The sequence below is a fragment of the Spermophilus citellus genome, assembly GCF_964194105.1.
Source record: "Spermophilus citellus genome assembly, chromosome: 3".
Classification (NCBI taxonomy): Eukaryota; Metazoa; Chordata; class Mammalia; order Rodentia; family Sciuridae; genus Spermophilus; species Spermophilus citellus.
In genome coordinates this window covers 181668381-181812559 of record NC_138184.1, presented here as the reverse complement: position 1 = coordinate 181812559, position 144179 = coordinate 181668381, and the positions used below count along the sequence as shown (strand labels likewise).

The following is a 144179-nucleotide window of genomic DNA, read 5'->3' as shown; positions in this document are numbered from 1 at the left end:
TTATAAGCACTCTAGGAACAGCAGAAAAGATCTGGATTACCTCCACTCTATAAAAGGAGATAAATCTTGCAGCAATTAAGATAGTAAATGCCAGAACTAGGATTCAACTTGGGATTCCTGATTCCAAAGCCAAAGCTCTTTTCATCTCACCAGATTTAGTTCATTGGGAATTAGGAGGGCATCGTCCATTATACCCAAAAAATGAAAATAACTTCAATGCCCATTAGCAACATAAAACTCAATGTCGCATATTCCTACAATGGAGTGTGATTAGTCAACATGCTACAACATGCATGAACTTCAGAAACATTAGGCTAAGTGAAAAGAAGCCAGGCACAAAAGACCACAAGCTGCAGAATTCCAGTTATTTAAACTATTCAAACAAGGAACAGAAAACAGATTAGTAGTTTCCTGGGGGTGGGGGTAGGGAAAAAAGGTTGATGGCAAATGGACACAAAGCATCTTTTGGGAGCAATAGAAATGTTCTAAAATTGGTTTTTGGTGAGGGTGGCACAACTTGGTAAGTTTACTTTTTAAAAAATCATTAAACTTCTACACCAAGGTGAATATTTTTTATAGCGTATAAATCACATCTTAAAAATTACCTTTTTCTTCCTTGTGTAGGTGTGCAGGTGTGTGTTCTGGGGAATGAAATCAGGCCTTGCACATGCTAGGCATGTACTCTATCACTGAACTATGTCCCCAGTCCTTTTTATTTTCACTCTGAAACACGACCTTACTAAATTGTTCAGACTGTCCTCAAACTGGAAATCCTCCTGCCTCAGCCTCCTGAGTAGCTGGGATTTTAGATGCACATCACCACACCTGGTTAAGAGAGAGAGCGGGTGGGATGAAGAAATGGAAAGCAAAGAAAAGGAAAGAAGAGGAAAGAAAATCACTTCCAAATAAAATAAGAGGCACATGTCTCTGACAGGTGAATGCTGGATGCTCTGTTTACAGCCTTGATGAGGTGGTCCAGCTAAACAATGGAGTCTTCCAGCTCAGAGGAAAGCATTCGGCTCTTATCAATCAGGGCATGATTTATAAGGTTTGCTATGCTGATGGGACCATTAGAAGCCAAAGATGAAGCCTTCAAGGGCTGCGCCATGCTTGCTGCCTTCACTGATCCTACTGGCCCTCACCCCAGCTGAGCTCTGCCAGTCTCCCACATTTGCATGCTGGTTGTAATATGAGTTTTTTTCCTTTTTTTAAATTTAAAAATCAAATGTATAAAAGCATATAGATTGAAGAGCTAAAAGTGAAGGTTTCTTGTCCCATAAAGGACACAAGTCTGTTTAGGATCTTATTACCAGTAGGATGGGTCTTTTATTATAACACCATTGAAAACCAGCTCCAGAAAGAAAATCTAGGAGAAACGAGTGCCTGGAGAAAATCAGAGGCAAACATTCAAAAGGCTGTGGTTCTCCAGAACACAGGGAAGGGGAGGCATAGAAGTAAAGGTCAGTTAGGAGCCGTGAGTCTGTAGGAAAAGGCAGTGCCTTTGATCTGCAGGATAAAACTGCAAATGAAAAAGCTCAGGAACCTCAGTCCAGCTTTCCAGCTCTAACTGGCACACTGAGTCCTCCGATTCCTGTACTTTGACACTGACTTTACCTTTCTACCCCCTCTTCACAGCAGGATGTCCCCTTTTCTGTCCTTTAAGTTACCCTTTGCCTGCAGCACTTGATGTTTTTCTCCCTCTGTCTCTCTCCCCCACAACCCCTCAGGGTGCTGGGGATCAAACCAGGGCCTCCCACAGTCTAGGCCAGCACTCTACCACTGAGTTGCATCCCCAGCCTGGACTTGGAGATTTCTAAGGTAGCACTTGTCATGACCACAAGCAGGGAGCTCCACCAAGGCAAAGATCCATGTTTTGAGTGCCTGCTCTCCGCAAGTTTCTCCCTGACACCCCAGTGAGCAAACCTGTCCAAAACAGTGATATCATCATGCAGGGTTGTGACTAAGGTAGTTCCTGAAAGGAATAAAAATCTTGTCCGTGCCAGGTAAAATTTCCTTTATCAGACCTTCGAGTGGTATACATCAAATCTGTTTCCTGTTTTGGAAGTCGAATCCCATGTTCATAGTCTGTTATATGAGATTTAATAAACATTGATAAAATTCAGATATTTCTCACTTTGGGATTTTTTTTCTTCTGGAGATAATCATATTTCACTTTGACATGTTTGAGTCAGATCAACAAATAAATCATCATCGGCCTTGCTATACATATGACCAAGTACAGATACAGTATACCGGTATACAAACCCACACTTTTCAACCTATGCATCTTTCACTTTGACACATTTTGAAATGACAAACTAGTAAACTTCAGTGTGAGAAGCTTCTTGGACTTATGGAACATAAGTATATCCATCACTTATTAGATGGGTATATGTGAAGAGACTGTGAACCTCTCAAAAACTATTCACATCTTTTGCAATATGGAGTTAATAGCATTTACTTTTTCCTCAGAGTAAGTGGCAGGGAACAAGATGATTAAATGGAGATCACATTTTATTATACTGCCTGCTACACTGTGCAAAAATGTATTTTGTAAACTACAAATGTTATACAATTGTGAAACCTTATTATAAATAGCTCTAACAATTTTAAATTTGACTCATGTTCTCTACCACAACTTGGCAGAGCTGGATTTTCTTGACTTGCCAAGCCTGAGAGTGAGACTTGATAAGGGAATTGCCAGTTCTCATCTAATCCCTGTGGCCTGTTCAGTTGTTGTCTATCTAGAGCCTGACCTTTGCCTGACATTCTCCCCTGGGAGCCTCTCTCCAGCTATCTGAGCTGCTCCCGGCAAAACAGACTGAACAAAGTCGGATGCTTAACTTCCTTCACAACCATTACATTTGCTCAGCAGCCTTGTTACAGACCATCTGTAAGAAATGTTGAGAACCCAGACCATTCTGTGTAACTGAGAACCTTGTTGCATTTATTTCAGGCAGTGACATTGCACCCGGACAATGACAGAGATCGGATAAGACTTAAAAAAAAAAAAAAAAAAAAAAAAAAAAAACGAAAAAAGCAAGTCAGGAATAGCTTGTTAATAGCAGATGCTCTTTGACATTTGTTAGAATTAAATAATTCTAGTTTCCCAAATTTGCAAATGACAATATAGCATGATTTCAATGTTTCCTCTATCTGCTAGATGAGGACGATTTAAATAAGAAAGGTGTCTATGAAGTGAACAAAGATCAACTGTGAGATAGTAGCACTTAGTGGCCAACTGGACTGGTTTGTCAGTTTAGAGGCCCCACTCAGGTGCAGAATGACCATAAAGCATAAATTTCAGGGCCTTGCCTGTGGTACTCAGGAATTGTAGAGAGTTTGCGGGAGGGGCAGGGAAAGCCAAGTTAGAATTAGGTAGCCTTTCTCTGAAAGTATTTCTTTAAAATACTTAGGATCTCAGTGTTAGGGTGTGGCTTAGTGGTAGAGTGCTTGCTTCCCTTCCATTAGGCTTTCGGTTCAATCCCCAACACCAGGAAAATGAAATTATTATTTCAGAAGAAATAATCCTGAATCACCTAAGACCCAGTAATTTGTCATGATTTCTGTTATTGTTTCAAACACATTTTCACTTTCATAACTAAGTTTGTATTTATAAATTTATATTATTCTTCAAGAGGTCCCCACCCCATATACTCTTTGGGCTCCATTAGACCTGGATCTACTCTTGCCTATACTTCAATTCCTGTTTCATTTTTTTGTATATGTGTGTTGTTTTTCAACCACTTCCTGAACACCTAATAATTATGTAGAACTTACAACAGCAAATGGGGCAGACACGCTCCTTCTACTGGGGAAAACACTCTTCCCACAAAGACCTGTTTGAAACTGGTAATCCCAGGTGGGATGCTGCCATGGAATTGAATTTTGAGGAAAGACCTCACAAAGTGTCGGTCTCAGCAAAATAGAAGAGGCAAAGGCTTTTCAGGGAGAGGGAGGAGCAAGTATCCTGGCTAAGAGGTAGAGCAAGTGAGGAAAGTTCAGCCCAGAATGGCTCAAGTTCAGCCCAGAGTGGTTTAAGAGTTAGAGGCTAGGGGAGGGGACCCAAGTTGAAGCTGGACAGGACACTGGAGATGTCAAAACCTAGATGAAAGTTTTGTCTGAAGTACAATGGAAGTTGTGTTTTTAGAAGATTTCCCTGGCTGTACTGTGGAAGAGGGGAAGAATCAAGCAGCAGGTACTGGGGGAACTATTGGTCCATTGTTGCCATCAGCTGAAAAAAATGAGGAGAGCAACTTAAACTCAAGTTGAGGTGGGGAAATGGCCAGAAATAAAGAAGGTGTTCAAGAGATGTTAACACATAGGAGCCCAGACCTTATGACTAAATAGGCCCATGCTGAGACAGAGGGAGCCAAAGGAAACAGCTTCCAACAACTGGTGCATATGGGTACCATTTTTTTTTTTTTGACACATGGAAGCCTGAGGATGGGAGTGGGGAAGCTAAAAAGAGGGCAGGTTGAGTCAAGGTATTCTTGAGACACTCAGACACAGATTTTCTAGGTAGTTTCATGAAGCATTTTTAATCTTGAGAATACAAAGTTTAGCTTGTGCAATTACAGCATTATAAGTCCTGGGCTTTTGTGGGCCTAAAAATCACAGAAATTAAATTGGGTATATTAAATCTGTGAATGATACGGGCCAATTCTAGCATAAAGCAATGAGTCTCTAGAAATAAGATTTTAAATTAAATATATATTACATGTCCCATGATATATGAATATTGAATATAATTTAAAATGAAGATAAACTCATATAATTCATTCATTTAATTGGCTTTTGTTATTATAAGTAAGAATGCCCAGACAGACATTTTGAAATATAAACATTTCTCAAAGCAACCAAATTCTTCCTGAAATTTGGGGATTACTAAAGGGGGAATTAAAAAAACAAAGAAATAATCAGTAGCAGCTCTGAACACTCCTAAATATTAATTGCCAAAAGTATATAAGCCACAAGCAAAGTAATTCATTTTAGGAAGTGGGAGGCCCAATATGCATGGGTTATCAGGAGGTCTCTAACTTCTGCTTTTTAAGAGTACTAACCGAAGTACTGCCTGCTGACAGGGCTGGTACTCTTGATTTTTGGAGGCAATAATGAGTTTTGCTCACTCTCTGGAGTCTCCTTAGCATCGTGATAGGGGGGAGAACAGCTGCCCGTTAGGCAACCTTGGCAAATTATGGCTCTGGACGGCAGCTCTAAGGCAGTGAAGGCAATGGAAGAAGTAACCACATAATGCCAGCTGAGAATAAAGTCCAAGTCCTCTTGACACCGCCTAGAGAGCCCTTCACATCAAATATTCAACACCTGTAAACACTTACCCAGTGCGGGGACATTAAATAGCAGATGAGAGTGAGACACTCAAGCATTAATAAATCACACCAGTTTCTGCCTCATCTCTGACTCCACTCACATCTTCATCAATGCTCACTGGTCCCCTCCCCTCTCCGCCTGGCTGGAGGTGCCATGCACTGCATGGTCGCCAGCTGTCTGCTCTCTGCCAGGCGTCTGAACTCGTTGAGGGCAGAGCCTGGATCGGTTTCTGTTTTTCTGTTTGTAATCCTAGCTTCCAACACAGACATTCCAGGACAAGTAGCTGGTAAATGTGTGTTAAACAAACAAACATTTCAAGAAGAAACTAAAAGGGAAAATCAAGTTGAAAGATAAAGATCAATGATTCCTAAAAAGGTAATTGCCAGATAATAATAATTGAGGATCAAAAACTGCAAAATTCCTCCCAAGATAGAATTTTTCTAAAAAAATAAAAGATGCTGATCTTTTTAAAGGCTTATGGTATTGTTGATTCTAAAACACAATTCTACATAAAAAAACAATATGACCAAGTAAACATGCCAAAGAATAAAATGCTAAATTATTCATCATAGTTATTTCTAGTCAGGGTAAGGTGATAGAGTTTGGTCAGCTAATGGATTTTATCCAATATATTTAAGGTTTCTGGAGAAGATCTGGTGAACTAGCATGGTGCATGAGTTGTGATTATTATCATGATCAGAGTGATTTGTAATAACAAATATTCACAGTCTCTAAATGATTGTTCTGAAGGTAGTGTCCTTGGGAAGCAATTTTTTTTTCAGAGATGTTGCCAATTAGCAGGACACTTTAATGTTCCTTCTTCTGGAATCACCTTCAGAATCATCCAGGGGACACCTGATATTTGGCAGAAGAAACTCACATGTCACTATATTTATCTTGTATTGTTCCAATGAGAGAACTAAAATTATATGGCCTGATTTTCCAATCAGTTTCAACACAATAGAAAGAATAGTCTGCATATTTGAAAATATCTGCCTAAGAATGCAATGAACTTTTGGCAAGTACCATTTTCACCAACAATGTTCAAAACCATCCCTTATAGAAGTTATAAAAAGAGGATTATTTCAAGGTCCTTTGAATCTGAGATTTGTGATTCTAAGAATATCTGAACAATATTTTATAGTCACACAAAGTTTTTATTACAATCTGTGTGCATCGAGCTCTTACTTCTCCAAGTCTGGGTTTGAATGCCACCTCATTATGGAAATCTTCCTGTATGAACTATTGCCCACACCACCTTCTTGTTTCCCTGTTACCCGGTTCTGCTTTTCTCATAGAACTTCTATCTGATATATTCCATATTTACATGCTTATTTATATTTTATCTGTCTCTCAGAACAAGAACATAAGCTCCAACAGAGAAGAGACTAGCTTAGTAATGTTCATTGTTCTAACCCCAGCAATTAAATTAGAATCTGTCATGCAGTATGTGCTTAGTAAATTATAAAATAAAAATTAGCTATATGTATTTATATATACATACTATATATACATATATATTTAATTACAAATATGAGAGTCAAATACAATTCCACTATTTTTATACATAATTATATATTCAAAACTTGCACAATGGTCAACATATCGTATATCTATTAATTAATGAAAGAATGGATTTTGTGCTATCATTTGTATATATTTTCTCTTTTTTTTAAAAAAAAGTTTTTACATAACTCAGAATTTTTATCTAAAGTACAATTACAAAGCTGAATAACTCATTTCATTCACAAAATTTAGCTATCAGCCCTTGATGCCATTGCCAAAAATCTAACTCATTTTCAAATAGTAAAGATGCATTTCCATTGAGGCAACACAAGAATACATGCCACAGGCTATAAAAAAACGAACAAACAAATGATGCAAATCAGCCTGATTTGATCATAACTCAATGCATAAATGAAAGAAAGTATCACATAGTACCTCATAAATATGAACACATATCATTATTTAAAAAAAAATAAAATTAACCTAAAAAAGTGAAGTTATTATGTCCTATTTCATCCTTACCTCTCTAATCAGCATCACTGAAAAGTATCATAGTTATTTTTGGAGGCAGAATGCCATAAGGAATTAAAATCAAGATATTCAGCCAAACCATCCCTGCAAAAAACCAAAGTTAGATGACTTGCTTTTTCTAATTTCAAGATATACTAAAAATCTATAATGATTAGGACCATGTGGTATTGGCAGAGGTCTAGACACATAGATTAATCAAACAGAAATGACTGTCCAGAAATACACACTAATTTATGGTCAATTACTTTTCCACACATGGCCAAGACAATTCCATAGGGGAAAAGATAAGCTTTTTAATAAGCAATGCTAAGATAACTGAATATCTGCATGCAAAAAAATGACTTTGTATCCTCACCCTACACTTATCCAAAAATTAAGTCAAAATGATAATAAGCCTAAATATAAAAACCTAAAATTACAAAAACCCTTAGAAGACAACATAGAGTAAATCTCTGTGGGCTTGGATTAGGAAATTATTTCTTTATGCAGTATGAAGGATTGAATCCAGGAACATTCTAGCTCAGAGCTAGGGCTACTTCAACTTTCAATCTTCCTCAATCTCTCAGCCTCTTGAATAACTGATTATAGGTGTGTACCACAACACCTGGCTAGGAAATAATTATTTAACTATAATGCCAAAACATAAGTAATAGAAGAAAAAATGATAAATTGGGCAATTAAAATTAAAAATATAAACTACCCCATTTACAGTAGCCTTAGAAAAAATTGGAAACTTGGAAATCTATTAACAAAAGAGGTGAAAGACCTCTTACAATGAAAATTACAGAACACTAAAGAAAAAAATTGAGAAGACCTTAGAAGATGGAAAGATCTCCCATGCTCTTGGATAGAAAGAATTAATACTGTCAAACTATCTATACTACCCAAAGTATTATACAAATTTAGTGCAGTTCCTGTAAAAATCCCAATGATATTCTTCATAGAAATAGAAAAAGCCACCATGGAATTCGTTTGGAAAAATAAAATACCCAGAATAGCCAAACCAATACTTATAAAGCAAAGTAAAGCAAGAGGCATCACAATATCAGAACTTAAATTATACTACAGAGCCATAGTAACAAAAATGGCATATTATTGGCACCAAAACAGATATGTAGACCAATGGTACAGAATAGAGGACACAGAGACAAACCCACATAAATACATTTATCTCATACTAGACAAAGGCACCAAAAACATACATTGGAGAAAAGAGAGCCTCTTCAACAAATAGTGCTGGGAAAACTGGAAATCCATATGTAGCAAAATGAAATTAAACCCCTGTCTTTCACTCTGCACAAAAATCAATTGACATGTATAACTAATTAGAACAATTTTTTTAATTTTTAAAAAAATTAAAAACATGGTCTTCAAAAGACACTAAAAGATAAGCCACAGAATGGGAGAAAATATATGTAAATCACATATCTGATACAGTACTGTGATCAATTTATAACTCAGCAAGATATCTCGATTTAAGCATAAAATGTGAGTATTTTACCAAAGAAAAGATGGCCAATAAACACATGAAATAGTGCCCAATATCATTAGTAGAGAAATTAAAATTCAGACTACCATTCACACTCACTAAAATGACTGTAATCAGAAAGACCAACAATAACAGATGAGGATGTAGAGAAACAGAAACTTTCATTTACTGACATGAAATGTTGATGGGGGCAGCCATTTTGGAAAACACTTTTGCAGTTTCTTAAAAAGTGAATTTACCATATAGTCCAATCACTCTACTTATACGTATCTACCCAAGAAACATGAAAATATATAACCACTCTAAGATTTATCTGCTACATATTTATAGAAGTATCACTCATAATCCAAACCTAGAAAAGCCCAAATATTCACCACCTATTGAATGTATAAATGAAATACTTACATTATACAAGTATTAAAATGTACCATGCATACACATCTTAATAGTTTTATATAACTATGCTAAAGTATTATTCTTTTAAAGTCCTGTAAACAATTATATATATTTTAACACATTCACAAGAATATGTGCATATGTGTAATTACAAATTAGCATTCCTTCAATTTTCAGCTCAGATACAAATCTAGGTTGAAATTCTATCTTTACTCCTTTTTAACTCTGTGCTCGCAGGTTAATTATTTAACTTCTCTGGGTCTTTAGTAGTAAAGTATGAGCAATGGTATACACTTTAAAGGACTGTGTTGAGGGAGATGATAAAATATTTAAAATGCTTAGCACTGGGCTAGCATCATGTGAGTCCTTAATAAATTATACCCAGGATTATTACTTATCATTTTGTGTTTTATCTGAAGACCTAATTTTTTACTAGTGCTCATGAGGTGGGGAAGGAAGCCATTTGGTGCAGTGGACAAATTTATTTCTGCCTTCCCAGCTGTCTGGTTCAAATTTTTCACTTAATCTCTCAGAGTCTCAATTGCCAAAATCTGTAAATGAGGATCATGTTATTTATCTCACAGGACTTATGATTAGGAAAATTATATAAATGTGCTTTGTAAATTGTGAAGTACAATAAAATTATAAAGCACTGTATTATTATGATCTCTGTCCCCATTCCCACCACCTATGTTATATTTATACAAGACCAGAAAATCTGCCCCTAGGGTACTGCGGAGTCATGGCTCAACCTCTAAATTGATAATGAAAGAATCTCTTCATGGCTGTGGTGGTAGTGGCAGGTCGTTTTTGAAACATATTTTATTCCCTTGCTTTTGAACACAAAGTGAGAGGAGCCATGTCACTCCCTATCTGAAACACTCTCTGCCTGTCCTCATTAGCTATCAGGCTCAGCTAAATATGGCCCTGGCCACTATGCTAATAATCCCCACTGGTTCTGAGACCTCCATCCACCACCGATGTGACATTCTTTGTGTTCAAATGTCTAGCTGACGTGTGATGCTTAAAACAGCCCATGCCTTCACCCCCTCTGCATTGTCACAGCCCTGGATCACCACTCTTAAAAGGCTACTGCAGCCACTCCTAGCACCAGTTGCTGACCAGCCTGCCCGCCTGCCTCCCTGCCTGCCTCTGGCTACCTTGAATGCTTAGTTCTTCCAGCTCCTTGGGGGTCTGACGAAGCAGGGACCATGTCTACCTTTGGCTACAGAAGAGGACTTAGTAAATATGAATCCATCGATGAGGACGAACTCCTGGCCTCCCTGTCAGCTGAGGAGCTGAAGGAGCTAGAGAGGGAACTGGAAGATATTGAACCTGACCGCAACCTTCCGGTGGGGCTAAGGCAAAAGAGTCTAACTGAGAAAACGCCCACAGGGACTTTCAGCAGAGAGGCACTGATGGCCTATTGGGAAAAGGAGTCCCAAAAACTCCTGGAGAAGGAGAGGCTGGGGGAGTGTGGAAAGGTAGGCTCCTTGGGACTTTTCCTTAGCTGCTCCCACTGCCCTTCCCCAACCCCAAGCCCAGACACTCTGTTTCCTCTAACTTTTCAGTCCTCATGACTTTAACCTTCTTACAACTCATCTGTACTTGTTACTGAGACATTTCTCAGGCTGAAATAGTCTTGTAACTTTTGTAGCCACCCATGGATCATACTAGTTAAAAAACTCTTAGCTGGGCCTTTTTTTTTAACTAAATGTGGGAACTTCAAGAGGGGAATTATTCACAATCAAGGTATGAGTTTAAATATTTTGCCAAACCTAAGTCTTATTTTAGTTGCAAGTTGGTGACAAGACATAGTATCTGTTTCTGTGTACTTTCTATTCAGTTCCATTTGTTCTGTGTTGCTTTGACTGCAGTAATGGCTACAGTAAAAAATAGTTCCATGTTTCCAACACCAAGAAGTGTAGGCTGGTGGGAAGCCCATGGAGCTGAGCCCAGGGGCTACTAGTCCTGCTCTGTCCCCAAACAGCTAAACTTTGACTAGATGGTCACTTCTGTAGGATTTTTTCTATGTGTACATTGAGGGAGCTCAGTGCATGTATCTTTTGTGAATCAAGAAGCCCTTTGAGATTTTGATAAGTTCTAGACTTCTTCAAAAAAAATGCACATGTGTGTGTGCAAACACACACACACACACACACACACACACACACACACTTTTGCATACAATTTCAAAATGATGAAAGCCCTCTAAGGACCCAGCTTAAGTACGCTTGTGGAATCATCCCTGAATCCTTTCTATTTTATGATGGTGATTCTTGAGGCTAGGAAATGTGGTCTTATCAGAGAACTCAGGTTTATTAAGCTCTTGTGTACTGCCCAGTAAACAGTGACTTTCAATCTGCCAAAAAAATCATGACTGGAGGGAGGTTCAAAAAACTATGCTCTGGGAAAGTCATTAGACCAAGAAGGATGTTATAATGTAAGAAATGTTAACATGACAAATAAAATTCTGAATTTGTGGAACAATACAAATCAGGAGAATAGTTTAAAACTCTTGCACTCCATAGAAATCACCTACAATCAAAATGGCTTCATGCCATCCACAAGCTGCCACAGTACTAATCTAGGTACTGTTGGGTGATCTTGATGATAGGTGTGTAAGACACATTTGCAGCAAGATAGATATGTGTGAGTTCTGTCCATGTCAGTCATTGCAGGAAGGGCCACTGGGATCAGGACAGGGTCTGCCAAGGCCACAGTCACCGCCTGTATTAAGACACTAGAAGGGGAAATGAGAAGGCACACACATGACCAGTCAGGATTTGGGCCAGTCAATTCCTCCACAACCATAATGTTAAGAAGTTTTATTTTTAATTTTTTTTTTAAATCTGATGTGGGAATGATTGTTAAAAGTTTGGTGAAATAAAGTGGCATGTTTATTACAGTTATTAAAGAATTTCCTTCATAAAAAGAATAAAATTGTCTTTGAATACCCAGGACATATAGACAACTACAGCAATAACCCGACAAAGGCATTTTAATGTCATAATGTCATGACAATGGTGGGAACCAAAGGACAAGCTGTTGTCAGCTGTTGGTGAAACCCACCTGATCCTGCCAAAGGTTTTGCTGATCTCTGCCAGTGGCTTATCAGCCCAATTAGAGAGGCTGTCTTGTTTATGAACTTTGATTCCTTTCTCAGCTAGTTAGCTTTCCTCCCACCACACTTTCCCGTGGCTGGCCAGCTGTCCCTCTAGTCACAAGGAGTTCAGGGCAGAAGCTTGCGGATGGAGGGTGTAAATCCATTCCCAGCACAGGAAAAGACTCAGAGCAGCTGAGGAGGGCAGAGGAGCAGGGCAGCTGTGTAAGTGACAAGCTGTGCATCAGGGACCATGAGAAGGAGCTGGGGGTTTGGGGAGGTCAGGCTCCTGGCTCTGTAAAGGCTTATGAAAATCCTGTGCAACACGTAGCTTCTGCCCACCCTGGTTCACACAAATGTGTGCTGTGTGAAAGCTCCAGGGGCCCAGATGGACACACAATGGTCCAGCCATCCAGCTCCCCTCATTTGAGTAGCTGTGGGATCTCTGCAGGTGCCAGTGAGTTTCTTCACATTATCTCATTTCATTCTTACCCTTCTGTGCAGGAGAAGTGAGACTAGGAGAGCTTAAGAAACTTATTTGAGGTTAACAACTTGTAAGAAGAACTGAAATTCAAACTAGATTCTGTTGGCACAAAGACTATGGTTCTTAAAATTGCGGGTGCCCAACCGGTAGCATCAGCATCACCCAGGAACTTCATAAAGCTGCATGTTTCAGGGCTACCCAATGTCTTCTGGATGAGAAACTCTGGGAAGGGAACCCATCAGCCTCTAGGTGATTATGACTTGAAAAATCACTTAACTCTACTGTAGTTTCTTTGAGACAGAGAAGTTTAGTGAGTCACCTAAAGTCAACCAGATTTGGTTTTGTTTTGCTTTATGGGCAGAAACAGAACCAGAACTAAAAACCAAGCCTCTCGCCTCTTTGTTCATGTAGTGATGCCAGAGAGGCGATCAGGAGAAATGGCTGGCCACCTCCCTCTTGTCGCCCTACTCATTCTCTAAAAGTACGTGCTTCTCCCTATTATCTCCCTGATCACCTCCCCGTTCCCACCTCACCACCCAACTTCCCACCTCCATTCTCCAAAGTGATGGCAAACAGGACATGTATATCCCCTAGTGCAGGAATAATTTATAAAGTTTAGAGGCAAAGTTTCTGAACCTCCATGTCTACTTCTCCTCTCTAGGTCCCTTTCTGTTGTTCTTCTTCTAGACATTCCCCCGTGTGAGGTAACTGACCATCTCAGATGGCTCAGGACTATCTAGATTTTACAACTAACAATCCTGCATCTTAGGAGGCTCTCCAGACTAAGGCACACAAAGCAGAACAGTTGACTGACTGCCTTACCTCCACCCGACCTGATCATGCTTTCTCCAAGGTCTGATCCCAACAGTGAGCAGCTGTTAATCCATGTCAGTTTAGATTCCTTCAGTAAATAAAACAATTGCAGAGTCCCTGCTACATGCTAAACACTGTGCTAGGTAAGCAAACCTGACACGGTCCCTGCTGTCACCCGGATAAGAGTCTATAGGAAAAAAATAATACGTATTTATAATAAAATGTGATAGGTAGTTTGTTGGGGGAGATAAAATATTATGGGGAACACATTGTAGGGATAATTTGAAGGAGCATCAAAGAAAGTTTTCTATGAGGCATCATTTAGGTGTTACCTGACAACTCACATTGCTAGATAAAGGATCAGATATTATCTTTCCAGGTATATTTCGAGGGGGAAACATCTCTTGCAAATAGAGCCTAAAGGACTTCTGAGCATGAAAACCAAAGAGCATGAAATGTAACAGTGGCAGAAAAGTCATCATGCCTTGGATTTTGAGAGAGATTCCTTTTCTCCAAAGGCTAAAAAAACTAAAACACTTTCAGACATGTGTGCACACACACATAATTGACAGGGGCTAGGATTATAAGAACATGTATAAAGGGATTTGGGGTGGTAGTGAGAACTGTCTGTCTGCAATTCTTCCTTCCTCCAGGTAATCCATTTATTCCATTGCTGGCCCTCTCTTACTCCTCATCTATGCCAATGGGCTTGACCAGAGCCAAACTCTTTCTTTGTGTGTGTGTGTGTGTGTGTGTGTGTGTGTGTGTTATTGAGATGTGACTGGTAGAGAGCCACTACCAGTCCCCCTTCCCCGACACACACACACACACACACACACACACACACACACACACACCATCCCTCTCCTTTCTGCTCCCAAAGAAGTAAGCAAATTAAAACTGGATAAGTCATCCTAGGAGGGGCTGACCCCTTCCCAGGCCATCACTTGGTGCCTGCCACTCCACACAAGTAGATTTCTGGAGACTATTTTGTGATAGCAACTGGGCAAACAAACTTGGAGACAGCTGCAGTGTTTTCCAAAGCTTGATCCACATGCCTTAGGCGGCAGCAGCCCTTAGAGTCGAAAACAACCTTCCAATGAAGAGGGAAGCTTCAGAGCTTTGGAGACAGGGGAGAACCCAAGGGCTTCAGAGAGGATAAAGGACTCAAAAGAGAGCATGAGGGAAAATCAGGCTCTGTCAGCACTTTCCAGACATTTTTTTAATCATTAAAGATAACAAGAAAAAGAAAGAAGGGGTCATGTGGGCATCTTTGTACAATGAATCCTGTAAACAGGAAAGACAAAGATAGTATGAAATTGTGTTTACCTGAAAGTCCTTTGTAAATGATATGTGTAAAATAACTTAAAAACACCAGACTGGGCAAAAACTTGCTTCACAATTTTCTACTATTTTCTGCTGATCTATGTTACTGGTTATAATATAGTGGGTGCCAGAGTGATCTTCTTTCCCTCCTGGTTGTCTGCAGTCCATCTCACTGAACTCTGAGCTCACTAGAGGTTTCCAGGTGATTGCTGGAAAAGGTAATCTGAATGTTTCTCTGCATAGAGCCTGGTTTTGACTTCCCTGCTGTCAGGAGCAACAGTTCACAGGTGATATGGAGCCTCTGGGTCCCTGGGCCTGGCTCTATCACAGAAGTAGATAATCGTGGAGAAGTAAATGACACCTCAGCTTCTGTCTACACTGAGACAAGAGAAGTAGAAAGCAATTGGCCCAGGTTACATCTGCTATTGCCAGAAAATTTGGGGGAGAATTTTTTAACACTAGATAAAGCAAACACATTACCACTGTGTGTGTGTGTGTGTGTGTGTGTGTGTGTGTGTGTGTGTTTATTTATTTATTTATTTTTTGCTCAGGATGGAGAAATAAGAAGGGACCAAGCGCTGATGCCAGATGGAAGCCTGAATTTGCTAAACTCTAAGTAGACAAGGAATCAAGTAGTGCAGAGCCCATAGTGGGAAGACAGAGTAAATTATCAGTAGTTTTCCAAAACTGAGGTTCTGACCATTTGCTCACATGGCAAAATGATAATATACTGGTACTTAACAAGTCGAATGCTTGATATTCTGTGCAAAACAAATGCGCATAGAAAAAGTTGTTTGATGGTTATATAACAAAATATGGACCTTGGCTACCTCAAGGAGAGAGCTCAGAAGCAGGGGATTATTAATATCTTTCATTATAGACTTGTTACTTGTCATATGCTACTGTTATCAATTAATAAAATATTCATTAAAACTCTCCAGGTTGCAGAAGAAGACAAAGAAGAGAGTGAGGAAGAGCTAATCTTCACAGAGAGTAACAGTGAGGTTTCTGAGGAGGTGTATACAGAAGAGGAGGAGGAACAAGAGGAGTCCCAGGAGGAAGAGGAGGAAGACGAGAGCGAAGAGGAAGAGGAAAGAACCATTGAAACCCCCAAAGGGATCAACGGAACTGTGAACTACGATGGTGTCAATTCTGACCACTCTAAGCCAAAGACATTTAAAAGTCAGATAGAAAATATCAATTTGACCAACGGCAACAGCGGGAGGAACACAGAGTCACCAGCAGCCATTCACCCTTGCGGAAATCCGACGGTTATTGAGGATGCTTTGGAAAAGATTAGAAACAATGACCCCGACACCACAGAAGTCAACCTGAACAACATAGAGAACATCACGTCGCAGACCCTCACCCGCTTTGCCGAGGCCCTTAAGGACAACACGGTGGTGAAGACGTTCAGCCTGGCCAACACGCACGCTGAGGACAGCGCGGCCGTGGCCATTGCGGACATGCTCAAGGTCAACGAGCACATCACCAACGTCAACGTGGATTCCAACTTCATCACGGGAAAGGGGATCCTGGCCATCATGAGGGCTCTGCAGCACAACACGGTGCTCACCGAGCTGCGCTTCCACAACCAGAGGCATATCATGGGCAGCCAGGTGGAGATGGAGATCGTCAAGCTGCTGAAGGAGAACACGACGCTGCTGAGGCTGGGATACCACTTCGAGCTCCCAGGACCAAGAATGAGCATGACGAGCATTTTAACGAGAAATATGGATAAGCAAAGGCAAAAGCGGATGCAGGAGCAAAAACAGCAAGAGGGATATGATGGAGGATCCAACCTTAGGACCAAAGTCTGGCAAAGAGGAACGCCTGGCTCTTCACCTTATGCATCTCCCAGGCAATCTCCCTGGTCATCCCCCAAACTCCCCAAGAAAGTGCAGACTGTGCGGAGCCGACCTCCATCTCCTGTGGCCACCCCCCCTCCTCCTCCACCTCTGCCTCCCCAGAAGCTGCTTCCTCCTCCCCCTCCACCCCCTCCTCCTCCACCCCCTCCTCCAGCTCCCCCTCTCCCAGAGAAAAAGATCATCACCAGAAACATCGCAGAAGTCATCAAACAACAGGAGAGTGCCCAGCGGGCACTGCAAAATGGACAGAAAAAGAAAAAAGGAAAAAGGGTTAAGAAACAGCCAAACAATATCCTAAAGGAAATAAAAAATTCTCTGAGGTCCGTGCAAGAAAAGAAAATGGAAGACAGTTCCCGACCTTCTACCCCACAGAGATCAGCTCATGAGAACCTCATGGAAGCAATTCGGGGAAGCAGCATAAGACAGCTTAGGAGGGTAAGTCACCCCAGAACAGAACTTCAGACACAGAGTTAATAAGTGAGTTGTACCCCGTTGCCTGGTGGTACCAAAGTCACCTCTCCAAATACTTATTAGTATTCTAAATATTTTAGTATGTGAGAGCAAGTATACCAAATAAGGTGTCAGGCACAGGTACATGAATAAGCACATTTCCATTTGAGGGCCGTGCTTGAGCCACCTGCTTAGCAACTCAGTTTTTTGAGGGCCAAGACCCCTTTAAAACATTCCAACATATAAAAAATCCAGTTTCCTTAATACGAAAGTCAGGGAGTACAGTCTACATTCCAAGAGGATTCATCATTTGTCAAAAATATTAAACAAAGTTGCAAGCAGGACAGCTTGATCTATAATATAAAATGTGGATATATATGCAGCAATAATCGACCCTATATTTGGGTTTTTCTCACAATATACTGGTAGAGACAGACCCTATGGATATCTATCTATGTGTGTGTGTGTGTGTATGTGTTTTGTGTGTATGTGTTTTGTGTTGCTTCATTGAAAGAAATTCCCTGTATTTGTAGGTGGAAGTTCCAGAAGCTCTGCGATAAAAACAGTCTCTAGAAGAGTATGCAGAACTGTTCAATGGTGTTAAGTAAAAATACATCATGGGATGTTTTCAGTTGCCGCCTTTAATTTGAAATGTTCTCTGACTTTAAAAATAGCTTCACCCAGAAATTCCAAAGAGAATTTAAAGGAACAATCAGCATGTTTCTTCTGTAAATATGAAAATAAAGTTTTGGGTTTTTTTTTTTTAATTTTCGTGGGATTTGTGTGGACAAGAAGTGGTTAAAAATGCTCTTCATATCTCTGGATGTGTTGGTGACTTGGAGCTGTCAGGAGTTTAAGAAATGTGCTATTATTTTTGTAATCCAAATAAATTTGGATCCAAGGGTTATTTTTTCTTTTTTTAAAAAAGTCAGACTAATATTTTTCTGTGAGTTGGTACATTTGTCAGATATGTATGTAACATTGCTGAATATTAAAAATATTACATTCTCACTCAAAAGGTTTGAGTCCTTAGCATTTGCCTTTTGTTATTTCATTATGTCTAAGAAAATTTGACCATATCTCTTTCTAAAGGACTGGGATCAAGAACTTTCTTTAATGGGCTCTTGTGCCAGGCACTGTGGCAAATGCCTATAATGACAGGTACTTAGGAGGCTGAGGCAAGAGGATTGCAAGTTTAAGGCCAGCCTTGTCCTCTTAGCGAGACTCTGTCTCAACATTAAACATTTTTTTTTAAAGGCTGGGGGTGTGGCTCAGTGGTCAAGCAGCCCTGGGTTCAATCTCCAGTACACCCCTGCCAAATAGGTTCTTGTAACAATAAAACAAAAGGATAAAAGGGTCACCTTTATCATTCTGGATTCATTGATATTAGAGCCAGGAAGAAAGTGGATGGACCTGTGTTTCCATTAGGTATGATGGAAGCCGGTGGTTAATTCAGTCATTTATTATGAAAACCAACTATTTCTGAGGGGAATAAGTGGAAAGTTAGGAAGTTTCTTGATAGGGAGCAAATAAGTGCCAAAGGAACGCCTGAGAGGCAAACCCCCAAATTCCCAGCCATCTTTGGACTAATGCTAAAGACACACCATTCAGGTCTCTCTGGGAACCCTCCCTGGACAGTGGGTCTCAGTGGTGTTTTGCTTCTTTTTTCCCCTTATACAACTGTGGTGATGCCGACATCCATGAAACATACCTCATGACATGGCTGACGTATTTCCAATTCCCGGCTATCATTCCCCTCCATCCTGTGTTGATGGAAAGGCATCCAAATTCCCATCAAAGAAAGATGTATCAGAGATTACCTTGGCTCCACTCTAGTTCTCCCTCATCATGTATGAAAGCTATAAATCCTTTCTAAAGTCCTCTGTATTAACTATGATGAGCCATGTATCTTTTGTTTCCTACAGATTAGAACAGTGGTCTCCACAAGCTCTCAGGGCTATCCATTCAGTAATGATTTGCTTCATGGACAGAGCTTTGGCTATCTCCAATCAAGAAGACTGTGTTTCTCTAGAAATCTTCTTTGACACTTCCTTGGTTTGTTTCTATAAGTTTATTCCCATTGTTTATCCATTCTCTTCCTGAATAAGAATAGCCATTGTAATCACTTCAAGAGGATTCCAGAGGTCCAGTCAGCTAAGAGGGTGTTAGGTGAGTGATGTCTCCAGTATATTTCACAGCCTTGAAATGCGGTGTCCCCATTGTATTTACAAAGAAACTAAGGCACAGAAAAGTTAGGAAAACATGACTACATAACGCAGGTTCCTTCCATGTCATTGCCCCTCAATGCTTCCATCCTGACTGGAATCCTCCAAAGGCTCCTCATTTTTAAACCCCCACGGAGGTGGTTATTTCCCTTGGAAGTCATTTCTCTGTTTCACTTCCTTTTATTAGCATTCATAATCATCATGTTTACTCTTGCTTAAAGAAATAAAAGTTAAGTTTAGGTTTTCAAAAGTGTATGTGTGTGTATGTATATATGTATGTATGCACTCATGCGTAAATTTAGACTATAAAGTCAAGTCAGACCTTTCTTTCCCCTAGTACCGTGTGCACAATGTCAGGGTTCTCCTACATAGAGGGGCGGGAGTGACAGGTGAACAGCTTCCAATTCCATCCTGTTGAGGCAGAGGAGCAAGTGTCTGCTGACAATCTGGTCATTGATAAGAGCATACAGGAGTCCCAGAAAAGGTATGTGGCAGCCCTCGGGAATGAGGAGGGAAGAGCTAGTGTTGTGTTGACAGGAGCTGGTTGGACTGGAGAGACTGGCCAGGCCTTCTCCTCAGAAAGGAGTGACTAGAAGACATATTTTCTCTTTTGCATCATAAAAAGCTACCTTGCTGGAGCTTTTCTCCTACTTCAGAGACTGCAGAATGCACTTTTACTAGGCATTCTGCAAAATACAAATAAATATATGGACCTTCACATTCAATCCACAAAAGAGAACACTATAAAGTCCATACATAATAAGACATAGTGATGTTTATCATTAAGGAAAAAAACATTTCTAGAATGTGCTATTGCAGAATCTAGTACTATAAACATGTAAGATTTTATGTTAGTCATTATTCAACACAGGATGAGGACCCTAGTTCATACTCTCTGCAAACTCACAAAGCTGGTATGAAACTAATTAGTTCATCTTCTATAAAGAGCTTTCAGCTCACTGGGAGAAAGGCTGTCCAAGACCCGATGAGACGTTTAGGCTATGATTTATACATACGCGTGGACCTCCGAAAATACGCCTCATTCTGATTTGAAATCAGGCCAGAATGCTGAGTCTCATGCTGCTTCACAGGCCCTGCTGCCACAGGTATTTAATAACTCTGTGTCAGCAGGATCTTGATTTAACACTTGCCCTGAGATGGTTGCTATGAGGGTGAAAGGAAGAGGTAGTGACAGGCTGCAATGTCTATATGGAGATACTCTAAAGAGAAGGTGATCAATATACTCTTGAAAAGAGCTCGTAACTTATTCCTTTTGTGACATAGTTAAAACTATTTCTTCTTTGTTTCTCTGAGGATGCTAAGGTGGACTTTTAGGTCCATTAATCACCACATACATTATATAAAAGGCTAAGGATTGACCTAAGACTTAGAAGGATCCGAAATATGTACCACAATTGGTGCACTTAAAATCTGCAAACATTTCCTGAGTGTATACCATGTTCCAGAAACTCCTCCAGATGCTGGAGAGGCTTGGTGAGCAAAAGAGTTCAAGCCCCATCCTCATGTGACTATATTCCCATGTAAGGAGGGACCTCACACTATTCTTCCCGGCACCTGTGCATGTCCTTATCCAGTGAATCCTATGGAGGAGGAACTGTGCCCAATGCTGGGAAGACCAGCTTGAATTAGAAAATGTCTTCTACCTCAAAGTAGTGGAAATCCTAAGAAATCAACCTTTCCAGATGAATAAGAAGAACTCTTCTTCATCTATGAGCTGTACAAAAATAGGTGTTGGATAGATTTTACCTGTAAGACACATTTTACCATTGATCCTTGATCTAAAGTAGAGATGAAATGGAGAAAAGCTTATCAGAGAAGGTATTACCTTTATTTGTATATTTTAAAGGATAGAGAAATCACCAGGGTTTTTTAAAAAAGTCTAATTATGAGGAAAGATATTTCAGTTTGAGGAATCAGGGTAGTATAGAAAATGTTCAGAAATCATATAATTTTATGTAATTCTGTAAAAACATCAATTTGGTAAAAAGTTAACATTTCCCTGGTTTTTTTTCCTTAAGTATTATAACCTTGGTGGATTAAGAAGAGGAGTTTTATGATTTCTGTATGGTCTTTTCTTTTTATAAAAATAGCATGTGATCAGAAGAACTACTGATAACTTTGAAGTATGTATCTTTTAAAATCCTTCTTGCATATTTGAACACACATGAAACCATTTTTTTCTATGAAAAGGGAAAGATAGCTTATATACCATTATACCACCCACATTTTATTTAATCAATTTCACCAGCTGTCAAATATCTAGATTATTTTGATTAGTCTTCCGGTGTTAGGCATTTTGTCTGTGCCAACTCATCTCTTAGCATTTGATTCTTCTAATCTTTCAATTTCCCAAAACCCTTAGAAGAAACGATTGGTTGAAAAAATCACAGCTGAAACGTTGTTTTCCAGATAGAACAGAGTCCGGGGGCATCCCTGTGGTACACCAACACTGGAAATTAGATTTCAACCTAACTGTCGTGTTTACCAAGTTGTTCTCAGCCAAATTACATGCCTATCTGACCCATGGACATGTGGTAAGCACATTTCAAAAAGCCAGTAAACTTTTCTATGTCTAAACAAAAGGCCTGAACAAGTTAGTGAAAGCTAAAGAATATGCACCCAACTATGAAAGCCATGAGAAGCATTAAAGGACCTTTAAAGGGGGAGCAGTATGATGTTTTAAAAACATCATGTTTACGATTTAAAAACATGACTTGTACAACTCAGGGAAGGATAGATTTAGTGAGGCCCAGGCTGGTGGCAGGAAGTAAAGGATGAAGGCTTGAACTGTGAATGCTGCATAGGTGTGCTCAGGTCAGAACAGATGGGACAGACATTAAGGAAGAGTAAACTAATCTGAATTTAGTTACTAGTGAGATGGAGATGGCAGGGGACAAAGCAAAAAAAAAAAGGACCTATGTGGGTATCTGCATTCCTGGCTATGCGATTTGAATGGCCCCAAATGCCACAAAATGGAATAAGAATATAGCAGGAACAGGTGTTAGGGGAGGGAAATGGGTTCAATTAAAAATACCTTTCTGAGGTGCCTGTCCACCTGATTGTGAGGGTCTAGAATCCTGATGGTGGCATTTGTGCTGAAAGTAGAATTTGGAGGCTTGTATGGTCTCAGTGGCATTTAAAGATAAGGATTTGACAAGGTCACCCCAGGGGGAAAGTGTGGAGAACACAGATACTGTATGAGCATAGAGAGTGGAAGAAATCAGACAGAAGAAATATTCCAAAGCAGAGAGCTGAACTAGGGAAGGAGTAGTCAATGGCATGAAATGATTCAGTGAGTCCTACAGCCCAGAGGTGTTGAACTGTTGACATTGGAGAGAGCCGGTTCATGGGCAGGTGCTTAAAATAATGACTGTGCTGCTGGAGAGTCAGAGGTCACCCAGGTTCAGGATTGAAAAAGGCCCATCTTCCAGGTATGTTACTTTTACTTGACAAGAGAAAAAATGTTCATACACACACAGTGTGATGACCCATATGATGAGATGTTGGTTAACCGTGGGCCACATATACAACAGTGATCCCATGTAGATTATATATCCTAGTGAGGTCATAGCAGTCTTAGTTTATGTAAGTACACTCTATGAGATTCACAAAAGAACAAAATCACCTAACAGCAGATTTCTCAGAACATATTCCTGCCCTTCAGTGATGCATGATTGTATATTAGTCCACCTGTCTATCCCTATATCAAAGATCCAGATAAAGTCTAGAAAGCTCATGTAATTCGTGGCAGCCCAAAATCTTCTGCAAGGTTACTGAAAATTCTGAGTGGATTTGGGGGCTTATCTCCTTATGGCTGGCTTTGGCTCCATCCAAGAGTGCATCTTGCAAACCTATGATTAATGTCCCTGTTTCAAGCCACATTGAACCCATCATCACCCTTTTGTGATTCCTACCAATTCAATATTACATGAAAATGTGGGAAAAGAAAGTGGGATTCACATTAGAGCAACACAAAGAGCTACAAATTGAGCATGAGATACCTGTTAGTTATTAAAAATCCCCTGGCTAACTCACCACCAGAGAGATGTTTTCCAAGTTTTATCCCACATAATAGTCTGTGTTTCCTGGCCAGCTTATCACTTTCTTCCTCTTCCTCTTCTCTTCTCATGGTTGGGCCTCAGCACCACCCTTCTAGATTACCCTTGGGAGTTCCAGTTCTTTTCCCTCTGTCATGCCCAGCAAACTCTTGCCACCCTTTCCCTAAGGGCAGGTCTACCTCTACCTTTGCAAACTCAAACAGGTCAACGTAGTCAGCAGATTGAAAGGGCTTTTTATTTAACAAGAGCCACCCTACAGTTATAATTGTGAATAGAATTTTCTTCTCTCTGAAAAATGGTACACACTATCCTTAACTACCGTGAAACCCCTTGTTAAACAACTCACTATCTGTTACCTGGACTGTTGTATGGCTGTTGCTTCCTAACTGGTTTCTCTAACTTCATTCTGTTGATTCCTAATTTACCTTCAACATGTCAGAGTGATGTTTTTCCAAAGAGCAATTCTGATCTTGTCAGTCACCTGCTTGGAATTCATCAGCAGTAATCTGCACCTACTGAATAAAGTCCTAATCCCTTGGTTTGGAAAACATGATCCTCATTCTTTTTCTCATTTTCCATGACTCCTACTCATGAGGCCTGTGCCCAAGGCATACCAAACAACTTGTGGTTCATGGATCTTGCCCTCATCCTACCTCATCCTATCATCCTACCTGTCTGGAATTCTCTTCCTACTCTTTGTATCTGGGTAGCATCTACTCATATTTCAAAGGAGACCTGATAGATGAGTAACTTATTGCTCGAAGGCATTCTTCAAAAGAACCCATGTTCTCTCTACACTCTCCCTGAGTGATCTCATCCAAACCCCACATAATCCCCAAATCCTAACCTTAGCACAAATCCCACCCCCATGGGACCCACACCTTCAAATAGGCAAGCACTTGAGACGCATGAGTTTAACACTGAACTCCTCTTCCTGTTCCTGTCCCTGTGTATTCCACAGTCTTGCATTTAACTCATTGTATATTCTTCCCTATCCCCATCCTTTCTTTTTTTCCTGCTGGGCAAATTTCCTCTCCCCACCCCCACAAATTCAACATTGATAACCAGCTCTTACATAGCACTTGCCACATGAGCTTTTAAGGACATTACCCACATTTGATCTTGTTTGTGACCCAGGGTCAAATATGTTTGATAAGTGTTTGTTGAATTGAAGGATCCCTATAAAAGACAGATTGCTCACAATGTGTGATCTCTATGATAATAGCATTTTTGTATTTCTGGGATATTGTACAGAGTATGCTTTTCCAGATAGAAAATGCCTCTGGTTCATTCAACACCTTCAAGCCAGCATAAGTTTCAGGTCTTGCTCCTCAAACACAGTTCTGGCCCTACCACTTCCATGTATTTGGTTATATATAGTCTCTTTTCAGTTCAGAATGACTCTTTTTTCCCTGCTTCATCTCCTTGGGTCAATAAGCTACTCATTTTTCAGGGTTTATTTCTATGGAATTTATCTGTTCCATTCTTCTCTGAGTCTTCCTTATCCCATACTCAATCTTCTCATTTGGTGCATACTACATTTAGATTTGCATTATACTACTTCTCCATATATCCTAATCTCCTCACTCTCGCCCTGGACTGGTATCCAAGAGATCAGCTGCTATATCTTATTTTTGTACATCACTCCATTCACAGAAAGGACTCAGTACATATATTTGAATAGATAATTAACTGCTCAATTAACTGCTCAACAACAATGAAGAGACATCATGATAGTATCATCTTACTCTTCTACCCAGGGTGGCCAACAGTGGTAGCCCTTTCCTTCATGCTCTGACTAGATGTTACATGAATTGCAATGCTCAGCTTTGAAGAATGCCTTAACCACTAACCATTATGGAACTTGGTGAGAGAGGAGATACTATCTTTGAAAATCATATAATAGAAGACATGTTGACATATTAAAGTATTTCCAAGCCAAAGAGGGGAGAATAGGTGACAAGTATTTTACCCTCACATAATTTTAGTGCATAATATTATTGAACTCTGTGGTAACATAGTAAGCTCTCCAACAAAGTGTGGTACATAGAATTCCTGTATTCAGTGACTTCTGACTTCTGAAGGATCCTGAGATCTGTAGATCCGTCCATGGATTAATGTAAGCTAGACCAGAAACACCCAGGAATCAGAACAAACAGTCCATCTGGAGGGCCACTTGTGGGGAGATGTTCAGTCAGCCAAGAAAAATTCTTGTTTGTGTAGGACAGTAGATATAATCTGACGGTGGTCAGAGTGGTGCTGCTGGAGATGGGTGGGTATGTCACCACAAGGTCTGATCAGAGCAAGAAGTGACCCAGAATTTAGCTATAAGGCTTCAGGGATTTAACTTAAGGAACTTGAAAGGGCAGGAGAAGAGCAAGGCAAGCTATACTACACATCTGAACTGGAGGACAGGCAAGAAGTTAAGAAACTAGTTTAGATGGGATGGGTGCAGCCTAAGAACAAAATAAGAGGAGTCACTGGTCTTGTTTGGGTATGAATTTCCTGATCCCTCCCCCCACCCCCACAGTGGAAGTTGGCATTAGAGAAAGGTGTTATAGGGAGGGGGATATGGCACATTGTATATAAGCTGAAAATCGTGTTCAATTTTACTTTTACTTACTGATATTTATTTTGAATTTTAAAAAATGTTTTTTATGGGGCTGAGGTTGTGGCTCAGCGGTAGAGCTCTTGCCTAGCACGTGTGAGACACTGGGCTCAATCATCAGCACCACATAAAAATAAAAACAAATAAAAATAAAGAAATTGTGTTCAACTATAACTAAAAAAAAAAAAAATATTTAAAAAAATATGATTGAGAAAGGAGGTTTTAGAGGAAGGATTGGCCATAGAATCCAGGACAGGGCAGGACCCACACAGGGCAACCAAGGGGTCTCAGGGAATGGAATACTAAGGAGCAGCCTGTGGTGGGAGCCTGACCGCACTTCCGTGCCAGAGTTCTTAGAGCATGCACTCCCTCTTTGAGACTCAAAGACCCCACTCAAAGACTCCCTCAAAGACTCCCTCAGAGACTCCACTACCCTTTTCCACACATGGTCTGGGGGCAATGGCTTCTCAGGTTTCAGTGAGGAGAGTTTGGCAAGCCAGAGATTGACAACTACAAAACAAAAGTCGTGATCTCAAAACAAAACATCCCAGGGTAAAATGATGATGATGTTTTAAAACCCTAACTCTTGAGTTTATTAAACAAATTTACATTCCGCAACTGAGGGTTTTACTTTGGTGTGTTTTGTTTATACACTAACTATTTGACACAGATTTTCAGACGATTGATCATTAAACATTGTGTACTTAGCTGCACCGTCTCTACAACAAGTTAAACTATGGGTTAGCAATGTAACTTTTTTTTGAGTCATGTCTTTAAGTGTTTTAAAAATTAGTAATTAAATGTAATTAAAGAGTGTACCCATCGTCTTTCATCAAAACACTGTGGTCACTGGCACAAACTGCTAATTTTTTCTCTTTCTGAAATGAAATCTCAGATGATCCATTAATTGTGCGTTGCATAAACACAACCAATGAGTGAAGTCACTCTAAATTACAATTTGCACGTTGTCTTTTATGAAGTTATCAGGAAATAATTCTCCTTCAAGCTGAGGGTGGGCCAGGCTCCCCCACCCCATTAAGAAATAATATTCATGTGAACAAGTCAGCCAATGAACAGCATCTCAAAGGGATGCTTTATGTTGAAGCAAACCTGGAAAAATGAACTTTTACCTTTTTTAAAAGTTTACATTAAAAAAGAGTTTGAGGGAAAATACCTATTTACAAGTGTCTTTCTAGGCAGAAATTACTTTAAATTCACAAAGAAGACTCTGAAGTAATTCCAGATAAATTTCTGTGTAAATATTTATAAAGTGCTTGGGATTACTCAAACGTACCGATTACCTAATCCCATAGTTCAAATGGAAAAAAAAATTAATGGTGATAAGAAGGGACTGGGGAACAAAGATAAGCAAACCACGACACATTATTTAAAAAAAAAAAAATTCTATTCACATACTCCAAAAATCTGGGTTTGTCCCAATATCACAGCTTGCCCTAGTGGCCATTGGTTTAATTGCATGATTATGATTATAATGCATTTTCCTTTCTGTTGCATGTTTTTGCTTTGAAAACAAAGCATGACTTTGCATGTGCATAAGCAGAAAAAGTAAAGATATTGGAGTAAGATTTTTACTTTTCAACCCAGACCATTGCTGGTGTTTTATGTCACCACATAGGTAGGGTACCACAGTGGTTAAGGGTCTTTAGAACTTGAGACTCAGCTCTGCCACTTACTAGCTATTTAACTTTGTCCAAATTATTAGGCTTTTCCAAGTTACATTTACCTTGTTGTTCATATAAAACATTTCATGCTAAATTTCAGCAAAACTGATTAGTGTTATGATGGATGCTTTTTCTTGAAGGAAAACCATGTTAGAGATGAAAGGACTGGGAAAAGGATGAACACAGCCATGGGAGTTTTGGAAGCTCCTTGAATGGATTTCTGTCATCCAAAAGTAGTCCAACCTGAGTCCACAAGACAGCATCTCTGCAGAAAGGAGACGGGGTCAGGATATGCCCCTTTGAAGAAGTCAAAGAGCAGTTTATATACTGGGAATTGCCAACCAAGTGGGCCCTCTGGGGAGTGTGTATTAGAAAAACACTTTCTTGGAATGGTAAGTGTATTGCCACCATCAAACAGGACCAATATTTTGAAGGTGTTCTTGTTATTATTTACAAGAAGTCCATGGGACTTCCACTGTGCTTCCCATCCCCAAATATCCATATGCTTACAAGTTATAAAACCCATACAAGGCAAAGCAAAATCCTCCTTTATGTGTTTTATACACCCCATCCCTTTTAGACACCTGACAATTACTATCGGTTTCTGTGATAGGATGGCGATTGGGGGAAATGAAAACACAACATTGTACTGGATAATTTCCATAAGTAGTAAGCAGAATGTAGGTCATTACCACTGTTTTCAGAGAAAGAGAAAAGCTGCTAAGTGATTTAAGAGGCAATAATTTCAAGAGATGTTGTAACCAAAGACTGGGAAGAAAACTTCACTAATTCTCCAAAATCTGTTGTTTTCTTTCAGTTTCCTGTTCAGTTTTATGCAGTAGTTTCTATCTTTTGAGATGATGTGAAAAAAATGTCACTGGGAATTTAAGTCTCAAAACCAAACACTTGGGCAAAAAAGTTATCTACGTTTGGACATTTACGTAGCATTATGCTTGTTTCTCCAAGGACTTGGCCACAGAAGCTCTGGTAAATTGGTTAATATTGTCAGGCGAGGTGCCCCATTTATTCAGGCCAGTTGCTCCACAGGAAATGGGTAACAATATAAAATGTCACATGTACCTACATTTCTCTGAATAGCATGTTAAACATTGAGATTTGAGCATGTCCAAAATTCTATGCCTAATGATCCTTTTTCTCAATTTTAAGACAATGACCATCTAGAGACCCTGATTTAGCTTTGATGAAACAATTAAAGGAATAAATACATATCTGTCCTTCTCATCTACAAGTTTTGTACCTGCAGATTCAACCATATATTAAAAATATTTGGCAAAAAATTGCTTCTGTACAGATTATGTACAGATTTACTTTTTTCATTCTTCTGATCCTTTAGTACCTTTTCAGGTATCATGCATAATGTGGAGATGATTTGAAGTACAGGAAGGATTGTGAAGTTATATGTAAATACTATACCATTTTACATAAGGGATTTGAGCATTAGTGGATCTTGGTACCCATAAGGGTTCCTAGAATCCTCTGTGGATATGGAGGGGTGGTGGCTCAATTTCCTATATTACAGCAGGATTTAAACTCTTGCTGTATTTAGAGGTACATTTTATAGCAATTTGATATTAACAACTCTGCAGTAAAACAGCCAGTAGTCACCAAATCTTCTAACTAGACTGTTTCACCACTGAACTTATTGCCAGTCTTTAGGGTACTGATTATAAATATATTTCCCTTATCCTGTTTTAATAAAAAAATTTCTTTAGATCAAATGCCAAGTGTAGGCATGTAAATAACCTAAGAATCATGACTAGCTGGAAAGGCTATTTCTCAAACTAAACAGAGTCAGCTACAGGCCTTGTGTACTAGTTCCTCATATCTGGCAAGTTGTTTTTTTAAAATTTCCACAGGTTAGGGGGTTCTAAAGTACATCGTGTGTGTGTGTGTGTGTGTGTGTGTGTGTGTGTGTGTGTGTATATATATATATATATATATATATATATATATATATATATATATATACAAAAATGCTTTTGCCCATGCATACTAACACAGTTATCATTTTCTAAATAACACTAAGTCCTAATAACACTCCAGTGACCTGTTAGAGCAGACCTTGTAATTTTACATAGGCTTCAAATGTTGACTTAGCTATTGGTTCACACACTGGTTGTACAGTTTTGATGTTGAACATTCCCTCTGAGGGTCCATGTGTTAAAGGCTTGTTCCCTAGTGGGGTGCTATTGGGAATGTGCTTCTGATGGGGACTGTAGAACTCCAGACTCTTCCTCATTCTCTTTGCTTTCTGGCCTTGAGGGGTGCATCTGCTTTGCCACACACTCCCCATCATTGCTATCTGTACCCTCACCAGAGGTCATAAGCAATAGTCTGTCCAATCAAGAACTAGAAGCTCCCAAACTAAGACAAAATAAGTCTTCTCTCCTTACAGGTTAATTGGCTTAGGCATTTTGTTATAGTAATGTGAAGCTGAGTAATATACCAGTGTATCTCCAACATTTGGTGCCCTTCTTTACTTTGTCCTCAGTGCATGTCTTTGCTAATCAAAAATGGTTGTGAGCACACCTTCTATTCAAAATTGACTGTGTCAAGGTAATTTAATAAACTATAAAAACTTGCTGAGGAGCTGGCTGGAAAAAAAATAAAGCCTGGTTACTTAGCATTATGTGCTCACCTGAATTGGCCCTATTACCCTGATCCTAGAGAAATATTAGTACACGGAATGAGATTTTATTCTGGTGTCTACTTGCAACTTATAGTAACAATAATCACTGTAAATAGCGTGCTTTTGTGTAAGAAATTAGAAAAATATCACTTGCATTCAAGTGCATTTATCTACTGGTTTGGAAAACTTGACATTTGAGAATTTTGAAGACTTGGGATAACATTTCCTTTGTTCCCATTTCTCCTTTATTTGCCCGATCCTATTAATATTTAAGAAATGTGTATTTGAAAGCATTTTAGAAAACTTCCTTTTTTTTAGTTTTTAAAAATGTCCATCCCTATCTTCAATTCTGTTGAAGATCTTATCAACTTGAAGATAAATAGGCAACTTGAAAGACATCCCAAAGTTTATTATGTTAAGAAGTTCATATGTGGGGTCATTACTCTAATCCAAACTCATCATATATTATAAATGGAGACCAAAATATGAAGATACTGCTAAATCTAAGTGTGAACCAGCCATGTGGTAGAAAGAGCAAACACATTTCTTTCTTTCTGTACAAGTTATCTTACCTTTCCCAACAACCCACCAAACCTCATTTAACAGTACATAATGGTTAGTCAAGTAGGCTTTGCAAAGGATTTGCAGAATCAAAACAACTGAAGTGCACAATGTATATTACTCCTAAGCCAGCAGAATGATGTTTCTTTAAAAATGATTTAGGGAGTTGGGGGAAAAAAGAAACAAGAAAAAGACAGTGATTCTCATAAAAACCATTTTCCCCCCTGCTGTTTTGGACTCTGGGAAAACAAAGTGATAAAAGTGCTTATTTTTCATCCTTCAAAATAAAGATTCAAATACATTTAATTTTACTGAGCATTCTCTTGATCACCTATTTTGAAAAAAATACATGCTTATAAAGAAAAAGTGTCCTCCCTATTCTCTGCCTCTTTAGACTTTGACCCCAAAAGAAAAGGGTTCTTTTTTAGGTCAAAAGCTGGTTTAGGGGCAACAGAATTAGGACTTGGTCAGCTTTGTTCCCCTATATTCAATGGGAAATAATGCCTTTCTTACACCTAATTTGTTCTTTCCATACCACAAACATTTTATTTTCCTGCCTCTTTTTCAACAAGGTTGAAGTACTTGCAACCAAAATTAGAACCTCCCCTTTCTTACAAATAGTAAAACTAGGAAATTGGATTTAAAGTGTTGTTTGTCCTTGTGCTCTTGGAAGAACTCCCGGTCTTTAAATTGACAGTGCAGCTGTTGATTGAAAACTATTCAGAAAGATGTAATCTGAAACTTGTCAGACAAATCGATTGTAAAGTTCTTAAAATATTTACATCTAAGAAAAGACAATGCTTTTTTATATCCATAAGAAACCAATAAAAGTAATTTGGATGTATAATCAAAAGCTCAACCTCATTTCAAGCCAGTACTAAATGGCAGAAGTACCCTATGATGACCAAATGCTTGGGCAATGTAGGGTGACCGCCATCAATGAGCCAAGACACCATCACATGCTTGGTCGGAGGCTGACTTCTCAGAGCAAGCCAGCTTTTCTGGGCAGAGATGGGCACAGGATGCTAGTGACTTCTATCAACACCCAGATGATATGTGAGAAAGGGTGTAGTCTGCGGTCATATCTTTCAGAAATAAACTAAATCTGTGGCTTATTCTTAAGAAAAATATAAAACAAGGATGCAACAACATTATGGTGCAGGGAAAGGAGTAAACTAGTAGTCAAATGTGGCTTCTGAGAGTCCTTGAACTGATAAGCCTTGTCACAACCACTCTGAATATGGTACACTTTTCTGTGAAATTGGGAGTGTGGTCTTGATAATGCCTACATGCCTATTTCTTCCAAAATAGCTTGACGGTCTCCAAATGTCTTTCAATTGTGAAATAAATGTTTTAAAGGATGTCAGAGTGGATGGGACCTTCTTACTCCCATGTTGTACCTTAATGTCTATTTAGTTCTTTATGGCAGTTATTTAAATATGTTGATATTGATGCTTTTAAAAATCTTTAGAAGTAGGCCTTGATGAAAATAGCAATAACTAAACTAAATTCTAGGTCATGATATGCCAACCAATTCAAGGCCTAAAACAGTGTTTTGGTCATGTTTCATAATGCAATTAGATAATGCTGAAAATAAATTCTCTCCTAAATAGAAAATTAAGAAAAAAACAAATCTTACTGAAGAGTATAAGGAATTCAGGAGCCACTTCAAATATACTAGAAATTTCCTAAAAGACAAATAGCTGACTAAATTGAAAATTGCATATAGATTATTATTTTACTCAAATTGTGTAGCATTCATAACTTCATTTGTCTTGATGATGGTGCAGAGGACCAGTTTGGATTTACACTGAACTTGTGTAAAATTAAATACAGCATCAACAGTACAATCATCAATGTGCATTTCTTTTTAATACTATGACAGAAGCATCTGGAAAGACAAATATTTGCATAGGTTCCTCAAGGTAATGGAGGATAGTATATATTACATACAGAAGAGGGTCTTAATCATTAGCTGCAAAGCCTGTTCCCCATCATACTCATAACAAACAGTTTACCACATCTTCTTCTTTTCCTAATAATTTCCATAAAAACAAGAGTTAAAATAAAATCCACATATAAATGACCGAAAGATTATGAGAGAATGCTGTATTTAAAAGGCAAGGTGGGAGAGTGTCAATTAAAAAAAAAGTGCAAGGTAAAATTCATCAACTTTTCCACAAAGGATTTTCTGTTGCACTATAAATAGGCCTTATCAAAGTACTTGTCCTTGAGGAGCTCCATTCCTAAAGCAGTTATTTCAGAATCTGTTCATTAGATAAATATGATGTGACAGGACAGTTCTGAGGCACTTTTCTCTTTAAAAATTCTTTTAAGTTTGTTTAATACATTCTTAAGGGCTCACATTCGTACATCAGAAACAACTTTATTTTTTAATTATTATTATTTTTTTAGTTATACATGGACACAATATCTTTGTTTTAATGTGGTGCTGAGGATCGAACCCAGTGCCTCACATGTGCGAGGCAAGGGTTCTGCCATTGAGCCACAACCCCAACCCCAGAAAACTTTTTAATAGAAATACTATTCTTGAAATATTTGTTAACTTTGGCTGAAGCTCTTGAAAGGCATTCTGTAGCAACCTACACTCTGGATTCCATAACTCAGTTTAATCTTCAGACACCCACTTATGCCAGAGTCAGTGGAACAGAAAAATTCTATTTATCAAAAACTGAATTTCCTGTTTAAAAAGAACACCATCTTTGATACTGTTTACTGAAAACTATTTATGGCTCACTTGAACTGCTGTATTTGGCGTTTACTGAAACTACCAGTAAACTTCAATATCATTCTAATTTAGAAAACTTTTAACATTTTTGGTATGCGGAAGAGTTCCAAACAGTGTGACCTTGTGATGCGAATGCCCTGTGTTCCACAGCACTCACTGGCTTCCAGGGGAACTGCTGAGCAGCTGTCATGTTTCCCAACAGAACAGGGTGTAACAGTTTCTTGCTCACCATGCTTATTTAATAGCACACTCCAACTCTCAGGCATGAAGTCTGCTAAAAACTTCAACCACCATCATTTGTTGCTGAATATGCTTTGGTTTTCTCCACAGTTTAAGGATTTTGTTACCTATTTTAGTCTTTTAATCAACAAATAAAAACACACCATTTTATGCTATTTGGGCCAAATTAATTTTATTATGCTCCATGATGAATTGCCACCAGTGCAACATCCTATTCACTATACAATTCAAAAAAAAAAATCACATACTAAACAAAATTTCAGTTGATAAATGGAAATGAATGATTGAAAATTTTTATGAATCTCATACATACAATATGTGGCTAGCTGAAATTGTCTATCACATAGCATTTAGATATAAAAAGCCTCATGCTAGTTTGTTAAATGCGAAGGCTACCAGACAACCATTTCGCTGGAGTATATATGGGAGGCTTTCAGACAATGCACAGGTATAGTGCTGCCCACAGTGCAGAACGGTGGAGGACTGAAACATGCAAACTTTATCTTACTCAGTAAAGAAGATGTAGTTTTCATAACTGGAATGAACTCCACAGCTGTTGTGTTTCAACCAATAGAAACTTAGACTTTGTGCAATCACAACAAAAAGGTCTTTTTCTCCTTAAGAAAAAAGAACAAACTCAATTGCCTTTTATGTGTGTTTCCAACTCTGAGAATTGATATCCTCTGCTCAGAGAAGCTCCTGATAAATACTTATCATACCAAAGTTAGATAGAAAATCCTGAATTCCTTGGCCAAAAGTTAAGAAACACCTTAAATTGGCATTACCTTACATTTCTAGGCCACTTAAAACATTTTTTTATAATGTCATAAAAAAGACATGTTTAATGAAATTTATTTTTCCAGAACTGGAGGATTGAACTCAGCAGTGCTTTAACACTGAGCTACATCCCAGACCTTTCTATTTTGAGACAGGGTCTTGCTAAGTTGCTGGTCTCAAACTTGTAATCCTCCTGCCTCAACTTTCCAAGTCATTGGGATTATAGGTATGAACCACTGCACCAGACTTAATGTTATTTATTTAAAATAATTATAATGTCCTAGTTAATATTTGCACAAAATTTTGATTTTATTGGTTAGTAGCTGTCCAACCTTATCCACACCAGATTCACTGAGCTAAAGCCACAATAAAAATAATAGTAAGCAGAAAAGGTTTCTAGCAGCAAAGGGCGCTGTTTTTACAAGAAACAAAAATCTAGAATCTTTCCCATGTGCTTAAATTACTCTTGCAAGGAAGGTAACATTCTTTGAATAACTTAACTATTTTACTGCACCACTTACTGCTTTCATCAACTAAACCTCTTAAATTATTTTTATGATAACTAGATGCATGATCACTAGAGATTATGTGATAAACTGGTTAAAATTCAAGCCACATCTTGCAGGTCCAGCCTGTCAAGATCATGCCAATACTAGATTTTGGTCGAAACAATTCTAGATAGAATAATTTTTAGTTGGGTATCGTGACTATAGTAATGAAATACATTTGGAACTACATTCTGCATATGACTCAATGTGAGAAAAATATGTCTGTATTTAAATCAGATAATTTTCTACCTAAAATTCAAAGTAGGTAGATATGATAATTAGCACTATAAATATGAATGACCATCTTTAGGTGAATTAGTGTATTGTAAAGAGGGAAGGACACCCTAATTTTAACACACCATTTAGTATGCATAAACAAATGTGCAGGTTGTAAGGTTTTATTTTTTTAAAAAAACTATTAAATCAAAATCAGTTATGTGTTTCAAGAAAATTGACATTTGGACCATCAATCTTTTAAGAAAAATGTAACCCTTCACTTGACATTTGACAAAAACCTTGGGAAATTATCAAAAGAAAAATATACAGTATGTTAGGTTCAACATTACAGTACATACCTTTGCTAATTAATTTGATATTTATGGTTGGTATTTTTGAAGACCTCAATCTATACAAACTGAAAAACAGAATGACCATTATGGTTCATGAAGAATAAAACTACCCCAAAGCCTCTAAACTCCAACTTAAATAATTTTTCAGAATAATACCAAAAATATTTTTTTAAGAGTTTTGCCAAAAAGCCTGTCACATTTGTTACAGCATAAACATAACCGCAATCAAGTACAGGTATGGAAGGAAGGGTTCCCTGTGGTTCCAGCCTGCAAACACCACTACTGTGTCAGTAATAGCAATGCTGCTGTAAGAGGCATAACTGATTTCCCCTACTGGGATCTTTGTAGAGATGTCATACAGAGCATATTGCTAAAATTTGAAAAATGGCATCAGTGTAGTGATGTCTAGAGAACTGTGCAAGGTATCAACGTCAACATTCATATGTAGCATTGTATTCAAAATGAAGGGGCTAAAGAAACTAAGGTTTACATCACTTAAAAAAGAATGTAGTGCTATAATAGATTTTAATAAGAAAATTTAGGTACAGAAAAAGTAGGGTATGAAAATAGTGTTTTCCTTCTGGCATTATAACTAAATTACATTAAGGTTTTTGTCAGTCTCACATATAGTATTTAAACTCCCTTGTTGATGGAATGAAATATATTCACAAATCAAGTGAGCATCCTGGTGTAAACTTGTACACAGTAACAGGGAGTAGCTTTGTAGAGGATTATGACAAACCTTTACAGATTAAATGAGGTATTGCACAGATTAATTAAAAAAAAAAGCAAAAAAGGCAACAAAAATATACAGCAAATTGGTAGAACATTTACATGATAATTTTACAGAATCCATAGACAGAAAGTAGTGTTTAGTATTTCACCTTAAAAATATATATATATATATATATATATATAATATATAGATCAGTCTTCCCATTCATCATCATCCTCAAAATCTTCTTCATCATCTTCATCTTCATCTTCATCTAGAAGAAAATCATCAAGACAATGAAAATATAAATGTTACATAATTCTTGGGTGAGTTCTCCAAATACTTAACCCCTGAAAACATAATCCATTTAATTCTTGGAGAAATCTAGTTAATAAGATAGTTTAAAATTTAATGAAATACATCCAAAGAGTGTGATAGTTAAACCAAAGATTAGAACAGAAGTTCCAAGATTTGGGTTCTACCTTGGTATCTATGAAACAAATTTCAACCTGTGATTTTTCCCTCTCTCCCTGTAGTAGGGATAGAACTGAGGACCTCACTCATGTGAAGCAAGAGAGCCTCACCACTCAGTACTCCCCATCCCAGCCAATCCAGTGTGCTTAATATTAATGTGTTATATTACACTTGGTTTGGTTTTTCTGAATTTCAGACTTATAAATCAAGAATCCAATTGCCTTCTTGTACTCTTCATGTGGATTCTCAAATTTAAAACTTGTGAAGTTTTTTCCTCTCCCCAGCCTGCTTCTCCATCTCTGCTCTAGTTTCATCTCAATTAATGCCATCAATTCTCTCAGGTAATTAGGTCAAGAACCCAGAAATTATTAATGATTCCTCTTTTTTTTTTCACCATCCAATCCAGTTTACTCCTTCCCACCACATCCAGAGTTACTCCCATACCATCACTATATCTTGCTTAGATTGTTTAGTCCATTTGCATCAGAGCAAAGGGAGTGACACTATTTACATTCTGAATTTAAAAAAATCTCATGTTGCTACCCCCTAGAGGCCTCCTGTGGCCAAGCACTGCTCTGAATAAAATCTGATGTGACCTCAATTCTAAAAATCCCTACATGATTTCCCAGTCATCATTTCTCAGTGTTCTCCAAGCCTTTCTCATAATGCCACCTCCTTTGATTCACTATTTCTAGTAAGATGCCTTCTTTCTGTGACTCAAACATGCCAACTTTATCCTTGCTCTCTGTCTGCCTGAGTCTTCTCATCTTTGAGGACTCACTAAAACCCCACCTTCTTGGAGGGGTTTTCTGACTATCCTCTGTAAAGTATAACCCTCCTCCACAATCAGTAAGTGTCTTTCCTGTTTCACTTTCCTACAAGATTCCTGTCTGACATTCTTACATGTCTTTAGGTTCATGGCCTTCACACTAGAATACAAGCTCTATGAAATCAGGGACTTTGCCTGTCTTTTCATTATTGTATCCTTAATACCAGAAAACAGTGCTTCACAGGAGCTGCTCAACTAGACTTCTTGAATGAACAAATATGTAGATGTTGTCAATTTCTGAGAGTACACTTCTATATTTTTATCAGCTTGTCATAATTACTAACCTTTGAAGTACATATCCCATACAACCCATGCAAGCCAAGTTGGCAATGTAAGACAGGACCCAAACACTTTCACTTGGTAATAATAGAAAATAAGAAAAAGAAGTATGTGACATATATGTGTGCTAGATGTACAGATCTGTCTTTTAATTTTATTTCCCCCACTATAAAACAGATATTTTAAAAGGTCCTATAAAGAAATACTTCAGCTCTAGTATTCGAACTTGGAAATTAACAAAAGCCAGAGAGGGGCAAAGATATCTTTTCTTGGCTCCAAACTAAGTTATTTCTTTTATTATAATAATACTATGAGTTATTATTATTCTTAACAATAATAGCTATTAGTTATTTAAGTCTGAAAGTCAGCTCTAAATTGTTACAGAATACACTTGCAAAACAGTTCAACTGACTACATATTACAACTTCTGTTTACCTTTCTAGCAATAGAAATAATGTGCTATCCAAAGTTTTTGCTAGTTATGCTTCAAAACTATACTTGGATAAGCTGGGTGCAGTGGCACGTGCCTGTAATCCCAGTGGCTTGGGAGGCTGAGGCAGGAGGATCACAAGTTAAAGCCAGCCTCAGCAAAAGTGAGGCACTAAGCAACTCAGTGATACTCTGTCCCTAAATAAAATAGAAAAAAGGCCTGGTGATGTGTTTCAGTGGTTAAGTGTTCCTGGGTTTAATCCCTGGAATCAAAAAAAAAAAAAAAAAAAAAAAAAAGAACTTCCCCTGGATAAAAGCATCAAGTACACCTAACTATGCTAGCATTGAGAGTGACCAAAGGTAAAATTATCACCAATTGCTCCTCCTTGGTGAAAAGGAGGAAACAGCTAGTAATTCTATCTTCTAGTACTAGCATAGAAATAATAGTAAAATGAAAAGGGTTCAAATACACAAAGTATGTTATATATTCATTATATGAACCACGTTATAAGTTCATTACAACTTGTATGACTATTAAAAATTGTCTTTTTTACCAAAACCCAGAGATATCAAAAGAAAAAAAAATGCGTTCTCATCATCATCTATTTTATAGCAACCTACCATTTGCCCCATCTGATCAAATGTGAACCTTTAATTTATCTCTTTGACACTGGCAGCTATCAAAATTTTTCTTGAGCATCTTCCACACATGAAGTTATCTTTTATATTTTCTTTACTAATTTGGCCAGAATACCATTTTACCCAGATGACTATCCTGTCCTCCTTCAAACATTTGTTTCACCTGGCTTCTAAATGCTACATTCTGTAGTCCTCAGACCTTATTATTATTAGACTTTTTCTTTTTTCTATTTGTTAATTAATTAATTAAATCCTGGGTAACTGAACTCAGGGACACTTTACCACTGAGCCACATCCTAAGCCCTTTTGAGCCTAGTTTCAAACTTGCGATCTCCCTGCCTCAGCCTTCTGTGTCACTGGGATTATAAGCGTGTGCCACAGTGCCCAGCTAGACCTTTTCTTTTCCACATCCACTTTGCTAATCTCAACCAGTTCCATAACCTTCAATAATATGTATCTATGTACAGCTTACTGACATGCAAATTTATATTAATAAGACCTCGTCCATGAATCCTAGATGTATAACCAAATCAACACTTAAATTTGAATTTTGAATAGGTATCTCAAATACAGTATGTACCAAAGCCAAATTCCTAATCTTTCCCCTTAAACTTGCTCTTCTGTTAAAGAAATTCCACTTTTTAAGCTGCTCACTTCTGACCTATCAGTAACTCCAGTGATCTATGCATTCAAAATAAAACCAACCATTTCTGATTAGTACAAGAAATCTAGTTCAACCTCTATCATCTCTTACATGGATCACTGTCATTCCTATGATGGCTTCCCATCGAGTTCAGAATAAAAATCAATGGTCTTCAAAGCATTACTAATGGTCCCTGGTTTCATTCCTTACTATTCTCTCTCTCTTGCTCCCAACATATGGACCTTATTGTTCTGCAGCCTCAGGTACTCTGCACCTGCTGTTCTTTCCATCTGATGCTTTTCCCAGATATTGCTTTTTTTTTTTTTTTAACATGTTTTACTCCTTTCCATAAATGTCACCTAAGTTGGGACTATCGTTCTATTCCAAAATGAACCTCCCTCCTACAGCCTTTAACTCCCTTGCCCTTTTCTGCTTTATATTTTCTAATTTGTTTTGTATATTTTTTGGTCTCTCTCACAAGAAAGCTTATTTCATGAAGGCAGGGATTTTTACTGTTTTGTTATAATTTTAATATTACTCCTTCACAAATATTTATGGAATAATTAGTCTTTTTTGTCTTTGTAATTTGTATAATGTTGCTCAAGGATCTTAAGATATCTATCTCCTTATAGAGAAACAAAGAAAAGGAAAGTAAGATTTACTGAGCACCTATTATGTGCTAGGTAATCTGTTGGTTACATATTATTTAATTCTCACCATCAATCATTTGATATGTGAATTCTCTCCATGTAACAAATAAGAAAATTAAAATGATAAAAATATGCTTGTTTGGGGGGAATACTTATTGGGGATTGAATCTGGGGGTGCTCTATCACTTAGCTATATCCCCAGCTCTCGGTTCTCCCTAACCTGCCCAGTCTGGCCTCATAAACTTTTAGTTCCCCTGCCTCATTCTCTCAAGTAACTGAGATTACAAACCCCACAATCTATAGAATATTCCTAATTTTCTAATCCTCTAAAACCAGAGAAACCTTCTGAATTTCTTCTGTCATTAGAACATAACAGGAATGAGATCTAAAAATCACAAGCTTTGTCTAGAGGTTGCTTGGCAATCAGATTCTATTACTATTTCTCAGTATAGGAAATACAATTACCACTTTTCCAAAGTTCTTCCACTTTACAGCTATGGTTGTGGTGTGCTAGCATCTGTAAATTTTAAGATAGACTAATTACAGGGGCAATAAATCAGTTAATTACTCATTAGCAAAGAAAAAGCTAACAAAGACAGTTATAAAAATAAAAAGCAGAATTTTAAGCAATAAAATTCTCTCTCACACACATACACACAAACATATGCAAGCTACCTGAAGAATGAATGGCTTTGCTCCTTTTCTGCATTACTTCCATCAATGCACCCACAATTCCTGAAGTGGGTGCAGGTGTTGGTGGTGCAGACTCTTGGCCATCAGACACCTTGGAATACAAAATTAGAAAGATTCAACTGTAAATCCTTAGCAAAGAATCTGTCTTCAGAATGTCTTACTTTCTTAGTATCACCACTTTATCTTGAAAAATTAAAAAGCAAGCAATCAAAATTTCAAGCCCAGTCAGGATTAGCTAAATTAAGAAGAAAAAACTGAATATTTCCACCAAAAGTGAATAATAATTTCTGCACATTCCAGCACACAAGAATCTTATATGATAAAACTTCAAAACTATTATTAAAGGACATTATTTTATAAACCTGGGCAGTATTTAGAAGTTCTGAAACTGTACCTGTCTCACATGGCAAATAACTAACTATCCCTGGTAGAAATTACTTCCATTTCCCCCAAACTATCTTCAGGAAATAAAATGATACAAAAGAAAAAACTAAAGATTTTGATTAAAAATTCATTTATTCAGAAACCAGTCCCTGCAAAATTATCCCTATTTCCACATTCATATTAAAAAAAGAGGAAAAAAATGTAATGGAAAAAATTTACAATTTAGAAAGTACTTCTCTAAGTACTAAAATGAGACAAATATACTTTTGCATATTAATTTTTTTAATTCTGTCTCCGAACTTCCATTACCCATTGTTATAATATTGGTAAAAAGATTAAATAGGGCTAGGGATATAGCTCAGTTGATAGAGTGCTTACTCACATGCACAAGGCCTTGGGTTCAATCCCCAGTACCACAAAACAACAACAACAAAAAAGATGAAATAGCATAGCTATACTAAATAATCACACAAGTTTTTAAACATTTTTATTTATTTGAAATTTTAAATCCTTTTCCAAGGAATAAAATTTTCCAAAGAAAAATATTTTCCATAGAAAATTGTTTTAATAACTTTATTAAGACAAATTTTTCATTTGGTTTTTTGGTAACTCTTCTACTAACTACTTTTCTTTCTGGGCTAAATATCGCTGTGTTCTCTAAAAAAAAATTCCATGTAGCTCTCCATAAGATACAGATTCATTCATAAGTACTTAAGTTTAGCTGTTGTATGTAATCTTAGAACTATCACTAGTATAGCAGTCCACAAACAGAAAATCTCAGGTTTTAGAGTTTGGTATTTCTGCATGAGGCTCTTAACAGCAGCCAGGACCACTCTTTACTGATCAGGTAATATAAAGCAGAGAACACTAAATAGGAGTGCAACACTGCCATTAGAGTCTAAAAATAAAGCTTTATTCCACACCAAGTCCATTCTTTTATTTATGTACCATATATAGCAGCTTTTATGGTACAGCAGCAGACTTGGGTGCTTATAACAAAAGACAGGGGCTGGGGATGTGGCTCAAGCGCTAGCACACCCGCCTGGCATGCATGCGGCCCGGGTTCGATCCTCAGCACCACATACAAGCAAAGATGTTGTGTCCGCCGAAGACTAAAAAATAAATATTAAAATTCTCTCTCTCTCTCTCTCAAAAAAAAAAAAATAACAAAAGACCATATGGCCTATAAGTCTAAATACTTATAATCTGGTCTGTTATCAAAAAAGTTTGTCAATCTCTAAAAGATTAAATGATCTAAAGGATTAAATGATGATCATCTTGTCCAAAAGTTATCAGCCTTCAGTGTCAGAAATTCTATTAGAACTCTTTCAATTTTTTTTTTTTTTTTTGGTGGCACCTGATTCTTTACTAGTCTAAAACATGGAATCATTTGAATATGATTTAGTTTTCATAAAGTTACTAGTTTGGATTTACCAAGGTGATTGCAATTGGTAATTGCAATTGGTATTTTAAATTCCCCTTACTTTAATAATGATTCTTTTAAAATATCTTTTATTTAAAAATAAAATATAGAACAATGAACTGTAAACATACTATAAGATTCCATTTATATTAAATTTTAGAACAGGCAATAAGCAGGGTGTGGTGGCACACTCCTGAGGCAGGAGGATCCCGAGTTCAAAGCCAGCCTCAGCAAAAGCGAGACTCTGTTTCTAAATAAAATACAAAATAGAGCTGGGGATGTGGCTCAGTGATCAAGTGCCCCTGAGTTCAATCCCCAGTACCAAAAAAAAAAAATAAAAAAGAATAGGCAATCACATCAGAGAATGTTTTGGGAGCAACTAACTGGTAAGAGGCATAAGGTAACTTTCTGGGATACAGAATGTTCTACATTTTATGTAGAAGTATGGGTTATAGAGCTATAGGAACTTATTATCTAAACTAAAAATTTGTGCATTTCATTGTATCTAAAAATATTTAAAAATCTAAAGGGTTAAAAATTATATTCTACAATATGTATACTCAGAAAAATGAGAAATTATATACCATCTATGTATGATATATCAAAGTATATAAGTGCATTCTACTGTCATGTATAACTAATTAAAATAAATAAAAAATTAAAAAATTATAAATTATAGCAAGAGAAAAAAGATTAACAAACTTTTCAAAGATATCTTATAGATTACTTTAAAATTCCATTGTGATCAATGATCTAAAATGAAAGAGCATATTACTTACAGATTTCAGTTGAATACCCTGTCGTATCTGGTCTAAAAGTGCATCCCTTCCAGAGCAGGACACTGGTCGACTATTCTGTTCCACTTTTTTTAGCTGAGCACCCTCTCTGATTTGATCTAAAAGGGCTGCTTTGTTTCCTGCAGGAGTTGGAACTTGATGGTCCCCATCAGAAGGGAGGCCAGGGGGAGGCGGTGGCCCTGGTGGAGGCGGAGGTGGAGGTGGTGGGGGTGCTGTCACTGATCCTACCACTGATAGAGGTGGAGGTGGTGGTGGAGGCCCAGAAGGCGCTGAAGAGGGAAGGGCTGGAGGTGGAGGAGGATACACCCTATTTGGTGGTGGTGGAGGGACGATCACACCTGGCCTGGAAGGAGGTGGTGGTGGAGGTGCAGCTGTGGGAGCTCTTGAAGGTGGTAGGGGAGGAGCACCTCTTCCCCTGGCAGGAGGAGGAGGAGGGCCTGAGCTATGTGGAGGGGGAGGAGGTGGTGGTGGTCCTCCCCGTGATGGTGGTGGAGGTGGTGGTGCTGAAATAAAAAAACAAAAAAAATCAAGATCATTTTCCTGTTGTTTCTTGAAAAGTATCAGCGAAAACACCAGAATTTAGTTTTTAGAAATCAGTACCAGTTTCGAAGGTTAAGAATAAACATTTTTCTACTTTATAATAACAGAAATAACAATGAAATCAAAGTTTGCTTAATAAGCACTTTTATATTTTAATTAAAATTAACAAATAACTGTTCCCTTTTTAAAGAATCAATTACATTTATGTTTTTAAAAAATTAGTTCAGATTCAAATTTTATAGTTTATCATAGTCAATTAGAATTTATTAATATTAATTTGAGCTAAGATACAAATACAATGCTTTTCCTTTAAAATGTAATCCTTTGTTGTCTAATTTATATGGATTTATATTTTATGGTATAATGTCTTATTATTTCCAAAAGAAATTCTAGCAATTCTAGCAATGGAAAGAAGGGAGACTGGTTGCTCAGTCAAAATATTCGATTACATACTTAGGAAACAAAAAGTGATAAACAAATTAAATGAGAAATCCTATAAATTGTAAAAGTAAAGTCATTAATAAAAAGTTATCACTATTTTAATAGTAATGATATTTACACTCTTCTACTTAAGTGACAATGTTAAGATATTAAGAAAACAAATTTGAAAGTACAGTGATATCAGACTATACTGGAGAATATGAATAAAACCTAAGTGTTAGATTTTATTTTACTACATTTCTGGAGACATGATGTTGCCATCAACATACACCAATAAATATAATAATGTACTTCATCATTTTCCCATTAATTTAAAGACTGGTTTGAAAAATTATTTTTAGGAGTATAGAAATGTTAGAATTCATAATAGTCATTTGTATTTACTAATACAAAGTATAATGTGTTATTAAGGAAACTTCCTATCCAACCAAATTCAGTTATAAATACCTATCTTAATTATAAGCTTAGATGCTCAGTAATACAATGATTACAGAAAGGGAAAAAACCCTCACTTTACAGAGAATAGACAGTATCTTCTGATTTCATTTGGGACAATCATGGGGAGATGCTTTAGAAATCTGAAATCAAATATAATCATAAACATTGAATGACATGTATGGAAAGGACCAAACTCACATGGGTATTGTCTCTTGGCATAAAAACCTTCAAATATACATAACGGGGAACAGGAGAGTTAACCTAAATTCAGACCATCACAGTGGGACACCCCTACGATTTACACTTAAGGTGTACTAGAGGTCTAGAAGATACAGCTAAGATTCACTCAACATTCCATCTAACTGGACCAAAAGCAAAGAGACTTAAATGCTTGCTAGAAGCAGAGTAGTTTTCTAACATTTTCAATCAAATGGCAAAAAGGGGAGGAAATGCTCTCTCGCGCTCTCTCTCTCTCTCTCTCTCTCTCTCTCTCTCTCTCTCTCTCTCTATATATATATATATATATATATATATATATATATATATGAATGAAATGGCTATTCCCTGAATAAGAGTGTATCATATCCCTTCAAGAAGATACAAAATTTCATTTAATCAGGTTTACATTTCAAATAGCAACAATATTTAGAACTAGTATAATTTACTCCTCCCTTACTTAAGAGGAAAAGGACTGGACTATTTTATTATGAAAGGCATTAAATAATTATTTTTCATGATTTTACCAAGAACCATGAATTAAATTTCTTTTGAACCTGTCTGTATGGGGTACATTTATTGGGATAATTTGGGATTTGGCTAATACAAACTCAGACAGACACTAATTCAACACTCAGAAAGGAGAGTCTTGATTTATGAGTCAATCATCAGCTGTATCCCATCTGCATGTAGAAAAAGTTCAGCATTTCTATTACCTTGCAAACTAAAAGCAAACTTTTAATCTGCCTTATGTCTACACAAAATGGAAACTGCAAAAAATGCCATGTCCGAAGGTAAAAACTATGAAAGAAATAAAATAGGAGAAGAAAAGAACTTATGATATGTAGTTAGCCAGATCTGCACGTGCACGCACACACACATGCCTCTATACATCACTATGAGAAACACACCACTATGAAAAAACTCTGGTCAAGATTTTCAACTCCAAGTCACCACAAATACCAGAATTAAAATAACAATGGTATTTTTGAATTTTTTAAAAAGAAATAAGTGCAAAGAATCAAACAAAAGTAATAAAAAATGAAAATGGTTCCATTCAAAGCTAAAAGAAGACAAGATTGAGCTTACCAACAGAACAGAACAAAACAAAACAAAACAAAACAACTTTGTCTTGGTGGGAACCTAATAGTAAAAAAATAAGCAAACATTATTTCACGTCAACATTAAAGTACTGGTAGATAATGCTCTAGCCAATACTTGAGACACACCAGTCTGGCTGGTGACAACTACAGCTGCTGCAGGAAGGTGGAGTGCAGGTAGAGACAAAGGACAGCACAGCAGAGCAAAACAAAATTAAAAAATACCTGGCTTTCGGGGAGTGTGGGTGGGGGACCTGTGGGAAAGAGGGAGGCTGATCTCAATGGACCCAGTCTTTGGGGGAAGTTGTTGAGTAAAAAGTAACCAAAATCTCTTGGCCCACAGGTGGATAATTTGGGGGAAACCCGGGTCACCTGCATGGGAACCAGTGCTGCTGCGCATGCAGAGGCATGAAATTGCAAACTCATAAAGGAAGGTTCCAACTGCCTGTTAGAACTGAGCCCCAGTGAGCCTGGACCAGTGTAACTGAAATAGGGACAAAGAAAATTGTGCCTAGGGCATACAGGCTCTGGATACCAAGGACAGAGAGTTCCCTTTGTTGCTGGCGCCCCAGATGTCCACCAGAGATCGGCATCTCCCCATCAACAGGGGTGTGGATCTAATCTCAGACAAAAGTTCCAAAGGTCAGTGGATACCAAATCCCAGTTACTCAAACTTCCAATTTAGAATCCTGCACCGCCCCCATGACAAGAATATACAATTTGTCAGCATTCCACAGTCTATCCCACCCTATACTGGGAGATGGGCAAGCTGAGAGCTACTAGGACCAGCTTCTGCTTCTAGCCACAAAGGCTGGCAGTTAGGTGAAGAACACAAAATTGCTGAACCTAACAATCCCTAGCCCTTTGACCCAAAGATTACAGAGCCCAAAAATAAATACAAAAAATCAATTCCTGCTAATAAAAATTTGACCACTTTGGTGGAAATAAGTCCTTTATTTCTCATTAAGAGTATTTAACCTTTTTCTCTCATTTATTCCAGTATTCCACTTTTGGTTTTGTCCTCTTGTTGCCTCTTCTTCATTCTTTTCTCCCACTAATAGTCAAAATTCCCATTCCTCTTTCCTCTTTTTCATTTTTTAATTACTTTCAGTTTTTTTTTAACTCCTTATTCTTTATAGCCATCATCTGCTACCTATCCCCTGCCTCTCCTCGGTTCATTTCAAACTTTTTCCGTCATCCTACTTTATATTCCCTTAAGAAACCGTAATCCTTGGGCTGGGGATGTGGCTCAAGCGGTAGCGCGCTCGCCTGGCATGCATGCGGCCCGGGTTCGATCCTCAGCACCACATACCAACAAAGATGTTGTGTCCGCCGAGAACTAGAAATAAATATTGAAAATTCTCTCTCTCTCTCTCCTCTTAAAAAAAAAAAAAAAAAAGAAACCGTAATCCCATTAAGAGAATTTTAAAAAATTAAATAATTTATGTAATTCTTACCCCATTATTATTGCTATGGTTATTAATACAGTGGATGATATAGTAAATCTGTTGTTCAATACTTGATCAAGTAAATGTTGTTTTTTTTTTTGTTGGTAGTGATGTTAAATGCTGACCTCATAATTCCTATATAGGTGGCAGTGTTATAGATGCCAAAATAGACATTGGACATTTTTCTTAAGGCTGTACATCTGTTGCTAACATTTATTGCTATTCCTGGCTCCCTGCTTTCCCTAAAAGAGCCTGGAAAGTGAGTGGGACATTAAGGTTATAGAGTAGAGATCCTGCTGCTCAGCAATACTCACAACTTGGCCAAGTAACAGCAAATCTTACCCCACACACGATCTAGCCCTACTTGAGCCTCAACAATACTTCAACACATAGAACATGGGAAACAAAACCCCCAAACCAACAAGCAGGCCCCAACAAACAGAGAGGGACCCTAGATCCTACTCCTGAATATTTACTTATACATCAAAATAAGAGAGAAGTCCCATAACAAAACAATTAACTATACACAAAAGGACATGTGTATAAAAGAGGAATGGGGAATACATCTTAATTGATGCACAAGTCCCAGACTTCTGAAAACATGAGGAAACAGGCAAACAAATCGCTCCCCAAAATTTACCATCCCCCAACAAACAATCCTACAGATATGAAGTAGATGATATTCCTGTGAAAGAGTATAAAAAACTTATTATTAAATGTTCAAAAATCAAAGATCTAAGTAATAAATTAAGAAAGCAAACATGAGATATAAGACCATTTCAATAGATAATGAAAAGAAATCAATCAGAACTCCTGAGATAAAAGACACAATGAATCAAATAAGCAATTCACTTGAAGGCATCACAAACAGATTGCACAGAAAACAGAACTTCAGGCCTTGAGACAGGGTATATGAACTTGAACATTCAGTGTGCAATAAAGGAAAAAGAATAAAAGATCATGATCATAATATACAAGAACTCTGGAACTGCATCAAGAGAACAAATCTGAGAGTCACTGAAATAGAAGAGAACATGAAAATACAGGATAATGGCATTAAGAACATTTTCAATCAGACAGTAATAGAAAAATTTCCCCATATTAGAAATGAGACATCCAACTACAACAGGCATATAGGACCCATCATAACCAAATTATCTAAGAAAGAAAATAAGGAAAGACTATTAAAAGCTGCAAGAGAAAATTGTAAGGTCACATTTACAGGCAAACCAATAAGGCTTGCCTCTGTCTCTTCAGCTCAGATCCTAATGTCAAGAAGGTCTGGAATGAGATATTCCAAGCTCTAAAAGAAAACAATGCTACTCAAGATTGCTATATTCGGCAAAGCTATCTTTCAAAATCAATGAAAGAATGAAAACTTTCCATGAGGAAGAGAAACTAAAAGAATTTATGACTATTGGGCAATCATTACAAAGAATATGCAAAGATAAACTGAGCACAGCAGAACCCCCAAACCAACCCCAAAGCTCCCAAATGGATGAAGATCACTAGAGCAACCACCAACTAAATGAAAATAAACACAGAATAAAATATAGCAAATAAGCCAAAATGTTAGAAAAGTACAAACATATAAATAATAACATGGAATGTAGATAGTTTCAACTCCCCAATTAGCAGAGTGGATCAAAAACCAAGGTCCAACTTATGCTGTTTGCAAGATTCACTGGAAAAAACATTCACAGGCCAAAAGTAAAAGGATGGAAAAAATATTCCATGCAAATGGAGCCTGAAAACAAGAAGGAAATAGCTGTTCTCATATCTGATGAAACAGAAGAGAACAAGAAAGCCACTACATAACTGATAAGGGAACGATCCAACAAGATATAACAATAGTAAATCTATATGTCCCAAGGTTCCAGACAGACCCAAAACAATAATACGGGGTGATTTCAATACACCTTTATCACCAATATACAGGAGATCCAAGCACAAGATCAATAAAGATATCTTCAACCTAAATAACACTATAAATCAACTAGACCTAGTAAGACATCTATAGAATATTTCATCCCAATATTTCATGCGAAAACCACTGAATTTACTTTCTTCTTAGCAACTCATGGAACCCTTTTCAAAACAGACCACATTCTAGGGTCACAATGTAAGTTAGGGTAAATACGAAAACATTGATATAATCTCATGCATCCTATCAAATCATAATGGAATGAAACTAGAAATCAATAGCAAGAAAATAATAAAAAAATGTAAACATATGGAGATTGAACAATACTCTTTTAAATGAAGAATGGATCACAGAAAAATAAGAGAAACAATCAAGAAATTCTTATAGATACAACATATCAAAATCTGAGACAATATGAAAGGGGTTTTAAGAGTAAAATTTATAGCACTGAGTACCTATGTCAAAAACAAAAAACAAAAAAACAAAAAAAACAAAAAAACTAGGTCTTAAATACATACTTAAGACTATGTTCCACTTCAGGTCATTGAGAAAGTAAGAATAAATTAATTACAAAATCAGTAGAAGACAGGAAATAATTAATGAAATTGAAAATTAAAAAAATATAAAGGATCAATGCAATAAAGATTTAGTTCTTTGAAAAGATAAATAAGAGGGGCTGGAGATGTGGCTCAAGCAGTAGCGTGCTCGCCTGGCATGCATGTGGCCTGGGTTCGATCCTCAGCACCACATACAAAGATGTTGTGTTCGCAGAAAATTAAAAAAAAAAAAAAAAAAACAAATATTAAAATTCTCTCTCTCTCAAAAAAAAATTAAAATATAAGATAAATAAGATTGATAACCCTTAGCCAAACTAGCCAAAATATATAGAAAAGACTCAATAAACAAAATAAGACATGAAAAGGAGATATCATAAGACACTTTTGAAGACAATGACAAATTTCTAGACACACGCCACCTGTCCAAATTGAACCAGTAGGATACAGAAAACCTAAACAGACTAATATCCAGTAATTAAATTGAAACTGCAATTACAAGCCTTCTAACAAAGACTAGGCTGGGACCTGATGAATTCTCAACTGAGTTCCTACCATACCTTTAAGGAACTAGTCTTTCTCAAATTATTCCACAAAATTTAAAGGGAGGGAACATTTCCAAGTACATTCTATGGAGTCAGAATAACAGGCCAGGACCAGATAAATTCTCAACTGAGTTCTACCGTACCTTTAAGGAAGAACACACACCAGTCTTTCTGAAATTATTGCATGAAATTGAAAGGGAGGGAACACTTCCAAATACATTCTATAGAGTTAGTATAACCCTCATACCAAAACCAGACAAAGACACACCAAGAAAACAAAACTACAGACCAGCATCCCTAATAAACACAGACACAAAAATCCTTAATAATATATTGGCAAGGACTGGGGTTGTAGCTCAATGGTAGAGCTCTTGCCTCGCATATGTCAGGTCCTGGGTTTGATCCTCAGCACCACATAAAAATAAATAAATAAAAATAAAGATACTGTGTCCATCTACAACTAAAAAAAAATATTAAAAAAATATATTGGCAAACTGCATCCAAAAACACATCAAGAAGATAATACACCATGATCAAGTGGTTCTCCTCCTAAGTATGCAAAGGTTGGTTTAATTTAGGCAAATCAATAAATGTAAAATCACCACATAAACAGAATTAAGGACAAAAATCATGATCATCTCAGTAGATGCAGAAAAGACCTTTGATAAAATATAGCAACCATTTGTGTTAAAAATGCTGGAGAAACTATGGGTAAAAAGAACTTGTCTCAACATTATAAAAGCTTTATATAACAAGCCAAAGCCATCATCATTCAGAATGCAGAAAAACTGAAATCATTTCCTTCAAAATCAGGAACAAGATAAGAATGTCTCTCTCACCACTTTTATTCAATATAATTTTTTGAAACTCTAGCCAGAGCAATCATACAAAAGGAGGAAATTAAAGAAATACAAATAGAAAAAGAAGTCAAACTATCACTATTTACTGATAATGATTTTATATTTAGAAAATCCAAAAATGAATAAAAAAAAACCACCAGAAAATTTCTAGAGCTGAAATGAATTCAGCAAAGTAGAAGGATACAGTATCAATCAACATTCATAAATGAACATCTTTCATATACTCCAACAGTGATTCTGCTGAGAAAAAAATGAAAACTATCCCTCAAAATAAACTACATGATAATTAATATAACCAAGGAAGCCAAATATCACTACAATGAAAATTATAGAACAACAAAGAAAGAAATTAAAGATGACCTTAGAAAATGGAAAGACCTCTCATGTTCCTGGATAGACAGAATTAATATTGTCAAAAAGGCCATACTACTAAAAGTAATAAACAGTTTCAATGCAATTCTCATCAAAATACCCATGACATTCTTCACAAAAACTAAAAGGCCTAAAATTCATTTGGAAGAATAAAGAGACCCAGAATAACCAAAGCAATCCTGAGCAAGGTCAGTTATATAGAGGCATCACAACACCTGATCAATTATACTACAGAGTTATAGTTAAAAAACAAAACAAAACAAACACAGTATTGGCAACAAAACAGAAAGTCCAACGGAATAGTACAGAAGACACAGAAACAAACACACATACTTACAGACATCTGATACTTGACAAATGTGCCAAAAATACATGTTGGAGAAAAGATAGCCTTTTTAACAAATGGGCTATGAAAACTGAATATACATATGTACATAAATGAAACTAGATCCCTACCTCTCACCTTAAACAAAATCAAATCAAAGTGGATCAAAAACTTATGAATTAGACCAGAAACTTTGCAACAGCTTAAAGAAAACACAGGGTCAATAGTCCATCCTATCAGTGCAAACTCCAACTTCCTTAATAATATCCCTAAAATTCCTGAACAGAAAGGAAAGAATTAAGAATGTGAAGAGAGAGCCTACAGAATGAGAGAAAATCTTTGCCACCTACTCCTTTGACAGGGGATTAATATCTATAATATATAAAGAACTCAAAAAAGTGACATACATAAAAAGATATTTCTCAAAAGAAGAAATACAAATGGTCAACAAATATATGAAAAAATGCTCAACATCTCTAGCAATCAGGTAAATATAATCAAAACTACCCAAAGATTTCATCTCACTCCAGTTATAATGGCAATTATCAAGAATATATAATAATAATAAATGTTGGCGAGGGTGTGGAGAAAAAGATATACTCATATATTGTTGGTGGGATTGCTAATTAGTATAACTATTCTGGAAAGCAGTATGGAGATGCTACAAAAAAACAGGAATGAAACCACAACATGACCAGGCTATTCCACTCCTTAATATTTATTAAAAAGAACTAAAATCAGTTTATATGGTGAGACAGCCACCTCAAATGTTTATAGCGCATAATTCACAAAGCCAAATTATGGAACCAGCCTAGATGCTCATCAAAAGATAAATGGATTAAGAAACAGTGGTGTATATATATTTACAATGAAGTTTTACTCAGTCATAAAGAAGAATGAAATTATGGCATTTGCTAACAAATGGATGGAAATTGAAAACATCATGCTAAGTGAAACATTCAAGCCAGAGTCAGAAAGAAGAGTTGAATGTTTTCTTTCAGAACAAAATAAGGGAAAAAAAGGTAGAGATCGGATATCATAAAGATATATGGAAAATCAGGAGTAGAAGAAAGGGATTGAGAGGGAGGAAGGAACAATGGGAAAGGGGAGAAAATGTGAAATAAATTTAACAAAATCATGCTATATGCATATATAAGCATACCAGAGGGAATTCCACCTTTATGTGTATTTACACAGCACCAATCAAAAATGAATAACAAGTGAAAGGAAGACCAGTGGAGAAGGATGACCAGTAGAGAAGAATGACCAGTAGAGTAGGATGTGGAGAGTGGTGATGATTTGAATCATGATCTGACTCCCTCATGGCTGCAATGCACTAGGAACTTTTTGTGTGAAGGTGCAGGTCAAGATGGCCCAGTTGCAATGGTAACACCAGGAGAGGAGGTTACATGCAAAGGCATGTAGCTCTTACCAGTGGAGGCCTTGAGCTCAGTCACCAAATCCCAGAGATAGAATTCTGAGCATAATAAGATGACCCTAATGTCTTACCAGTACTGTGACCTTCAGATTGCCTGCTTTGCTGAAACTTTCCCACAAATAACCTTCTGATGAAACATTAAATAATAAATGTGCTGAGCTTGCTCTAGATCACTATTTCTTCATCAGAGAGCAGTGTTCCACTTGGCCCCACCTTTTGCTCTCTTTGTGTGTCTATTTGTCTTTTCTCCAATCCATCACACCTGGTCCAGCTTCTGAATTAATGGCCCAGATGTGAGAGGCCCAGGGAGTTGGTGCCCAAATAGGGACCGGACACAGAAGAACTTCAATGGTCAGATGAGGGGACACTCCTGAGGCCACGGTACCCCAACAAAGGTGAGGAACACAAGTTTATAGATGGGTGTAAAACATGGGACAACTAGAGATCCCTTTCTTTGGATCCTATGTTGCAATGCTTAAGACTATGTTTTCTTAGCTTCTGCTAGATGTTTATCTCTCTTAGGCTTGCATCTAAACTGCAGAAACTGGTTTAAAACCAAAGAAAAAAAGCATCATTTTAAATCTCAAGCCACTAAGGCTGGTTATCTTATCTCATTTTCACACACTACTATCTTGCTTTCTTAACAAATTCCTCCCTAACACTACAGCACAGGGAGAAAAAATGGAATGATCTCATACATATAATTTTTCTTTTCCTTAAAAATCTTTGAGGATTTCAGCACTGTAATCTGACCAAAGAGTAAACTCTGTTAACTACATTTGTATGATATCCACCAGAGTTTGGCTGCCCACCTGGCCCTAACTTTTTCTATGTGTCTGTCTGTCTGTCTTTTCTTCATCCCCCACCACCCCTCATCTGGTTTTTGAACTAATGGCCCCACTGAAAGCAGAAATGAGAGGACTGCAGCAGGCAGTAGGGGGAGGGAGCAGTGGAGGAAAAGGTATGGGAACCAGAACTGGTTATGGAGTAAATCAAATCAAAGTCATACACATGTATGACCTTCTCAAAATGAACCCAATTGCTATGTATAAGTAATTCTTTAATAAAAGAACAAAATAGAGCTATAATTTTAAAATTATGTAACTTCTATACAGTAACAGAGTTCGGAAAATATTAAAGATCTGATTTCATGCACTCAGACCAAGAAAATACAAACTGAAAAATTTTAGTTAATGCAAATTAAAATTTATGGAAATGCTGACAAGTCCCTTAGAGGGGATTTGTAAAACTGTTTATTTATGTTTAGTTCTCCCTCACTGACCCAAGTTAATATAAAATGTAATTTATTTTATACAGGATATTGAAAAAATGTTATGTGTGAAAAACAGTCACAAAATAATCAGTATAATTATTAGTAACAAAAACAACAGAGGTACTTGGGTAAAAGTTTTTTTTTCATATAAAACTTCAATAAAATTAAATTATACACAAAGCATAAGCTCCAACTCATATAGAAATAAAATTTTATTTTAGCATCTACACGTTAGTTTGAGTATAGGGCAGAAAATCTCACTGGAAGTTATATTTGGAGACAGGATATATAAACTCAAGCTCCAATAAAAATCAACACAGCATAGCATGCATAATTTAGAATGCTAGGTCAAATAATATTCCACATACATACCACTCCATTGTGGTGGACCTACAGAACAGATTATTATGAGTTAATGGACTTCAAATGATTATACATACTCAAAGAGATACACTGGAAGTCACATGTCTATTTATTTTTATAAATCTGATTATATAATTTTACAAATAAAGTGTCAAGGAGACTTAGGTAAACAGGTTTTACAAAGCATATTTTCAAGACTTTTTTTCATACCTTTGAATATTAACTTACAATTATATACTCTACTTAGAAAAGATGGTAACAAATTGTAAATTTGCCTTTTTACTCTTCCTTTAAAAAGTAAAAAACCTGTCTTACATAAAATCAATCTTTGGTTTCTATAAGTTTCCAGATTGAAAGTCAGGTTCTTGCATATAATAATAAAAAAATTGTATTTCATTTTATTCCCAAAGCATTTTTCTTAATAATTCCAATGACATTTTGTAAATTAAATTAAATTTGTAAATTAAATCAAGAAAATGCCTTGCCTAATTCAGTGTTTCTGAAGCGGATTAAAAAAAAAAAGAAAAGCAGTAACACGCACACACACACAAAAACCCAACAAAAACAAAACAAAACAAAACAAAACAACAAAAAAAACAAACAAAAAACTCAAACCCAATCTAGTTCATATGATCCACTTTTAGTTACAGGTATTCAGGTGAAAGAGAAGCCATGGGTATGGTCAAGTAATGTCAACAGTTACTTTATAAACTTAAAAATCCAAAAGGCTGAGAGATTCTGAGCATTATCAGAATGTATGGCAAGGTGGGTAGTAATAGTGAAAAAAGAATGCTGAGGAACACATGAGGGTTGTCAAGACCTTCCATCATTTGTACACTAGCAGTAACCATGACTGACCAAGAGCATTTTAAAAGAACAGGTGTTATGTTAGGTTTAAAAGAACTGGTGTTATGCCCAGGATTTATTTTTAAAAACTGACAATTCAGAATTTGGAAATGTAATTAACCTGCAAATAAAATAAATAAACATCATGCTCATTTCAGTCAAATTAGCATCACTTATGAGTATTTACATGGATGTTTCCATGATAGACTATAAGATGACTGTCATACTGAGAAATTATTTTATTTGCATTTTGCTGAAATAATTGCTAAGACACAACTAAACTATAAGGTGCTTTAAACATCAGATTTTGTAAACTGCTCTCAGGAACCAAAAGACAATTTTGTACTTTATTCAAGAAAGAGTTTGCATTTTAAAATTAATAGTGTTTACATTATTTGTATTACGGAAATGCTTACATTATTGGTTAGACAGTGATTATATTTTAAAAAGTACTACTTTTGAATTATAAGAAATACAACTTAAAGGAAGGATTCTCATGTATGTATATAGCTACCTACGATAAAACTGACCAATCTCAGAACATTCACAAGAAAAAAACAAATCCAAGTGCTTATATAGAAATAAAAGTTACCTTGCCTTCGTAGTTCATTTTTAACTGCTTCAACACCTCCTGTTTTTTCAATAAAGTCATATATAACTTTTGATGTTTCTCGGTCTTTAAGTTGTGCCTCTGAGATTCCACACAAATCAAAAAGATTCTTCAATTCTGGATCCAAATTATTCAGCTACAACAGATAACATAACTGCTAACTATGAAAATTAATTCAATTTTTTAAAAATAGCCATGATAAAATGGAATACTCATCTGTATTATAATACTTTTACCCTAAAGACTCTGTATAGTACCCAACACAAATAAGTGTTCAATAAATGTTTGTAGAGTACAATGAAGCTACATAACCAAAGATTATTGACCCCAATCACAAATATTTTTCTTCAAAATAATTTTTCCAAATACTAACTTTTGTTTCTTGGCAGTACTGGGAATTTAATCCCAGAGTGCTAAACTACCAGAGCTTTTCAATTTTTATTTTGAGATAGAGTTTTGCTAAATGCCAAGGGTGGCCTTGAACTTGAAATCCTCTTGCCTTAGCCTACTGAGTCACTGTGATTACTAGAGCATGACACTGTGTCTGACTCAACACCACAGCTTCATTTTCTTTATCCTCAAAGTACTATAAAATAAGGGATAATAAAAAGTGCCACATCTACACTGGATTCGTTTCTCAGCACCTCATACAAATAAATAAAATAAAGGTCCATTGACAACTAAAAAATATTTTAAAAAAAAGTGCCACATCTAGATAATTCCACAATTGAATATTCAGAATTCAATTATGCTAATTTCTAGTAATTTAGTATGTATTCCCCTGAATTATCCCTTGGCAAAAATAACTTTCTTCCCTTGGCTTTCAAAGCATAAGTCTTCGCTTATTCAGTAAATAAAGTCCCAGAAGCATAAAGTTTTATCTTCCAAGACTTGGTCATGAATTAGATAAAACAATATTATAGTTTCAAGGCTCAGTGGTTCAAATACATAAACACAACCACACTCAGAGATAGTAAAATATTAATTAAAAAAATCTAAAAAGGCTGTAACAGTCCTATTTTGAGTAATAATGAATATGGCTTAAAAAGACACTTACATCAAAGCCTGTATTTGGATCCCAGCCAACATGTCCAATATGCCTAAAGTAGAGAATTAAAAATGAAGCATAGGAAAAAAAAATGCATAAAGGAATTGAAAACATAACAAGAATGAAATCAAATGCATCCTTTGAATTTTTGGCCTGCACTGATAGTTCTCATACACTCAATAGTATTTTGGGAAGACCTATATACCAGGAGTTATGAAAGCAGGATTCTAGCCATGGCAGTGTAACAACTGAATCTTAATATTCTCAAACAATCTCTTTGAGCATCTATTTCTTCAACTGTCATATAAGAATATAAGAATCAAGCATATGAGAAGATAGGAGTTTTGTAATGAGATAATAAAGTAATGCAGGGGCTGGGGATGTGGCTCAAGCGGTAGCGCGCTCGCCTGGCATGCATGCGGCCCGGGTTCGATCCTCAGCACCACATACCAACAAAGATGTTGTGTCCACCGAGAACTAAAAAATAAATATTAAAAAAAAAAAAACTCTCTCTCTCTCTCTCTCTCTCTCTCTCTCTCCTCTCTCACAAAAAAAAAAAAATAAAGTAATGCATATGAAAATGCTTAAAATATGATATATAAATATCAAAGGCTTCTTTTCCCCTCTAGACAATGCCTGCAAGCAATTTCCAAATAATATTTGTAGATCAGAGTGGGAAATCATCTTCATGTTCAACAATTAGTTGAAATAACAAGTTTATCTAATTTTTCTTTTCTGATGGGTGAGAAACTAAATTAGTTATAAGATTCACAGAACATATACTGAGGAAGTGTCTTCAAAATCTCCAACAAAATCTACAGCTTTTAAAATACAATGAATGCAAACATCCTGCCCTCCCCCAACCCAGCAAAAGAAAAAAATCAGGAGCATCAATGATGAGTAAATCAAAAGTGAAAATAACAACAAAAAAACTCTTACTGGAAGTTGCTTGGTGTTCCAATATCTGCCTTGGTTAATCTCTTCTTTTTAGCTTTTCCTTTCTTCTTTTCTTTGGTATGGGAGATGTTGTTGACTTGGGTACTATAAAATCTATTTGTTGTGATTTCTGGATTTTTTATATCAACTGTAGCCATAGGTAGATTGGGACCTACAAATAAAGTCAAAATAACATTAAAGAAATATAATTTAACAAAATAATTCTATATAGTCATAATTTATAAATTTAAATCTTTTTCTAAAGTAGAATCACTTCATTACTATAAATTAAATTTTAAGCCTGCATATATTGATGTTTTACAAATAAAAAGGTACTGCCTAAATTTCTAATGCCTATAATTAATTCATAAACACTGTGGCATAGATGCATTATTTCACATCAAACTTCTATTTGTATAACATTAATTCTCAGGAAGAATATAAACTTCTATGGAAATTAAATTTAATTGTTCTAATCACTTATATTTTGCCTATAATAGTCTCATAGTGAACACACTGCTCACTGGTAAGATGGTATACACAAAATAAACAACAGGGATAAAGAAAGTAAAAGAGGTATCTGCTTTGTTTTAAATTTAACAAAGAAGTCTAGTCTTACCACTTTGTTTCAACTTTATTAATCCTTGAGGAGAAAAGTACTTATAAAATCATTACTACCAATTTTTCCAAAACTGCCATATTTAAGTCCATTAATATTTTCCCTACCAGTACACATAGAGAGCATAAGTATCAAAAGCATATAGCTCAAAAACCTAAAATGGAAAAATTCTTAAAAACACATACTTTTTGCAAGGATTAACAGTTAAAATACCCTGGGCACTCCTGGATATTATCTGTAGCATTTTTAGGGGTGACACTAAGTGAGGTAGCACAAAGCTTGCCTTATAATTAAAAAACTATATTAATGGAATAATAGTCTAAATGTAATATATTCAATTAAAAACATGAATTTAAGTAAAGGTCAATAAATGTTCCTTAAACATCCCATTTCAATATACAATTCTCTAACAAAATCTCTAAGATCATTACATTAGTGACAACTTTCAAAATGTATAAACTACTATCACCATTTGTAGAAAAGGAGTTAACATAACACAACAAGGATGGCCTTTCACTGGCATCTGGGAAGTTGCATTTTGAAAACATTACCCCCATTCCCCAAAAGGGTGGGCTCATCATGTCTAAACTTTATGCTAACAAAGTGATCTAGGTTGAATATCTGCTTTCCCCTTTGGAGTCTAGAATCATGGTATGGCAGATGCCTATAGGACCAAACCCCAGTAAAAGCCCTGGGCACTGAGTCTCTATCTAAATGAGCATTTTCTTAGGTAACATTTCACATATCCCAATTCATTGCTAACAGAATGAAGCACATCTCTTGAGACTTCACTGGGAGAACTCTTGGATACTTGTATGAGTTTCCTGTGTACTTCATCCCATGTGTTGTCACCTTTGCTAATTTTTATATCTTTTCAGTGTAATGAATATCTGCAATAAGTATGACATATGTGGGTTCTTCTGGAGAATTACCAACCATGGGGATAATCTTGGGGATCTCCAAAACAATCATATAATGGCAAGTCGAAATTTCAAGAAATTATAGGGTAATGCATATCAAGTGATCACTCAATGGCAATATGACTATAATTTATTAATTATGTTGAAAACCTTGAATGACCTGAATGCAAAGTTGTCTGTAAGAAAAATGTTTACCTACTTGGGTAAATTACATATAACCTATTTTCTCTTTCTCTCAACTTTACTATTTTTTAAAAATGAAATAGAACTTAAAAAAATTATAAATGCCATGTGTCCTTATCAGAGAAGCAAACAATATGAAAAAATGTATATTTTTAATATCACCAAAACTCAGTTATTTTCCATCAATAGTCAAAATGTATTTATATATAAATAAATAATCTAAAAGTTTTATTTATAATTTTATTTTAAAAAATCCCATGGAATTTGCTGATATTGGCAAAAGTAAAGCAACTAATACCCAAAAAAGTGGAAGCCACTGAATAAAATAGATAAAAATCATTAAAAGTTTCCTTGGTGTCAAGGAATAATCTGAAAATAATGGCAACCAGAAGCAAAGGATAGGTGAACGATATGGAATGATCTGAAAGGCTGATTAAGTAGTAGACAAGGATTTTCTAAATTGTTCACATATTTTAGCATTTGCTAAAGTTTCACAATACAGGACTCATTAAGAATACCCCAAATTTGAAGGTTAAAGGGTTGAAATGGTGACACAGAGACTTATCTAGTGATCTTTTCTCATTTTTCCCTCTCTGCCTGCTTTTTTGATAACTTATCTATACCAACCAGTATCAGCAATACCACAGTAAGAGGCTACAAATTGTTTATTCTCTTATCTTTATATTCAATAGAATCTTTAAGAGTTCACTTAAGACAGACCTGCAAGTATCAGGTATCATCTTTATTCCTACCACTTTTTCTGAAATAGAAATTCAAATAACAACTACAAGGGAAAAACCACTCACCACTAAAAGATTAAAGCAAAAGCTAATCATAATCATTTTTAAGGGAAAAAGATATTTTTGTTTCTTTGTTTATATAAAAGTGTTCTGTAATATTATGGATGACCTAAATGGTAATAGAGTAGGATAAAGTTAAATTTGATGGTTTAAATTACTCAAGCTAGTATTTTCTTTACTATGAAAATAAGTTAATATTCTTGTGAGCCTGATTTATAGCTTAGTAGCAAAAAGTAACTCAGTGGTCCCAGAAGAACAACCAAGAATGAAGAGGACAGAACCAATAAAAGTGATGCGTAGAATGAATAACAACGTTTAACTCACACTACAGACAGACTGTGTTTCCCCTCCTCCTGTACCTCAAAAATGAATATATTGTTAAGCATTTGCCAAGCAGTTATAAAGCTGGCATAATCTCTTTTAATTTCACTAGTACTGGTTAAAATATTATTTAAGTAAGTCTACTGAGAAAATTCCAGACTATAGAGATATATAAAAGTTAGTATAAATGTGAAATACAGAAAATTAGTTTTTCTGTCTTTCATTTTATTTATGAAAACAAAAGACAGAAGACCAAGTAAGCTGTATGAAGTCACATAATTGGTGACAAAGCAAAGTAGGTAAACGTTATTTCCATTACTTTTTAACTATTTCCCTTCTGTGCAAAAGTCACACTACAAGGAAACTGATCATGTTAACTTTACAAATGTTGCCATACATTATCAATTTATCAAATCTCAACTTGCAATCCAAAAATTCAACATTCATTAAATCTTTACATTTTGGAATTTAGGAAAATACTTTGATACATTTAAGAGCTTAGGTACTTCATTATTTCTGCTGATAATAGCTATTTAGAGTGTGATGATATTAGGAAATAAGTTTAAATTGATTCTAAAGCCTAATTATGTTTCAAAAATGATATAAAAAAGAGATAATTTGTATAAGGCACAATCATATTAAAATATAGAGAAGATCTGGTATTAGATATTCAAGCCATTCTAGTAAAATTTAATTATTTCATTTTTGAAGTTAGACTCATCCTGAGATCACCTACCAAGTAGTACATAATGGAACAGCTGGGTTTTTTCCTCTCAAAAAGAACAATCAAATAATAAATCACCTCCTTCTGATTTAGGACAACTGTCACAGGAAAAGGTTTTTAAATATTCTTGAGAACAGAAGACATTTCTACTTAATTTTAAATCTAAAGAAATAAACAAGTATCCTTTAATTATATAAAAAGCAGAGACTTGTCACCAATGTGAGAGAGTTGAAAAACAGGTGGCCCAGAGGCCTCTGATGTCAAGCAGTCATGATGCTGAGAACAAATCACTGTAAAGTGCATAAGCTAAAATGTCAGATTGGCTAATGAAGTTAGGCATCAGTGAGGAAGACATGAAATTTCATTTTAGGAATATATGTAACTTCTACTCAAGTGTCTTTTAAATAATTACTCAAAATGATGTGGTAAACAGATCCTCTTAAATGACATTCTGTAACCAAGTTCCCCATGGACACTGCAAGACATGTTTAAGGTGCCCAGCGCCATCTAGTGGAAGGCACCAAATGCAGTACAGTAGAAGCACTGCTGTAAAACAGCAAGACAATCTACTTGCTGAGCTGCAAGAATAAGAAAAAAGTATTGAAATATATTACCAATTATTTAGATCATCCTTTATTATACATGTGATAAATTAATACCATATTTTAATATTTTTAAATAAAAAGGTAACAATATTAGCAACACCTGCTGTGTAATGTGACCTCCTACAACATTTTTAAAAAATTAAAAAACCCCTTCATTTATTTAAGAAAAAAGTTGGGTCAGCTCATAGTGGAATAGGGAGGGGGAACATGGGAGGAATGGATGAATTCTAGATAGGAAAGAGGGGAGGGAGGGAAAAGGAGGAGGCAGGGGATTAGCAAGAATGGTGAAATGTGATGGACATCATTATCCAAAGTACATGTATGAAGACATGAATTGCGCGTCAACCTACTTTATATATAACCAGAGATATGAAAAACTGTGGTATATATGTGTAATAAGAATTGTAATGCAAAAAAAGTACATGTATAAAGACATGAATTGGTGTGAACATACTTTATATACAAAGATATGAAAAACTGTGCTCTATATGAGTAGTAAGGATTGTAATGCATTCTGCTGTCATGCATTAAAAAAAAATCAATTAAAAAAAGAAAAGAAAGAAGTTGGAGACCACTACACCAAAGGGTAAAAGCTATGTATCTAAATATTTAAAACCATGAGCAATTTGAGCAAAATACACTACTAATGAGTGACTCTCTTAGTTGGGATAACAAAATTGTGAGACACCATCAGCACATGAAGAACTTTTAAAGTTTATCCATGGAAATTAGATGTCTCTTCACAAATACATTTTGTATATAATGAAAATACTTACATTCTTTAATTATATGACTTGTACAATGTCTACACTTTAAAATCTCAAGTTGCTTTCTCCAAAGTTTTTAGATACCACAACTAAGAAGTCTTCCCCACTATTAATGTATGTTCACCAAATGCAAAATAATTAATAAAACCACAGAGGTTAAAATACTGGGCACACATCAAGAAAAAATTCTAATGCTGCATTAGAAGTTCACAAATGACTCAGCTGTTCTGCTTCCTTTGCTTTTGCCATATACCAACTGTATATCTTCAGACATTTCCCCCCTTCTCTAGGTCTCCAATCACTTGAGGCAGAATCTTGCTCCAAAATTTTACTAGTTTTGTTACTTTGAGCAAGTTACTTATCTGTGCCTGTTTTTTCATCTATAGGAGTTATCTCAGAAGATGCCTGGTGTAAATGTTCATTAAACAGAAGCTGCTATTATTATTGTTGCCATTATCTTCATCATGACAACAAGTATTTATTAAGCACTATGTTAAATACTGTGATTATCTCATTTAAGTCCCAGAGCAGCCCTGTAAGTATTAATATTTCTATGAAACCCCTGGTAAACACTATTGAAGGTTGTTAGCCAATAGAAAAATTAATAAAGTAAATTAAAAAATTTAATAATGCAATTTTTAGTTTGTTTTTATATCAGGAAAAGAAATTTAAGAACAAAATCAGAAAGCAATTTATTTGCTTAAAAGAGAAACCTCAGGCTGGGGATGTATTTCAGTGATAGAGTATTTATCTAGCATGCGTGCGGCCCTGGTTCTAATTCCCAGCACCACAAAAAATAAAATTAACAAATAAAACCTCAATAATTATCCAACAGTCAGTATATATTAAAAACTTTGTGTTATCTAAGTTTTTTCTTGAATAACCATTCTAGGTTCTAATGGGAAGTTGTGAGATGCTTTTTAAAAAGCAGCAGCTACATTCTCCACTATAATAAAGGTTCCTTGGAGCAATGGTTCTTCAACTTCACAGGGGTCAGGGATTCCACTTAAATGTGGTAAAAGACATGGTTCCTCTCTCTTCAGAGAAAAGAACATAGACAAATTAATAAAACCACAGAGGTTAAAATTTAGTACATAATTTTAGGGAGGGTTTAAAATCCAGGATGAGAATCTACCCTAAAGGTCTGGGACCTTATCTTTTACATCTCTGATATTCAATATTCAAAGAAGCAAACAAATGAATTCATCATATTTCAAGTGTTCATTATCAAAGAGGGCTACAATTGTGTATGCAGGTACAATTATTTATAAACACTTCTTCACAGTAAGTATTCATTTTAAAAGGGGCTTCATATACCATATAACAAATGTGAGATCTTTTTAAATAGGGAAAAAAATGATAAATCTTAAAGTAGGATATAAACAAATATAGTAAATTAAATGCAATGCCTTTACGGTAAGTATGGACAATAGTTACAATTTCTAAACTTGGCCAATTTGTGTGTATAGAATTAAGTATGAACCACTTTCATCCTATGGTTTCTTCCTTCATGTTAGGAACAAAAACAACAACAAAAAACAAATAATAATACGTTTTCTCTCACCCGCCATTCATTAATTTCCAATAAGAACATAATTAATAGCATTTGATCACAGATACTAACTATCAGAAATTAAATGTATGGTACCATACAAGAATTAAACTATAATTTAAAATCTTTTTAGTTAATAATTATGAAAGAGCTTACCATTTGGGGGGTCTCGTCTTTTCTCTGTTAGAAAATAAATTACAATATTATTAGACTTGTGTAACACAATATCAATATGAAAAATTAATCCATTTGAACTCTATTCCTAAATAGATGTGCAGATGGCTAAGGAATATTTTTCTGAAGAATATTTAAGCAAACATCTAAATAAAGTAAGAAAAGGAATAAGAGAGCCAAAATCGTGAGGTGGGAACAGCATGAGGGAACACCATGAAGACTGGAGAAAGCAAAGAGAATAGTGCAATGAGAAAAGTCAGGAGAGCCAGGGTCTGGATGGTGCAGGATCCCATGGTCCATGATTGAGGACTACAAAATTTAATTCTGTACATGACAGGAAGTTTTGCCCAAGAGTAGGGTAAGTGACATCATCAATCTATGTCTAAAAATTTACTCTGGCTACACTATGGAAGAAACAGCAGAGGGATGGATGAAATAGCAGCAGGGGGACTAGCCAGGGACCTAGGTAGTCCATATGACAAGATGACGGACTGAATTAAGATGGTAATAGAAGTTGCAAGAAATGGTGAGATCCAGGACATATTTTAAGGTAGAGCCCATGGGACTCACTGTTAGAATTATGAGGGATCATGGAAAGCCTGAGTGATAAAAGGGAGCATTTTATAGTGACAGGAAGAGAATCAAGTAGAAGAAACATTTCTGAGTGGGAGTGTGGCTAGGACAGGGATATGGATATCAAGCACTTTGCTCAGGTAAAAGTGTGGCTATTCTGACACTTAACTTGAGTATAAATAGTCTGAGGTCCAGTGAGAGGTAAGAACCAAAAATAAAACTTTGGGAGCCCAAATATAGTTATTTTTCAAAACCATTGTACTACATGAAAGAACAAAGGGGAAAAGAATAGCCAGAGAACTTGGAGCACTGAGAAAGACCAGAAAAAACACTGAAAACCTACTTCTTTGCATTCATACACCTATATACCAGGTTGGTTCAAACACTACTTAGGCTTTAAGAAAACTGAAAAGTGGCTGAAGCATCTTAAATAAATGCAATTTCCACAGATTTACGACGACTAAATTTTCTGTAATTTTAAGAAAAATGCCCATAAATATTGATGCAATAAAATAATCAGTTTAAAAGTAACCACAAACCAAAATCAATAAGAATTAATTGGTTGACAAGTTAAAAATTTTAGCAATGGGAATAGAAATGTATGATCTATATGGTAATCTGATAAAGTTACTTTCTAAAACATTTAAAGTAATTAAAACCTTCTAAGTCAATGAACATCAATCCCCAGTTTCCAAGAATGATGTTATCTCTGCATACAAAGAAGAAATACTACTTAAATTTGTGAATGACACAAATATGGAAATAAAGAGAGAATCATAGAAGTTCAGAATGTTAAATTCTAAGAAGCAATTACTTAAATATACAACACCATCCTGGCTTGAGAAGTATTAATATGAAAAAAGAGGGAAGTTTGGTTGAACAAAACAGAATAGGAGCTAATGTGAGAAATTTGCTAGAAATATCAGAACAGTGTTCAATCAAACTGAGGGATATTTTAGTATCAGAGTATTAGTGAGACTGCACTGGAGTATTGTGTTCAAGTATGCACCATATTGAGCAAACAACATCAAATCTATCGTGGAATCAAAGCACAGTACTTAGGATGGTAAGTCTATAATGATCATAGGACTATTTGAAGAATCTGGAATTGATTAAACTAAAGAAGAAAAGGTCTGAAGAGAACATGATAGCTTCCAAGATTAAGTAGCTATTGTGAAGAAAAGAAAATAGACTAATAGATTGCTCAACAAGTTGGACCCCACATGCCTAAGTTCAAGAGAGGTAAAGATGGAGTTAAAACAGCATGCAGGACCATCCAAAGATGACTCAGCTGCTTCCCTAATGTTATACTCTTCCTACGATGGAAATACTTTGCCTAAAAGTTGGGGACTATCTACAAGAAAATTCCTGTGTGAAATGAAAGACACCTTTAACTAATCTTACCAATTTCAAAATCAATTATTTTTAACACTTTTTTCCCCTCCTTTGTTTATATCAAAAATGTCATGTTTTGAGTGTAAGTAGCCCTACAGAGACCCTGGCCTAATATCAGAGCATGCCCCTGAAGTAGGCACCGAACCATAACCATTTCCAAAATTGAGGTTACAGTATTATAGCATTAAATCTTTCTTAGTGTAGCAAAAAAAAAAACAGTAAATGCTCTTGCCCCCAAAAGCCACAAAAAGCAGCAGGCCCCTAATAATTCTTCCACTGACTCAATGTAAAAAGAATAAGCAGGGCATGGTGGCACACACCTGTAATCTCAACAGCTCCAGAGGCTGAGGCAAGAGGATTGGGAGTTCAAAGCCAGCCTCAGCAAAAGCAAGGTGCTAAGCAACTCAGTGAGACCCTGTCTCTAAATAAAATTAAAAACAGGGCTGGGGATGAGGCTCAGTAGTAGAGGGCCCCTGAGTTCACCCACCCCAACCCCTGCAAAAGCAAATGGCAACAGTGAAGCAACAACTTGGTTCATTTTAACCTCACATTTGTCTTGGAACTAAAACTAAAAAACAATGAAGATATATAAAATGAAATACATGCTTTTACACTAATGTTTTCCAGATCCAATATGTTCCTTTCTCTTTGTATATTCCTTCTTACTGGTAAAAGATGAATATGATCATCTTCCAAATGATGTTAACATGTACCTCAGGAAGTATGGACTTTTCAATACAATACAATAAGGGTGTAGCTAGTTTTGAGCAAATTTGTTTGTCAGTCTCAACTCCCAAGTTATCCTTCTTAAAACTGATCTACTTAATAGGAAGATGTTGGAGAGGATCATTTTTCCTAACCATCCTTTTCCACTTTACCAGAGCAAGGTCTGGTGCATTTGTCAAAACAACAGTATTACAACCATTAATTTAAAGCTCTATACTGTCCTACATAGTTCTCTAATTCTTTTCTGTGTGTTAAAGGTGTTTCATGTACTAAATTAAATTCCTTACCATTTTATAACATACAACTCTAGGAACAAAAGACAGACAAGGCAATGCTTATAGATCTTGTTTGAATTCTGCTTATTTGATTCTAAGCTTATCTAAAATACCTATGGACAAAGTATAAAATACTTTAAGAATGTAAGTTACAATGCCATTAATAATTCAAATTTAGATTCAGTGTATGTGGAACTTTTCAACAACAAAAAAACAACACTATTTCTTCTGAGGCAGAGATCACCAAACCTTTTTTTCTTCTTTGAAAGGGCTACACAATAAATACTGTAGGCTTTGACAGCCATATATTCTCTGTCCTAACTATTAAACTGTGTTGTAGCAAAAGAGCAGCCACAGACAATATATACATCAATGAACATAGCTGGGTTTTAATAAAGTTATATACACATAAGCCATTAATTTGCTGGCTCATTTTATGTAAGTGCAAAAAATAAAAGAAAAAAAGGAGGGCATTACCAGATTTTCTTTGTCGTCGGCCCAACAAGTCTGTAACTGCTTTTCGGAATTTTTTTGCTTCTTCTTCATTGGCAAAATTAAGAGCAACTTGACAAGTCTAAAGTATATTAGCAAAAAGAGTAAACAACAAAATGTAGAAATTTAGCTTTATATAACAAAAAATGATGACTAACATAAATATATTTCTAAAGGAGAAAAAGTTGACTACACTGGTAGACAAGAAAGTTTTTTATGGTTTAAGTAAATAAATGAGGCAAAAAGCATGAAAAAGCCAGGTATAGAGGTGCATGTCTGCAATCCCAGTGACTTGGGAAACTGAGGTAGCAGGATCACAAGTTCGAGGTTGGAGGCCAGCCTGGGCAATATAGAGAGGTCCTAAGCAACTAAGATCCTATCTCAAAGTTAAACAAAAAAAAAAAAAGAGAGAGAGAGAGAGAGAGAAGGTAAATTAAAAGACTATTATGAGAAGTTACCAAACAGACATTCAAATAATAAACTGAATAGTTCATCTTCAGCAAAAAATAAAAAAACTGAATTTGATTTTCAATAGGGCTCTATAAATATTTTGGATTAAAAAAGGCAAGTAATGGAAAAATTAAACATGACAATAAAGGAAAATATGACTTACATCTCCAGCAAAGGTATGAAAATATCCTCTAGGACTATTATATACAAAGTTATTGTATAGTTCTTGTTCCCACAATAATTTCCCATCCTAGAAAAAAGTAAAAATTCAAATAAGAGCTATCAAAAAAAAAAATCTCTAGGAATGAAACAAAGCAGATGATTCATGACAAGGGAATTGTTTATAACAACTTTTAGACACACATTACATATAATTGTAATATATTACTAATATACTATTTTATAATTTTTTGTTCTTTCATAATTTCTTAATAACAAAATAGTAAACATTGGATAACATTTCTTTCATGAAACCTACATGTAAAAAAAGTTTAGTTCAATATGCTAATATATAATTTCACTGATCAGGCACTTCCTAATACAGTTACTTGGACAAAAAGATAAACAGAATAATTCTCAGATCAATGTTAGAAGAAATAGGATATGCAAGGCACAGTTCCATTAACAATATTCAGGCTGTGTGCTATCAAATATTACAGAAATGTTCATATTCTTTTCTTCAGTTTTACAGATGTGGGAGGGTCAAATATACCTTCTCTGTACTGTTTATTAACAATATTTGAATTCTTAACTTTTGCAGAGTGACCTATTGATGAAGTACCAAAATCAGTAGTATCAATCATACTGCAGAAAGAGACTGGTGACTAAATCACATTAAGGTTAACCTATAGATAAAAAAAATGTCTAACCTTCTTAACAAGGTGGCTAATTGTGTGTTCAGCCATAGTTATCTCCAATAGTAAATATGTGGTTGGAAAAACAATAATCATTGCCCCATACTAAAATGTAAGGTTCCACCTATACCATAAATTTAAAATATTTAAAATACACTGTACACACATGAACACTATCATGGAATTCCTTTCTTCTTCATATTACTCCATTTCTAAATAGTGTTTCACATTGATGATGAAAAATTATCAAAGTACCGAGGTTTTTTTTTTTTTTTCAAACTATGGATACATTCCCATCTTTCAGAATCACTGCAGAGATGTTAAAAGGTTTGCTTGTCATCTATCTGATATCAGTGTCCAGTTTAGTGAAAGTTTCAGATTTTTGTAAGTAAAATCCCATTAAATCTATTGTCACATATAACTGTTAACCATGGAAATTTACCTACAGAAAGATGTTAAAAGATGTAATGTAGACTTCACTTTAGCAAAATGATAATTACTTTTCTGGCAACCATAAGAGATGAATACCTGACAAATCTATGGTGTCAAATCTATGACAATACAGACTTGTAAACTGAGAGTGAAAAACATAAAACCATAAAAATATGAATATAGAAACATAAGGAAAAATGGGTAGAAAATATTTTTTAGATTGTATAAATAATGCTTAAAGCAGTGCAGAAATAGCAGTACATACAAAACTGAAATAATAATCAATTGTTCCCTGAAAGGACTATGTATACTAATCTGTGATGCACAAGGTAGAATGAAAGAGTACCACTAGAAAGAGAGACTGCACCAAGATCAAAAGGCATAATTAGAAAAAAACAGTATCATTAATGTATGGTGACAATGAAGAGGTAAAATAGGAAACTACAATATTTTCCCCTTAACCAGAGGGATACATAAGAAGATATTCCATGGATGCCTGAAACCCTGTATAGTACTAAACCTTATGTTTGTTCTTATATATACATACTTATGATAATTTTTTTAAGTTTTTATTTGTTCTATTTAGTTATACATTACAGTAGAATGTACTTTGACATATTATATATATGTGGAGTATAACTTCCATGGCTGTACATGATGTGGAGTTACACTGGTTGTGTATTCATATATGAACACAGGAAAGTTATGTCTGATTCATTCTACTGTCTTTCATATTCCCGACCCCACCTCCTTCCCTTCATTCCCCTTTGTTTCATCCAAAGTACTTATAATGATAAAATTTAACTTATAAATTAGGAACGTAAAAGATAAACAATATAACTAATAATAAAATTGAATAAATATAAAATACTATGATAAAGATTACCTAAAACTTATAAATCATTTATTTCAGTAATTTCCCAGTTAATATTTTGGAAACATAGTTGATTGCAGGTATGTGTAACCATGGAAACAAAAAACTTGGATAAGAGGGAACTACAGTATTCATTTTTGCCTTAGGATCTGTTCCCATTTGATCCCAATGTCCATACTTCATATCTAAAACAAAACTCCACTCTTTGAATATTATTTGAAGTGCAATTTAATATTACACCAAGATAAAAAATAAATCTTCTATATTAAATCATAATTAGGCAGAAACCTAATCACATACAGTTTAAAGTGAAAGCAAAATAAAACTAACCTTAATGTCAAATATTCTTAAAAAATAAGATCTTAGTGGATTGTCCTTAACAAGACAAGCAACACCACTGCACTTCTTTGACCACATACAGTTCCGATCTGCTGCATATAATTGTACCACTGCTGAAGACATAGTCTGCAAAACATAAATTTTAAAGCCATTAGTTTCAAATAACAATCAGATGACCAGATAGATCCTGTTAATAATGTATCTTATATACAACCTCATGAAAGACACCAAACGGGAGGGGGAAAAAAAAAAAACCACCAAACCAGGACCACCTAGCTAAGATGCTCCTGAATTGCTGGCTCCCCCCAAAAGGAGATAAGATACACTTATTGTTATTTGAAGCCACTATTTTTCAAAGTAACAAATACCTAATATAAAACCATATAATAATAATTATGAAAACCTCAACATTTATTATACTTAAAATACATCAGGAAATCTGCAAAGCACTTCTAAATGTAACTTTATTGAATTGTTAGTGCTATTTTAACCTCATTTTATATTTGAGAAACCCAACACTAAAGTGGGTTAAGTAATTTACCCAATATCACACAACTACATAGTACAGCTGAAATTCCAATTCAGACAATGTGTGACTTCAGATCCTGTATTAAACTATATCCCAATAAATTAAACATCTAAGCAATGAAGTACTAGTATTAGTAAAGGTTGACTTCTAATAAGATAGTTAAGCACTTATGATACAGGAGCTAAGTCAAGTAAGATTAGGGGTTACTAATTATTGATGCTAGATACCTAATCATATTATCACTGTAGTAGATGTATCTCCTTTATAAAAGATGTTAAAACTGAAGGAAAAATATTTTAAGCAACTTGCACAACTGGGCACATATTAAAGGAATGACATTTAGTCCAAAAAAACCCCATGATTCCTGAGAATAAGAAAAACTATTTGAATGACTATTATCTTGATTCCTCAAACAGTACCTAATTAGAATCTTTTGGAGGCATAGGAGAGAAGACAATTCATTACGTGCAACAGACATTTGGACAAAATTACTTTCCAGAACACCTGCTGCAACTATCCTTCTGGATATCATGAAACAATGGAAATTCCCATTTTATTCTAATTTTTTTATATTATAATCTAGAATGTAAATATTCAGTCTTTCTCTGAAAGTTATACACATACATACTGATAAAGCTCTTTTTAAGTCCAATGAAAACAATAATCATGTTTTTTTGAGTAGTAATGTCACTCCTAAACTAAAAATTAAAGAAATAATTTAGAATATAAAATATAAATTTTTAGTGTAAACAAAAAATTTCATGAATATATAGTAACCATGTTTTGTTTAAAAAATAATTTAAATAAAAAGAGTCTCTTATTCAGTAATTATGATACTTCAGTTCAATAAAATTTGGGCACTGATCAAGAAGAGACTACATTAAGATTTGGAGATTATTTTGAGTTTACTTTGCCTGGGCACTGCTTTCCTTTGGAAAGGATTCTCTTAAACTATAATACACACAAATTTTTTAAAATGCCCAAAATCAGAAATGTAAGATTAGAATAGTGTTAGGGATCAAAAGTTCCTACAGACTTTTCCAGGTAACAGTGCTTAATGTTGTATTTTTACCAAATTCATCTTTGAACTTCAAATGAGCAGAACATAAAGCAGCAGAAAATCTTCCACAAAAACTCAAAAATTATGAAGATACCTTTGAAACAGGATAAGTGCTTCACACCAAGACACTGGATTTAAAATAGGAGACTAAAGAATGCAGATGCACCTCTGGCTTGCTCAAGACCCACAAGTATTTTGGAAACATGCAATCACAGGAAGACAACTCCACAGGCTTCCTGCTCTGAACCCTTAGTACTAAACCCTTAAGGTATTAAATACCAGGCCTAAGAGTTCAAAAATCATGGGGCTGGAGTTGTAGCTCAGTGGTAGAGTGCTTGCCTAGCACATGTGAGGCACTGGGTTCTATCCTCAGCACCACACAAAAATAAAATGAATAAAATAAAGGCATTATATTATGTTCATCTACTGCCAAAGGAAAAAAAATAAAAAATTTAAAAAATCATATGAGAACATTTGTAGTCTAGTGAAAATTCACATTACAGTCCTTTTAGTATGATGTTGTCAAAATACATTAATTTCTAAAAAGAAAAGCAATTGAGCAAGTAGATACCAAGACTACCTACTTAAAAACAAAAAGCAAAAAAACCCCAAACCTCTCTACTTTACTTTTTAAGTAGAAATCAAGAAGCAACAACTTGAAAGATAAAATAATCTTACTTATAGAATCTGAAATTCCATTTCTTAAAATACCTTTGTCAAAGATCACATATTATTAACATTGTGAAACACTATTTGGATGTATATGTACAAAATTTAAAAACTAGAAAAAAATTTATATTTAAATATTTATATAAATTTAAAGCAAATTTCCAAAACATCTGTATAAGAAATAAAGACATGTATTCTATAATTTTCCATGCAAACATAGTTTGGTATTATAAAATTATTCTAATACTAAAGAAAACTCAAATATTCGTAAGCAATTCTCAATAACTGCACATTCAAAACTCTGCTACAATTTTATTGTAAGTTGGTATCTATTTTACCCTTTTTACCTTGACCTGGGCAAAGTCTGAAAATAAGACGTCAGAGCACCCTATGAAGCCATTTCTAATTAATTCAAAATAATTACTGTAAATGCAAAAATTGCTTGCACATTCAACATTTAATATATAAATGCCAGACAATATAAAAACAATAACTATCCCTTAAACTCTAGATGAACAGTGGCTTAATTAAACTTTTAAAAACATTCCTTCCATTCCTTTAAAGCAATTACATCTAATCAACTCCATCACTTCTTGTCTTTCATAATTGAGACGGTATTAATGAAAAACAATCTGAGAAGTGCTTAGGAAGGGAAATCTATTAGCCCAATAATGTAAGGTTAAAATCTGTTAATTAAAAGGGAAAAAAATCACAGTATCAATTTTTATATACATATTTTAATATCTTTATTTTATTTATTTATTTTTATGTGGTGCTGAGGATTGAACCCAGTGCCTCACACATGCTAGGCAAGTGCTCTACCACTGAGCCACAAGCCAGCGCCCACAGTATCAATTTTTGTAGAACCAAAACCTTATCATTTTGGGTATTTCAGAACTGAGTAACCACAATAACATATTTATCCTTAGACTTTCACTGTCAAGAACAAAAACTAGATAGGGGAATGTATCCTGAGAAGTAAATTCCCTCTCGCTGTCCTTCAACAGAGCACCTTAAGCTGATGTTGCACCAACCAAGAAATATTTCCCTGATTCTCTAGGATGAAATGCTAACTGCTTTTTCTTTGTGTTTCTAGAGTATTTTTTTTAATGTTACTCTGTTATGCTACAAATCTCATTCTAAAATAGAATAATCTTATGTTTGATTTCTTACCCATAAAAGAGAATGCAATTCTCACAAGCATTTACAATAGTTCTGCAAGCCTATATTATCACTCCTCCTATACTTTGTCCCTAAGTAAACAAATATTTGTTATTTGAAAATTGCATGCTCTGATTTTGATACTGATACTATGATAATGACCTTGATTTCAGGATATACACCCTAAAATATTGTAAAGGGGTACTATGCCTTCAAATTACTCTCAACTTACTCAGAAAAACAACAGGTAAGCACATATATATGAGAGAGAGAGAAAAAAAAACTGAGGTAAAGTATTATAAATATGAAGGCTATACAGAAATTGTTTGTACTGTGTTTGTAGTTTACTTTTCTGTAAGTACAAAAATATTTCAAAATTAAAAAAATTTAAAAGCACAAACAATTCATGAAAATGCAGGACTCTCAGCCCCCATACATAGCCATGGCAGTTTTGACAAAGTGGTTCTCAAGAGTCATTACTACCTTTGCCACTGTTAAATGACCCCAAACTAAGAAAATAAACAAGTATCTGCTCCTTCTTCCAATCCCTTCTATATGTATACCAACTTTGTTAAAAGGAGGGCCATCCTAAGTAAGACTCAATCCACAGACATCTAGAACATTTATAACAACCACATTATGTAACAAGTCAAAGGAAGATTTTAGATCAGGAAAATAGGTGTTTCTGTTATTACAAAATAGCAAAGGATTGGAAAATTGCAAGACTCATAGATCCCTATTTTTTTTAAGAGAGAGAATTTTTTAAATATTAATTTTCAGTTTGCGGTGGACACAACATCTTTTATTTTATTCTTATGTGGTGCTGAGGATCGAACCCAGCGCCCTGCGAATGCCAGGCAAGAGTGTTACCGCTTGAGCCACATCCCCAGCCCCACAGATCCCTATTTTTAATAAAAAACTGCCTATAACAAATACTAAGATAATGTAATACTGAACAAGTATTTATAACAATTGATATTTAATAATAAATATATAATGTTTTTAAAGGAAATATTTTAAGATAAATATTCAATAAATATACAAAATATGTCAAGTGTGGAGGCAAAAATCTTATGATTAACTAAAATCAGCCTTTTCTATAAGCACATTGGTCTAGTTAATAGTCAAATACTCCCACTTTTACATGTATGTATATGTCTGTGTGTGTACCAGACCCCAAATGCATGGAAACTAATCTGAGAAAAATCCATGTAAGTTTTCTCACTATATAAAAGCTAGGCTTTAAATATATTCCTAAATGTTCTGATGATGTGTTTCTATGCAATAACCCACTGTTACTGAATATGAAATTTTAGTCTACATTGTACTAAGGGAGGAAGACTGGTTGAATTCTTGTAATTAATTAACTATGCAGTGATCTCAAAGAACAATTTTCTAAATAATAAAAGTATATAAAAAAAGTATAACACCACCATAGTTCTATGTTAACCTAAAAAACCAATATAGAAACCAACAATTTTTAAAAAATTAAAACAACATATCTGGCAGTTAACAAGCATCTCCTAAGTGGTCAGTATGAGTAAAAACAATCCAGGGAAAGAAAACACAAAACTCCACTTTGGAGAAATCTTACCACCTGGTAATTTTTAAAATGAGAAATAACTAGAAAAGGAAAGAAAAAACAGAAAGAAAATGGTAGAGATTAGTAAAGATAAAAACTCTACAAGAAATAATTAATTTTAAAAAAACCAAAGCTGGAGGAATGAAGGAGGAGGAGAAAGAGCAGGACAAAAGCAAAAAGTAACAAAACAGAATGCCAACATGGAGAAAAATAATGGAGACAGATAAAAAAGCTGCCGTATTAGGGAACAAACACAATGAGTCTTTTAGGTCTTAGAAATTATTTAAGAGAAGCACTATATTATCTGTTCACCACGCATTTACTGAGTACCTACTATCTATCAGGAATGGTGATAAATAGGGAGGACAGCAGGACTGAAAGAAGAATTAGACAGACATGGTCCTTGCAAAATAGGGCAGTCTAATGAGAAGACAGGGGCAGCGCCGGCTGTAGAAACCGCGGCGGAGAGAGGTGTGGGAGCTCGAGGCAGAGACACACCGGACAGAGCGAGCCAGCACCCCGCCATCATCCCGAAATAGCGAGAGGAGAAAGATGGCGGCGGGAATTCCTATTTCTTTCTTCTTTTGTCTTTTCATTTTTCTTATCCCCCCCTTCCTTGAATTCTACCTGCCTACTCTCATTCTCCTTAGTGACTTCTTCCCTTCCCTTCTAATACCTTTCCTCCCTAGCATCAAATAAATTTATAGGAATAAACAGTAACCCAGCAGTCAACCAGAACAAGAAGCAACATGAGCAGCTTCAAGAAGCAAGGAAGAAGAGGAGTACAAGCAATGCAGGACAGCCTAAATATTCAGGAGGACCTAGAGTCATCAGAAAAATGGTCATATAAAGACCTCAAGGAACACCTTAGACAGATGGAATGGAACCTCAAAGAGGATACAAGACAGCAAATTCAAGCAGCGAAAGAACACATTGAGAATGAGTTACATAAACACCTAAAAGAAGAAGTTAAGCATCTTTATCAGGAGATAGGGATTATAAAGAATAATCAAACAATAATTCTAGAAATGAAGGAAACGATAAATCAGATTAAAAACTCAATTGAGAGTATCACTAACAGAGTGGAACAAGTAGAAACCAGAACGTCAGATAATGAAGACAAAATATACCATCTTGAAAAGAGTCTAGCCAACTCAGAAAGGCTGGTAAAAAATCAGGAGAAAAACATCCAAGAGATTTGGGATAACATGAAGAAACCAAACTTACGAGTCATCGGGATAGAAGAAGATACAGAGATTCACACCAAGGGAATGAGAAACCTGCTGAATGAAATAATTACAGAAAACTTTCCAGAAATAAAAAAGGAAACAGATATACAAATTGAAGATGCATACAGGACACCGAGCACACAAAATCACAGTAGACCAACGCCAAGACACATTGTTATGAAGATATCCAATATACAGAACAAAGAGAAAATATTAAAAGCTACAAGAGAAAGGAGACAGATTACATTTAGGGGTAAACCAATACGGTTAACAACGGACTTTTCATCACAGACACTGAAAGCAAGAAGGTCATGGAACAATGTATTTCAAACACTGAAAGACAATGGATGCCGACCAAGAATTCTGTATCCAGCAAAATTAAGCTTCAGGTATGACAACGAAATAAAGATCTTTCATGATAAACAAAAGTTAAAAGAATTTGCAGCCAGAAAAACTGCATTGCAAAGCATTTTGAGCAAAACACTACACGAGGAAGAAATGAAAAACAATAACCAAAACCATCAGTGGGAAGTGCCTCAGTAAAGACAGAGGGCGAGGGGAAAGATAATCACGGAGAAACAAACTAAATATTTAAAAAAAAAAAAAAAAGGATAAACATTCAAACATGGATGGAAGTTCAAACCATATATCAATAGTAACTCTGAATGTTAACGGCCTAAACTCTCCAATAAAGCGACATAGGCTGGTATCATGGATTAAAAAGACAAATCCAACAATATGCTGCCTCCAGGAGACACATCTGATTGGAAAAGACATACACAGGCTGAAGGTGAAAGGATGGGAAAAAATATACCACGCACACAGTTCTCGTAAGCAAGCAGGAGTGGCCATCCTCATATCGAATAAAATCGACTTCAAGACTAAGTTAATCAAAAGGGATAAAGAAGGTCATTATATACTGTTAAAAGGATCCATTCACCAACAAGACATAACAATTATCAATATTTATGCACCAAACAATGGTGCTGCGACATTCATAAAACAAACTCTCCTCAAGTTCAAGAATCAAATAGACCACAACACAATAATTATGGGTGACTTCAACACACCTCTTTCACCGTTGGACAGATCCTCCAAACAAAAATTGAATAAAGAAACTATAGAACTCAATATCACAATCAACAACCTAGACTTAACTGACATATATAGAATATATCAACCATCATCAAATGGATATACTTTTTTCTCAGCAGCACATGGATCCTTCTCAAAAATAGACCATATATTATGCCATAGGGCAACCCTCAGTAAATATAAAGGGGTGGAGATAATACCATGCATTTTATCTGATCATAATGGAATGAAACTGGAAATCAATGATAAAAGAAGGAAGGAAAAATCCTACATCACATGGAAAATGAACAATATGTTACTGAATGATCAATGGGTTACAGAAGACATAAAGGAGGAAATTAAAAAATTCTTAGAGATAAATGAAAATACAGACACAACATATCGGAATCTATGGGACACAATGAAAGCAGTTTTAAGAGGAAAATTCATCGCCTGGTGGTCATTCCTCAAAAAAAGAAAAAAACAACAAATAAATGAGCTCACACTTCACCTCAAAGCCCTAGAAAAGGAAGAGCAAAACAACAGCGAATGTAGCAGAAGGCTAGAAATAATTAAAATTAGAGCGGAAATCAATGAAATTGAAACAAAAGAAACTATTGAAAAAATTAACAAAACTAAAAGTTGGTTCTTCGAAAAAATAAATAAGATCGACAGACCTTTAGCCATGCTAACGAAGAGAAGAAGAGATAGAACTCAAATTACTAACATAAGGGATGAAAAAGGCAATATTACAACAGATCCTACAGAAATACAGAAGACAATTAGAAATTATTTTGAAAACCTATATTCCAACAAAATAGAAGATAGTGAAGACATCGATAAATTTCTTAAGTCATATGATTTGCCCAGACTGAGTCAGGAGGGTACACACAATTTGAACAGACCAATATCAATGGATGAAATTGAAGAAGCCATCAAAAGACTACCAACCAAGAAAAGCCCAGGACCGGATGGATATACAGCGGAGTTTTACAAAACCTTTAAAGAAGAATTAAAACCAATACTTTTCAAGTTATTTCAGGAAATAGAAAAAGAGGGAGCTCTTCCAAATTCATTCTATGAGGCCAACATCACCCTGATTCCGAAACCAGACAAAGACACCTCAAAGAAAGAAAACTACAGACCAATATCTCTAATGAACCTAGATGCAAAAATCCTCAATAAAATTCTGGCGAATCGAATATAAAAACACATCAAAAAAATTGTGCACCATGACCAAGTAGGATTCATCCCTGGGATGCAAGGATGGTTCAACATACGGAAATCAATAAATGTTATTCACCACATCAATAGACTTAAAGATAAGAACCATATGATCATCTCGATAGATGCAGAGAAAGCATTTGACAAAGTACAGCATCGCTTTATGTTCAAAACATTAGAAAAATTAGGGATAACAGGAACCTACCTTGACATTTTAAAAGCTATCTATGCTAAGCCTCAGGCTAGCATCATTCTGAATGGACAAAAGTTGAAGGCATTCCCTCTAAAATCCGGAACAAGACAGGGATGCCCTCTATCTCCACTTCTATTCAATATAGTTCTCGAAACACTGGCCAGAGCAATTAGACAGACGAAAGAAATTAAAGGCATAAAAATTGGAAAAGAAGAACTTAAATTATCACTATTTGCAGATGACATGATTCTATACCTAGAAGACCCAAAAGGGTCTCCAAAGAAACTACTAGAACTAATAAATGAATTCAGCAAAGTGGCAGGATATAAAATCAACACACATAAATCAAAGGCATTTCTGTATATCAGCGACAAAACTTCGGAAACGGAAATGAGGAAAAACACTCCATTTACGATATCCTCAAAAAAAATAAAATACTTGGGAATTAACCTAACAAAAGAGGTGAAAGATTTATATAATGAAAACTACAGAACCCTAAAGAGAGAAGTTGATGAAGATCTTAGAAGATGGAAAAACATACCCTGTTCATGGATAGGCAGAACTAACATCATCAAAATGGCGATATTACCAAAAGTTCTCTATAGGTTTAATGCAATGCCAATCAAAATCCCAACGGCATATCTTGTAGAAATTGACAAAGCAATCATGAAATTCATATGGAAAAATAAAAGACCCAGAATAGCAAAAGCAATTCTAAACAGGAAGTGTGAATCAGGCGGTATAGCAATACCAGATTTCAAACTATATTACAAAGCAATAGTGACAAAAACAGCATGGTACTGGTACCAAAACAGGCGGATAGACCAATGATTTAGAATAGAGGACACAGAGACTGATCCACAAAGTTACAACTATCTTATATTTGATAAAGGGGCTAAAAGCATGCAATGGAGGAAGGATAGCATCTTCAACAAATGGTGTTGGGAAAACTGGAAATCCATATACAACAAAATGAAACTGAACCCCTTTCTCTCGCCATGTACAAAAGTTAACTCAAAATGGATCAAGGAACTTGATATCAAACCAGAGACTCTGCGTCTGATAGAAGACAAAGTTGGATCCGATCTACAAATTGTGGGGTCGGGCTCCAAATTCCTTAATAGGACACCCATAGCACAAGAGTTAACAACAAGAATCAACAAATGGGACTTAATTAAACTTAAAAGTTTTTTCTCAGCAAGAGAAACAATAAGAGAGGTAAACAGGGAGCCTACATCCTGGGAACAAATCTTTACTCCTCACACTTCAGATAGAGCCCTAATATCCAGAGTATACAAAGAACTCAAAAAATTAGATAATAAGGTAACAAATAACCCAATCGACAAATGGGCCAAGGACCTGAACAGACACTTCTCAGAGGAGGATATACAATCAATCAATAAGTACATGAAAAAATGCTCACCATCTCTAGCAGTCAGAGAAATGCAAATCAAAACCACCCTAAGATACCATTTCACTCCAGTAAGATTGGCAGCCACTATGAAGTCAAACAACAACAAGTGCTGGAGAGGTTGTGGAGAAAAGGGTACACTTGTACATTGCTGGTGGGACTGCAAATTGGTGCGGCCAATTTGGAAAGCAGTTTGGAGATTCCTGGGAAAGATGGGAATGGAACCACCATTTGACCCTGCTATTGCCCTTCTTGGACTATTCCCTGAAGACCTTAAAAGAGCATGCTACAGGGATACGGCCACATCGATGTTCATAGCAGCACAATTCACAATTGCTAGACTGTGGAACCAACCCAGATGCCCCTCAGTAGATGAATGGATAAAAAAAATGTGGCATCTATACACAATGGAGTACTATGCAGCAATAAAAAATGACAAAATCATAGAATTTGCAGGGAAATGGATGGCACTAGAGCAGATTATGCTTAGTGAAGCTAGCCAATCCCTAAAAGACAAATACCAAATGTCTTCTTTGATATAATGAGAGCAACTATGAACAGAGCAGGGAGGAAGAGTAGGAAGAAAAGATTAACATTAAACAGAGACATGAGATGGGAGGGAAAGGGTGAGAAAAGGGAAATTGCATGGAAATGAAGGGAGACCCTCATTGCTATACAAAACTACATACAAGAGGTTGTGAGAGAATGGGAAAATAAACAAGGAGAGAAATGAATTACAGTAGATGGGGTAGAGAGAGAAGTTGGGAGGGGAGGGGAGGGGGGATAGTAGGGGATAGGAAAGGTAGCAGAATACAACAATGACCAATAGGACATTATGTAAAATTGTGGAAGTGTAACCGATGTAACTCTGCAATCTGCATTTGGGGTAAAATTGGGAGTTCATAACCCACTTCAGTCCAATGTATGAAGTATGTTATGTCAAGAGCTTTGTAATGTTATGAACAACCAATAAAAAAAAAAAAAATGAGAAGACAGGCATTAGTAACTAATACAAACACTATGAAGGAAAACTCCAGTATGCAATGAAAATGTAAAACCTAAGTAGTATGGGAAGGCTTTCCTAAAACAGTATTTTATCTGAGGGATTAAAAGGATCAAGGTTGAGGGAAAATGGGGAGGAAAGAGAATTCTAAGTAGATGCACCAAAAAATACTCTACCCAGGAAACATTAGGAGAGTTTAGGGAACTATGTGGGCACGCAGGATAAGAAAGAGCAGCACGGAATCAATTTAGAGACTTAAAATTATTAAATAATATCAACCGTTGCTTAATTCTCTGATAATGGAGAGACATATAGTCTAGATAGCTTGACAGGCAATGTGGTAGAGTGGTTCACCATTCTTGAATAGCCCGATACCTCTCAATACCCAAGTTCTTATATATTCTCCTTCTCCCCGACTTTAGATTTGTCCATGTGACTTGCTTTGACCAAAGGACATCAGTAAATGTTGGTACAAGTTTGAAAAGTACTTGTACACTGTGGTCCATCCTCTTGATGAATGCCCTAAAAGGTGGGAGCAAAGACGACATGGAGCAAGGACCCAGCCTATTTCACCTGTCTTTTCTGAGCCCAGCCCTTTATAGACCTGCCAGCTTAATGGAACTGCAAGGGTGAGTCAGTGGCACCAGCCAAGTAACCACCCTGTCAATTCAGCAAATCCTGAAAATAAACTGATATTGCTTTATATCACAAAGTCATAAAGTGGTTTGTCTACAGCCACAGATGAAGGAGACTCTTTTAGTATATTGACTCTTTTAGTATACTGAACAAAGTAAAAGCTTTAAACTATAAATGATAGGGTTTACTATATTCTCCTAGATTTCTACATATACAAATAAAGTCATATACAGATAAAGGTGAGAGGGAGATAACTCATTATAGACTGGGTCATAGTTGCAAAATGTGTGAGAACACTTGAGGCAAAGGTGTGCTTTTCTCTTCTGATTCTTCTGTAACTCAAATGGGCCTACCTAAGAGTCTTTCTTCTCTTTCCTCATCCTTCTTTTTCTCTCAGTCAGTCAGATTATGGTAAACCATATCTGGGTTTCAATCTTCAGGGAAGGAAGGTAGGGAAGCAGGATCCCTGGAATCCTCATCTCAGCTCACCAAAGTTTAGCATTACCAGCTAAGACCCAAGCCCTGATAACAAGAATTTTTCTCTTTCCTGCTCTCCTTCCCAGAACAGTCTCCAGGAGTCTTGGGGGAGAAGGTAGGAAGGTAGGTTGCTAGTAGGATTTTGTTATTTCAGAATTCAAGAGCCAAATACCAGCTAACAATCACTTCATCATAAAGTTTATCAAACATATAATCCAGTCCCCTCATTTTACACACAAGGTCAATTCATTTGCTAAAGGTCACATACTATGCAACTTTGGATGAACTTCCTAATCAGCTGCTAATTTTACATTCAAAATACACTATTCAGTGTTTCATCCAAGTACTTAATTTGTTATATTTTTGGCCTGTCCCATATAAATGGTTCTTTAAGAACTATATATTCTTAATATAATTTTACTCCTGTACTGCTCCCCTCCCTTTGTTTTGCTTCTAACTTTGTTTTGGGGGAGAAAAAAATGGGGAGGATTAGTGGTGGTGGTAGAAAGCAGAGGAGAGCTGGTGTATGAAAAGAATCTTCATAAAAGAAAAAGTCCAAATAGAGAAGCTGTGTATCCTGAGGTCAGAAGTGGATTTACCACAAAGCCAATTAGATTTGTTTCAGGATCCTTTACTTTTAAGTGCACTTTACAAGGCTTGGCTTGTTCTCCATTGGGAACACATAGAGGTAGTGCCAACCCCAGCCTCATATATTGGGGCTCCTCTTAAGTATATCTAAAGGTAATCACGGAACTTTCATCAAAGATGCACCTTCTATTCAATTCCCAGCAATAAGCTATCCTGTCCCTCCTGGAGCAACCACATGATGCATTCAGCCCATGCTTTAACCTCAAAAGAAAAAGAACTGAATGCTGACCAGCTTCTGCTGGATATGGCATGCCAAGATCAAACTTCATGAATACTTCTGGGATAGGGAGCAGTGGACCAGCCAACTGTGATCTGGAGTTCTTCCCAGGCAAAAACTATCCTTTAAGCAAGTTAATTACAGATGTGTCATTAATTGGTTACAAAAAAATTTCTTTAGCCTTCACGACTATGCATAACAAAGACAGAAATTCTGAGCCAATACTTATTTTATACAGAACCAGATAGTTAATATTTTAGGTTTTGTGCATCATATAATCTCTTTCAACTTATCCTCTGTACTTATCAAAAGCAGTCATAGATAACACAGAAATGCTTGTGCTGCAATAAAACTTATAGAATAAGCAGGCTAGATCTGGTCCAGAGGTAGTAACTTGCCAAGTATAAGAGGAAACCTTTTTTTCCTATGAAAAACAAAACAAAACAAAACAAAACATTGTAATGTCAAGAAGTGATCCATGAATGTCTCCATAAAGGTAGGAAAAAAGAGGTCTATCAGGCAGATAACTAATAATAGTAATACATTATAATAATAAACTATTTTTCTGAACTTTGTGATGTTTATGGTGTTGTAATCTTTTCTCATGTTAAATAAACATTCACTTTTATACTTAGTTTTGGATTCTTAAGGACAGCATCTCTAATTTGTGTAAGCTCAGGTCACAAACCTGGATTCGCCTTGCTAGGGATAAGAAAATAATGTAATAGCTTGACAGATTTTTTTATAGAGAATAAACAAACAACCATTTAACCCAATATATTCAATTTGCTAAGCCAAACTTAATGAAATAACCATTTAATAGTGATATTTATCAACTTAAGAAAACTAAGGCCATGAAACTTTTTAAAAACTAAATAGGATAGATGAGAAATGTCGATGTGTGAAGGAAGGGGATTCTTCTGTATTTAATATAAGAGTCTTCCACATAATATTCTTAATAGATGTATAACATTTGCTTAAAAGCTTGCTGTAATGGAGAGCTGACAACTTGAGGGAAAAACAATGTTGCTGTTTTAATATTATCAAACTGTTTAACAGCTCAGTTAGAACTTTTAAAATATGGAACCTAAGCCTGCTTTCTTGGCCATTCCACTAGAGGCATTTTATTCCTTCACTTAATTACGTGTTGAGAATTTGCTATGGCACAGTGCCACCTACTGTACATACAATGCAAAATCATGGAGATATACTGTCTTCTCTAACTAAAGTATACTTCTTATTTTAGGTGGAGGTGAGAGCATTTTTACTTCTACAGAGATATGCCCTCAACAACCCTATTTCTCAGGTCATTTCTCTTTTCAGCTAAAAGTTAGTTTTGATAATTCTTCATTTGACCTGGTTTGTAGATCCCTTTGTTAAAAAGAAGTCAGTTATTTACATGTGATCTGATCATTGAGATTATCATCAAAATTATCAATGAAATAATTTCTTTCCAAACATGAAAAAAAATTTATGTGTGGTCTTATTCTTATCTATCACATTATTTGCTAAAGACACATGAGACTGTCTCAGAAGTCATTACCCTTTCTCATATCTAGCTTCCATTTCAAAATCTGTGCTTACAAAAGTGATGAGCCCTGCCCAATTCCAGTATAGGTAAGGTTGGAGGCCTATCCACAGAGTTCACTTAGGTATCCTCACCAGTCTGTCACGTCCTTGAAAAAGACAGTGTCCTATCTTATTTCTGTATTCACCCAGCATAATGTCAGGCACATGATATGCAATTACATAATAGTTGAAACACTTTGGTCAACTTTGATCATCAGAAATCAGGAGGAGGAAGCTATTTTTCTTTTCACTGAATCTTGCCAAGCAGGATGCTCTTCAAAACAGTCAGTTGGCTTGTTAGGTAAATAGGTCCTTTCAAACTATACAAATGATTAGGTTTGACACTTTTTAGTGAATTGAAAATGCTAAGAATAAAATAAAAGAAACAGAAAGCCAATAAAGAACAAACATACCAAGAAACTATTATGTGGGAGGGGCTTTAACAGGAGAAATTGTAATCTCTAATACTGCATGTAGAAGCATTTTCATATTAGGAAGTATAGATACTAATAACAACTTCCCTGGATAGAAGCCCAATGGAAAGTAAAGTCTCTCCATAGCACCATAATCAAAAAAGAGTAAGTTCAGAAGACACAACAGAATAAGATGATTTGCATCTCATAGTTAAAAATAAACAAACAAAAAAACCAAACCAAACCAAAACAAACAAACAACAGGACTCTACAGCAAGGAAATAAAGCACAGTAAAATATATCATACCAAACTGTTTTTCTGACAACCTTGTTTATCATATGAGAGCTGAAAAAAGTTCAATAAAGTGTTTGGTCTATTTAACAAACAAGAGTAAAGTGGTGGGGTTGGGGATAGCTCAGTTGGTTAAGTGCTTGCCTAACATGCATAAGGCCCTGGGTTCAATCCCTAGCAGCACCAAAAAAGAAAAAAAGAATAAGAGTAAAGGGATAACACATTTTAAAATGATTTCTATTGAAATCATTAAGTATTTTAAACCTTACTTATTAATTCAAACCCTGAAATTTCTCAACTGGGATTTTCTAAATGAAAAAAACACCCAAATTCATTAAGCAGCCACAGTTCAACTATTCAATAAGATATTATATAGCTGCATTTAAAAAAAATAAATAAATAAAGAGGCCCTTTAAGTAATGATAAAGATGGACACGAAATATTATTATGTGGAAAAAGATGTAAAAAGAACTGTAGCATATGCTAACATTTGTACATACTAGCAGGAACAAGAATAAATAACTTGCATTTGCCTAAATATGCAGAAAACTATCTAAAAAGAGAAAAAACTAGTAACAGTTGCAAACTGTTTAGAGGTTTGGTGTACAAGTGTTTTGAGGGAAAGAAGAGCTGGGCAAATGCAGTAAGAACAGAAGTTTAGTAAACTTCATTTTCATTTTTTTTGCTAAACCATAGGAATATTCTGGCTTTTAAAAAATAAAATATTGATTTGAAAAATACACATACAAAAGAAAGAAAAAGACCTATTCAACTCACATTATGGTGTCAGTCTGGAAAAAAAAAAAAGATATCTTTCTGACCTAGAAAATGTAACCTACAAAGAATTTTGAGTAGTTTTTAAGCCTTCCCCTTAAAAATTAAAAGTGAAATTATTGAATAACATGCTCTGGTGCCTGCAGAAGCTTAAATTAAAAAACAAACAAACAAACAAACAAAAAACTGGATACTATAGGGAGTTGGCCTATGTCTGCAAATAAGTACAAAGTATATGATTATTTTCATAAACTTTCTGAGTTTTTGAACTGTAACATGATTGATTAATTAAGATGAGCACATTTAAAATTCAACTGGTTTTGTCTTCTTTATTTTCTATTCTTTATTCTGCAAAATTTATAAAAATGTATGTATATAGTGTGTATATAAATATATATATGTGTATATATATATATATATATATATATATGTAATCACATCTAATATGCTTGATTTTTGTATGTATAATGGAGGTAGGAAATGGCTAATGTTACAGCAAACTAAAAAATGACAACCTGAAAGTACAGGGTAAATATAAGGGCTTTCCCTCTCTCTTTTTTTTGTTTCTTTCTCCCTCTTCCACTCCCTCTCTCTTTCAAGTAACAGTTTAAAATCAACATTAAACCTCTCTAAGGACTTTACCACATGTGAAACTCTGCATAAGGATTACAGGAAAAGGCAAGAACCTTTTGTTTGAAGATCTACATTTTATTTACAATTTAAGAGACTTAAAACTGAAGTGTAAAACATTAATAATGAGCTTGCAATAATTTGCGTAAGAATTATCCAATAAACTAGGTTTTATACTTGTACAGTTTAATAATGCTGCTTGCTAGCTTCAAAAGGCAACTTATTCAAATATGCATTAATCAATATTTTAAATTCTGATAATTATTACTAAATTATGTACAATTACAAATGCAACTGCATTTCCCATAGAGGAGAAGGAAGCTGACTGTTTTAAAATAAAAGGTAGGAACTGGGATAAAGCTCAGCCGTAGATGCTTGCCTAGCATGCACAAGGCCCTGGGTTCTATCCCCAGCATCACAAATAAATAAAATCTTAGTATTTTTATCTTTCCATAAAAAAAAAATCAAGAATGGAGAGGAGGCCAGGTGTGGGGGCTCATGCCTGTGATACCAGCAAGTAGGAGGCTGACGAAGAAAGATCACGAGTTCAAAGCCAGTCTCAGCAACCTAGTGAAGCCCTAAGCAACCAAGCCTGTTCTGAAATAAAAAAAATTAAAAGGACTGGAATGTAGCTCAGTGGTTAATCGCCACTAGATTCAATTCCTGGTACCAAAAAACAAAACAAACAAACAAACCCTCAAGAATAGAGGGGAAGGGATTGGGGTTGTGGCTCAGCAGTAGAGCACTTGCACCACATATAAAGAAATAAAATGAAAGGTATTGTGCCCACCTACAAGTTAATAAAACATTAAAATAAGAAGAATGGAGGGAAGTACATGGAGATTTTATATAATACCACTCTGTAAATTATATTATGTAAAAGCAAAAACAACAAATGTGTGATTTTCCATTTAAATAGGGGAACTTTAGATTTCACATACACAATAAATAATTTAAATGTGCTATATTTTTTAATTGTATAAATTATTTAGGAGCAATTTCACTTTGCCTTAGATATTTTATAATGTTACTCTTCTCTCCAAGTAAGTACCAGATCAGTGTGGCTACCCAAAAAAAAAGGCAGGCAGGCAAGAGGGTACTGGGTCCTATGAAGTTCTGAAATTCCTTTCTGCACCTAGCAGCTGCACTGTGTAGTAAAGCACATACTAGCCACAATAATTAAATTCAGAAAAAGTTAAATTTCAGTTCCTAAGTCATACTAGCTATACCATAATGCTCAGTAACTCCAGGTGACCACCATATTAGACAGCATCATAAAAAGTCCAATTGTATGGTAATGTTCTGGAAAGTCCCACTAAAAGGATTTTATGCAAGATCTCTTAGAGGAAGACATGGAATTTATAAGACCAAGGAAAAGTCAGTTAGGATCACTATACAAAGCAATGTGCATAAGGGAAAGAATTATTCAGAGTATTAATTCAATTTAACAGATATTTATTTTTATTGATAACAGAAAGATAATTAAACAGTAGTTCCATGTATTTAACCTTGTAAAGGAGATAGGTTATAAAAAAAGAAAATAACCACAACAAAGTATAAGTAACAAAATCAAAGGAATAAAGGTTTTCACAGGCGACTGAAAGGGAAAGCTGAATTGATTAAAGATAAATTGAGGGCAGAGAATCAGGGATGTTATCAAGGAAGAACAGTGTAAAGATGGAAAGCAAAGCTGACAGGATTGATTAGCTATGTGATTTTAAGCAATTACTTTACCCCAACCCTGTTTTCTCATCTGTCAAATGGTGGTAGTAATACTATCTTCATTTAGTTAATACACATAAAGTGTTTCAAACCGTTCCTTCATCATAGATTTGTTAGGACTAAATAAAATAATAGACACAATGTGTTTGGAACATTGCTTGGTATTGTTTGCACTTATTAAATGTTCATTATTATATTATTAGATCAGTGCTTTATATCATTTTAAAGTTCTATTTGCTAGCTTACAGAAACTAGCAATTAGAGGACTAGTATTTTCTTTTGTTTTCACATGTTGATGAATTAAAATAAAGAAACCAACCCCTCTGCCCTACCCATCAAACCCCTCAAGCTTCCAAAAACAAGAAGAAAAGAAACCCTCAACTCTCTGCGTATCTGGGATCTGAGCTAGAACCAAACAAACATTTTAGTACAGTAGAGAATATTTTAAACAACGGGATCTATAGCAGGTTTAAGTTTTGTATCATAATAGAATTTCCACTAGCCTGTATATTCATGACAAAGCAACCCTGAGGCACTGCCTGTCCTCTGTCCCCATACTTAAATGTTAGAGACTGAATGTGAGACAAATATCTGTGAACACTATCACAATTAAATTCATATTCTCTCCCAAGAGTTTAGAAGTACTGAAGAGCTGGGGAAAGAGATATGTGCAGCAAGAAAAGTTCCACTGACTTCTGTTTTTCTCAGAAGCTTCAGTCTCCTGCTGTTCCTGAAGCTTTATTGTTCAGTTCTGTTTTGGATTCCATGAGATTCTCTGGTAGCCAATAAATTCTTTTGCTTAAGCCAGACAGAACTACTTTCTGTTATTTGCATAAAAAGACCTTAACAAAACATGTATTAAAGTATATAGTGAGAATATTCCTATACCCTTGAAATCTTAATGGACATCAATGAGAAATGACACCTTATGATATGTATATGCTACTGTAACCACTGTACAAATGAAATCTGAAATTTATATCTTGCTTTTGGCCTGAAGTATTGTAACAGTTTCTAAGCTAAAAGGCCACTTTGCTTCTATTTTATTCTCTTTTATGAATAATTCTTGCCTATTATCTTTTAATATACAGACTCATGTTAAAAAAATCAAGTTTCCTACTTGATTAAAAAAAAGTTTACATTCTTTTTTAAGAACACAGACTCTTAATCTGAGGTAATCAACACTTTTACACTTGTCTCTTGCTATTAATAACCTACAGACCCCCAATTGTACTCCTCAATTTGGCTTGTGTTGTTTGCTCTGCTGGAACATCATGTTGCAAACCTTTCCAATTACATGAGAGTTGAAATATCATACTTTTAATTTTTCCTGACTTCCTCAAGCAAGTATTTCTCTTTCTCTCTACTCCCATAAAATGTCATATATACATTGAGTGAGGTACTCATCATTGAATGATTTATATGTTCCCCTGGGAAGGTTTCACCAACACACTGTTCACCTTTGAAAGACAAGGGCTTCTCTTAAACCATGTATTCAGAGCCCCTAGCATGACATTTTATATGCATTTTACAGGCATTCATTTTCTGAATTGAACTGAAAGAGGTGCCTTAAAATCAAATTGATCACTGTTATACTTTTTCAAAGGGATAGAAACTGCTAATCTGTAGCAATCCTCCTAATGTATAGGACATCTACAAAAATGTAAATTGAGCAATTTTATAGGTATCCTATAAAATTTTATGTTTGTATAGGTGTCTTATGTACAGGATGATGGGGCAGAGGGGATAAAATTATCTTTAGTAGAATGACAATATTTTTTGGCACCTCAATTAATCTTGGGTTTAAATACATGATGAAGTCATGCATCCCATTTGTAATATTTTAAATACCACAAACCATAGCAATTTGCTTCTACCACAGCTTCCCCCATAAGGGAGAGCAGGTGTTAAAGAGTTTGAGGACAAAAAAGTAGACCAAAGTCAATATATGTTTTTAAAAAGAGAAATGTACTTCCCCACTAGTTTGCAAAGCACGTCAAGGACAGAAAGTCAGATGAACACAGAGGCAGGAAATAATTTCTAGCACATTTGGTTAACTGTACAAACAACTTTGTGGTTATGAAGTCAATCTTAAAAACAGATAGCGGTCCATCTTTTACACACTGTTGTGATGCATGCTATGTATATAAATGTAATCTTGTTAATTACTCAATAAATACTCAGTTTGCCCAACACTACTATGCTAAGAAAATATGAGGCAAGGACTTTTAAACTCAAGATGTTAAACTTTAAAGAAATGAAAGGAATAATTTGAAAGCTGAAAAGATGGCAGTTAAACTATTAATTTTACATAGAACTTTTCATCTCTGAAACATTTCTATTTTGATTTGCATAAGAGTATTTCTAAAAAACAAAACAAAAAACCTAAACCATTTTCTTGAAACGTCTTATGATGTATCACAAAATGAAAAATAAAAATCCTAATACCAACTTTGGGAACTATTTGTATTAGGCACAAAACTTTACCTGTAGTTCCTTACTTAAATATCAACCTAATTAGAAGGAACTAACTTCACACAGGAGAAAATTAAAACTGAGATATTTAGTAACTTGTTTGTTGTCACACGGAGCAACTAAAGAAACAGGGTTCTAGGCTCAAATCTACCTTATTGGAAAGTCCAATGCTGCTAAGCACTGTTCTGTGTAATAAAACAAAATACTTAAATATTCCACTGGCTTCTAAATGGGAGACATAGTTTTAGATTACTTCCCTAAACTAAAACTTTTAGCTGAAAAGTTAAGTCTGTAAGGATTCCTAATAGTTAATTTTGGTCACGGGAATGGAGGATAAACAGATGAATATTTTAAACCAAATATATAATTTCACAGTAACATAATACCTACAGATATGAAGAATGCTTTTTAAAGGTCCTATAAAGTTAGCATTAACTTGTCAGCAAAACCCTGTTAACAAAACAAAGATTTACAAGAAAACAAAATCTCAGTTCAATAGCACTCATGAATATGGATATAAAAATCCAAAATATTAACAACTGAAATACAGCAATTCATAAAAATTATAATCATGACCAAGTAGGGCTTAACTCAAGAATGCAATGTTGGCTAACATTTTAAAAATCAACGTACCTCATTACATTAACAAAATAAAAAACAATGTCTTTTTAATAAATGCAGAAAAATCAAGTGACAAAATTTAACACTTATTCATGATAAAAGTTCTCAGCAAACTAGACACAGAAGAGTACTTTCTTAATCTGATAAAGAGCACATATGAAAAATTCTGTTTTTCCCTACCAATAACAAGTCTAGGATGTCCATTTTACTACTTCAATATTGTAACATAAGTACAAACCAAGGAAATAAGGCAAGAACAACAAAAAAGATATAAAAATGAGAAAAAAAAACAAAACTGCATTTTTCACAGAAGACATGGTTATATGCATAAAAAATACAGATCATACCCCCCCAAAGCTACTGAAACTAATCAGTATATTTAGCAAGGTTGGGGAATACAAGGTCAATACACAATCTAGTTCTATATTTTAGAATTAAAAATTTTAAATATCACTTAAACAGCACAGAAAATGAGATATGTAGAAATAAGCAAATATTAGATGTTATGTTTATGGTTTGGAAAGCTCAGTATTATTAACTATCCATCTTCCCCAAACTCATCAATACAGATTAACACAAAATCTAATCCAAATCCTAGCAGATTTTCTGAAAGCAGTTTGAAAACCTCACTTTAAAATTTAGATGAACATTCAAAGGACCTAGAGTAGCCAAAACAATCTTAAAAGAAAAATGTGGTTTGCCATACCTAATTTTAAGATTTAAATAAATCTACGATAAGTAAATCAATATTATATTGACATAAGAATAGAAGAAGTAATGGGATAAGTCAAAATCCAGAAAGAAATACAAATACATAATGGCCAACTAGTTTATATAAAAGGCTCCCAGTCAATTCAAAGATAAAAGGTTTTTAATGGTGCTATATCGAATGGGCAATTCATGGAAAAAAATGCATCTTTAAAAAACAAAAGTTACATGATCAACTCATTATGACCCCCACTTCTGTACTCCACATATATAAAACTTAGACACAACTCATAAGCCTAAATATAAAAAGTTAGAACCACAAAGTCTCTAGAAGGCTGTCATTGTGACTTTGGCAATAGCCAAGATTTCCTAGAATTCAAAAAACATTTTCTAGAAAAGGAAGAAACTCAAAATTCAAATTTAAGTTTAATTAAAATATTCACTCCATCAAAAGACAGCATTACAAAAACAGGTGAGAAAATGTTAGAAGCATGTATCTCTTAATACCCTTGTTTCTAGAATATATAAAGCACTCCCCCAAATCATTAATAAATAGCAAGCAACTCACTGAATAGGTAAGCAAAGGACCTAAAAAGCACACATATGGCTAATAAGCACACAAAAAAGTGCTCAAAATCATTAATCAAGGAAGTGCAAAAAAAAACAAAGTAAAACAAAAAACAACCCTGAAAAGCCATTCCACATCTACTAGAACTACCAATCCCCCAAAAACCAATCACATCAAATGCTGGAGAAGATATGGAGCAACTGAAACTTTCATACACTGTTGGCAGAAGTATAAAAATGGTACAGTCACTTGGCTGAAAGTTTCTTATAAAGATAAAAACACTATGACAATGTCATTCTTCTATATATTTACCCAAAAGAAGTACAAAATGTGTCCACAAACAACAAAAACCTATAAACATTTCCAGAAGCCTTAATTCATAACAGACAAAAAACTTTATAAGCAATCAACTCAAAACTAGAAACATCAAATTACCAGAAGAATAGATAAATATGTGGTATATTCATCAATGGAATACTACGGATGACCAATAAAAAAAAAAAAAAAAAAGGAAGAATGTCTATGCAATAACACATGAATCTTCCAAACAAGCTGAGTGAAATAGACCAAATCAGGAGCAACTAAGCCACAGTGACAGAAATCAGAAATGACTGCCAGGGGTGGAATGGAAGATGAGGAGAGGCAAGCATCAGAAAGTAACTGGCTGAAGCCTGGTGGATAGTACATGCCTACAGTACTTCAGAGGCTGAGGTGGGACAATTCTGGCCTACTTCAGCAACATAGCAAGAGACTGTCTCTTTAGAAAAGAAAAAAAAACAAAAAAACAGAACAGAACTGTCTGGATAGGGACACAGATGTATTTATGGTGTCAAGAGATATTCCTAACCTTTTTTTAGAAGGTACTGGATACACAACGTCAAAATTCATTAAACTTAACATTTAAGATCTATGTGTTTTATTTTATATAAATTACACCTTAATTTTTTAAGTGAGAAAAAAAAAAAGCATCTTAACATGAAGAAGTGTTAAAGCAAAATCACCCAACACTAATGACTTCTTCTGTTTGATACAATCTTGTTTAATGGTAACTAGATGAATTAGGGAGAAAGTTCTCATTAATAAATACTACTGTAACCTTCCTACTTTCCTTTATTTGTAAAGAAACACAATACCTCACTTTAAAAGAAAGACTGTAAAATACATTACCATATTCATTTTATCATTTCATTTTCATTTTAAAATTGAGATGTCGCTAAGAATACTTAGAAACAATCATGCTCAATATTCAGAAAAATGACATTTTAAAATTCAGAACATTTTAATGCAATATAAGTACAAAAAATATTGTTAATTTGTTTAATGTTATATGGGATTTGGGCATATTCAAGAACTACACAGAATATGCTAAATTATCATTATAGGAGGCACAAACTCTTGAAAAGTGCAAATTGACAAGACAAAATGAAGCCTATTTCTTCGAAATTATCATTGTAAAACAGTACAATAGATCAAGGCCTGGGAAGACTGCTAAGTGGTAGAATATTTGCCTAGCATGCATGAGATGGGACCCTGGATTTAGTCCCTAGCACTGGGAGGGGGAGAGAACAAAAATAAACAAAAACAAAAACAAAAAATACACAAAACAGATCAAGTCTATAAAGATGAAGACTGAAGTGTATTTATGTGTGCATGTGCAATCGCTTATGCTGTGTGTGTGGTGGTGGGGGGTTAAAGGTGGGGGAAAAAAAAAGAAAAACAAAAACAAAACTGCTCAGCCCTAGAGAATGATAAGTCCACATGTTATGTCCATTTGCAATGACATACTGACATGAAAAAATGCCCATAAAAAATTAATGTCTGTGCCTGTGGGGTATGTATGCTGAGATTAAGAGTCCCTGTATGTCATCATCATTCAATAATTCATGCAAAACAAAACCCAGAAAGGTTTGGACAAAAATATCAAAAATATTATTTCTAAGTCATAAGTTCATATTTGATTTTGACTTTTATTATTATTACTCTGTCAAGTACCTAAGTTTGCACTTTCCAATAGAAATATGAGCCAAGTAAGCAATTTCAAATATTCTAGTAGCCAGTATGTAAATAAAGTAAGAGAAATTAATGTTAACAAACTTAACTGAATACACAAAAAACCCTACCATTTAAAAATATAATCAATATAAAAATAATAAAATATCATTTTTTTGTATTAAGTCTTAGAAATCTGACATAGAGTCCATACTTACCAAACATCTCCATTTGAGTTAACCACATTTCAACTGTGGTTGTCACATGTGGCTAGTGGCTACCAGGTACATACTATATTGGACAGTGTAAGACAAAATTTTAATAATGAGCATTATATTTTTAATGAGAAAGAAAAGTTGTCTTTTAAATAAGTCACTTCACTGCTACCAGAACCTTTTCCAAAGTCTTGCAGCTGTGTATTACATAATTTTTTGGATTACTTCAAACCATTTCCTAGCATTCTGTGAAAAATTCTTGTTTTTAGAAATGAACAGGTTGATGGAAAAGATACAACAATACAAAAATCAATTTAAAATGTAGCACTCAAGAGAGACTTCTGGTATGTATTGGGTATACTCATGAATTCAAATTCTGTTTTCCACATATTCTAACAGTGAATTTCCAACAGTTAGATTCAACGAATAGTTACTGATCCAATACCCATTCATGGGAAAAACTCTCAGAAGAGGGGAACTCCCTAAAATTGATAAAGAAAACCTATAAATAATCTCTAACTAATAACACACTCCATGGTGCAAAGTTAGATATTTTTTCCCCTAATACTGGAACAATTCAAGACTATCCCTTCTTACCACTATTAATAATATAACAGTATTCTGGAGATCCTATGTAACACAAGAAAACAGAATAGAAGGTATAAAAATTGGGAAGGAAGAAAAAAATTCCCTTTAAAAAAATTCTTAAATTGGTTCTTTTTAGATATACATGACAGTAGAGTGTATTCTGACATATTATACATACATGGAGTATAACTTACTGTAATTAGGATCCCATTCTTGTTGTACAGGATATGGAGTTATACTGGTCATGTATTCACATGTGTACTTAGAAAAGTTATGTCAATTTCATTCTACTGTCTTTCCTATTCCCATTTCCCCCTCCTTTCCCTTCATTCCTTTTGTCCAATTCAATAAACTTCTATTCTTCCCACCCATCCTCTTTATTTTGTGTCAGCATCCTCAGATCAGAAAGAACATTCAGCCTTTGGTTTTGGGGACTGGCTTATTTCACTTAGCATGATAGTCTCCAGTTCCATTCATTTACTGGCAAATGAAATAATTTCATTCTTATTTATGGCTGAGTAATATTCAAATGTGTCTATATACTGCATTTCTTAATCTACTCATATGCTGATGGGCACCTTGGTTGGTTTTGTAGCTTAGCTACTGTAAATTGAACTGCTATAACTATTGATGTGGCTGCATCACTAAAATATGATGACTTTAAGTCCTTTAAGTATATACCAAGGAGTAGGATAACAGGGTAAAATGGTAGTTCTATTTCAAGTTTTTGGAAGAATTTCCATACTACCTTCCATAGTGGTTGCATCAATTTGCTTCCCACAAGCAATGTATGACACTTTTCCCTACATCCTTGCCAACATTTATTGTCACTTGCATTCTTGATAAGTGGCATTCTAACTGGAATGAGATGAAATCTCAGTGTAGTTTTTATTTGCATTTCTCCAATTGGCAGTGATGTTGAACATTTTTTCATGTATCTGTTGACCATCTACATTTCTTCTTCTGTGAAGTGCCTATTCAGTTCCTTTATCCATTTACTGATTTTGTGTGTGTGTGTGTGTGTGTGTGTGTGTTAAGTTTTGTAAGTTCTTCGTATATCCTAGAGATTAAAGATTTCCTCCTGTTCTGTAGGCTCTCTCTTCACATTTTTTATTTTGCTGTGAAGCAGCATTTTAGTTTGATGCCATCCCATTTATTGATTCTTGATTTTACTTCTGGAGATTTAAGAGTCTTGTTGTAGAACTCTGTTCCTGAGCAAAATGATGCAAAGTTCGGCCGACATTTCCTTCTAGTAGGTACAGGGTCTCTGGTCTAATGCCCAGCACCTTCATCCACTTTGAGTTTTGTGCAAGGTGAGAAAGAGGGGTTAAATTCATTCTACTACATATGGATACCAGTTTCCCAGCACCATTTGTTGAAGAGGCTCTTTTCTCCAGTATGTTTATGGCACCTTTGTCTACTACGAGATAACTGCTATTAATGTGGGTTTGTCCCTGTGTCTTCTCTTCTATTCCATTGGTCTTCATGCCAGTTTTTGTGCCATTACTCTGCCATTTTTGTTTCTACAGCCCTGAGGTATAATAAAAGGCTGACATTATGATGCCTCCTGCTTCACTTTTCTCTGGCTATTCAGGGCCTCTTATTTTTCCATATGTTTCAAGACTGTTTTTTCTACTTCTATGAAGCATGGCATTGTAATTTTAATAAGAATTGCATTAAATTTGTATAGCGCTTTTGGTAGTGTGACCATTCTGACAATACTGATTCTGCCTATCCAAGAACATGAGAGATCTTTCCATCTTCTATGGTCTTCTTCAATTTATTCATTCAGTGTTGGTTAGTTTTCATTGCACAGGTCATTCATCTCTTTTGTTAGATTGATTCCCTAATTTTTTTTCAAGGCTATTGTGAATGAGATGGTTTTCCTAATTTCTCTTTCAGTTGATTCATCACTGTTGTATAGAAACGCAGTTGATTTTACAAGTGTTAATTTTATATCCTGCTACTTTGCTGAATTCATTTATGAGTTCTAGAAGTTTTATGGTGGAGTTTTTTTGGGGGGTCTTCTAAACATAAAATCAAAGTCTTCAGCAAATAGGGATAGTTTTGAGTTCTTCTTTTCCTAATTGTATTTCTTTAATTTCTTTCTCTCACCTAATTGCTCTGGCAAAGGTTTCAAGAACTATGTACAATACAAGTGGTGAAAACAGATAGTCTTGTTCCTAAAATTTCTTTCTTTCTTTCTTTCTTTCTTTCTTTTTTTTGCAGATGCCATAATGGTACATGTAGAAAACCCCAAGGAACTAATAAAGCCCCATTATAGCAATGCTATAGGAAACAAGGATAATGCACAAAGTCCACTGCTTTCCTATGTATCAGTAGCATAGAACTGGAATTTGAAATTAAAACAACACTATTTACCTGAATATCAAAAAAATAAATAAGTAAACAAAAAGAAAGAAAGAAAAAAAAATACCTAAGTATATACCTAACAAATATACACAATAGGTCTATATGGTTACAAAATTCCAATCAAAGAAATTAATGATAAAATAAACATGAGGTATTTCATGTTTATGAATGAGAAAACTCAGTACTCTTTAAAATGTCAGCTGTTTCCCTAATGGACCTACAGATTCAACAGAACCCCAACCAAATCCTAGTAAGTTACTGTGTATCACCAAACTGATTCTAAAGTTTATATGTAAAGAAAAAAGAGCTAGAATTGTAAACAATATACTGATAAATAAGAACAGTGTTGGAGGACTGAAACTACATGACTTCAAGAGTTACTTAAAGCAAGAGTTATTAAGACAGTGTGGTATTGTCCAGAGAACAGACAAAAAGATCAGTGGAACACAAGAGAAAGCCCAGAAGTAGACTCATAAACAGTCAACTCATCTTTCAAAAAGGAGCAACAATAAAGCAATCAAGAAATGATAATCTTTTCAACAGTCAAAAACTTCACAACCTCATGCAAAAAACAATCAAATATAGATACCAATTTTATACACAAATTAACTCAATATAGAATACAGATTTAAATATGACATACAAGACTCTAAAACCTTTAGAAGGTAACATAAAAGAAAATCTAAGTGACCTGGGAGTTGGTGATGACTTTTAAAGTAACACCAAAAACACAAATCCAAGAAAGAAAATATTTATAAATTGCACACACACAAAAGAAACTTCCATTCTGTGAATGACTGATGAATGAATGAAAAGACAAGCCACAGGCTGAGACAAAATGTATGCAAAACAGTTCTGATAAAGGGTATAATTTTGAAATAGAAAAATTACCCTAAAATCCAACAATAAGAAATGAACAGAATTTGGAAATGGGTTAAGGATATGGATAACTCTCCAAAGAAGATAAACAGATGGCAAATGGTCATATGAAAGGATCTCAACATCATATGGTATTAGAGGATTGCAAATGAAAACCCCCAGAAGATAAACTTATTGGAATAGCTAAAATCCAAAATACTGGCAACAATAAAAGCTGGTGAAAATGTGGACCAACAGTAACAGAGAGCTAGCCTGTAAAGGTTACATACCTTATAATTCCAATTATATTTTATTCCAAGTAAGGCAAAACCATAGGGAATGTAAAAAAAAAAAAAAAATCAGTGGATAGCAGGAGAAAAGAGGGATGAATAAGTAGAGCAATGTGTGTTTTTAAGTATTTAAACTACTCTCTGTATGACAGTGCAATGGTAGAAACACAACATTATACACTTATGAAAAGCAAAATCCATAAATATGTAAAGAGTTAAATTTAATATAAATTATCAATTTTGCTTAATAACGTTTTGATACTGGTTCATCAACAAATTTATCACACTAATACAAAATGTTAATAGTAGAGCAAACTAGAGGAGGAGAGAGGGAAATGGTCTATAAGGGAACTGTTCTTTCTGCACAAATTTTCTCTCAGCATAAACTGTTTGAAAAATAAAGTCTGCTAATTTTTTAAAAATCCAAGCCATCTACCTATGCTGAGCAAACAATCCTTCAAACAAAAATACTGACCAACACCAAGAATAAATAGTAAAACTACTGTGCAACACCAGCAGCAAAGAGCAGAGGGACTACATAAAAATCAAGCGCAAGTATTATGCCAGAAAACAAAAGGTCTTCAATGAGAGTTAAAAAACAAAACCAAACAAAACAAAATCAATTAGTATCTTCAGAAATAATTAGGTAGTATTATTAAAAAAAAAAAAAAAGAAAAGAAAACAGAAGAGAGTAGGGTGCTATTAAAACCCAGCACTAGCAATTATAAAAAAGACTTTATTGGGGGGGGGGGAACCTTTACCAGCAAAAATTCAAGACTGGTTAAAAAAGAGTCAAGATACTTTTTTTTTATTTATATATGACAGCAGAATGCATTACAATTCTTATTACACATATAGAGCACAATTTTTCATATCTCTGGTTGTATACACAGTATATTTACACCAATTCATGTCTTCATACCTGTACTTTGGATAATAATGATCATCTAATTCCACCATCATTAATTACCCCATGTCCTCTCCCTTCCCCTGCAACTCCTCTGCCCTATCTAGAGTTCATTTATTCCTCCCATGTTCCTGCTCCCTATCCCACTATGAATCAGTCTCCTTATAGGAAAGAAAACATTCGGCATTTGGTTTTTTGGGATTGGCTAACTTCACTTAGCATTATCTTCTCTAACTCCATCCATTTACCTGCAAATGCCCTGATTTTATTCTCTTTTATTGCTGAGTAATATTCCATTGTGTATATATGCCACACTTCAAAAACTACCTTTATTTTATTTTTATGTGGTTTTGAGGATCAAACCCAGTGCCTCATGTGTGCTAGGTGAGTGCTCTACCCCTTGAGCCACAACCCCAGCCCCAAGCACATTTTTTAATCCATTCATCTATTGAAGGGCATCTAGGTTGGTTCCACAGTTTAGCTATTGTGAATTGTGGTGCTACGAACACTGATGTGACTATGTCCCTGTAGTTTGCCGTTTTTAAGTCCTTTGGGTATAGATGGAGGAGAGGGATAGCTTGGTCAAATGGTAGTTCCATTCCCAATTTTCCAAGAAATCTCCATACTGCTTTCCATATTGGCTGCACCAATTTGCAGTCCCACCAGCAGTGTATGAGTGTACCTTTTTCCTCACATCCTCACCAACACTTATTGTTGTTTGTATGCATAATAGCTGCCATTCTGACTGGAGTGGTTTTGATTTGCATTTCTCTAATTGCTAGTGATGATGAACATTGTTTCATGTATTTGTTGATTGACTGTACATCATCTTCTGAAGAGTCTCTTCAGGTCCTTGGCCCATTTATTGATTGGGTTATTTGGGTTTTGTTTTCGTTTTTGTTTTGTTTTGTTTTGTTGGTGTTTAGCTCTTTTAGTTCTTTATATACCAATATGTGAAGGGTAAAGATTTGCTCCCAGGATGTAGGCTCTCTATTCACCTCACAGATTGTTTCTTTTGCTGAGAAGAAACTTTTTAGTTTGAGTCCACCCCATTTATTGATTCTTGATTTTAATTCTTATGCCACAGGAGTTTTATTAAGGAAGTGACATTCCTCATAGAAATAGAAAAAGCAATCATGAAATTTATCTGGAAAAACAAGAGACCCAGAATAGCTAAAGCAATCCTTAGCAGGAAGAGTGAAGCAGGTAGCATCACTATACCAGACCTTAAACTATACTACAGAGCAACAGTAACAAAAACAGCATGGTATTGGCACTAAAACACACTGGTAGACCAATAGTACCAAATAGAGGACACAAAGACTAACCCACAAAACTACAATTATCTTATATTAGACAAAGGTGCCAAGAACATGCATTAGAGAAAAGACAGGCTCTTCAACAAATGGTGCTGGAAAAACTGGAAAGCCATATGCAATAAAATGATATTAAACCCCTATCTCTCACCAAGCACAAAAGTAAACTCAAAATAGATCAAGGACTTAGGAATTAAGTAGGCCCTAATCTCCATCATGTGGATTAAGCCCCAACTTCCTTAAAGAGTCAGGTAAATTTTACAGTATTTATCATTGAAAAATTACCAAGCAAGAAAAAAGCAATAAAATATGATCTACAATGAATACAAGAATAAATCAAGAAAAAACTGACACCATGAAAGAATTAGCAGATATGTGCAGTAAAATAGCTATACTTGTATTCCATATATTAAAGAAATCACAGCAAAGACTGAACTTGTTGTAGAAACATGGAATGTAAGAACCAAATCAAACTTCTACAGATAAAAAATACAATGTCTGAAATGATTTCCTATAAGAAGTAAGGCAAACTAGGAGCTAATGGACCAACATTCTTTTTAAAGTACAAAAAGAAGGGAAAAACAAAAACAAAAACCGAACACCCTGATAAAACTATAAGGAGAAGCGGATCCATTCAAAATTACAATCATGTACTACCACAAAAATAGTGTCCTAAATTCGAGTAAGTTATATTCTATGTATATATGTTAAAATATACTCCATTGCCATGTATCTAAAAAAGAACAGATAAAAAATAAAAATATATAAATAATAAAATTACAGACAAAGAATTCAGTACCCTTCTCTTAATGACTGATAGAGCAAACAGACAGAAAACCAGTATGGATAAAGAAGACCTGAACAACACTACTGATCAACTTGATATAATATAACATACACCATATGGGAGATGACACTAAACAATTACTTATGAGAAAATAAAATAATAATAAAAAGTATTAAATAAAAACCAACAGTCGAAGGATTATTATAATTACTACATAAAACTTTTAAACCTGTTAAATAAATAAGTAAAATATTTTCATCAAAATACAAATGACAAACTGCTATAAAATATATGTAAAATTTTATTTCTAAAACATAAGTTCCTTCAAATCACCAAAAAAAGGGGGGGGGCACATGATCAACAGAAAAATGGTGTAAGGGCAAAAACCTACAATTCATGTAAGAAAAAAATACAAATAACCAACAGGCATGGATGTTTAACCTCACTAAAAAACTATAAAACAATGAAATTTATTTCACCAGGGGGATTATCAAAAACAAGAAAAGATTTTTTTACACCTTTATTTATTTATTTATTTATTTTTATGTGGTGCTAAGGATCGAACCCAGTGCCCTACACATGCCAGGCAAGCGCTCTACCACTGAGCTACAGCACCAGACAGGCAAGCGCTCTATCACTGAGCTACAGCCCCAGACCAAGAAAAGATTTTTAATAACTAGTATTGATAAAAATGTAAAATTTGTAGCAAATGGTTTGGAGACAAACAGTAAGAAATGTCCATTAATATTTTTAATCCTTGCATCCTTTAATTTTATTCCTAGGACTTATTCTACAAAGAAAGATACTTGGAAAGCATGTAGATGTGACATTACTTACAAAGAAATGTCTTGACAGATGCAATCAAATTAAAATGAGGTCATTAGGGTTGACACTAATCCAATATGACTGGTGATCTCATAAGTAAGAAGATACAGAGACAAAAAGAGAAAAATATGTAATAGAATAGGCAGAGGCCAGAGTGATAAACCTATAAGCCAAGAAACCTAAAGGATTGCCAGCAACTACCAGAAGTTAAGTATCAGAAAGATTCTCAGTTCCTCCTGAACAAACCAACCCTGCCAAAACCTTGATTTTGGATTTCTAGTCTCCAGAATCATGAGACACTTAAGTTTCTGTTGTTTCAACCAGCTATTTTGTAGTACTTTTTACAGGACTTTGTAGTACTTTGTTACAGAAGCCCCAGGAAATTATTACCCAACAGTAGAGATTAATAAACTATGTACATTCACATAGTGTAATATAGCACACAATGTAATAATAAATAGGATGCAGTAGATATATATGGGCATGGAAATATACAAAGTGAAAAAGTTAAGTTATAGAACAAAATGTATAATCCCATTTTTTTCTGGTGAATTAAAGAGAACATCCCTCTATCTCTTGAACTGTAATTGAAATTATCATTTTCCAGCACTGACCAAATCAAATATGGGCTAGACTTACTCCCTTCTGCAATCCTGACCTTGAAACCTTCAAAAATATAATTCCATTCCCATGGCCTAAATAATCAACACTCTGTAAAGAATTCAAAATCCCTAAACCTATATTTCTTAGGATGTAGCCATTTCTACTAAGAGGTTCTGTTGTCATCTGGAATTCACACAGCCCACTGAATATTGCCAATTTTTCTTTACAAAATATCCAATACCAACTAGATTCCATCTACTGTGAACTTGGAAAATTGGTAATGTGAATACACTGGTTATTCAGATACCATATCTGGACTAAGTGGTAAGAAACACTGTGAGCAACTGGTGGTTTCTGCCAGGGACACACAGACCGCAATATAATCCTTTATTTGCCCCAGATGCTGCTATAATTCAGGTTCCTTACCCACATCAGTTATGTTAATATAACAAATAAGAAAAGTAGCTAGTACATTTTAAAACATTTGACTGTTTATATTATGAATAACAATTTCGATTTTTCCCATCTCTAAAAACTTGTTTTTCTTGAATCAAAAAACTTAGTGGTGGAACTCATGCAGGGGTACATGCCTGTAATCCCAATGACTTGGGAGGATGAGGGAGGAGGATTGTAATTTCGAGGCCAGCCTCAGCAAATCAGCAAGGATCTTAGCAACTTAGTGAGACCCTGTCTCAAAATAAAAAACAAACAGGACTGGGGATATAGCTCAGTTGTAAAGTGCCCATGGGTTAAATCCCCAGTACCCACCTCCTAAAAAACAAACAAACCAACCTCAAACCAAGAAACTTGGCAGTTTCTTACAACCTAGGGAATAAAGCTCAATCCTTAGGACTGAAGTTCAAAGTCTTCTAAAATCTGGCCTCAAGTTACCCTGCAGATTTAAAGTCCACTATCTCCCCAAGGAAATACTTTCTTCAATCTTAGAACTAATTCAGTTTATTTGGTATCTCCAAACACTTCATGTACATTTTCTATTTCAAATATTTGCTTACACATTTCCCTATACCTGAACTGAGTTGTTTCCTTCTCCTGACATAAATTCTACGACACTATTTAAGGTCCTCATATTCAAATCTCACAATGATCTGTCAAATATCACAATGCTCTATCTACCTCTCCTCTCAATATTCTAATCTCTAATAATCACTAGTTTGTAGTAAGCATCTTTTTGTGATGATAATCTTTGTCTTTTCTAGCTATACAATAATCAAGGGAAAGATAAACCCTGAATTATTCTTTTTAATTATTGGTACTCTATGATATTGGGAAGGTGTTGCTTATCAGTTAAGTACTCAATACTTTCTGGTATTTCACTGATAAAAATAAATCATTTGGGTTTCTGACTAGCTTTATGAATTACATTCAAATCAAACTGCTCCTTTACCAATATGGAAATTTCAAAGATATTTAGGTATCATCATACTTTTTATGGTATCAAAAGCAATTCACTGTACTCAGGAGTATTTAAAGTTTTTATTTTGAAACCACAGTTATTTAAATAAGGAACTTCATACCCATTAGTCTTAGCTTCTGCAAATCTAAGACAAAAGTTTAACTTGATAAGAAACCTGGGAAACATTAATTGTTCTAAAGTTAATGTATATTTGGTTTGTGATATTTCTAATTTCTTCATATCAGTAATTTAAGATGCTATTAAATTCTATTTCCCTTTTGCTTCAATCAGGCAGGTCTTTAATGAGTACTGCTTTATAGTTTTATAGTGACAGATGTCCACAGTAAATTTTCAGATCAAGTTTAAAAAAAAAAATCCCCATGGCAAAGGAACCCAAGAGGCAAGGATAAAAATTAAACCAACACTTGAAATAATTAAAATATAAATTTACCAAATAATCTTTCATTTGATCCTATTTTCTAAAGGGGGCTCTTCGAGATTTACCTCTTCAACATTTCTCTACAATTCAATGTTTCATCTTTTAAAACAGATCTCAACTTAACTACAACTCAATTCAACAGACAACTACAGAGTGAAATTGGTGTTTTCTAATTAATTTCAGTCTTTCATATTGCTACCATGATGGTGTAAACCTCTACTACTTCTGACAATGACAGATGAAATAAATAAAAATGAGATATATTTCTGATACACTGTATTTATGAATAATTAAATGTCAAACATCTTCTAATTACTACATAATACTAAACATAACCAGATATTTCATAATCAAAAAAGAATTACATTTTATAGCTTAACCACGTGTATTTATTACTGTGAACAAGAATATATGAACTTTTTTGCCTCCAGAATCTTATGTCCTGCCGTTTAAACCTGAAGACAGGAAACTGCTGGCACTGAAGATGTGAAGGGGCCAGAGCCCTTTCCTTCTGTTTTCCTCCAGGATAGGGAGCAGCACTGCATGCTGGTTCCCACTAAGAAAAGGAGGGTCAGATTCTTTATAGTAAAAAAGAACTGTATTGATAATGATGAGTTCTTACCTATGGGATCAAAGCTATAATTCCTAGACAGAATTTATAACAAAGCACCGCTCTATCTACTCTTTCAAAATTTATATTTTTCTAGTGAAAATGAGAACAAGCTATTATCACCCTTCCATAAAAATCATTTTTTAAAAAATTATGAAATATGGACATAAGTGAACCAAGCATGTGTTTCATTTGAAAATCTTAGCAGTTTTTATACAGACTTTTAAAAATTATGCTTTAGAAGACTAAAAAATTGGGCTGGAATTGTGGTTCAGCAGTAGAGCGCTCACCTAGGACAGGCAGGATCCAGGTTCGATTCTGAGTACCACATAAAAAAAATAAATAAATAAAGGCATTGAGTTGTGTCCATCTACAAAAAAAGATTCATATTCTCTCTCTCTCTCTCAAAAAAAAAAAAAAAAAAAAAAAAAGACTAAAAAACTAATACGCAAAGTAGAAGTTGCTCAGCAGCCCTGTAAGTAAAACCAGCTCTTTGGTATTTCAGTCAATATTTAAAAGTTCAGATTCTAAGCACTATGGGGAATCTGTAAAGTCCTGGACAAATGTGCTTTCTATTTCTAAGAGACTTCATTTTATTTCTAGATTGACAATTTGACATTATTCATAAGATACTCTTTTTACATTAAATATAACTTTTAAAAAAGATATATTTTTAAGAAAAATCTCTAATAATGTCCAAAACAGAAAGAGAAATAGATGACCAAAAAAAGACAAAACTGGGGTGTGTGTATGTAATTCAAAGATTTAGAAACTTCCCAAAGATACTTAAGCTATTTGACTCTTAATTTATACTCTATATTAACTAACTTTAAATAAAACTGTTTGATATGATCTTCCTAAGTCAGAGCAAATGTAATACAGAATTCATATACTCTCAAATCTCTGCCAGTAACAGGGAATTTAAACTGAGCACTAACCAGCATTAATAACAACTTTCTTTCATATGCTTCTCCAAACTCCCAGAGTACTTTAGGCTCTCTTAAAATATTTTACGTAGTTATTGCATTATTCTTTGAAATCCTTGACTAAGCCCATTTTACAATCTGAGATACCAAGGTTCATAATAGTTAATAAATTTGCCTATATTGTTACAGAGCTTAGAATTTACCAGAAAAGGATTTATAATCTAACCCTGTTAAGACTCATCTAAATCTCTTCCTGTGTTAACAGTCCACCCTAAATTCTACACATTATCATGCTCAGTTTTTTCTTGTACTAGACAAGAGAACCTTTTCATTTCTGTATATTACAAACTCCATGAATTTTAACCTTTTTTCTCCTTCCAAATTACTCAAGGTAAAATACATTCCCAATCCTAACTTCCCATCAGTAGTTTCTTAATTCAGGCCAACAAACATTAAAATAAAGATTGCTCTCGAGCACAACTTTCCCTCTATACCTATTTTAAAACTACTATCTAAAAGATATGTGATTTAAACAGAAACAAGTAGTTAGTAGGCCACAGAGGGAGAGTTGAAGGTTTTATTTTTCCCACTCCTCAATTTCTTACTTATTTCAGCACTGCATACACTAAAGTCCACCTGACAAAAAGGCACATACTCATCATAAAATATAAATACCATACTACACAAAAGTCAACAGAACTAATTCCAAGACCTATGAATCTTGTTTATCATTTTTTTACATTGTTCTCCTAAGAAAACACTACTAGATAACGAATGGCATCAGAATTATTGACTTTATGTAAAAGTTCATAACAAATTATATAAATAAAACCTCAATTTCTACAAAACTTATTTTTAAAAACTATAGCAAAACAACAGATTTACTTAGAAATCACCTCTTCTTGGGGGCGTGGTAGTGTATGCCTGTAATCCCAGCAGCTCAGGAGGCTGAGGCAGTAGAATCAGGAGTTCAAACCCAGCCTCAGCAAAAGCCAGGGTTAAGCAACTCAGTCTCTTAAAAAAAATACAAAATAGGGTAGGGATGTGGCTCAGGGTTGAGTGCCCCTGAGTTTAATCCAGGGTACCTCCCACCAAAAAATTAAATAAATAAGTCACCTCATCCATGAAACCAATCACCAATACAGAGTATCACAAAATTAAGGTCCCTTTCCAGCTAATGAGATACAAATGCTGCTGAATATTTCTTCTTCTGGTACTTACAATGCCTGCCTTTATTGCAATCCCCATCCCTTACCCTTTATACTTAGGTAGGACTAAGTTCTACTGGAAATCTTTTCAATTGCCTTTGAATTTCCATCTAAAATGCTTTGATTCAGGCCCCAGACATATTTAATGAGGACTTTTATATACACTCATCTGACCTTTTTCTCCATTCTCACAATCCTCAATCCACCTTTTAAATTGCCTCCTCTTTCCCCCACAAAGCATTCTAAAACTTGAATCTGATCTGCAATTCCCTAACTAGTGAAATGCTTTCTCAATTTTATCTCCTCCTTATAACTATGAAGTATACCTTAATATCGTAAGAAGTCAAGAGAAATTCTGTACAAAAATAATCTGTTGTTACTTAATTTAACTTAGCTCACAAAATATAAAGATTGAAAGAAACCCCACAATTTCCAATGTTAATTTTTTCAACACAATATCCAAAGTTTCCAATGTGACATTTTCAGGATTACCCTATCAGAACAGTACACTTTAGTTCTGAAACTGATTCTACATTAAAATCTTCTGTCAAGCTTGCTAAAAACAAATTCCCAAGCTCCATTTCAGATTCAGTGACTTTGAATATCACCTAGGAATTGAAACTAGCATTTTTTAATGATCTCCAATAATTCTGATGTGTATCTATATTTGAGAACCCAAACAGAAACTCCTTACTTCACAACAAACTATTAGTAGACATAGTTACTTCCACAATGTTTTATACCTCTGATCAATCTAAGGAGTACCTATTCATCTTAAATATTCAGATAATGCCCATTCTAAAAAACTTACTCATCTCCTCTCACACCATCTCTCCTTTGATCCTCTAAACCTTTACAAAAAGTTTGCATATATTCATATACAGTCCTTCTAACCCATACAATCACGCCATGACATAGAATCTCTATTTCACAGGTAAGAAAACTCAATCTACTACAGGAAGGTTAAGAAATATGTTTAAACTGATCCAGCATTTGAACCCACATTTATTGACTACAAAGCGATAGTGTTTTCCATAGTGACATGCAACCTCTTATAGATCACTCAGAAGTACTGACTCATTCTTCAGTTTACACCTTCTTCAGTTTACACCTTTGTTTCCCTTTTTAGACATAACTATGCTTCCCTGAAGACAGGTATAAATCCTGAGTTTGACCTCAACATTTAGTTACTTGGTATGTTCTGTTGAATGAACAAGAAAAAGAAGCTCCTCAAAAGCCAGTACTATACTATTTAGGTTTCATTTATTGGATTCTTAGAACAAGCTCTGAATGTACTTCTTGTCAAACACATTTGGCCTGACCTGCAAATCTGCTGCTGGATTTATAATAAAACAGTGTATTTTGGCATTGTTTCAAACTATGAAAAACTACATGGAGAGGGAAAAAAGATCATTCCAAAAAATTAAAATATCTTTCTTACATTACCCTCTATCAAAATGAGGACTTCAAATTTTAATCTTCACAACAATTTCATCCCACAAGAGCAGACAGCCATAACAGAGTGGTTTTAAATGACTGAAATTTAAAAAGTAAAATTCATTAAGAATAGATGACTTGAGGGGGGACAGTAGAGGATAGGAAAGGTAGCAGAATACAACAGTCACTAATATGGCAGTATGTAAAAATGTGGATGTGTAACCGATGTGATTCTGCAATCTGTATTTGGGGTAAAAATGGGAGTTCATAACCCACTTGATTCTAATGTATGAAATATGATATGTCAAGAGCTTTGTAATGTTGTGAACAACCAATAAAAAAAAAAGAATAGATGACTTAATGAAATTAAGCACCAAATAGTGACACTCTTTTGGACAACCTACTTATGCTAACCAGTAAGCAATGCTTTTTCTCTATTAATATTCTCCCACATCTGTCATTTTTTTGAAACTAGAAATAAATACTATAGGTAAACACAAAGTAATTAGTATAGTTGCATATAAATGTAATGTCCTTCCTGCCTTGTTAATGTATCTGGTATGTAAAACATAGCACAACTACTTCCTTTTTGATACAGACTACATTACAAATGTAGTAAGTCAGCAAAACCAATATTTTTTTCTTTTTTCCACTGGCAGATAACTAAAGAAATGGTTATTCCCTTAACACATCTTTTTCATTTGGAAATAAAAAAGAAAAACTATCATGAAACAAAATCATATAATGGGAAGTACAAAGGGACTAGGCATCAGGAGTTCTGCTGGTTCTCTAACTTCTATTATCTTACTAAACTCTTGTGAGTCACTGGCTCCATTTTCTCATTTGTTTTAAAAAGTCGTTAGGTGAGGAGGGATCTGATTATCTTTGAAGTTGTTTCCCAAAATTCTGATTTTGAGACACTCCTCTTGTTGCATTTTTTCTAATCAGTTAACTGTGTTCTTCAAAGTCTAAATTCTTAAATAACAAACACATCTGAAATTGAATGTAAGTATTCAGTCTCCAACTGTTTGGTACAAGACACACAGAGTAAACTTCTATGAAGTTAACAATCTGATAACTTTCCAGAAATTGTCCCAATCTTGAATTCTTGAACAAGCAGGTGTCCTCTGACATTTTTAATAATATTAATAAGTTATAAAACGGTACTGGTCTGCTGAAACTTCACTAAGTGTTCCCTAGGTTCGAGTGACACATACTTTGCAGGTAAGAGCAAGCAAAAAAGGGAGAGAGCCTCGCAGCATTTCAACAACCCACAGTCACCTCAGTAAGATCCCGACGAGGCCTACACCACAAAGCTGAACCTCCCCACCCCCAGAAGTGCCAGCAGCCAATGTAATGAATGCTTCCGTCAACAACACACATTCCCCTTCCCACAGAACTGCTCACTCCCAACCGGCCATCTGGGGTTGGAATCAGCCGCACTACACCAACCTAAGAATCATTCTGGGTCCCAAAGGCCGAAAACTACTAGATTGCGGTTTCCCTGCGCATGGCTGCGGGAAGAGCAACACCCCCTCCCAACAATGATTAAAAAAAAAAAAAAAAAAAAAAAAAAAAGAATCAGTGAAGAGAGTAGAAACCAGGCCTAGGCGTCATTGCTGGAGAAAGAAATCCTGTTTCTCTCTCTGCAACGGGGAACAGTAGCATTATCTGCCCTTGCACTGATCCAAGAATGTCCAGGAACCTGCACATTAACTCATCCCCTCCTAGAATCCTAAAGGGAGATTAAAAACCCAATCTGCTTCATTCCCCAATCTATGCATTCCCTAAAGCTCTGGCATTGTTAAAGGTACCCTCAGTAGGAGGTGAAGCTAGGGCTAGAACATGGGTTCGGTTAAAAAATTAAGCTGCTCATGCAAGAAGAAAATCCCTTGTGGTCTGAGAGTAAAGTTTGAACCAACAGCAAGGGCGCGGACCCGAGCCGGGCCAAGCTGGGCTCCAGGGCAGGCCTGCGGAGGTTGACACTCCCTTGTTCCTCAGCAGCTCAGGAGGCGGCGTCCGGCCGCTCCGATCCGAACCCACGGAGCAGGACAAGGGCGCCGCCGCGGGGCTCGGGCCGGCGGAGGCCTGGTGGCCGCGGGACCTTCCCTACACTGCTCCCGCCTCCTTCCTCATTCCCACTTCCCGGTCCCCCAGCCCAGGCCCGAAAGGTAACGTCCGGGTAGCGACGGGGGTCTCGGCCACTGACCACACATTTCTTGCCGAGGAAAGTGAAGAGGGACTCATTCTCCTGCGGGGTGAGCAGCAAAGACCCCACATTGGTGACCTTCCGCGGGGGCGGCGGCTGCTGGCCGGAGCTCATGGTTTCGCCGGCGGGGCTGGGAGTCCAGGGCCGTCTCTTGGGCGAGCTCGTTTCCCCTCTCGGTGACAGGGGCGGGCAGAGGGATTCAGATGAGCAGCATCCCGAAGCTCCCGCGGAGCAGGGAGGAGGACAAGAGAAGGGGAAGCTGACGGAAGGCCGCCTTCGGGCCGTACTCAGAAAGGGAAGCTCCCAGCTCCCGCCCGGCTAGGCTAGGGCCGGATGGCCGTTGTCCTCGCACTCCGGCGACTGCGCTAAAATCCCAACTCCTCCTCCAACGCTCCCGCGGCGGCGGCAGCGGCGGCGGCCGCACAATCCAACATGGCAGCGGGGGCGGACGAGACCACGGGACGCAAGACGCGGGGGAGCGCGCCGGAAACGCGCGGCTGCGGCTGCGGCCTGGAGCCTGAGAGTAACCTCTGGGCTTGCTGCGGGCCTTGCTGGCCGGCCTGAAGCCCAGCCCTCTTCCGGCCCGGCGCGGGCCGCGCGGGTCGCTCAGGGTCTGCGGTCCCGGTTGGGGTCCTCGACCTCCGGCTTCTCTGCTCACTGTTCGGGAACCCGAGCCCAGCCGCTACTACTTGGAGAGACGACGTGGGCTGGCTACTATGGCGTAGCAGTCTGCCTCCCTTCTGCGGGCGCACACCTTGGCGTAGTAGCGGGGAGCAGCAGGTCCCCCTCCTAGGAATAGCAGTTTCTCAGGGGGACGGAAGTGGGGCGCTCAGGCCGCGGGTCCTGAAGGGCTGGAACCTGGAGACGAAGATTGGAAAGAGCTCCCGGTGCTGCTGGCTCCTGGTGACGGTCAGAGCCGCAGGTGCCTGGCGTCTCTCAAACTTTGTCCAAACTTCGACATGGACAATGAAGGAACAAACAGGCCTCTCCCAGGACTGTGGAAAGAGATTTTTATGGATGTCACAAAAAACGCACTTGAGAAGAGACGTTATCGCCCTGCCGGTATGCCGTGGCACGTGGGATAAGTGTATTTGCAACATTTAAACGCAGATTCTTGTATGGGCGCTGAACACGTTTGTTTTTCCCTACCTCCATCAATTGGAAAATATTCCCTTCCCCCACCTTTTCCTCTATCTTAAACCCCGAACGCTTTGTTTTTTTATGAGCTAAATTAATGTGCCTATTTGGAGATGTCATCCAGAAAAATATCTTCTCTGCTTTACTCCCTAGAAGTAAATCTCAAAAACTTTTTAAAAACTTGTATGTATCAGAGTATTAAAAATTAACCCCCTTTGTTGGGAAAGTCAAATACTAGGCCCTTGTAAAATGAAATTTTGGGATATGGAAATAATAAAATGGGCTGTAGTGAATTATAAAACATGTATGACTTATCTCTGTATTAAGCATATTGGAGTTTATTGTATGAATTTTACACATCATTTGCTAATTACAAAGTTTTAATAAAGTTGTATTGAACTTAAGACGTCTATCCAGTGATGGTTAAGCTTTCAACTTTTCAACTCTCTTCAACTTTTTCAACTATCTGATGTTAATATCTTTTAACAGCTCCCATTAGAAATCTCTAATGTACTAAACAGTTATAATAAATCATTCTCAATTCACTTTGAAAATAGAAAAATTTTAAAGCTTCCCTTAATGAAATTGAGCTGGAAAAAAAATCTTCAAAGGAAAATGAAAGCATATAACCTTGGAAGTTCTCACATTATATATGGATATTTCAAAATTAAATTTGTTAAATGTGAGGTGAAAAGTGAGCAAAAAACAGTTATTTATAAAATATAAAATTGGGTTTAGGAAGGTAGTAGTAAAAATGTAAACCTGGGGTTGCCTCTGAATAACACACTAGTAATAGAAACCCAAGAAATAAATCGGTTTGTCATTTATTAAAAATGCACCCCTTCCAAGTTGAAAGCACAGTGACAACAGAAAGCATTACACATTCTTGAAAATGATAGAAATTAGGACCCTCTTTTTCTTTTTTTGAGGGGGGCGGGGGGGGGGCAGGATGTGTACTGGGGATTGAACTCAGGAGCACTATACCACTGAGCCATATCCCCACCCCTATTTTTTTGTATTTTATTTAGAGATAGGGTCTCACTGAGTTGCCCAGTGCCTCACTGTTGCTGAGGCTGACTTTGAGCTTAAGTCCTCCTGCCTCAGCCTCCTGAGCCCTCTTTTCAAACCTGTCAACAGCTATACACCAAGAGCATAGGCTTCGGATAGGCCCAGATTGAAGTTCCTTATTCCTCTTAGAACCTTTTGGACTTGAGAAACGTTTCTTTTCTGGCTCAGTTTCTTTATCTGTAAAATGAAAATAATTTCTGTTTTATAAAGGTATAGTATAAATAGGGATAGTTATTCATACTTCAGAGTTGTAAAATAAGATGGCCATAATGTACCTGGTACATAGTGGCTACTGAAGTTATTGTTGTCTGTTATTTAACATCCTTGCCTATGGTCTGTTCAGCTTTCTCTTAGGTAAAGATCAAGAGTTGAGTGAATTACATATTTTCAACTCTGCTCTATCTAAGCCTTATTATCCAAAAACTGTCCTCAAATTTAAAACTACATAATTCTTGAAATATATGTTGGTGAATTTGGAGCATAATCTCTCAGTAAAATTTCTAATTAGGCTATATGTTGTGAAAACTCAGCTACATGTATATCCCCATATGTCAAAATAGCAAAGCTTTTTTTAATATTGTAAATCTAGAAATGGAATCCTATTATTCTGTAATCAATAAAAATTCAGGGGCTGGAAATGCAGGTAAGTGCAAGAGCTTGTGCTTAGAATGTGTGAAGTCCTGGGTTCAATCCCAGCACAAGAAAAAAGAAAAACCTAGCAATTTTTTTTCCTGTTCTTTTTTAAAATTTGTTATTTTTAGATACATAAGACAGTAGAGTATATTTTAATGTAAAATTCATACTTGCAGAGTAACTTATTAAATCTCATTCTTGTGGTTGTACATGATATGGAGTTTTACTGTGGTGTATTCATATACAAACTTGGAAAAGTTGTGTCCAACTCATTCCCTCTCTCTTCTCTTCATTATCCATTATCAACTGAACTTATGTCCTTCCCCTCCCCACCCCTTGTGTGTTAGCATCCACATATCAGAGAACATTCGACCTTTGGGATTGGCTTATTTCACTTAGCAAGGGTACTCAATCTTTTTTTTTAATTGGTTCTTTTTAATTTAACATGGCAGCAAAATCTACTTTTATAAAATTAAACAAGCGTGGGATATGTCTTATTAGGAATATATCTTATTAGGACCCATTCTTGTGGGTGTACACAATGGTGGGATTCACTTAGATATTTTCATATTTGTACATAGGAGAATTATGTTAGATTTATTCTACCATCTTACCTATTTCTATTTCTGCTCCTTCCTTTCATTCTCTTTTGACTAACCTACTGAACTTTCACTTCTTCCTTCCCCACCCCCTTTATTGTGGTTTAGTTTCCACCTATCAGCAAAAACATTCAACTTTGTTTTGAGGGGATTGGCTTATTTCACTCAGCATGATAGTCTCCAGATCCATCCATTTACTGGCAAGTGTCATTCTTCTTTATGACTGAGTAATATTCCATTGTATGTATATACCTCCATTTCATTATCCATTTGTCTTTTGATGAGCATCAAGGTTGGTTCTATGACTTAGCTATTGTGAATTGTGCTGCTATAAACATTAATGTGGCTGTGCCACTGTAGTATGCAGATTTTTAAATCCTTTGGCTATATGCCAAGGAGTGGAACACTGGGTCAAATGGTGGTTCCATTCTAGGAATCAATCTAACAAAAGAGGTGAAAGATCTCTACAATGAAAACTACACAACCCTAAGGAAAGAATTTGAAGAAGACCTTAGAAGATGGAAAAATCTCTCATGTTCTTAGATAGGAAAAATCAATATTGTCAAAATGGTCACACTACCAAAAGCACTATACAGATGGAATGCAATTCCTACTAAAATTACAATGTTGTTCTTCATAGAAGTAGAAAAAGCAGTCATGAAATTTGTTTGGTAAAATAAGAGACCCCGAATAGCCAAAGCAATCCTTAGAAAAGTGAAGCAGGAGGCATCCTTATGTCAGACTTTGATTATACTACAGGGCTGTAGTAACAAAAACAGCATGGTATTGGTACAAAAACAGGCATGAAGACCAATGGAACAGAAGAGAAGACACAGAGACAAACCGACATTAATAGCAGTAATCTCATGGTGGACAAAGGTACCATAGACATACAATGGAGAAAAGATAGCCTCTTCAACAAATGGTGCTGGGAAAACTGGAAATCTATACATACATAATAGAATGAAATTGACCCCTCTTTCTCACCCTGTACAAAAGTCATCTCTAAATAGATCAAAGACCTCAGGAGTAGACCAAAACCCTGCACATACTAGAAGAAAATGTAGGTTTAACATATTGGCACAGGAATTGACTTTCTGAACAAGACTCCTAAAGCACAAGAAATAAATAAAAAATTAATAAATGGGATGGCATCAAACTAAAAAGCTTCACGGCAAAAGAAACAATCAAGAACATGGAGAAAGCCTATACAATGGGAGAAAATATTTGCCACCTGCACCTCAGAGCGTTAATTTCTAGGACATACAAAAAACTCAAAAAGTCTAACACCAAAAATCCAAATAACCCAATTAATAAATGGGCAAATGAACTAAACAGACACTTCATAGAAGAAATACAAATGGTCAACAAATATATGAAAAAAATGTTCAAAATCTCTAGTAATTATTAGAGAAATTCAAATTAAACTACAATGAGATTTCATCCCACTCCAGTCAGAATTGTAATTATCAAGAATACAAGTAGCAACAAATGTTGGCAAGGATGTGGAGAAAAGTGAATGCTCATACATTGTTGGCAGATTGCAAATTGGTGCAACCCATCTGGAGAGTAATTTTTCTGTTAGAAATGCCACCTTTTTGAACTTCTAGATCACCAAACTATTTTGAAAGAGAGATGTGGAAGAGAGCTGGGGGGGGGTATGAGATGGGAGGTGAAGGAAATAGGTGTACAATGGAAGACTCTATCCCATGCTCAGAACTATTGAATTCCAGTCATTTTACAACCTTTTATTAGCCTAGACTATTTATTGTTGGAATTGTACACTTTCTTTCAAAAAGTTTTAAGTTTTGTCCAAGTTCACTTTTCTATTTGCCCTTATTATCTTTTCTTTAGGCTTGAAGACTGAAAATTATGGCCATAATAGACTTTCTTTTTCATGCCTCAATATTTAATTTTTCCTCAAAATTTTAAGTAGAGTACTTTGCCCACAAAATCACAATTTAAGTTCTTATTTTCCACCCTTTTTGCTTTTCTCTAGACCTTTTTCAACTCCTTGATATTATAAAATATGGAAAATGTAAGCAATTTTGCTGTAAATGTGATTTCCTTGTTTGAGATTTTCCTCCTTCCCATACATAAAGGATAGTATTTTTCCACATTCATCCTGAGATCTGTAAATACTGGCTGTATTTGTTTCAAAAATTTAGCAAGTCCTTTCTGTCTTTCATTCTCGATAGTATATCCTCTCTTTAGCTGAACACTAGACATCTTTCACTCTGTTTTCTTTGGCATTTTCTTATCTCAAATTCTTTTTACCCAGTTTGAGAGACTGGATTTCATCCAGGAAATAAGCATTCTATTTCCCTTCAACTGAGAAACTTGAAGGTTTTTAAGCAAGGTTTAAAAGACTAGAGGTTTTTTTTTATCATCACATATACACATAAAAATACATATTCTGTATCAAAATTATTAAAATACAACAAAGAAGAAGAAAATTCTTGCATTTAATTTATTTTATTTGACTTTCCTTGCCACAAATAGAATCTATTCTTGTTCTTTTATTCTCTTCTTTCTCTGCTACAATCCTCTAAGGCAAACCCCTCATTTTGACAGAAAGCATTAAGGGTAGCTTATTTATGGAAGAGTGGGCATATTATCAGATGCATTCTCTGCTATTAGCATTATACTTCTCAAATTTCTCTTGTCCTAGTCCTCTGTTATTCATTTTCTTTACAAATGTCATTGATTATATATCACTATAAATCCTCTATTCCCTTAGTTAATGTTCATAATTTAAAATGCAGTGGCACCCGTCCCTGTGGGGGAACATGGAAGTAGTGGCACATCAGGATCTATGGCATTCAGAGCCATTGTAGGCATAATTACTGGTACAGACATACTGCTCGGCTATGGCAGAATTGAATTATAGAGACAAAATAGCAGCAAATCTGGATACTGCAGGGGCGGTGAATGTCATTTCTCTCAGGCAACCTCCAAGTGTCCTGGTTTTAAAATGTTCACCTTGTAAAATATCTTTGCACATTTTATGTAAATGTTGCATATTAGCAGTGCTTAAGAGAATTTGTCCTAGTACATGTTCTTCCAAGTTAAATGTTGAATGTTTTATTTTTCACCAACAAAAATCTTGAAAAGTAAGCAAACTATATTTTTCTTCCTCTCCCTTTTAAATTCAACTTAACTACAAGCATCTTTGGTGGGGGTGAGAGGGGTGAGGGGGCTTACTCTTTAAGAACAGAAAAGCTTAGTTACAACCCATTCAGATTCTAAAGATGTTAGATTTTAGTGGAAAATTGAATTCTTATCCATGCTAATGAAGTACCAGTTATAGTTAATTACAATTATATGGCCTAGTCTCCAGATACATAATACACACCTTTCCACATACCAATTGGAAAAGCTAAGGATGATATTTTTCCTGGGATGCTTCTTACTGATATTCTGGCTAATGCTCTTTAACTTTAATGAATATTCAATGGATCTTAGCTTAATTATTCCAAATGAGAGAGGAGAAACATTATCTTCTCTATTATAATGTGCTCAAGGTTAAGCTCTAGGTGAGTAGGCAACTTGGACACTTGGGATTAGGATGCCGCATATCCCTACTATTTCACTGATAGTATTGTCTAAAGTATATTGTCACAATACGCAAAGGGATCAGGGTCATTTTGGGTGAATTGGGCTGACAAGGAAAAAACAACACAACCTTTTGGGTTCAGGTCAGCTCTGCAGCCTCAAGAATCAAGCTTCCATGCTGGAGGGCACAGAGAGCAAGGGAGGCAAAAGGCAGGCAAGAGAGCGAGCACACCTGAAATGCCCTATTTATTGGGGAGAAGCCATTCATAGCATATTCCACCCAAATAAGGCCAGGGGTCAGGTTTTAGGGGGTCGAGTCTAGCTTCATGATGTCTTGTGATCAGTAGATTGATTGACATCTTGGCAAGTCACACCCATCTCAGGTGCCTAGCGGGAACACAGGCAGAATGAGAGGAAAGGGCACAGGTGTGTCCCACAGCCCAAAGAGCATGCAATGGCAGGCCAGTTCTCCCATATGCTCAAAATGCACATAGCTCACGCACACAGTCCATGGGTGGCTCACGACAGTATATAGTCTCCTCTGCCACATTACTCTTTTAAAATCAATTTGTATATTTATAAAATTGGTGAATTCATGTAATTTTAAATTGCCACAGTACTGAAAACTTAACATGAGACAAAATAGAAATTCCAAACTCACTTCTCTACCCTGACTTACTCTCCTCACAGAATTTACTTTGAACTCTAAATTATTTTTTCTGATGTTTATAGATATATTTCTAAATAATATGCCAAGTTGCTGTTTATAGACTGATCAATTTAAAGTTTTACCTATTATCTCCCTTAAACTACCACTTCACCATTTCTCTTCCCCAAATATCGTAATAGCATGATTTGTGTTAAATTATTATCACACAAATAATGTGTGTTATTCACGGAGTCAAGAGTATTTTACATTCTTTGAAACTTTGTTTTTCTTCTCAGTAATCTCCTCAAACTTTCTTCTAATTTTTTTGAGAGAGAGAGAGAGAGAGAGAGAGAGAGAGAGAGAGAGAGAAATTTTTAATATTTATTTTTTGTTTTCGGCAGACACAACATCTTTGTTTGTATGTGGTGCTGAGGATCGAACTCGGGCCGCACGCATGCCAGGCGAGCACACTACCGCTTGAGCCACATCCCCAGCCCTCTTCTAATTTTTTTTAAACAACTATAAAATCACTCTCCATAGTTGATGTGGATAATAAGATCTATTCTCTATGATTCCATATTAATCTGGACCATATCTAGATGGCTGCTGTTTAGAATTTTCTTTAGTTACTATTCTTGGATTTCTCTTTACCTCCTTTGTTTGTTGAACCTTCTGTTTCTTGGGACTTACTTTATCTGTCTTTGTTTACTCCCTTGTTTGGGTAGTATACATTGTTTACGGGCTTCCTAAGAAAAAGTGCATAGAAAGTCAACTCTTTGAGACTTTGTGTATTGCAAAATATGTTATTCTGATTTCATCCTTGAATGATGATTTCATAGTGTATAGAGTTTCAGGTTAAATGTCAGTGTTCTTTAAAATTTTAAGGTGTTATTCCATTGATTTCTAATTTTAAGCATCACTGTTGGCATCCCGCATTCTGATCAGATCAGATCCTGACAGTCTGTCAAAGGCCCATGTGTTGAAGGCTTGGTCCTAAGCCTGTGGTGTTATTGGGAAGTAATGAAACCTTTCAAAAGTGAGGTCTACCAGAAGGAAGTTTTGTCATTGGGGGCATGGCCTTGGAGGGTATAATGGGATTCCAACCCCTCCTCTTCTTTCCAGGAAGAAATAAGACCCTCAGGTGAACAGGCCTCCTATTGTATATTCCTGCCATACATACTGCCAATATAGACCAAAAACAACAGGGTCAATTGACAATGGACTGGAACTCTTGAAATTGTGAACCAAAATAAGCTTTTTCCCTTATTAACTTGATTATTTTAGGCATTTTGTTATAGAAACAGAAAATTGACTAACACACTTTATATGTGACTTTATTATCTCTGAAAAATTTTAGGATGTTCTATTTGTGGAATTCTGAAATTTGATGATTGCAATTATGGAATCTTTTTGCATTCATTGTACTGTGTTTTCCATAGTCCCTTTAAATCTGAAAACTCATACTTTAATACTGAAAGTTTTTCTTGTGATATTTTTTTTAATCATTTTATTCCCTCCATTTTTACTGGTATTCTGGCTAATACTCTTTAACTTTTTAAAAGTCATTCTTTTTCTGGAATGACTTTTGGTCAAATTTCAGACTTCCCGTTCATCCTATCCAGCTAGAAACTACACAAACTTTTCACTGTGAAGCTGGTTCAGTGAACTTGCAACTGTTGTCATCTTTGGGCACAGACCACTGCTAAAGTTGGGAACTGGAAACTAGAATCTCTTCTGAGCTTCTAAAAGCCAGATGTTTCTGTTGCTGCCCTTGCAGAATCATTCCCTGGGCCACTTACTTCATCACTTTATGTGCTTTGACATTAAAGTTACCCATGAATGCTTCTAATTAGAGAAAGGCCACAGATCTGTGTCCTAGCTTCCAGAGAGCTTGAGATTTCATGTTCATTTTTAGGGATCTGTATCTTAGTAAGTCAAAAACTTCCCGAATATAGGAAGTATATTCAAAGGTACTCAGCAGCTAGTTAATGCAATTGAGGACAGTTGAAACTCCAGGTCAGTGTATAACTGGGGAGGAGGATTTCTGAAGACAAAACAATATTATAGGACTATTCAACCTGAATAATACTTGATTTCCAATTTTATCAAGATAATAACATTTTTTTGTGCTGTGTTACTGGGTACTATATACATAAAACAATTGTAAAACTAGGAAGTAAGGGGTCTTATTTATTTCATTTTATGTTCCTATACAAAGTCTTTCATATGAACTAGCAATGGTTCCCCCCACACACATTAATTATGTTACTTGTTATTGGAAAGTTATTAATGGTCAAATAAATTGGTACTATAAGTTCATGAACTTGGATATTATTTATCTATGAATAGTTGTTTAATTGATTTATTAAAGAAAATTAAAGTCATTTTAACATATGATGTTATCAAACCCAATGATGTACTTTTTTTTCCATTTGCAAATTATAATTACTTTATAAATATTCATTTCCTTCATTAGCCTAAAGACTCTCAGAGAGCTAATAGCATGTTTTATTCATCTTTATATCTTGTTATGAAATAGAACCTATTCAATATTCAATGATATTAGTAGACCAAATGACCACTTCTGATTCACTGAAATTTATATGAATATTTTTTATCAGGTACAAAATTAAGCACACATGTTCAGAAATTAAGTCACGAAAACCTATAATCTTGTCCATACTCTTCTACATAATACTAAGTATGTGGTATTCCTAGAGCCCCTGGAGAGAAACTATATACACAGAGTCTGCATTAGGATCAGTAGAATAGACTATCAGGGTGGATAATCTATATTATTTTACACCCACAGAAGGAATAGGAACAAGGGGTGTGACCAAATCAATAGAAAGGAATGACTGATAGCCACCTAAAATGGCCCAGCAAATTAATTCAAATCCAGAAGATGAAGGGATTTTTATTTATTGATCAAATATAGGGGTTGATGGGTCCAGTCTGAAAAGAAAAATGAGGGCTTTCTGGGAATCATAGGTTTTAACATGATGTGATTGTTAGAACAGTAAATCAAGTCTTGATTTAAGATTGGAAATTCCGGAAGCATCCAGAAGCAAGTTCAATACTCAGAAGTACTAGGAATGGAAATAAAATTAAGAACCAGAACAAAAGGTCAGTAGACTGGCATCCCAGGAATTTGGAAAATGGACAAGTAGCACTGAAAGTATGATTCCCTTAGCAGCATTAGCATCACTTACTTTTTAGAAATGCAAATTCTTGGGTGCCACTCTTGACCTGAATAAGAAACTCTTGGGATTAAATTCATCAATCTGCTGTTAATCCCCACTTGATTCTGAAGGACTGAACACTGAAACTCTGAGAGGACATCCAAGGGATTAAATGTAGTTCACCAACACTAACCACCACCTTCCTCCCTCCCCAAGTATATAAAGCATATTGCATTATATCCACTATATCTGAATTACTTTAATGTGGGGGAAGGGAACCCATAATGAACCACTCCTCAGTCTAATACCTAGACAGGGTAGAATCTGCAGGTGAAATGTCTTTGCTGTTCACATCACATACCTTTGTTTAATTCATTTATTTCTATGGGGTGCTGAGGAATGAACTCAGGGCCTCACGTGTGCTAGGTGAGAGCTCTACCGCTGAGCCATAACCCCAGCCCCCAGAACAATTATTAAACGTGAGCAGGGATTAGCTGTTCTAATCCGAGTCCTAATAGTAACTAGTCATGTAATCTTAGTAAAGTGATTTGACCTCTGTATGTTTCTGTTCATTCATTTGTGAAATGAAAGGAATGAATTAATGTTTGCTGAGGTTATTTTCAGTTCAAAATTATAGAACCAAGTCCATTTTTTTAAATTTAATAAACACAAGGCAATTTAAAAAGCAATGGGTAAAAAGCAGTACAAAAGAGAATATAGACAATGTTATATTTTTACTATTACAAAAATCTTTTGGCAGTGTGAAAATGAATATATAAACCTTCTATGTCTAATTATTGCAAGAGGAATGGTAACAATTGCAATCCACTGAACATAAAAATCCTTGTTTTAATTACGTCAGAACAGAAGAAATGGGTAATTGGTGACTGTGATGTCGTGGAATTATTGATCTAGCATGTTATCATTTATATTCAAAACTAGATTGCCCAATTCTTGATAATTATTAGTCATGACTCTCAATTTCTCATGACTAGAAGTTAGCGTTATTAGTTGTTTGTTTTATTTGTAATAGGTAAGAAAAAACATTGAACACTAAAATAAGTTAGCCAGTCAGTGGTCACGTTAGAACAAGTTCCTTATTCTTTTTTCAGGAGTCATTCAGCTCAATATCTTTATTTAGAAACAATGTGTTAGATCTGGCAGAGGCCTTAGCAATTATGTAGTTCAAACTACTCATTCACCTATACCTAAAAATGGAAAAGGCAAAAATGGATAAAAGAATATGTAGATATATTTGGTTTGAAACATAGCAATAGCTGTTGATTAAATGTGTCTAAAATTTTCACTGAGAGGCAATGTAATATATAGACAATAATGCAGACAGAAAGTCAAGTAGACCTGGGTTGAAGACCAGCTCTAAAGTGGTCTCATTACTTACCTGCCCTCTACCTCAGTTTTCCCATCCAGTGCAATGGAAATAAAACCTGTGTCATGCAATGATTGTGGGAAGTAATTTTGCAATAATGTATGTAATAGCACCTGCTATAAAGCCTAGCACAGAATGGTTACTCAGTAAATAATAGCTATTACTACTAAATAGAACTAAGGCCTCACAAGTCTCCTAAAAGCAAAATTTTTAAGAAAGGAGGTAGGACACCAGCAGCAGCTTCTTTGATTTGAAGGTTTCTCAATGCATTCTTGCCTTTGTATTCACTGTATGCCAAAGAGTATCTGGACTTATATAAACAGAAATACAGTTTACACTCTATTAGTCAAGTTCTGGACTGTGGCACTCTGAGGGGACACCTTTTGCTAATAATTACAATCCTAGGCTGCAAGTGAAGAACTCCAACAACTTGTGCTCAGCCGTGCATGAAAAGCAATGCCAGAAAATGTTTAGGGAAAAATAATACTTGAATACAAACTGTCCTTTCATCAAAGTCCAATTATTATTTGTCTCTGCATAATCATCTCTGAATCTTGATTTCACTTGCTACCAGGAATAAAAACCAATCTTTTTTCAGTTCCTGAAACATTGGAGGTTTCTATTCAGTTTAGGTTTAGATTCTTACTTTCAATTCTAACACTGTTATACCTGAGACTTTAGGAAGCTTGGGCATCAAAACTCCTCAAGGGTTGTATTGATCAGGGTAAAGCCTGGGAAGTAGAAGATATTTTAAGTTTTTAAAACAGAATGAATTTAATGCAGGAATTAATAGCATGTTGGAAAGTCAGAGATCATGAACAAATACAGAGATCAGCAGTAGAAGAAAGTCAGCTTGAGGCTGGAGGACCAAAGGGAGAAGGTACAATTAGAGTAATCTAGTAGAAGCTAAAAGCACAGCTGATTCATTCAGTGGGACCTGGACAAAGAGATATCCTCGGGGAAGAGAGAAGGGGAGAAATTTCCTAACTTCTGATTTTTTTCCACTCCTCCAGTATCCTGCTAGTGCCTCTTGCTGGCTCAAACCTGCTGGAAGCCAGCAGAATTGGGAGCTAGGAAGTGTGCACTGTGGGATATGGGCTCGCTATAACACAAAACACAGCAGAAGAAGGTCGATAAAGTGTTTTGAAAGCATATAACCAAGTATAGGTAGAATAATATTTACTAATAAAACCTTAGCAGGCTATATTTGGTCTTCTAAGTTTCCAGTGTCTATATATCATTAAGAGCTAGCAGCACATGTGTCCCAATTCTAAATTTATTTCCTCATGACTGTACTTTTCCCATTTAGTTTCTGTTTATGACTAGCTTTCAAATTATTAGCTGATAACAATTCAGTATATGACCTTTACTGTTCTATATTTTCCTGTAATAGACACCTACTCTTCTTCGAAGCTGATGTCCATGATTTCAAGAAGCAGTGCCCACATTTGTATTTTGTGACCTTGCCCTCTGGCTCTGGAAGAGTGGACCAAGAATGAACACCTTATCTCAGCTGGGCCAATTGAATTGGTCTCCTGAGCTGGGCCTCTTATATTTCCTAGATGTCAGTGTAAGCTAAATGCATTACGTCACAGTACGTAGATTTGGAAGAATGCAGGAAGGCCATGTTCTGTACACACAAAAGAAGAGAAAGAAATTTACATAAAAAAAAGCACAGTGAAGTCATCTTGGGGAAAGAAGCAAAGTTGGGAGATCTTGCCCTCAGCGCCGCCGGGGAAGGAGATTCAAGTAAGAGCAACCCTGACAGCTTTCCAGTGATGAGTTTCAGACCCTCAGGAAGCCCAGTCTCTCTTCCTTCTCTTGGATTCTGAGAAATACTACATCATCTTATATAAATTCCTCTTTTGTGGATTTTTTTCCAGGGATTTTTCAATTATCTACAAGTAAAAGGTCCCCAATGAGATAACATTTTAACTAATTTGAACAAAGTAGTTTAAAAATTAAATAACATTCTCATTTTCTCACATTTCCATTTTTTTCCCTCCTTCAAGACACAGACAGTGGAATACTGGTCCTTTTTTTTCCTTGAAACTCTTCATACTTAAACTTTTGTGTTGTGTTCTGTTAGGCTGGGATTTTGAATTGATGAGAAAGGAAAGCTTCAAGAAGCATCAGAACTGACTTGTTCGTATTGACTTACTTTGTAAGTAATGATGGCATCTACATGTGTGCACATTAAGGTTCTGACACACATGAGAAGAATGTCACTCTGTCACAATTTCCTGTTTTAATGCAAGTCCAGGCAACATCTCAGTCTACCTAGGGCTCTCCCAGCACCACTGGATTTACTGTGTCATAAGGTACAGCCTGAATTTACTGGTCAGTTTTCTTTGGCTCTTGCGTCCATACTAAATTGGCCCAAGTTTTATGACAATTGGAAAAGGTTGTAAAAAGGCATTCAGTGGAGTCTATGCCATAACTATCCAAACAGGGCCACCAAACCTCATTCTTATTGGAAAGACATGGAAGGAATACCAATATGCCCCTTCTTTGGAAGGAGTTATATTGACATGTCTCAGAACACTGAACCCCCAGAAATGTTCCCAAGATACCAATCTCCTATATTTAATGCTATTTATATTGTATATCTCCCTGGCACTCATTTGTATGACTAAAAACTAAGTATACTTGCAACTTCCTATTCTATAGATCATTTCAAATGCAGTGTTATTTTATGCAGTGAACTAATGTGATATCAAGTAGAATAGGAAAATGATCCAGGGGAGTCAAACTCTGCTTGAAAAATGAGCTGACCTGGGTGTCTCACAATATCCTTTCAATAAATGCCCTTCTACTTTAGTTAGCTCAGGACAGTTTCTGTTGCTTGTAACTGGAACATCTAGACGATTCTGAAATTTGTACCATCAAAATTTCAGGCAATAAATCTTCAGGAAAATTCAGTTATTTGGAATGGGTTTTCTAGTTGTGATGAAGCAAGAAGATTTTGAGATGGGTAACTAATATCAGGCAACATGAAATTCCTTTATTTCCTCTGTTTATGAGAATCTAGAATCTATAGAGATTCTAGAAAGCTTTAGGACAGGGATCAGCAAAGAGCAGAGTCAAGTTGCAACAGAAACTTCATGATCCACAAAACCTCAAATATTTATTCTCTGGCTCTTTACAGAGTTTGTCATCTCTTGCTTTAGGTAATTGCATAAGTTTCTGCCAACAAATAATAAAAGTATGAGGAATCTAAGAATTGGGAGATAGCATTAGATAGACTATCCAGGAAGAATGACAAATTCTAGTCTGTAGATTCTTGACTCAGAGTATAGCCTGATACTCAGTGATATTCTATGATGATTCTAAAAGGATTCATCTGGTAGAATTGAGATAGCCAAAAGTAAAACATATTCCATTTGATCCAGAGTTGCTAGATATGAATTCTAGTATTTAAAATACTTTGTAATGATGTAGGTAATGGCTATAAAATTAATTTATAACAAAGAAATTCACTGGTTATCTTATTGTACATTTCTTAAAGGAATTGTTGAAACAGATTTATTTATTTATTTATTTGCAAAACTGACAGCTGTTCAACTGTGCTGATTTTTCTGGTGACAGCAAATAGTTCTTGGATATTTTTGAAGAAGGAAAAGGGGATACACACATTTAATATGTCCCTTCAGGATTTTTAAACGCAAGCAAGAAAATAACTAATTTTCAAAGAAATTTAGAATGTATAAAGCATATTTTGAAAATAGTCACTTGGAATTTTGTTCATCATTATATGATTTTAAAATTTAAAGTAATAAATCTGTCATCTATAAAATCTTGTACTTTTAAACTTAAATATTTTGAAATTATCTAACCTATTTAAAATTTTTAAAATAAAAGCTTTTGCATGCTTTATATTGGCCAAAACTATATGAACATATTTTTCAGCCTACAAGAAATTTATTATCAAAATTTCAGCAAATTCATCACAGGTGGATGCAATGGAAAACCTAAGTATCATGCCTGAGTAGGTAAAATTAATGGTGGATTTCTTCCATTGTATCTCCATATTTTTTGTAAAGTGTTTTTTTTAACCATACCTACTAAAATAGAGTAAAGCCACAAACTCATAACTAAAACTTTAGATTATATGTAAAAAGAATTAAGTTAAGTTTTAAAAAATTATGAAATGCATTCAATCGTATTGGATGTATTAAAAAGTATTATCAATATTTTAGGGAAAACTAAAAGTTAATTTTTTTTTTACTGTTAACACATTGACTTTTCAAAAAAACCCTATCATTGATATTTTTAAATAGTTTATCTACTTTGTATCTGTTTGATTTTTTTATCATTAAGTATAAAGCTAGATGCTCTTTATCAAACTGAAGAACTTCTGGTCTATCCCCAATTTACTGAGAGATTTTCCTTTTAGATGAATGGTAAATTTTAACAAATGCTCTTTCTGTATCTTTAAGATAGACTCATAAGACTTTTTAAATCTATTGCTGGGTAAATTGTACTGCTTGATTTTTAAAAGTTGAAAACAATCTTTTATTCTAGAAGAAACTCTGCTTGATAATAATGTAGTGTTCTCTTTTTACATATTGCTTATTTCTGTTTTAAATATTGTGTTACAGATTTTTGTGTCGATGGCACATTGGTCTAAGGGATAGAGATCATCTACCAGTTCTACTGACTGAAGGGGTTTTCTGATATTGACTTCCCAGATTTCCAAGGAATTCCAGTTCCAGCATGCCTTGATATCCCATTATTTCATGTTGAGCTTCCTTATAACCACTGTTCCAAGTGAACATCTCTCCCACAATTGGATCTGCCTTATGAAACAACTTTCCCATGGTCCCTGAAGCTGCAATCACCACTGGTTCCTGTTTATTCCCAGTGGTGATTATTTCCAGTTAGACCCCAGGCACTCCTGTCTTCCTACTGCAGATACAGTCTGACATGGAATTTAGAAATCCTTTGAAAGTCCCTGGAATTCTTTAAATGACAATAAAAGTAACTCCAGCACCCAGTAGGGCTGGCATCTCTGCCCACCAACGCATAGCACTTTGCCCTTCCTAAAGTTTTCTACATTGTTATGCTCTAAACTCCTCAATATCCAGGCTGTATCAGTGATTCATCATTTTTCCTTTCCTTATATATATATATTATATATATTTTTTTTCTTCTCCACTGGCTCTTTGTAATCAGTGTATAAATATGCTCATATATCTTTTAAATTAAAATGAAAGCTACTTTTATTGAAACAAGTAAGCCATTAAAACAAGTAAATGAATAAATAATCTACTTTGATTGTTTAGTTACTAACTTGAATCTTGCCTCTCCACAGCCAAGCTTCTAAAGAGTGGCATGCTGTCATTATTTCCATTTTTTCTCCTTTGTCTCTCATTAAGTTGGCAATATGAGCTTATTTTTCACCCTTAACATTTGAATGACTAAGGGCACCAATGACTTAATAAGTCCCTGAAAACTTTTAGTGAGGTGACATATTGGCAGAATTTGACATCTTCTCCTTCTTTGCAGGCTCCACCATCCATCAATTTGGTGTCTAAGTCCGCCACTTATGTGATCACTCATTTTGTTTTCTCTGTGGCTCTGCATCTTGAATATTGATTTCACCCATAGTGTTATCATTTTTTGTCTTTTCTTTAGCTTTGAATATAGTAAGGGGGGAGATCCCAAAAAGGTTTAGGAATTAGGTTAATTTTTTAAATACTATTCATTAGAATACTATAAGCTAGCATTACTGAGTACTTATTACATGTCATTATTATTGCATGTCAGACACCTTATTCAATGATTTGGATATAATTCTTATTTAATGTAATTCTTTCTGGTTTATAAGAGGTATCACTAACCACACTTTTCAAATGTTAACAACTGGCAGGTCAATTCAAACCTGGATCTTTTGAAAAAAGAATCTGTGCCTTTATCAGTGACACTATTAATGTTAGTGATTTTTATTGACATCTTTGTGATTTCCAAGTCTCTTTCCAGACTTATCTCCTGAAGCTTAGAACTATAGCTGCAAGTGATAAGCTTTTCAAAGTCATCATGAATCTGAATCTTGATGTTTGTTCCAAATCTTTCCTTGTCCAGTGTTTCCTATCTTAGTGAATAATGAATACCTCCACACACTGTTGTACAATTAGAAAACTTAAAACCATTCTTTTCTCCTACCCCTCACACCATTCTTGGCCTCTATCTCCATTTAGCTCTCTACCTTTATGTCTTCTCAATTTCTTTTTCTGGTGCACTGAATCAAACTTTGCTGATCACCTAACTAGTCTCCTCATTTTCAGTCTCCTTACCCTGCCCCCTGCCCCCCAATCATCCTACACTTTGTTGGCAGCATGAAAGTCAGAATCTGATCCTGTTACCATTCCTACCAATAATTCTTTAGCAGCTCCCCATTGCATGCAAGATAAAATTCAATTCTTACCATAACACATAAGACCCTTTGATATCTATCTCTTCCAACCTCTCCAGACTCTTTCTTTGGTAACTGCTCCCCCAGCCTCCAAGCCTTCACTCTCTACCTTCTATTAGTACTTGCAGTTGCCTGAACAGGCCATGTTTTTTTTTTTAAACACCTTATTCCCTCTGCTTTAATGTCCCCTCTTTTGTTTCCCCTAGTACGTCTGTTAGGCAAGCTTTCCTTCAATAATTAGGTCAAGTATTTACCACTTTTTGACACTTTCTTTGAATTTCCCAGAGGAGTCACTCTATTTTCCTCTGTGCCTACATTGCAACTTGTGTGTAATTCTATAACAGCTTCAAGCCCATTAAACTTTTTTGTGTTGAATTGCTTCCTCATCTGACTCTAAGGAGATGGATACTGTATTTTAACAAGTATATGTCCCTGTGCATGTACTCTTCATGAATAAGATCTGCCACTGCCTAGCACAGATTCTCAATAAGAATTTTGACTAATGATTAAAGAAACATACTAGGGAAGAAGAGAGGGGACAAAGAAAAGATGCTCAGAATCCAAAATAAATAAATAAATAAATAAATAAATAAATAAATAAATCTACTCTGATTTCTTGTAGTTCTCTGTCTTCTTTGCTAAATAATCTTGGGCCTCCAAATATTAGATCTTTGACTCAGGGCTGAGGCTTCTGTTCTCATCTATTTGAGTATAAATGTCAAGTCTCTCTGCACTTAATCTGTGCAGCCAGATTAAGTGCCTTCAAAATTCGCTTCTTAGAAGATCTTTTGCAAGCTACCATCTTTTTCTCCAATCTTATTACCTTTACACTGACTCTCCTGATACATAATAATGTCATAAGCAAAGAAAACAAAATTTTCTTTTGAAAATATCAATAACTCTTAATGATTGAAATGTATTCTATAGTGATGCCATACTATCCAGGAACAATAGATATATTTAAATAGTCTGTCTAAATGTATTTCCATTGCAAAATGCAACATTAAATACTTGGAAGATTCTTATTTTGAACATTGTATTCAACATTCAAAATATGTATAAAAACCTGGCCAATATTTCAAGAAAAAAAGAATGCATTTCTGGAGGTTTTTGTATTTTAATTGTTTTGAATTAGCAAAGCTATAAGTGATAAAGAAAACAAATTGTTACTCTGAAAATGAAGAAAGACAGTAACTGAGAGATGGTTTGGCTATATAGAACAATTTTCTTAGCAAGTAGAGGCAGGGTAGGAAAGAGAGGTCACAGCAGTATAGATAAGGAGAAAAATTGAGAGTATACAATTGATTGTGTCTTAGGGACTTATACAAGTCAGGTATTTAAAGCATACATGCTCACAAGGTGGGAGAATTCAATGTTTTGGGCAGTACTAGACATCTATTGATTCTATGGGAAATATGGTAGAACGGGACTTATGATCTGTTATTCTAAGAATTTGCCCTTACTTCCCTTCTTAGTTTTCATAAATTTCTCAGAAATAATCTCTGCTAATGAAATGGGTTGTCCTTTGAAAATCAACCCCACAGAGGGCAAATATTTATTCAATCGAAGAAAAAATAACCTTTATATATTTTACTTATCAGAGACAATGAGTCGAAAGAACTGCTTTTGCGATCTACTCTTCGTGGTCAGGATTTCTTCAGCCAGTTCACTCCAGAGCAGGTCTTTATCTTAGTCTTCACATTTATTTAAACCAAGGCTATGCCTGAAACTACTTTATAACTAAAAATAGCAAACAATATACTCTTCCTGCTTCCTTAGTAAGGCAAAACATTGTCCCAAGGACATTTATTCTCTGCATGTGTTTACCCTCTGAATATGTTCTATCACTCTCTCCTGCCACATAAGCTTCATTTGTTATTGTTTAACTCTTCCTTAAGTGATTTTAATTTCCTCCCCAGGATTTGCCTTACAAGGCAGACTCCTGATCTTTCTCTCCTTTACCTCATCTTGTTCCTTTATGTTACCGATTCTTTTGGTAGCAACTAGATTGTTATTTTCCCTATCTTTGATTTTTGTTCCCATAATTCCAAATTGAAAAGACCAAGTACACTTGGGTTTCTAACAATTTATATTCTGAGGGACATTGTGTTGATATTGTACCTAATACGAAAAGTTCCTAATTGTTGTTGCTGCAAAACTCTTTGAAGTATAAAAAAATAGCCTTTCCTTTTTGTCCTCAATAATGGTTTGTTCTCTTGATTTTCAAAGCATATGAATCTGCCCTCAATTACCAATATAGAACACCAGTATTCTAAGTCCTCTGCAGACAGCATAAACCCTAATTGCTTTCCATTCAGCTACTTTCAAAACCCAGTAAGAGATGAAGGATTTACAAAAGTTTTCAATGAAACACTCTATATTGAAACCCCTAGGTAACCTAAGTTATTTTTGATTAAATTAGGTCCCTGGAAAGCTGCATGCTTGTACTGTATTAATTTAAGTCTCTGAAAGGATCAAATACACTAAAGTATATTTTAAAAACTCTTGACTTTAATATAAGATTGCTACAAGATAAAAAAATCAGGAATTCACTTTTATAGTGATTGTTTAATCTGATTATAAAACAATTACTAAAGGAATTTTTCTTAAGCAATATAAGTTACTAATATCTCTATAAAGTGAGATATTGCTTTTGGAATTTAGTTGCAGAAAATGAATAAGCTTTCCAGAAGCATTGGCATGATCTTTCTTCCATGATGAGTGTTAAAAAGTGTTGTATTTTTCCCTCATTGCCTGCCCCACCCCTGGCTGCTAGGATACTCAAAGCAAAATCTGATGCACAGTCACATCAATTATGCCAATGCTTTCAAAATATTGGACATTTTATATTAACTTCAGAATGCTTGCTCATCTTCATACTTCCAGAAGAAAAATTTATATTCTAATTTAAATCAAATTACTTTTTTCCTCTAACATCTTTTAAAAGAGTACTTGGGTTTGATATGGCAGTGACATTTTAATTTACATTAAAACAATAAACTATTAAAATAAAAATTATTATTTGTGTATTATTTAAAATGTTTCACATACGATCAGTGAAATACATATGACATATGTTAGAAAACATTAAGTTATGTTAACCTTCAGGATAAGTTTATTTTGTTCCTCTATATTTAGCTTCAATTTCCTTTTTGGTACCAGGAATTGAACCCGGGGGTGTCAACCACTGAGCCACATACCCAGCACTTTTTTTAATATTTTATTTAGAGACAAGGTCTTGCTGAGTTGCTCAGGGCCTTGCTAAGTTGCTGAGGCTGGCTCTGAACCCACAATCCTCCTTCCTAAGCCTCCCCAGCCACTGGGATTACAGGCATGTGCCACTGAACCTGGTTTTTGCTTCAATTTTCTATTTAAAATTTTATTGTGTATGACTTTTGTTGCCTCAAGTCCCTTTGTTGAAGGGACTTGTAACTGTAGTTGGCAGAAATCTAAGTGCAACTAGTTTATGTTTTAAAAAAGTAAATTGAAAGTATTGGTTCACAAATCTGAAAAGTACAAGAAAACCAGCTCCAAGAACAATGACTTCAGAAGGTCTCAATTATTCATTCTCCCCTTTTGGCTTTATCCTATGTAACAGAGATTCTTGGGCAGTCTCTCTTCATGTGCTGGCTTCCTGTAGCTCCAGAGTTTATCACCAACTGCTTAGCAATACTTTCATTATAAACAAAGAAAAAACAAAATAAAACAAAACAAAAAAACCGTGCTCTTTTTCCCTAAGTAGAGCAAAGGGCTTAAGTCTGGCTCTCATCCTGACCAGAGTCACATGACCATTACTGATGCAATCCCGTGGCACAGTATGTACAGTGTTCTCATTGGTAGAGCCTGGGTCATGCACCTTGGGAAAATGGGTTAGTTCCACCCACATCACATATACTAATAACAGGGCAGATAATTTTCTAAAGCAAAAAGAGCCTGTGGTTACCAGAAGTAGGGAAAATGAATGCCAGATAATAAAAATACCAGGTGTATATCACAAAGTCAGACTGCCAGATTTAGGAAAAATAAATTAAAAAGCAGGACATCTAAGTATGATTGAATTTCAAATAAACAATTAATGATTTTTACCAGAAGTGTGTATCATGCACTATTTGGTACAGTTTATATTAAAAATTATTTGTTACTTACCTGAAATTCAAATTTAACTGGATATTCTATATTTTATCCAATAACCCTACCACAATGATATACACATAAATTCCATAAAAAAGAATAAAACTCGTAAAATTAACATTAATGGAACAGGAAAATAAGTAATCTCACATTAGGCAGCCACTTAATCTATTCAGAATCATAAGTGATATAAATATTACATCACTACAGTAAAAATAAGTAACATGCTTATAATAAAATTTCCATTATAAATAACAACTTAATCTCAATTCAAGCAACTTATAATTATCTATGTCTTCTACTTTTTGGTTTGTTTATATGATAAAGACCTGTCTTATTAAGATATTTCCACTGGTTTAGCATTCCTGTATATGTGAAACTAGATAGGACATTTCAGTTACATTTATTGGGCAAAGGCTGCCACAGTATTTCCTTGTCTCAGGATGCTTTAAACTTACGTCATCTGATAGACTTGTGTAAGGCTGGCAGATTCATCACCATGTACTGTGCATCTACACCACCCTCATTTTATTAATAGCACTTCAGTTGACATTCGAGGACTGTCAGTCCAGGAATCTGCCATCTTTGAACATGTAGGCATTTGACCTAGGTCAAGCCAAGCAAACAATTCCTCCCTGAAATTTGAGTTTGAAGAGGAGTTACTTTGGAAACAAAAAGGGATTGATTCATTCTGATGTTGGCTATGTGAACAAACTGTCCATGAATTCATCTTGGTGTGATCCTGGGCAAATGAAACCATCCTCATATTTATTCCAAGATTTGTATAAGCCTCCCTATCCTTCTTCTAATTTCCTTTTTATAGGCTGTAGTCTGTTTTTGTTCTTAGAAACCCACAAACTTTTCTAAGTAGATGTCATATCATTTTGACATTTTAAATTGTATTTCTCATGTCAACTTAAGAATCTACCAATACTGTAGTAGAATTTCTATGATAAAGTTATAGTAAAACACAAATAATGACTTTGTTGTCTATGTCTGTTTAGTCTTTTTTTTTCTTTGCTAAAGAGAACAATGAGTTTAAGTGAGAGGGTCTTCCTTACTTAACTTCTTTTATACCATCAATTATCTATTATGTTCAAGATACAGTGTAAGGCTCTTGGAATGACATAAAGATTAAGAACATAGTTTGTGACTTTTTAGAGAGTCAATAAAGCAGGCTGGGTTCCATAGGAAATCAGCTCTGAGATGGGGTTAAGTAGTCAGGCTTTGTACAGGAACAGGAGTGTTCATGGAATGTATACTTGTGAAAGAGGGAAAGGAAGTAGGAAGGAGCGAACAAAAGGAAAAGCAGAATTGTGGAGCAAACCCAGCAATGGTTTGGGGTCTTCCTGGAAAATCTTGTGCTAGGATGACCTTTCAAAAGATGATGTCAATTAACCATTGATGTGAGAAGGTGGATGACCTTGTTTGAGTTGGCTTTCTGCAGACAGAGCAATACCGAGGGCACTGGAAGCTAAGACTGTCTATCAGTTTTTCAATCAGCTGGGATAACGAGTTCTGCAAGGAGGAGCAAGGTAGTGCATCACAACACCCACTACAGTTAACCATCTAGTGCAAGAGATTAGGAGATGCAAACATTTGCCTTTATAATTTATATAGTCCATTTGCAAATGATCTCATAGAGAAATAATAACTGTCTCAAACCCATAAGGGAAAGAAATTAAAAGACAAATAAACAAAAAACCTGGCCACTTACCAGTATAAGGCAAATCATGATATGAAGATGAGGGTGTTTAGAGAAAAAAAAAATGGTTATTAAAGAGACAGCGTTTTATAATACTAAAAGTTAGGCCAAACATAATATCAGAACAAAGAATAACTGTTAAAACTGAATAAATATAACTAAATATATTCACTGCATTGTTATTATTTATCTCATTTCATTATGAACAGGAGAAAAGTGATCACCAATAGTTTGTCTGGGGACTGGTATTTGGAAATCATTGCTGTAAGTGGAATGTTAAAAAAAATAAAGATAAAAAGCCACAGTGGGTGTTGCAGGGAAGACATTGTACAAAGAGTGACACTGAAGCTAGACAGTTCTGAGAAGACAGGTAGCAGCATGAGTCAGGGAGGAGATTTCTGTTGAATAGAGACCTTGGGCAAAGGCATGGAGATTGGGACGAGTGGGTTGTGATCACGAAACTGAAGAAGAGTACTACTGCTCAGGAGGGACTCAGTCATGCACAGGAGACTAATGACTAATTGAGAATTGGAACTAGATACTCTGACATCTAGAGATGTCAAACCCGAAGACTGAATATTTGTAACATATATAAAGTCTTTATATGTACACCCTTAAAACACACACACACCCAACCCTCATCTTATGTTAGTGGTGGGAATGAGTATCCAGACAAAAAAACCTGAGACACAAATTAACAAGGGACAAAGCAGTGGTTTGATTATTCTATCTAAGTTATGTAGAAATTGTGATTTGTGGAATGGTAAATAAAATAAGTGGTAGGTAAGGTACCTTTGGAACAGATATATAGAAGCATGGCTTAAAGTCAAGCTCTGCCTGATGAAAGCTGCTTGGTGCTTTCTGCCTCCAGTGAGAAGGAAGTCCAGTAGGGTGGGCAGATCAAAGGGTGCAGAGGGCTACTTGCCAAGCAAAGGGCAACAAAGCTGATAGCTGATGGTGCAGTTGAAGAACTGGATCTGATGGCAGAGCAAAGAATACCTATGACAAAGAACTGTTGGTACCAACTATTGGTGACACATCACAAAGTCTCCTAAGATTCACCAGTTGTCTTGTTTTGGCTTTCTTTATTTTATATATCATTGGAAAGCGTATTCCCTAAGTAGAACAGTTTTATGATGGTTCAAGTCTATTCTTGCTTAGGAAGCTATTGGAAGTCTTTAGATTTTTTTTCCCCTGATTCTTGATCAGACTTACTATTAATTTCTAGTGATTTGACTGTCAGTTGAGACTCTTGCTATCAATGCAGCAAACTGTCCACGTGCCTTCTTCTTGCATTAGTACCTATTTGTGCACTTTTACAGGAAAGAATTAGAAAAAACTGATTTATTGGATCTGAGCCTATTTTTAAAAAATTAGACATTTACTATTTCAGTTAATACCTATTTACAAATAATGTTTGCTCCATTATTCCCTTTAATTCTTTGCCTCTTTTCTATGGAAGAGTAAGACAAGTATATGTTGATCACTACTTAAAATTACATAGTTTTTAAATTTCATATTAATTTTTTTTAAAGAGAGAGTGAGAGAGGGGAGAGAGAGAGAGAGAGAGAGAGAGAGAGAGAGAGAGAGAGAGAGAGAATTTTTAATATTTATTTTTTAGTTCTCGGCAGACACAACATCTTTGTTGGTATATGGTGCTGAGGATCGAACCCGGGCCGCACGCATGCCAGTCGAGCGCGCTACCGCTTGAGCCACATCCCCAGCCCCATATTAATTTTTACTAATTAAATTTTATACTAGTTGTAAAGAGAACAACTACAATGTACTTAGATACTTTGGGGATAAATGTTACCCCATGGAATATTTTTATGTGAAGTGCATTTCTTACACAGTATTAGCCTTCAACAATTCAGTTTTCCTTGAGAGTTGTGTGTGTGTGCTCGCACATGCACGCGTGTGTGATTTATCTGTGGTGTGTATGTGGAATATGTATGTGGTGTCTGTGTGTGTCTGTTATGTGTGGAGTGTGTATGGTGTTTGTGTGTGTGGGTTGTGCATGTGGGCTGTGTGTATGGTATGTGGGGTGTATGTATAGTATGTGTGGTGTGTGTGGTGTCTGTGTATGGTGTGTGTGATGTGTGTATTATCTGTGTTTGTGGTATGTATGTATGATGTGAGGTGTGTGTGTGTGTGTGTTGTGGGTCAGCGGTGTGCATTTTCTTTATAGCAATCAACTCTTCCTTTAAGTCATAACTTTTCTGTTTGCTTTACTTATCTCTCAAATTCATCATTCAGAACTCAAAGAAATCTCCATGTAGATGGGAAGTGTTGTCAATGTTCATGCTGTTTTATTCTCTCCCCTCAAGCTCCCTAGTTTTTTTTGAGATAGGGTCTTACTATGTTGCTGATGCTGGTCTCAAATTCATGGGCTCAAGTGATTCTCCCACCTCTACTTTCCGAGTGGTGGAGACTACAGTTGTGCATCAAGATGCTGCCTGCTTTCTAATTAATGAATTCGTTTAGTCAAGAAGTTGGTTGGTCAGTCAGTAAACCCATATTCATCCCTTCATTCACCAGCACTCTGCTGTGCGTGGCGGTCTCGGAGGCCGTGGGGAATCAAGGGTGAATGCGACTTTGTCTCACACACCCAATCTTTGCCCTGTGTTTCGCTCAGGTGCTTCCTTGCCTCCATCTCAGTCACCAAATCCTGTTAATTTTGCCTCTTCTTTCTGCTAAATCTTCCCCTTGCTCCTGTTATCAGCCTTCATTACCATCATTCTAAATCAGATGCCTACCTGGGATAACTACAAATGCTAATTAATGAATCTCTCTTCTTCCTCTGATTCATAGTTGAAACTGCAGTCACAGGATCTTCTGAAATGTGAATTGGATTTTACACAAGCTACAAGTCACATCTTCCATTCCCCTCTTGATGTGCTCCAGATCACTGACCTTCCTCAAGGACCTTCTTGTTCTGTTTCACATAGAGGTAACTTGCCTCATCTCAGGCTACTTCCTCCCTACAATTCTTCAGTCCCTTGAACATGTGTGCTCTCTCACTGCTGGGTCTTCCAAGGCCCTTTCCCTTGGACCCTTCACCTCAACCATCTTTATCTCTGACCTCCTTTGCCATTTTTCCCCTTGCTAATTCCAACTAATTCTTCATGTCTACTTTAGGTCTCATCTCTTCAGAAGTTCTCTGAGTTACATTTCCCTTCTGGGTGTGCCTTTACTGTAGACAGTTTTGAAATTACCTCTCTTCTTGTTTCTGGGTCTCCCAGAAGAAAGTTGAGGGCAGGGAAAATCTTTTCTGCTCTGTATCCCTGTACCCTTGTTTAGTGCTTGTTACATTGAAGGTGCTAAGTAACTTGAATGCATGAATGATTAAAGAAGAATGATTAAAAAATGTTTCTCGTCAGCTGCCTGTGCTACGAGATGAGCTGGATTCAAAGGAGGTGGCTGTAACATTAAACTAAGAAAACGGCAAAGAAATCATGCAACACATGGACATGAATTTCTCAGCTCCAGGGTGGGACTGCTCTATGACCTTAAAGGTCCTTTTCCATGCCGGAAGGCAAGAGAGCGAGAGCACCTGAAACCCCTCTATTTATTAGGGAAAAGACATTGGATAGAATATCCTACTCAAATAAGGCAGGGGATAGAATTTCAGAAGGGGGGTTGCCCAATCCCACTGGGTAACGCTCAAACCCGGAGCTGAAGCACTTCCTTGCCAAGTGAAGGTAAGGCCCACTTGCTTTGAACAGTGTGCAGCTTGCGATGCCAGTTCAATACCTTCGTTACTCAAGGCTGAGGAGCATTGCTTTGCTCGTGCACAGTGTGGCCCCTGACAGTTGTTTTAGTTGGATTTTCCTTTCTGAGACCAAAATACATAATAAGAACAAATTGGCGGAGGAAAAGTTTATTTTGAGCCATAATTTCAGAGTTTCAGTCCATGGTCAGAGGTTCAGTCCACAGCTCTGGGCATTAGGTGAGGCAGAACATTACCTTGGAAGGGCATGGTGGAGGAAAACAGCTCAGGACATGACAACCAGGAAGCAGAGACACACACAGAGAGAGCTGTACCCAACAGGGACAAATATAAACCCCAAAGTCGTGCCCTCAGTGACTTACTTCTCCTGATCATACCCTACCTATCTGTAGTTATCACCCAATTAATCCATATCAGTGGATTAATCCACTGCTTAGGTTATATCTCTCATAATCTAATCATATCACCTCCAAAAACTTTTGCATTGTCTCACATATGAGCTTTTAGGGGATACCTCATTTCTAAACCATAACAACAGTTCATCAATTATTTTAAGAAGTCATTTAAAATGCCACAAGAGTCCAAATTCTGTATTACATACCAAAACTATACATAAAAAATAACCACATCTAGAATAAGACAAAAATAGTGCAAATTCAGCGTTTGTGTCCTGAATAAAAAAGTACTGAGTGCAGTCAGTTTGTGGCAGGGACTTCGATTTAGCCTCTTTGATTTTAATCTCTGGATTTTGCTTTGTATTTTTTTCTCTTTTTTCCCCCCTCCTCATTAGGTAACTTGCCAAAAGAGCGCTCTACTTTTGGTTCATCATTGTCCTGATGAATCTAAAATAGCAAACTTTCTAGGCAACTAGTGAAATGGCAAGTCCACTAAACCAGAAGTTGGAAGTCCTGTAGTTAAATGAAAAAATACAGACTACATATATCTTAAGTTTACAGGCTTGTACTGCTAAGGCCATTTTGCTCATCTGGAATTGAGCCTGAAGGGTTCTCCCAGACATACCCAAAATTTAGCAGTCTGTAATCTATTTTAAATAGGATTTAATTTGCAAAGTTTCAATTCATGAAAAGTTTCAAGAAAATATTTATATTACACAAAGTAAATTATATCTCCATATATCTCTGAGTTAACTTGCATGTAATTCTTATATTTCAAAGCTCTCTCTTCCAAACTGGACAGGGTCCACTGTCAGGACATGGGTATTATTATACATCTTTTAGAAACTGGTGGGACAAGCCTAAGAAGATTCTGATTTCCATGGGTTGGTTGGCAGGCAGGGCTTTGTTTTGGGCTACAGAAAGTCTAAATAAGTGTTGTGCATGAAGGCCTATGAGCTAGGAATAAGTTTTAATCCTTAAACTGTAGATTTGGGATATCCTGGGAGACACAGGATGATGTCAGTGATGATGCATTCCTTCAAGTGGTTTCTCAGCCAAAGTTGGTGGAAGGATTGGTTGTGACCACATAAGCAAGAGACACCTGGAGACTCTGAAAAAATACTTGTAGTGAATGGATATTTTACAACACACTATTGCCCCATGAAGTACAAAGGAGGACAACAAGCTTGTCAAATTAGAGTAGTTAATATTAGTAAAAGTTCATTTGTATTCCCAAAATGAGGAGACAAATGGAAACTTGGATTAAACTTATAAAAGGACTGTATGGATGCAGTTTCTAAGTCAAACACTGTCATTGTGCTATTTGTATGAGAGAAGTTCTCCCATTGTTGTTTATACTTGCTCTGTGCAAAACAGTAGCCACTGGCCACGTGTCTGTTGAATACTTGAATTGAGATGTGC

General features: G+C 35.6%; 2 protein-coding genes across 3 annotated transcripts; one reads left to right on the top strand and one right to left on the bottom strand.

The window, feature by feature from the left end:
- The first annotated feature begins 10334 nt into the window (after nucleotides 1–10334).
- Nucleotides 10335–18330, top strand: LMOD2 (leiomodin 2). Its single transcript, XM_081284585.1, has 3 exons — nucleotides 10335–10737; nucleotides 15921–17282; nucleotides 17831–18330. The coding sequence occupies exons 1-3, from the start codon at nucleotides 10465–10467 to the stop codon at nucleotides 17855–17857; spliced, it is 1662 nt and encodes a 553-aa protein (XP_081140711.1). The 5' UTR covers nucleotides 10335–10464; the 3' UTR covers nucleotides 17858–18330.
- An 11552-nt stretch (nucleotides 18331–29882) lies between these two features.
- Nucleotides 29883–115730, bottom strand: WASL (WASP like actin nucleation promoting factor). 2 transcript variants are annotated; one of them, XM_081287173.1, is made up of 12 exons: nucleotides 114172–115730; nucleotides 72284–72418; nucleotides 69957–70043; nucleotides 69329–69425; nucleotides 65865–65888; nucleotides 59221–59389; nucleotides 58291–58333; nucleotides 57216–57369; nucleotides 55787–55804; nucleotides 43923–44443; nucleotides 41319–41427; nucleotides 29883–36974 (listed from the first exon to the last, which is right to left on the bottom strand). In XM_081287173.1, the coding sequence occupies exons 1-12, from the start codon at nucleotides 114283–114285 to the stop codon at nucleotides 36913–36915; spliced, it is 1533 nt and encodes a 510-aa protein (XP_081143299.1). In that variant the 5' UTR covers nucleotides 114286–115730; the 3' UTR covers nucleotides 29883–36912. The 2 variants fall into 2 exon arrangements, with proteins under 2 accessions (XP_081143299.1, XP_081143300.1); XM_081287174.1 differs by lacking the exon at nucleotides 55787–55804.
- Between the last annotated feature and the right edge of the window lie 28449 nt (nucleotides 115731–144179).

Excerpts from the sequence above, each read along its gene's own strand:
- LMOD2 (XM_081284585.1), top strand. The coding sequence starts at position 10,465 with ATGTCTACCTTTGGCTACAGAAGAGGACTTAGTAAATATGAATCCATC. Across the intron at positions 10,738-15,920 it reads GGCTGGGGGAGTGTGGAAAG|GTTGCAGAAGAAGACAAAGA; the intron begins GTAGGCTCCTTG and ends AAAACTCTCCAG. Across the intron at positions 17,283-17,830 it reads GCATAAGACAGCTTAGGAGG|GTGGAAGTTCCAGAAGCTCT; the intron begins GTAAGTCACCCC and ends CTGTATTTGTAG.
- WASL (XM_081287173.1), bottom strand. The coding sequence starts at position 114,285 with ATGAGCTCCGGCCAGCAGCCGCCGCCCCCGCGGAAGGTCACCAATGTG. Across the intron at positions 69,426-69,956 it reads TTCATACCTTTGCTGGAGAT|ACTTGTCAAGTTGCTCTTAA; the intron begins GTAAGTCATATT and ends AATATACTTTAG. Across the intron at positions 65,889-69,328 it reads CCGACGACAAAGAAAATCTG|AGAAAAGACGAGACCCCCCA; the intron begins GTAATGCCCTCC and ends ATTTTCTAACAG.